The following is a 144179-nucleotide window of genomic DNA, read 5'->3' on the forward strand; positions in this document are numbered from 1 at the left end:
CGAGATCCATCATGATCTCAGAACCACTGGCAGTCATCTTTGAGAATTCCTGAAGAACAGGCGAAGTCCCGGCAGGCTGGAGGAGGGCAAATGTTGTCCCTATTAGATTAGAGAACTGGGCCAAAACAAACAAGATGAATTTTAACAGGGAGAAATGTAAAGTATTGCACTTGGGCAAAAAAAAAAATGAGAGGCACAAATACAAGATGGGTGACACCTGGCTTGAGAGCAGTACATGTGAAAAGGATCTAGGAGTCTTGGTTGACCCCAAACTTGACATGAGCCAACAGTGTGACGCGGCAGCTAAAAAAGCCAATGCAATTCTGGGCTGCATCAATAGGAGTATAGCATCTAGATCAAGGGAAGTAATAGTGCCACTGTATTCTGCTCTGGTCAGACCCCACCTGGAGTACTGTGTCCAGTTCTGGGCACCACAATTCAAGAAGGACACTGACAAACTGGAACATGTCCAGAGGAGGGCAACCAAAATGGTCAAAGGCCTGGAAACGATGCCTTATGAGGAACGGCTAAGGGAGCTGGGCATGTTTAGCCTGGAGAAGAGGAGTTTAAGGGGTGATATGATAGCCATGTTCAAATATATAAAAGGATGTCATATAGAGGAGGGAGAAAGGTTGTTTTCTGCTGCTCCAGAGAAGCGGACACGGAGCAATGGATCCAAACTACAAGAAAGAAGATTCCACCTAAACATTAGGAAGAACTTCCTGACAGTAAGAGCTGTTCGACAGTGGAATTTGCTGCCAAGGAGTGTGGTGGAGTCTCCTTCTTTGGAGGTCTTTAAGCAGAGGCTTGACAACCATATGTCAGGAGTGCTCTGATGGTGTTTCCTGCTTGGCAGGGGGTTGGACTTGATGGGCCTTGTGGTCTCTTCCAACTCTATGATTCTATGATTCTAGGACAAGGGAATTGGACTATTATTATTGCATAGGGAAGTGACCTTGCAGTTATGCTAACAATTAAGCAAGCACTGTACAAAAACTATTTGGGCAATACACAACTCGTTAAGACACCATTTATCCTATATTATAAATAAGTTTAAGATAAATTCTATTATATTTGATTCAGTTTAAATAATCTCTCTCTCATTACTAAATATTATCCTAGCTACTACATGATGGGGAGTATTTGTGATTTCACTAGAAAAGTTTGATGGCAACAGAAGATAAGGACTGAATCAAATGTCCTTGAAGGTCTTGGGTGGAAGTAGGGAAACCCATCAGTTATGGATCAGGAGCCTAGAAACCTCAGACTTTCAAAATGAGTTGGAAGAATGCCTCTGGAAACAACTTCACATGCTCCTTGGACAACCTTGTAATATTCAATAAGCATTTAACAAACAAACAAACAATTTAAGAAAAGCACTGCTGGGTCAGGCCAAAGACCCATCTAGTCTGTTGTCCTGTTCCCACAGCATGCCAATCAAAAGCCAACCAGATACCTATGGAAAGACTGTAAGCATGATCTGAGCGCAACAAGCGCTCTCCCTTCGTAGTTTTCATCAACTGATATTCAGAAGCATATCGTTTCCAACACTGGAGGTAGAACATAGCCATCAGGTTTAGTAACTGTTGATAGTTTTTACCTCCATGAAATTGTCTAATCCTTATTTAAAATCATCCAAGTTAGTGGCCACCACTGTCTGCTATGGGACCAAATTCCATAATTTATCTATACGCTGTGTGAAGCACTTTCTTTTAGCTGCCTTGAACCTTCCCAGCAACTGGTATTTGGAGTCATACTGCTTCTGTTAGGTAGAACAAGCCAGAACATAAGCCCCACTGTGTAGAGTGCAACCAACTCTCTAGTAAGTGTGTTTAGGATGGCAGCCTTGGTATTTGAAATGTAATTTACTCTGCCTGCTTTGAAGTAATCATCCAAGTTCTCTCTTCTTTGGATGAGCCTCAGTAAAAAATAAATGTCTTGGCAATGCTGGTACGGCTGAATGCCCCAGTGTCATATCTATGCATACTGTGGAAGCAGTGATAAACATGATATATTTTTATTACTCTGAATGTTCTACATGTTAATAAGGTATTTGTTAAACTAGAAGGGGACTGAGAAGCAAGACTGTTCTCAAAAATAGGAAAGACAGGCTGTGAGAACTTCCTATCAAGTTGGGTTTCAAAAACATCCATCATTTCTGACACAAGGAAGTATGCAGTAAAATGATGTGGCGTACCTGCCGTCATATTGGTGTCAACTGTCTAAAATTTCCCATACAATATGAAGGGCTATAGTCTACCAAGTTGCCCTATACTATAGTCTACCAAGTTGCCCTATTAGGGCCACAGAACCTCCTCTCTGCACACCCTAAGTCTATTCTGGGTTTATCTCTGACCTGTTGAAGCAGATTTTGGGGGGGATGTAGGGGTACATGGGGAGGAGAAAGGAAGTTCTACTGCACAGGTGGGGCATCTTTGCATTATTGGGCCAACCTCAGTAGCTACAACCCAAAATTGGCAATTCTTCATATTTACAGGAGTGGCTTTCAATTCTTTTCGCTTTTAACAACCTAGCTTCACTTGAAATTCTTCTCTCAAGACTGATAGAGTTTGATATGTGCAATCGTCCGTGGAATTTGCAGGCTGTTTTGCTTGCTCCCCACAAGAAAGCAGCCAAACAAATGAATCAGAAAATGATGTGATGGGGCAGGAAGCATGGATGAAATGAAGTCCGGAAAACCAAACTCCAAACATTCAGCCCACTCAATCCATGGCTCCCAGAGTTTAAAGCAAAGGCAGCTAACACAGTATCCTTCAAATGTTGGTGCACTCCATGTCCCATCAGTCCCAGCCAATGGTCAGGGATGATGGGAGTTGCAGTCCAACAATGTCTGGAGGCTATCCCTGGTTTAAGGGATAGAGTGGTATCTAATGAAGCCATTTCAGTAGCACAAGGACCTGTAGCTGCACAATAGTGCTTCTCTTGTCTCTTTTCTGACCACACCTCCTGAAATCTCTTCTAGGTTTTTTTCCAACCCTCTGGAGCAAATTTGGTGAGATTGAACATGGCGCATGGGGACACAAGAGTGAGGAAGTTCCATTGCACAAGCAGAAATCCATAATATTGGGCTTTACACAAAGACTGTGTTGGGTTCCCTATGCCTGTTCACTACTTGATGCACTGGAACAAACAGAATTTACATATCGTTGCACACATTAATGGCTTTCAACCCGTGCGTGCACACAATCTAAATATGAGAATATTCAGCATGTATGCAGCGGAAATGTATGGAGAGCAATGTTAGCATATCAAAGGAAAAACAAACTAAGATGTAAACAGCTGTGACAAAGTCATTCTGGTACAACCTACCCTTCAGAGGAATGCTAATGAGTGACACCAGTTCATTTTGACGCTTTACCTTCCTGTGGAACAAAATTAGCTCAGCTGCTGAAGCAAAGACAAAAAGCAAACAAACAAAACCACCCACATGCACCCATTTCCTGCTGAAGATGAAGACACTCTGACACCAAATCGTGTCGCTCTCCCTTGAATTGCTCAGCTTTAAATAATGATCCTACATACATTAAGCTATTTAGGGTCACTGCTCTAACTCCACTAATGTTTCCAGCACTTTGGCGAGTGTCAAATGCAAATATTTTAGAGCAGATTTTAATTCAATTACAGTTCATTTCTTGAGAGGGACGGGGAGAGTCTGTGCTTCTTTTGAAGGTCAAACTGGCCAAATAACAAATGAGCATTTATTTTTTTTAAAAAAATGTACTGTGTATGTGGGTGGCTTTATAATAAGACTCAGCTACATTTCTTTTCAAACACATTTTGAAAAGCATTTACTTTTTTTCTTTTTCTTTACAAGGATGGCATGAATTTAGATTGTACCTGTGGGGAAACTTTTGGATGAGGGTCAGTCCAATACACTTCCCTCTGTAGTGGGACATATTAAGATTATTCATGCTTTTATGGAACACGTGTGTGTGTGTGTGTGTGTGTGTGTGTGTGTGTCTGTTGGTCTGTCCAGGGCTATTACCATTCTGGGAGCTAAACCACAGGTGACAGCAGCGCTGGAGCTTGAAGCTGAAATTCAGGGCCCCACAACCCTGCAGGCTACCAAATGACTCCTGAGAGCTGCAGATGATTGGGGCAAGGAAATATAGGCTGGGCTGCCATGGGCATATTTGGATGCACACGGGCTGACACACTGGTCATGGCAGCACCCTTTCTTTCATGAGACGAGTCATATCCCCTTCACACACTGGGAATTGTAACTCTGGGAAGGGAATAGGAGTCTCCTCACCACTCTTGTTACCTTCAAAAGGCTACACCTCTCAAAATTCTTTGGGAGAAGCTAGGACTGTTTAAAGTCACTGGTGGAGGAAGAGGAGTGCAGGGGGAGCGCACCGCCCCTGGCAGTGCGATCCTGGTGGAGTGCCATCGCAGCTGCCCCTGCCCGTGCTGGATGCCACGCCCCCGCAGGCGACGTGCCACGCCACACCCCCAGGATACGTACCATGCCCCTGCGGGTGGCGTGCCACGCCCCCAGGACACACGCTAGCCCTGCCCCCACCTGCTCTCCCCCCACCGGTGCTGGAGCATGAAGCTTCGCCACTGTTTAAAGTGGTCTGATACTACTTACACTGTATAGCGCCAGTGAAAGTAGTATCAGACCACTTTAGGGGCCGGGGGGGGGCGATAATACTTACTCTTCCAGCATTCCTTGAAAGGAAGAAATGGACCGTCATAGAATCATAGAGTTGGAAGAGACCACAAGGACCATCGAGTCCAACCCCCTGCCAAGCAGGAAACACCATCAGAGCACTCCTGACATATGGTTGTCAAGCCTCTGCTTAAAGACCTCCAAAGTAGGAGACTCCACCACACTCCTTGGCAGCAAATTCCACTGTCGAACAGCTCTTACTGTCAGGAAGTTCTTCCTAATGTTTAGGTGGAATCTTCTTTCTTGTAGTTTGGATCCATTGCTCCGTGTCCGCTTCTCTGGAGCAGCAGAAAACAACCTTTCTCCCTCCTCTATGTGACATCCTTTTATATATTTGAACATGGCTATCATATCACCCCTTAACCTCCTCTTCTCCAGGCTAAACATGCCCAGCTCCCTTAGCCGTTCCTCATAAGGCATCGTTTCCAGGCCTTTGACCATTTTGGTTGCCCTCCTCTGGACACGTTCCAGTTTGTCAGTGTCCTTCCTGAATTGTGGTGCCCAGAACTGGACACAGTACTCCAGGTGTGGTCTGACCAGAGCAGAATACAGTGGCACTATTACTTCCCTTGATCTAGATGCTATACTCCTATTGATGCAGCCCAGAATTGCATTGGCTTTTTTAGCTGCCGCGTCACACTGTTGGCTCATGTCAAGTTTGTGGTCAACCAAGACTCCTAGATCCTTTTCACATGTACTGCTCTCAAGCCAGGTGTCACCCATCTTGTATTTGTGCCTCTTATTATTTTTTTTTTTGCCTAAGTGCAATACTTTACATTTCTCCCTGTTAAAATTCATCTTGTTTGTTTTTGCCCAGTTCTCTAATCTGTCAAGGTCGTTTTGAAGTGTGATCCTGTCCTCTGGGGTGTTAGCCACCCCTCCCCTCCGTCTTGGCAACTTGATTGATTTGAAAGTCTCATGGTGATAGGGTAGCAAATGGATGGGAAAGATGTGGCCCTCAAGATGGATTCCAACTCGCATATACTCCAGGCAGCATGAACAATTGTCAGAAACTATGGGAGCTGTAGTCCACCAACATCTGGAGGACCACAGGCTCCCCATCATTTCCTAAATCATTTCAGGTTTCATTGGGAGGTTCTGATTTGCAGTATTTATAATGATTTTGGAACTGTGGATGTTAGCTATCTGGTTTGTTACCTTGTGCATATGTCAGAATAATGGAGCACATTTATTTTCCATTGCTTCAAAAATGGGACATGAACTAGGAGCTTCAAGTTACACACAAGTAGGTTTCAATGAAACATCACAGTAGGTAAGTTTATAAGGCTATAACCTTTGGGTGCCTTCCAACTCTATGATTCTAATACTCGGGAGTAACTCAAACTTAACACAACAGAGTTTACTTTTGAACAGCCCCCCCCCAGCTTCTTCTGCATCAAAATAGCTAGCTTTCACTTCCTAACTTAATGTAGAGACATTATGGCACAGCCTGGCATGAAATAAAATAAAAGTATCTGAAGGCAGAAATGTTGATATTCACTTGCCCCTGTCTCTTCCAATTGACCAACCTTCATTTTAAAAAATCATTTCTAATTCCTTGCATTTGTTTGTCTTTCTTTGTCCCTCCCCTCCATGAATTAGCTTACTAATAAATTTTCTCTCTGCTCATGCTGACTTCAGTTATCACAAATAAAATCTTTCCTCCACATTTCCCCCAACAATGAATTTTTAAATGCAGTGAATTTTTATTCATTGTAAGATGGCATCTCAGCTTGTCATAAACATGTGTAGACCATTCTGAAATTTACTGACTAAATATAATCACTGTGGCATGACATTAAAAAAGAAAACAGTAAACCATGGAAATACAGTGCAATAAATGAATCTTAAGGACAAGTTATAAAACGGAGCTTGGTTAATTAGAATGGTTTTGTTCTCTGTTCTCCGAGCGAAAGCTTTCACATGCCCTGAAGCCTGAGATGATTGCCATAGCCGCTGCTCCTGTGAAGAATTTATACTCATGCAGACAGAAATTATAAGATGAACAAAGAATCATACAACTGAGTCTGTGCCAATTTCTAAAGACAGAAAGCAAATGACATACCCCTAGCGACTACAGTTTCGCTTAGCTCAAGTTCAGGAGGCAGAAATCCACTTAGAACCCAAAAATTATGGTGTCAAATGGATGCAGCTTCCAACCATACCCTCTCCATCATTCATCAAACCTGGCCGCCCAATCTAGACATAAAGACAGTTGGGTCAGATATGTTAGGAGTGTAGCCTTATTAGACTTTACCGACTGGTGGGGTCTGCGTTGCTCCCGGGAGGGAGGGAGGAAGTCAAATGACACCGAGGTTGATTCAGAGAGAGAGTTTATTCTGCTCTCCGGATAGCAGAAGGCACTTGTGTGGTCAGTCCACAGTAAGTCCAAAGAAATGAGAGATTTCATGCAGTATATATTCCTTCAGGAGGACTTCCAAACTTGACCACAGGTGCCAGAGAAGAAATGAGGGAAATGAGGAAAAGCAAGATGTGGATGTGCTTCTCTTAGCCTAGAAGATTGGCTACCAAATAAAAATATTATAATAATATATTATTTATATCCCACCTATCTGGCTGGGTTTCCCCAGCCACTCTGGGCGGCTTCCAACAAAATATTAAAATACAGTGGTCTGTTAAACATTAAAAGCTTCCCTAAAGAGGGCTGCCTTCAGATGTCTTCTAAAAGTCTGGTAGTTGTTTATCTCTTTGACATCTGATGGGAGGGCATTCCACAGGGTGGGTGCCACTACCAGGAAGGCCCTCTGCCTGGTTCCCTGTAACTTGGCTTCTCGCAGTGATGGAACCAGCAGAAGGCCCTCGGAGCTGGACCTCAGTGTCTGGGCAGAACGATGGGGTGGAGATGCTCCTTCAGGTATACTGGACCGAGGTCGTTTAGGGCTTTAAAGGTCAGCACCAACATTTTGAATTCTGCTCGGAAACGTACCAAAGTGGATGCAAGGGTAGTGGGCATAGACACAATTGGGCAGTGATGTGATGGAGCTACCATTTGCTCAGCCTGTTACTCAGGGGAGGGAGGGAGTATAGTTCAGTGGCAGAGCATCTACTTTGCATGCAGAAAATTCAATCCCAGCATCTCTAGTAGGGCTGTGGTCTTTTAATGACCTACAAGCAGATGTTAGTAAGTGCAGTGAGATTCACCGGTAAAGATTCCTGATTAATATGTGTTATCCATAGAAAAGGATTTATTTCAACCTGGATGTTTCATAGCTGAAATCTCATGTCTATTGTGCGTGTGTATGTTGTTATTGTTCAATAAGGGGGGAAGATGCAATGACAGAATTTGTAATTTATAGATATTCTCTTAGTATGAAGAATTTGGTAAACTGACATCTTGCCCTAAATTTCTATGACCAAGGCAGTTCTAAAGGCCTAGTGTCTTAGCAATGGCTTGAAACAACTCAAGATGCCACTCTCTGCCCCAAGCAATGAATTACAAAACCTATCTAAGTCAAATAATTCACATTAGGCAAAGTCAGCAAATCAAAGTACAATGAAATGATGCAATCAAATACAAAAATAATAGTAACAAAATTAAATCGCTAGCTTTGCTGGTGCCTTCTAAAGTTGGTAAGTCCTTTGTGGGGGCACCCACTCAGAACTTTCTTTGCTTCCCGAGTCAGCCGGTTGTACCTTATTCTCATGTTGAGGAAAAAGTGAACTAAAAATGTCACCCAGTGCTGACTTTTCCATCATGAAAGATGAAACCATCAATTTGGGTGGCAGGTTCTACCAAGGGGCAATTTTATTGTCTCCAGTCTCTATTTTTGTGAGTCACTTGAACAAAAAAAATGAGTGAAAAGGGCAATGTCATCTTGACTTTTCATTTTAGGTGGTTAAAGTCTTCATGCTTATTCTGAAAGTATTATTTATGGAGCTTAGTTCTGGAGGAATGGCCTTTGGGGATTAAAATGTGAGGTTGGTGGTTGGGTTGAGCCATGTGTGCAATGTGGGTTTTAGCCTATTCTGCGTATTTGTCTTATTGTTAATGAATTAAATTGTTTTACTGCTGCATTTTAATTATTACAGATGATGTGTTTTTGTTCTGAAAAGTTGTATATATGCACCTTTAAAATAAATAAGATAAGTAAGCATCACTGTGTGGATATGTATCTTCTCAATTTTATGAGCAAGATTGATTTTTTTCAATTTTTTATTTTTATTTTTGCAGGCGTGATTGATTTAGGGGCACTACTTGCCACAGAAATCCCAAGCATTTCCAAGATGGAGCAAAACCAGAATATCATTTTACTTCCTAGCAACACAGGGGATGGTTCCAGAACTATCTAGAGATGCTCAGGATTGAACGTGGGATCTTCTGTATGCAAAACATTGAGCTACAACTCTTCTCCAAAGGATGGACAAAATCTAGAAGAGATTCAAAAAAGTGACAACACAAAATGAATTTGAACCTGTTTTAAACTGATGCACACATGTGAAATTAATGCAGCCATGCACTATGACCTTTAAAATATTTCCTTCACAATGCTACATTTCAAAATCAAAAGAACCAACACAATAATATATATAAACAAAAGGAAAAACAGCAAATAAATCCTTAAAAGCAGAACTAGGTCATCAACAAGCTTAAAATGGCTAGGATTCCTGCCCCCGCCCCTGTAACTTAAATGATAGCAATGCTGGTACCAGCTTCACCTCTTTGGGGAGAACATTCTGTAGGTGGGACACAACTACAGGTACACCCCCCCTTCCCTTGCTGTGGCTAATCTTTACCTTGCATGGAAGAGGTACATAAAGAAAGGCTTTGGCAGATGAACTTTAAGTACAGACAGATTGATATGGGAGTCGGCATTCAGTCAGGTACGTTAAGGAATTAGCACTCAGGAATTAGAGTAACAAGGATGGTAATGCATTATGAGCATGAAGGGACCAAGAGACAGATACCTCTGAAATAGCCTTAGTTAAGCTACAGCTGTTACATTGAAATTTGACTAATTGCAGCCAACCGACTCAGTTTCAAGTGAAATTACCTCAAGTGGTTTCTATGACGGATGGAGCCTTTTTCATGGACAAATGCCACTTCACAGCAAGAAAATAAACAGGGCACTTAGTACATCACTTTTCATATTCTAATTCCAAGGGTACCACTCGTAGCAGGAAGATGTTTACAGCATGCATTCGTCTCCCAGATTAGAGGCTGCATATTTGGGGAATGTTGCTTAGCATTGTGATGGCTTTAAAGGTGCCCTTTCAAAGAACGGTAATTTTGGAGAGGCTCTATTTTGAAGCAAAGGTGAAGCAATCCAAGATATTTAGCAAATATCTTGTTAGAATAAATAAATAAATCACACAAGTGCTATGTTGTGACTCTTCCTTATCCTCTATTTTTAACAGGGACTACTTTCTTGAAGTGGACACTGATGCCGTATGCAGTGAAAATGGGACCAAAGGATTCTGGAAGCAACAGCACATGATGGTAGCCCTTACTTTCCAGAGACTTTGTACGGAAGAAAAAGATGGCTGCCTCATGGGCAGCACATCAAATTTTTGTTCTGTCGGGTGTACTCCTGAACTTACATCAGTGCACTAGCAGAACACAATGGACATTGCTGCTTCAGAGTATCTGTTTGTTTCTTCAGCAACGCCATCAGATTTGTTGGCATACACAAGTAAGGTGTGCAATCTGGGCACTTCTAATCAAGTACTTAATGAGCCTCCCCCCTCTCCAATCCACTTCTTCTGACATGCTTCCCCTGAATTTAACTTGATGACTGTCACTTCATATTGGCTTCCCAGACTTTAAATTAAACACTTCGCCTTGTTTTTGGTACACAGTAGATGCCTCGGTTCACCATCTGTACATTCATTAATCAACATTTCAACTAAGAACGCATCGCTCTGACATTCTTCTGCTATGGTCTCTTAGCAACAGAACCTCTCCAGGCAACTTAATGAGAAGAACCATGGTGCAGGTGAGTGATGCTTACACCAGGTGTATCTCCTGTGATCTCTATACTATAGGTTTGAGGAAGAAAAGCCCTGATGCCTTTGAGCTCATGCTCTGCCTAAGAATTTGCTCTTCCTTTTCTTGGGTGCAGAAGCTACAACATACATAGGTTCACCTTTTATGCACCCTTGCTTACCTTTCCCCCCAAATGTTATCATCTTTCCTGATAGGGAAGTTGTTCCACCCCATGGTTGCCTTTTCATGAGCCTGTTCCAGCTCTACAATACTAAATTGCTCTTAACACCTGAGGGACACAGGTTAGAGGAGGTGCAGGATAGTCTGCATGGCATCCACACACAGAGAGATCTGACAACTTACGCCCTGCCCCAAGCACCTGCCACCTGAGGCAGCTACTTCACTCAAAGCCAGACTTCAGGGGTCATTTGGCAGAGTGCTGAAGTTGTTTCTCTCCCGCCAATACATATCAAGAGGAGATGGATGGATATTGGGCAGGAAAAGGGCACTTCCAAACCGCTGAGGTCCTCACCCAATGCCCAACCTGGTCAACTGCTGGGGTTGGGCCAGGTCTCACTCTGCCTTATGGTAGGGCTGGTCCAGCTGGTTGGGTACAGTTGAGCCATCAACCATATGGGAGGAATCCATGCTGTGACTCCTCTAGCATGATCCACAATCATTACCTCTGTAGTTCAGGAACCAGTCACCTTGCTGCAGTTATCTGCAAAAGTAAGGAGAAAAAGAGGCCCTAAGTCTTCGAAAACGAGGCCTCCAGTTATGCTGACATCCCAGAGTACAATCGTAACTAAAGCAAGGCTCTCAGATTGACGATGAAGCATTTAAGAAATCCATCCTTTTCCTAAAGGTCTTTTAAAAGTGCATTTGTCTTATTTGTTTTATTTAAGGATGCAGGGATGAATCAATGCTCCCATCACAGAGAAACGGCCTTTTAAGTGCTGGGCATTTGTCAGATGCTCCTAATGCTGATGATGTCATGAAAAGAGAGATTGTTTAACTACAGGAGATCATTAGGAATTCTCAGCACTTAAAAAGCTATTCATCTCCAACCCGGCCACAGTTTAGCAAAATATCCTTAAAGCATGTCAATGTGAATGGATTGTTGAGAGACTGGTCATAAGAAAGTGGCAATTGCCTAGTTTAAGGTTCTGCAAATGGCTGGCAAAAAAGGAACAAACTTCCCTTCTCCAAGCCCCTTTTCAATGGCCTTTTACTTTTGGCACTTCATCTGATAGCACTCTTGATCTGATGTGGAGCTATATATTCACTTGGGTTGTATCTTCTCTAGCCAACATAACATTTTTGCAGCAAGCCTTTGGTTCAGATGTCATGTTGTGGATTAGCAAATCGTCACCATTTAAAAAACCTTTCGTTCCAATTCTGCAGGGAGACAGGGGCAAACATGGGAGCAATGACATACACCCTCCCTCCAATGTAAAAGTCTTGTTAAACATTCCTTTTAGATGAGTGAAGCTGCTGACTGTTTTGGCCATGATTTAATATAGCTCCCTACATCACTCACTGTGATCCCTGAGATTGATCCAGACAAGTTCTTCCTAAATTTATCATTCAGGTGTCAAATGAGACCAGCAAAGATAGATTCCTCTCAGCTGTGGAATACCCCTATTTTGGAAACTTGCCACAGTCAGATGTTGGATCGTTTTACAGAAGCAGTACAATACTTGTTTTTAACAATAATACAAAAATAGCATTTATGTAGAGCAGGGGCAGCCAGTGTGTTGCCCTGCTGATGTTTTGGACTGCAACTCCCATGATCCCTGGCTATTAGCTCTGCTAGCTGGGGATGACAGGAGTTGTAGTCCACAAAGCATCTAGAGGGCACCATGATGGCCTCCTCTGATGTACAGTCTTCAGTGCTCGAGATGCTTCAGCTACAGCTTAGCCAAAATATATGCCCCTCATTTCATCACTAGCAGTGAAAAGTAGAGGTGGGGGAGCATATTAGCAATTTGGGGGGAAGGGGGACATAGCAGTGACAGTCATTTTGCTTGTTTTAGCACCTGGGAGCCATTACTCTCCCCAGATCTTCTTGGCATTTGGCTACATCTCACATAGCATCTTTCTAAGGGGAGCTGGAGGGTGCGACCAAGGACCTACCAGGTGATCTGTCCCATGAGAAACAGCAATAACAAACCAAGAAACTGGATGGTTAATGAAGATGGTCAGCATGTGGAAAACTGAGGAAAGACTTAAGCAACTGGGTCTCCTTAGCTTGAAAGAGAGAGGACTGAAGAGGAGCCTGGGATACCTGTAGGGCTGCCACATATGAGAGAGAAGAAAAGGCTCGTTCTCTGCCTCTCCAGAAGGCAGAACCAGATCTAATGAACTTGAGTGACAGGAGGCTAGATTTTGGGTTAAATAATGGAGCCAATTACCTGGTGTGGGGCTTATCTCCCTTACCAGAGGTCATCAAGCAGAGGTTGACCCATAGGGAAGGCAGGGTGGGGAATTCAATTCGGTTCACATTTAAAGGAAAACCTTCCCAGTTCACACTTTCTGAAACGATACAAGAACCAAAGCACAGCCACCCCTTGAAATTCGCAGTTCTTTGAACTTTGCAATGCAATTCTCCAGCCAGATAATATGTACAAATATGTGTATACCAAGGTAAAGTCTGTATTTTAAAAATGCAAAAAATAAAATGAAAATAGTGCAAATATCATATTGTCAGGGTTACTTCCAGATCCTAGCTCACAGAGGATCACGCTAGCCAGCGATCGTTAAATAAAAGTCTTTATTGAGTTACAGTCTCCATTCTCGAGCTGCTGCGTGCAACCCTACGTCTTATGCTTAGATCGGCGAAGCTCCGTCTGAGTCTCTGCCCCTTGCGCACCAACTTAATATCCTAGCCCTGCTCCACCTTTTCCGCCTGACAGTTCTCCTCTGGGTCCCTCTGCCCCCCTGGGTCTCTTCCTTCCGGGATTCTTCTGACGCTGACCCCCCTGACTCGCCTGTCTCCTTGCGCCGGGCTTTAGGACCTGGCTCCCTTTCCGGGCTGCCTACTGCGCCACCTTCCTGTGCATTTGAACTTGGCGCGCGCGCCCAACCTTCCACTTTCTGTCTAACCGTCACTTCGCTCCCCGATGAAGGTGTGGCCACTCCTGACTCGTGCCCTCCCTCCTGTTGCGAGCTGCCAGCGCTTGCTCCCTGGCGCTCTTCCTCTTTCCTACTCTCTGGCGGTGACGTTGGTCCCGATCTCCAACTGCTCCCCTCTGAGTCCCCTCTGGCTCTTTCTTCCTGGGGTGTCCCCCTAGTCTCCCCCCTTGCCCTGGCCACTGGTGCTCCTTTTTGTGAATCTTCTGATTCACTGGAAAGACTCGGAGATCTCGGGTCGTCGTCATCACTCATCCTTTCTTCTGCCTCCTCCCCCTCGCTCTCTGTTTCCTCCCTTGCCCTCGCCTCTGCTCCTGAACCCCTGACATCCATCCCCCCCTCGAAGCCCCCTCTTCCCCCCTCCCCTCCTTCCGGTGCGGGAACTGGGTGCTGCAGTGTCAAGGGGACGAATGTCGGGTACAGTTCGCTTCCCGTGGCGGGCCTCCATCCGAAGTCTTCCGGTTCTTCCTCCCTGCTCTCGTCGACGACGGTCACCTCTGCTTCCATCTCTGTGCCGCCGTGCTCGAGACCCTGGTCGTCCCCGAAAACGTCCATGTCCGTCTCTCCCTCGCTTCCTTCTGGAGGCGTTGCTCGTCCTGGACCCTCCAGCCACTTCCTGCGCCACTGCTCCTCTGGTCGATCATCCCACCAATACGAGGGTTCTGAAGCAGATCCCGAGGGCGACCCCTCCGGGGAACGGGCGTCTCGTGTCGGTTCCTCATCCGAGTCGAACCCCCGGAACGTGCTGGCTGAAAGCGTGGGCGTGAAAAGCCAGTCGTCGAAAAAGTCCGCTGGCATTGGCCTATGGGGGAAGAGGGCATGAAACTCTTCCTTGAGCAGAGGTTCATCTAAAGCGTAGCCCGGCACCCAGCTGTTGGCACTGGCCGGGGTGCCCTCCTTAGCGAGAAGGTATTCTACCCCCTCTTCCCCCCATCTGGAGTCCAAAATCTCCGTGACTTCGTTGAGGCGCACCTCCTGTGCCACTCCCCGTTGCCTGGTTCCCTCTCGGAGCGGACTCGGCGCCGTTCCGGGTTCCTGAAACCTGTGCGGTGCCTTGTAGGGAGTGAGCACCGATCTGTGGAACACCGGATGCATTCTGGAACCCTCCGGAAGCGCCAGCCTGAAGGCCACCGGGTTGACCTGCTCTTCGACTTGGTAGGGCCCCAGTTGCTTATGCCCTAGTTTCTTCTTGGCCAACGACCTGGCCGGCACTGCGTGGGCTGCTAACCAGACCCAGTCTCCCACATGGATCTCTTCGCCAACCCTTCTGTGTTTGTCTGCCTGCACCTTGTATGCGTGTTTGGCCAGCTCCAGGTGCCGCCGCAGCTGATCGTGGACCTCCTGCAACTCCGACGCGAACGCATCTGCTGTCTGCGGCTCCCCCTCCACCAGTCTTTCCAGTCCCGGGAAGGTTCTGGGGTGCCTCCCGTTGTTGGCGAAGAACGGCGTGACCCCCGTGGACACGTGCTTCGTGTTGTTGTAGGCGAACTCGGCGAGCGGCAGGTAATCCACCCACGTCGCAGGCTGTTGATTCGCATAGCATCTCAGGTACTGCTGCATGATGGCATTGACCCGCTCCGCTTGCCCGTTGGTCTGCGGGTGTCTCGCCGACGCCAGGTTGATCTTGACGTTTAGGAAGCCCATCAGCTTCTGCCAGAAATTCGAGATGAACTGCCGCCCGCGGTCGGACAGAATAGACCGTGGCAGACCGTGAACCTTGAACACGTGGTCTATGAACAGTTTGGCGGTTTGTTCCGCCGTGGCCACCTTCGCACACGGGATGAAATGTGCCATCTTGGAGAACAAGTCCACCACCACCAGCACGGCCGTCTTGCCCCTCGAGCTGGGCAGATCCGTGACGAAGTCCAGGGCGACTCTCTCCCATGGTTCGACCGGAGTTTGCAGCGGTTCCAACAGTCCGGCCGGCGGTCTGTGCACTGGTTTGGCCCTCTGGCAGGTGTCGCACCTCGCCACGTAGTCCGCGACCTCCCCTCTCATTCCGGGCCACCAGAAATCCCTGGCGACTAATTCCACCGTCTTCTCCTTGCCAAAGTGCCCGGCAGTGGGCGCGTCGTGCAGCTGATGCAGTACCTTGGCGCGAAGTTCATCTCCCGGCACGTAGATGGCCCCTTTGCGGATGAGCAATCCATCTCTCAGCTGGAACCCGTCGGTCGCTGCCGTGCCCCTTTGCATCTCTGCCATCTTTGCTTGCGCGAAGGAGTCATTCTGCAACGCTCGTCGCACCGCCTCCAGGTCCACTGTCGCCGCAGCGCACGCCCACACTGTTGGTGCGAAGATGTGCATGGCGGCCGCTGGCGTGGCATCCTCCAGATACTGTGGCTTACGGGAGAGCGCGTCCGCCATGATGTTGGTGTCCCCCGGGACATACTCTATCCGGAAGTCGAAGTTCGCAAAGAACTCAGCCCAACGTATCTGCCTCTGGTTCAGGAACTGTGCCGTGCGCCAGTGCTCCAGATTCTTGTGGTCCGTGCAGACCTGCACCGTGTGCTTGGCTCCAATCAGGAAGTGCCTCCATGCTTTGAACGCTGCACGAATGGCAAGCAACTCCCTGTCCCAGATGGTGTAGTTCTGTTCGGACTTGCTGAGCTTCCTGGAGTAAAACGCTCCGGGCCTCCAAACCCCCTGCGGGTCCTTCTGCAGCAGGACTGCTCCGACGGCCCTGTCCGAGGCGTCTGTTTCAACTCTCATCGGCCTGCTGGGGTCGACATGAAGCAGCTGTTCCTCCGACGCGAAAAGACGCTTGAGTGCCTGAAAGGACTGCTCCGCCTGCGCTGTCCAGATGAACTTCTTTTTCTTGGAACTGAGCGTGTCCGTGATGGCCGCTGTCTGCATAGCGAAGCCTTTGATGAACTTGCGATAGAAGTTCGCGAAGCCGACAAACCGTTGGACCTCCTTCCGGTTGCGTGGGCTTTTCCAATCCAACACCGCTCGAACCTTGGCGCTGTCCATGGCGAGCCCCTTGTCAGACAATTTGTAGCCCAGGAAATCCACCTCCGCCACGTCGAATTGGCACTTCTCCAGCTTGGCGTAAAGCCTATGTTGCTGGAGCCTGCTCAGCACTTCCCTGACGTGTCTGTCATGCTCCTGCTGCGATTCCGAAAAGATCAGGATGTCATCCAAGAAACAGACGCACGTCTTGTAGAGGAGCCCCGCCAACACGTGATGCATGAAAGCTTGAAAAACGTGGGAGCCATTTTGCAATCCAAAAGGCATAACTCTATATTCGTAGGTGCCCAGGGGCGTGAACATGGCTGTCTTCCACTCATCTCCTTCCCGCATGCGAATGAGGTTGTACGCCCCTCGCAGGTCCAACTTGGTGAACACGCTGCCCTTGCGTACTTTTGCGAGGAGGTCGTCGATTCGGGGCATGGGGAAGTCCGACGGCTTGGTGACACTGTTCAAAATGCGGTAGTCCACTACGAGTCTTTTTTGGGGCGTGTCTCGCTTCTTCACAAAGAATACAGGACTGCCCCCCGCTGCCTGGGACTCTCGGATGAAACCGCGCTTCAAATTATGATCTATGAACTCTTTGAGTTCCTGCAGTTCGTCTTCAGACATGGAATACAGCTTCCCTTTGGGCAGCGCCGCCCCCAGCAGCAGGTCAATTTTGCAGTCATATGGTCTGTGGGGGGGTAGCTTGTCTGCCTCCTTCTCGCAGAAAACCTCCAAAAATTCTGCGTACTTGTGGGGAATCGCTTGCAGCGTGCCTAGCAGCAGCTGTGACTCCTCTTGCTCCCCTTCCTGCTGGGGCATGATGCAGTGTTCTGCACAATAAGAAGAGCCGAAGGTCAGCTGCCTCTGGTACCAAGCCAGCGTCGGGCTGTGCTTGTCCAGCCAACTCATGCCCAATACAATAGGCGTGTCCGAGAGTTGAGTGACGTTGAAGCTGATGATTTCCCTGTGATTTCCAAGCCGCAGCACCATAGGTGGCGTCTGCTTCACCACTTGCCCCCCTAACAGCTCCCTGCCATCCACCGTGACAACCTGCAGGGGCAGCGTGGCAGGCAGCAACTGTATAGCGTGCCGGTCGACAAAGTCCTGCCCTATGAAGTCTGCATTGCTTCCCGAGTCGACGGTGATTGGCACGTCCATGGTGATTCCATTGGGTAGCTGGAGCGATGCGGTGAGCCTCACTACTGGCTTGGGCGGGAGGGGGTCCATGGGCGGTAAAATCTCTGGGGACTGCTTCACTGACACGTCTGGCTGGGCCCCAGTGCCTCTTCCTCCAGCCAGACATCGTCGTTTCCCTGCTGTGGTTCTCCGTGCTGCGTTGCTGCAGTCACCATTGCTGAGGCTGCAGTGTGCTTGTGGAGCCTCCGGGGACACTCTTTCGCCATATGCCCTGGATCCTCGCAGATATAACACTTCCTGTTCCCTCTAGGAGGCTTCGCTTTCACTGCTGCCGGTGCTAGGGCTCTGGCTGCTGACTGAGCCCTTGCACTCCCAACCTCCATCGGTTCCACCCCTCCCCCTGTTGGAGGCGTGGATTGCGCACGCGCTGCTTCTCTGGGAAGGAAGGAGGAGCCCCTGGCTGGTTCGCGCCCGCTGCGCCCTTCGTCCCTGCTCCACGGACGTTCTTCCACCCGCACCCCCACCGCCAGCGCCCTCTGAACGATCTCCTGCGTGGTCCGGGGTCTCTCCCCCCTCGCAATCTCATCTTTAACCGAGTTGTGCAAGCCCTCCCAAAAAAGGTCTCTGACAGGAGCCGAATCTCTGTCCCATTCCAGGGCACTGACCAAAGCGAAAAAGCGGGCATGATACTGCCTTACGCTGGCCCTCCCTTGCCTTAGTCCATGCACCTCCTTTCGGGCAAGATCCACGTCAATGCTTGATAAAAAACAGCCATCCATCGCTTTAATAAAGGCGTCCGCATTTTGGAGCGCAGGATCCTTATCTCTCCACAAATTGCGCAGCCATGCTTTTGCGTCTCCATGCAAATGGGGCATGACGAACCCCACTTTCTCTTGTTCATCTCTAAAGTCTTTGTGCAGTAGTTGCAGTGCACACATTACGTCTGCTCTAAAGTTGGGGTACTGTTGCAAATTCCCATCGAAGTGCGAGACTAGACCGCCTGTGCGTCTCCCCAACCCAATCCCCTCTGATTTGGGTGTCTGTTGCCCTTGCTTCGTAAGCACGTCCAACCTGACCTGGAGATCCCTGTAGGCGGCAGCTGCTTCCTCCTCTCTCTTCCTGGACGCCAGCGCCTCGGCATTCAGTCGTGAAACTGCTTCTCTGAGTTCCGTTATTTGCTGTTCGGCCGTCATATTGTCTGCCGTTCGTGAGCTCTCTTGTAGGCACCCGCTTTCCCTCCTCTCCGCGAGGCCGTGGATGCCCACAATTTGAAGAGACGGAGCTTACTGTCAGGGTTACTTCCAGATCCTAGCTCACAGAGGATCACGCTAGCCAGCGATCGTTAAATAAAAGTCTTTATTGAGTTACAGTCTCCATTCTCGAGCTGCTGCGTGCAACCCTACGTCTTATGCTTAGATCGGCGAAGCTCCGTCTGAGTCTCCGCCCCTTGCGCACCAACTTAATATCCTAGCCCTGCTCCACCTTTTCCGCCTGACAGTTCTCCTCTGGGTCCCTCTGCCCCCCTGGGTCTCTTCCTTCCGGGATTCTTCTGACGCTGACCCCCCTGACTCTCCTGTCTCCTTGCGCCGGGCTTTAGGACCTGGCTCCCTTTCCGGGCTGCCTACTGCGCCACCTTCCTGTGCATTTGAACTTGGCGCGCGCGCCCAACCTTCCACTTTCCGTCTAACCGTCACTTCGCTCCCCGATGAAGGTGTGGCCACTCCTGACTCGTGCCCTCCCTCCTGTTGCGAGCTGCCAGCGCTTGCTCCCTGGCGCTCTTCCTCTTTCCTACTCTCTGGCGGTGACGTTGGTCCCGATCTCCAACTGCTCCCCTCTGAGTCCCCTCTGGCTCTTTCTTCCTGGGGTGTCCCCCTAGTCTCCCCCCTTGCCCTGGCCACTGGTGCTCCTTTTTGTGAATCTTCTGATTCACTGGAAAGACTCGGAGATCTCGGGTCGTCGTCATCACTCATCCTTTCTTCTGCCTCCTCCCCCTCGCTCTCTGTTTCCTCCCTTGCCCTCGCCTCTGCTCCTGAACCCCTGACACATATGAAATGCATTATATTAGGGGGAGGTTGCTTTGCAAAAATATTAGGCAAAATTACATACCCACTGTGTATATTGGGATAGATTTGAGCTAAAATGCTGATGAGGTCTTTAAAAAGAAAATAATAATAATAATAATAATAATAATAATAATAATAATAATAATTAATAATAATTTTTATTTATACCCCACCCTCCCCAGCCAAGGCAGGGCTCAGGGCGGCTAACAACCAATAATAAAAACGAGTTGAATAAATACAACTTAAAAACAAGATTAAAATACAACATTAAAACAATTAAAATTAAAATGCAGCCTCATCACAGGAGGAGAAAGGAGAAAGAAAGAGGAGGAGGGAACAAAAAACACACACTTGCAGATGAGTAAATATGGAGAACTGCACTTAAGACTGGAAAAGTAAGAACCAGAGACAACAAAACTGACAATATTCCCCATCCCTGCTGGCCTGCTATTGATTAGGGATGCTATATTTGGATTAGGAACATAGGATGCTGGCTCAGACTAATGGCCATCTTGCTGAGTATCTTCTATGCTCACCAGCAGTGGCTCTCCAGAGTTTCAGACAGGAGTCTCCTCCAATCCTACCTGGACCAGGGATTGAATGTGTCAAAAAGGTAGTTGGACTAGACAGCCCACTCAATATCCCTTCCAAACTCTATGGTTTGGTATAATTAATCTTTAATGGTCTGTAACCTAGGCCTGTAAGCAAACCAGTATTATTATCTCCATTTTGCAGATGGCTTGCTGAATCTGAGAGAAAGTGGCTTGCCTCAGGCCATGGAGGGAGTTTGCGGCTGATAAAAGATTGCAATGGTGACCTCTTGGATCACAGCTCATTCTGTTTAGTTAGCTTTTCCACCTCTTTTTCGTTCTATTCTATTCAGATTAGGTCTTGGTTATGCCTTTTACTTATTCCATTTATTTGTTACACCACTTTCCTATACAAATACACACATCAATTCATTCACTCATCAAACTTCTACGGTACTGTTTCATAAAAATGCAAGCACAGCACTGCACGGCCATGAAAACAATCAGCAATCAAATAAAAATCACAGCAATAAAATGCAAGCTTAAAAACACTACGATCTTTCACAATAGCAACCACTGCCAAATCAACAGCAAGCAGAGCAATGCAAGCAGGCTAGGGGAACAGCCATGGATTCGAAATCCTAACCTTTCTGAAAGAACAGTAACAAAAGAATGTTTTTCACAAGCCATTTAAAATTGTTTTTTTAAAGACAAGTAGTAAGCCCTGGAGAGAACTTACAGCATCAAATAAAATATACATTCAAACACTCATCTTATCAAATAATGCAGCAGCAGTGCAGTTGAAACAAGGGCATAATTATTGGAAAACTATCAAAACTATAAAAAGAAAACCAACTAAATGACACACTGGAAAGCATGGGCAAGTGAAAAGGTATTCACAACACTGAAAAGACATCAGAATTGGTGCCGACCTAGCCTTTCTTCGGGAGGAAGGTAATAATAATAATAATAATAATAATAATAATAATAATAATAATAGGCTGATGAGATTCAGTGGCGTAGCGTGGGTTGTCAGCACCCGGGGCAAGGCAAGTAATTTGCGCCCCCTAACCCGTGGATTTGCACCCCCTAACCCGTGGATTTGTGCCCCCTAACCCTAACCCCCAGATGTTGCGCCCGGTGTGGCCGGCCCCCTCTGCACTCCCCACGCTACGCCACTGATGAGATTGCATTATTATTTGGTTCAATGATGCTCACCAGTAGACAACATACCGTATGTGCTTTCAGAACAGTACTCAGACTGTCAGAATGAGTTAGAAGGTAGTGAAGTCCAAAGACCAAATGAACAAACTTTCACAAAACAGCTCCTATCCTATGCAGCAACCAAAGGGCAGTGTGATACCCCTAGCAAATACAAAATTTCCTAAATTAAAAACTCAGTGGCTTGAGAATGGATTTCACATTCAGGATACATAACCAGATTCCCATGTGGAAAAGAAAGACCATGGCCACAATCCGCCTACAAATTGACTCCTGCTGATTTTGAATGATGGCCAGATTTCGGATCCTTGACAACCGCAGCATCTTTGCCTGTTCTGTCACCGAAAAGAACCTCAGACTCACAAGAAGCCATCCACCCAAAGGAAAGAAGGACACTTGGCAAACTGCTTGTGAATGCGAACAAAGATTGGGAATGCAATTAGCTTTTTCAAAAGAAACAGCTTACATCCTCAGCAAACAAGTTTTCTTTACAAATCGCAACAATCTTACTTTGAAAAACATGTTTTCTGGGAAGATGGTAAAGAATAATCTTTCACAAGCTAATTATCACTTCAAAACCGATGTGACGCTGTCTCATGGCAAATGCTAAAAAAAAAAAGTTGATCTGTTCTTTCATTGCAGGCTAACTGGTGGGTTATTTACAAAACTCTGTGAGAGTTTTAGTGGGCTCCACTCCGTCCTTAGAATCTTAGAGAGGCAGGCTTTGTTACCACATCACATCCTTTCCATCATGCGTACTCCTCATTGGGCTTTGCTTGGTGCTGCAGCTGGGATTTTATTTTATTTTACTGACAAATGCTCCTCTACTGAGAGAAAGTTTGTGCTGTGTGATGGGTAAAGCACTAAATGAAGGTGAGTAGTGATCTGAATCTTCATCCTTTGCCTGCTAGTTCATTTTCACTGCTAACCCTAACCCAATTCTCTCTCTCTGTGTGTCTCTCTTTTATACCCCCCTCCCAGCTGTTGTGTTTCCATTCTAGTCAGTTGGGAAGATTATATCAATGCAGGTGATGTGTAAAAAAAGGGGGGGCAGCTTGTGAGCCTTCAAATGTTGCTAGGCTACTGTTCCCACCAACCTTATCCATAGACCATGGTAACTGGAACAATGTTTGGAGGGTCACAGATAAGCTACTCCTGTCCTTGCAAATTCTGAGCTGCAATGATCTGATTGTCACCTCCCCACAGCCTCTCACCCAGGGGTCAGCAAACATTTTCAGCAGGGGGCTGGTCCACTGTCCCTCAGACCTTGTGGGGGGCTGGACTATATGGGGGGGGGGGAATGAATGAATTCCTATGCCCCACAAATAACCCTGAGATGCATTTTAAATAAAAGGACACATTCTACTCATGTAAAAACACCAGGCAGGCCCCACAAATAACCCAGAGATATATTTTAAATAAAAGCACACATTCTACTCATGTAAAAACACACTGATTCCTGGACTGTCTGTGGGCCAGCTTTAGAAGGTGACTGGGCCAGATCTGGCCCCCTGGCCTTAGTTTGCCTACCCATGCTTCACCCACCAGTCTGCAAACTGGGATTTTATGGTCCACTGCTTTTTGCACTTTGCCAAATGCAGTTACAATTTTTTAAACTTTCTTACATGTATGTTAAAAATACACACACACACCCTGTGCACAGTGGCAGAGCTTCATGCTCCAGCACAGGGGGTGGAGAGAAGGCATGGGTGTGTCTGGTGTGCGTCCCAGGGGCATGGTGCATGTCCCAGGGGAGTGGCATGCTACCCGCAGGTGTGGCGCCCAGTGTGTGGGGGGGAAAGCCATGATGGCACCCCACCGGGATCATGGTGCTGGGGGCGATGCACTCCCTCCCCTCTTCCTCCACCAGTGCCTGTGCAGATGTAAAAATATATGGTGCTTCCATTTTGCATGTGCTTTTTTTAAAAAAAGGAAATCTAACAATTAACATCAGAAGAAAATGGGACAGCATCATGGGTTCAACAAAAAAGAAAATTAACTAGAACAAAGCAGGCTGATTCTTTCATCCTTATCTCCATGTCAGGAAAAGGTTCATGCACTAAATGGGTCCCTGCCACATTGCACGGGGTCATTGTTTTTTTCTGAAGGGTGGCACCCGGTGTAACATTTTACAGGGGGTTGAAGTGTAAATAAAAAGCCAGGTCTAAGAATGTTCATATTTAATTAAGGCTACACATAATTAAGTATGGCAATCTGGTGATAAAACCTTTAAGTAATGACTCATAAAGAGATAAAAATGGAGCATGTGTTTAATCAGTCTGTAGCTCTTTGGAGAAACTGGCACTGCTCAGGTGCTAATGAGACATCTGTTGCTTAGGTCACTAGAGAAAGCAGGCAACTCATTTATGGGAGGGGAAATGCTGGTAAGTTAGACAAAACAGATGCACTCCCCAAGATGTGTAGCCTTCATCTTAAACTCCCAACACTCGGGACTAGCAATATCCATCCTGTTTATACGCCTTTATGTTCTCGTTGGGTCGTCTAGGTAGGAAACAATATTGCAAGATGGTGCAATTTTCTTCAGTCGATTGAGCTGCCCACAAACAAGAGTTGAAAATCTGCCCCATCAGGCCTTCCTGTTTCTTGAATTTGTGAAACCAGTAGAGGATCTTAGCATGAAGGTGATGACAGAAGCTGAATGCATGTGTCCGTCCCCCATCCGTCCGTCCCCCCCCCCCCGGTTTGGCCATCACAGTTGCTGAATGGAGGGAGTTTGTTGTTCAGAGAATAACACCAAGGAAATAGGCTATAAAGAAGGCTGTCCTTTCCAATAGGAAACTAATTAGATAACAAGGGGAAAGATTTCTTTTTCCTCTCCCTGCAAAAGCATCCAATTGTAGCACATAACATAGGTTTCACTGTGTAGTGGGCTGGTGAGGCCAAAGCATTTTTTCCATATTACAAATGTGTCCACAGGCTCAGAAAGATTGGTTGTTGTTGTTGTTGTTGTTGTTGTTGTTATTATTATTAGAGTTTATATACTGCCCTATACCCAGAGGTCTCAAGGCAATTCACAGAAAAAAATCACAACTTACATAATCAGAATAAAAACAACAACCCAATAACAAAACTCTTGAGTTGTGGCCACCCATTGAAACAGTTTGGTACCAGCAGTGGATTCAGAACAGACAAGCAATAGTTAATGATGGAATTTACTGCCATAGGTTGTGGCAAAATCAGTAGCTTAGGTCAGGGTGGCAGAAGATAGCTCAGGATCTACTCATATACCTCTGGGTGACTTGCAGTACATCAGCATAATAAATTATTACACTCGGTTGTTTAACAATAGCAATAGAAAAAATCCCTTTTACACCTAAATTTGACTGCTGAAATGAAAACCAGCCTAGGTATACAGTTTTGTGCAAAAGGACTGTGAGCTCAGTTCAGGTCTGGTACCAAAAATGAGTTCTTGGGTTCAGGGTGCATTCAGAGGTATCCTTTTGCTTTAATTCTAACAATATTTTTGGACCTGGATCTGGTTGGTAGCTCTTGAGTAAATCTGACAAGCCTGCCCTCCCCATTTCATGTGGTATGAGGGATGAGTCTGCCAACAGCCATTTCATGTGATAGCTAACTGGAACATGTTGTCACTCACTACCTATATCACTGGGAAATTACAATGGGAACAGAATGCTGCCTTTACACCCTGCGTGTGAGATTCCTAAGGGCATCTGGTTGGCCACTCTGTGGAACAGGATGCTGAAATAGAGGGATCTTTGCTCCAAGCCATCAGGATTCTTATGTTCTTAAGCAAAGTAGTGGCAGGATATAAGCAAAGAGCTGGGTTCTTCAGATAAGTAGTGCCTAGGCTTTTTCATCACTTAGTCATTAATTACTCTCTTGAAGTCCATCCATGAAATTAGAATTAAGCACTCACATACTATTATTTTTTTTGCCAGGCTGGTGGCTTAATACATTTAATGGGCCTTTGGCTAACCCAGTGAGTTGCTCGATTTGCCATTTGTGTGTGATTAAGAAGTCACTATCACAATAATGGACAGTTAGGTTAGCTTATAATACAATTTCCTCTGTGGCTTTTAATTATGCTGTTGAATCATGGCAGGTACTTTTTCTTAATCTTCCCGAGTTCATGTCAAACATTCCTTCTTGCTCTATTTTATTTTTTTATTAATGGACTGTAAATGAGAAGCATTGTTCAGCAATGTAGCACTGATATGATTAAGCTTCCCTTCTTCCAGACATTTGTTTCACAAATCTTAAGTGCTCAAATCAACTAATGTTTTGACTATGTTATGCTGGAGCCTGAGGATGAAGATTTGATTTATAATTGAAATTGGCATTTGAATGGGTATCCTTTCTCTGAACTGTGAAAGACAATCATCTTTCTTAATGATCATTATACTGAGGAATGGTTAACATGCCATCCTTCCCCATCTCCCTAGCAAATTTATTAGATTCATTTCCATCTCCTCTTTAACCATACCAACGTGACATTTATATATTTATACAAAATGGTTGTATTGCATTGTCCTAATTTGAAAGCGCTTTCTTCCATTAGATTTTTGCTAATGAAGCTTATTGCACTTAGGGAGGAATGTTGCCCTTCTGTTTCAAGTGTTAAAATATTTTTCACAAGACTACATTTTGGTCAATTTTCTGCAGCTTGTCAAAAACCCATTCTTCTCTCATCTCTTCCTGTAGCAACCTGCCTCTGCCCTGTGAGATCGTCAGCTGAGGCCCTGTGCCAACTACCTCTCTCAGAGGTGGAAGAAGAAGAAGAAGAAGAAGAAGGAGGAGGAGGAGGAGGAGGAGGAGGAGGAGGAGGAGGATGTGGTCGTTCCCAGAAGCACTTTCAGGCCCTGGGCTGCCCGCCAAGGTTAGTCATTGGCTCTTCCTGAACAGGAAGAAATATGAGAGGACTTCCTGTTCCAGTTGCACTTTGGCTTTATGCTGTGGGTTAATGTGTGTGTATGTGTGCAGTTGGATAGCTAAAGGTAAAGGTACCCCGACCATTAGGTCCAACCATGGATGACTCTGGGGTTGCAGTGCTCATCTCGCTCTATAGGCCAAGGGAGCCGGCATTTGTCTGTAGACAGCTTCCGGGTCATGTGGCCAGCATGACTAAACCGCTTCTGGAGAACCAGAGCAGTGCATGGAAATGCCGTTTACCTTCCCGCCGGAGTGGTACCTATTTATCTACAGTGGTACCTCGGGTTAAGTACTTAATTCATTCCAGAGGTCTGTTCTTAACCTGAAACTGTTCTTAACCTGAAGCACCACTTTAGCTAATGGGGCCTGCTGCTGCTGCCGCGCCGCTGGAGCACGATTTCTGTTCTCATCCTGAAGCAAATTTCTTAACCTGAAGTACTATTTCTGGGTTAGCAGAGTGTGTAACCTGAAGCGTATGTAACCTGAAGTGTATGTAACCTGAAGCGTATGTAACCCAAGGTACCACTGTACTTGCACTTTGACGTGCTTTTGAACTGCTAGGTGGGCAGGAGCTGGGACCAAAAAATGGGAGCTCACCCCGTGGCGGGGATTCGAACAGCTGACCTTCTGATTGGAAAGCCCTAGGCTGGTTTAGACCACAGCGCCACCCGTGTCTCCATTTGGATAGCTATCCTTCAATAAACATTGCCCTGAATATCTTACAACAAAGCTACATTGTGTTTGTTTATTCTTGGTTATTCTGCCTCCTGATCTGAACTCTGCTTCCAACTGCTGCTCACTGCTATCTGGCCTCATATCTCCTGGTTGCTGTCTCACATCAAACTGCTCCCCTTATCCCAACCCTGACAGCACCAGGTAAAACCATTTTTATTCAACTAGGCATTGCAAATATGGATGTGAAATTGTACAGTATGGGAATTTCTTACACAAACGAATGAACAAACAAACAAACAAACAAACAAACAAACATGGAAAGCGTGTGTATTCAGTTCGGCATCAAGATAGGAAATATATATATATATTCTGAATCTGAAAAACTGGGGGGGGGGTAGTCCCTGGAGTGAATTTTGTCCCCATTATAACTTTTCACAGATTGGCAGAACAATCCAATATCCTCTTGCACCAGGCTGTCTTCCTCTACCCAGCTCTGCTGGCTAACTAGCCTCTCATTTGGCCACCTCCCACTGGAGCTTCTCCTTCCACCCACCAAATGGAATATTGGAAGTTGACTTATAATGACTCAAATATTGGTCCACCCAGCTCAATATCATCTACACTTATTGGCCATGGCTCTCCAGAGCTTCAAGCAGGGTCCTCTCCCAGCCCTACCAAGAGATGATGGGGATTAAACCCACAGATGTCTGCATGTGAAGCAAGTATTCTATAACTGAGCTATGGCCCTTTCCCAAACTTACTGGGAAGTCTGAACTTACTCCAAGAGTGTAAATGTGGATTGCAAGGGTCTGAGTACCTATGAAAATGAGGAGAGCTAAGATTGTTAAAAATGCTTATATTATATACATCCCACCTCTCTCTCTCTCTCTCTCTCTCTCTCTCTCTCTCTCTCTCTCTCTCTCTCTCCCTCTCTCCCTCTCTCCCTCTCTCCCTCTCTCCCTCTCTCCCTCTCTCCCTCTCCTCTCTCACACACACTCACCCTCACTCTCACACATACTCAAATACATTTACTGAAGTTTATTTAATTGTTCAAACGAAAGTTGATATGTTGGATCATCTGTCCACATAGGGTTCCATCATTTCTGTACTTTTGTTGTTGTTTAGTCGTTTAGTCGTGTCCGACTCTTCGTGACCCCATGGACCAGAGCACGCCAGGCCCTCCTGTCTTTCACTGCCTCCTGCAGTTTGGTCAAACTCATGTTTGCATCTTCGAGAACACTGTCCAACCATCTCATCCTCTGTCGTCCCCTTCTCCTTGTGCCCTCCATCTTTCCCAACATCAGGGTCTTTTCCAGGGAGTCTTCTCTTCTCATGAGGTGGCCAAAGTACTGGAGCCTCAGCTTCACGATCTGTCCTTCCAGTGAGCCCTCAGGGCTGATTTCCTTAAGAATGGAGAGGTTTGATCTTCTTGCAGTCCATGGGACTCTCATTTCTGTACTTAGGTTTTTCAGAAGCACCTTTTCTTCAATTGTGCTTCAGTACAGTTAACATGATATATTTTACAACAACAACCCCCACGCATGAAAAGCTCTGGAGAGGTTACTTCACATTTAAAATTCAGGTTGTTGTTGGTGTCTATGTGGTTACTATGTCAAAAGCAGTCTGATCAAATGGCAACTGAAGTTTTCCACAGTTTATTTGAGAGCAAAATCCTGAGACATCCATCAGCTTCCAAGGCACAACACGCAAACTGTGTAAATGATAAATCCTTAGGGAAGTTTGCCTTACGCTTTGCAAACAACAGAGCATAATCAGGAACTATTAGATTTCTTTCAATCTGCTATGAAAAAAAGAAGCATACAAGCATACAAAACAAGAGAATCTACCTGTTTTCCTGTATAGGAAGTAAGCAGTTGTTGGCTATAACATTTCTCTAAGCAATTTACTACTGTGAAAAACAAGTGTATTTATGGGCATTTTTGCTTGGACAGATAGGGACTGTAAGGACCAAATAAGATTAATAATGTTCAACCAAAAATGTTGGCCAAATGCAGAATTGTGGTTGAGAAGATGTGTGAACAGGTGTGAATAGTAAACCTATTCATACCAATGTAGACTGAATAATTGGAAAGGGGAGCAGGATTATGCCTGCCAGCTCTACACTAACCACCACATATCCAACCAAGTCTCTGAACAAAGTCTATCTCTGTTGCAAGTTTCCTAGCCAGATATGCAGAATCTATTTGTGTACATGTGTGTAGGTTCCCTTCAGAAGTCTGGCTGAATACAGAGATCAGCAGGAACAATTCCTCCATTGCATATGGACATGTGATGAGAATTGGCATATCTGTCTTTATTAAGGCAGCCAAGTTTCATCCTGGAGATTGAGGACAGACAAAAAGAATATACTTCTTCACTCAGCGCATTGTCAAACTTTGGAATTTGCTGTCATAAGATATAATGATGGGCACCAATTTGAATTATTTTCAGAAGGGCAAGGATATCTGTGGCTATTACAGTAGTCATATATATATATATATATTACTTAAGGGAGCAGGTGGCACTGTGGTCTAAACCACTGAGCCTCTTGGGCTTCCTGATCATAAGGTCAGTGGTTCAAATCTGTGTGAGGGGGTGAGCTCCCATTGCTCTGTCCCAGCTTCTGGCAACCTAGCAGTTCAAAAGCATACCAGTGCAAGTAGATAAATAGGTACCACTGCGGTGGGAAGGTAAACGGCGTTCCCATGCACTCTGGCACTCATTATGGTGTTCTGTTGCACCAGAAGCAGTTTAGTCATGCTGGCCACATGACTCAGAAAATTTACGGACAAACACGGGCTCCTTCAGCCTGAAGCAAGATGAACGCTGCACCCCATAGTCACCTTTGACTGGACTTAACAGTCCAGGGGTCCTTTACCTTTACCTACCTTTATATATTACCTACAATATCAGATCTAGCATGCCTCAGAGTACGATAACAGCAGGAGAAGGCTAATGTGTCCATGTTCTGTTTATGACCTTCCATAAGGTTGTGGTTGGTCACTGTCAAAACAGGGTTCTGGACTAGATAGGCATTTGGTCTGATCTGTCTAATGTTATTCAGTTCCCTGACAGTGTGGGTGATGAATATATTTCCTTGATCCCATTGCATGTTCCTCTCTGCTGTATGCTATACAGCACATCTAGATCCCTGCTCATTATAGTAGAAAGGGAGGAGGCACAGGGCATCAGCATGACCAGAGAGGGTAGCTCCCTTGCCTGGTACTGCAATGGGAAATATAAAGACCCAGTGCAGATCTCTAGGTTGCAGCCTGGCAGACCTAGTCTTTATCGCTAGCTTGGGGAAACTCCACTAATACTTTCTAAATGGAGAGAATGACTTTGCAAATCATACATCACCCTTTAATTAGCACCTTTTGTTGCAAGATGCTTAACACAGCCCAACCTAATGGCCGATGGAACTAGCAGGCATGATTTAAATCAATACAAACTATTTGATCCTTTATTTCTTAAGTGTGAGTAGTGCTTAGCTAGCTTTTCCTGTGCTCATTTCCTAGAACATGAGAAAGAAGAAAATGATGTGTTACTCCATAGAGATTTTCCTCATTCCTTTCCTTTGCTGTTCTGCGGCTTTGCTGTGCTTTGCATGCTACCTTTCCTGGATTTCAGTTTAATTTAGGAAAATTATTCAAATTCATTCCAGAGTTTGTCATGTCATTTCATTCAGTTGTATCTTTCATCCCCTTCATGCTATCAGTGTGCATGTGGACACTGATTAAAACACTGCAAAAAAGCAATCTTGACATAGTCCTACATATGGCAGCGTCTAGATCCTTTTTGTGCAGTGTTTTAGTAATGTCCACATGCACTCGTGCATACTGATAAAATGGCATGCAGAACTTTGTACCTATAAGTATCATCACATCAAGATTTTTCTTCCAATGAATGCACATAAGCAATCTAATGTGGGTGGTGAAGCACAAATAAACTGAAACCTACAGAAATCTGTGCATGACATGCACATGTAAAACACTTGAAAATAAGAACAATGGAGGACAGCTAATCAATCAGTTTACAATTCAAAGCAGCTTTTTCCAGATGTTGGTGGACTACAATTCCCATTAGCCCCAGAGAGCATGATCAACAAGCAAGATCAAGCTTGAAGACAGCCTACCCCTTCAAGTTGGTCTTGCTTGTTTTTCTTTTATTTTCCATATTTGTCAGCCAAGTCACTTTCTTTTAGCTTTTGAGCTACACTTTGTAAAGGTGTTCCCTGATGCTTCTTGAAAATACGGAAGGTCCATATTTAGCAAGATGCATTAAAAATGGATTTCTTTCCATGAGCTCCATATGTTGCAGGATGCATTAGAATGTGCAGCCACCCCTTGCATGCTCTGTTGGTAGACAATGGCGTCAGGGGTTGTATTGAATGGAGCACTATGTGGATGTTTCAACAGCCCAAGAATTTCCGCTTGTGCAACGCAACATTCTCCCCATCTACTCTCCTGTGCACTCCCTAAATCTGTTCTAGGGGTTCCCCCAAACCTCTGGAGCAGACCTAGGGAGCGTGTGGGGCATAAATGGGGAAAGGAGAGGGGAGAAGGACCCACTGCACAAAGAAGATGTGTAGATCTCTAGGTTGCAGCCTGGTAGATCTAGTCTTTGTCACTAGCTTGGGGAAACTCCACTGAAACAATGATGAAACACAATAGTTGACCTCTGCCCAGGATGATTACAGTTGATGGTATTCTACCAGTGGATGACATGTCAAGATCTCTAAATATTTCCTGGCTGGCTTCAGAGGTGATCATTGTGAAGGCAATAGGATTCATCCCTTGCCATGCTTATGGAAAGCCTGAGATTTGCAACTATCACACTTTTAAAACTATCTAATGAAAGAAGTGCAATCACATTTTACCTTCATCATTTTCTATGATGCTTAATGGCCAGTACAACATTAACAAATGAGAACAGAAATCCAGGCATGTGAACTGGAACTGTTTTAAAGCCCCATTTGGCTGGGCTCTATTCTCCATTATACCAACTACCACATTAATTGTTCTCATTATTGCAGACCACATGACAGCTAATCTGTTTGTTTTAATTTGCCTGAGTGGTCCTAAATTTTATCAAGAAAACCAGCTGTGTTCTCATTAAACTTTGCACAAGTACAGACAGATGCAAATTTTCATTTTAAACTCTTTCATCCATTGCAAAAGTGTCCTCCTTAGTAGACATATCCCCTCCTGCCCGACTGTGGCTGTCAAGAACTGAAATATCATTTAGTGGTGTCAGAAGCAGACAGCAGTTTTACTAGAGACGATGGTTCTAGGGCAAACAGCTTGAGATAACTCATGCAATTAACCAGTTTTTACAAGACAGAAGGGGATAAATATTTACTTCATTAGGGAAGGAAGAACCCTAGGTTTAAATCCTGAATTTTATAGAGATCAGATTGGAGGGTAGGAAAAGACAAAGCAAAACTGGAAAACAGGTCACTACTAATATGACCTAGGAGTAGGAGGCTGTTAGTTAATGAAGCCGCCCTACACTGAGTCAGACAATAGAAGAATGTGCTGGATCAGGCAAATGGCATATCTAGTCCACCTTTCTGTCCTCACAGTGGTGAAGCTTTCAAACAGGACCTGAGTGCAAGAGCACCCTCTTCTCCTGTGGTTTCTAGAAACTGGTATTGAGAAGCACACAGGTTCAGTTCCTAGAGTCTGAACAAAACTCCGTAAGTCAAAGTAAACTTAAATGGGAACATCTCCATGGTGCAAACATCATGTTTCAGGTTTTAATAACTTCTAATGCCTTCCTTTAAAAAGATAGATGAATATTGTATATTGACTGTACATGCAACTTATTACTGGAAAGGTTATTACTCTCCAGATTTTAAGACATCCTTGCGATTTATACTTTCTAAAAAATACAGAGTAAGGGCAATACAACTATTACATTGTTTGATGCAAATCAATAGGAAGAATCTGTAGGGGGCGAAGAGAGAAATATGCTCTAAATATAGTAAACATGCATTGCTGCATTTGCTTTTAGGGCAGAGATTGTGCATTCAAAACTAGCGAAGTCACTGAAGGTCACCATTTCCTGGGTTGGTATACGAGTTTGTCGAGCTAAGAATGATCCAGCTCACAATGTTCAGAAGTATTATGGATCAAGCAGCTTTCCTCCGAAAGGCTCTTCATCAGTTTGGAAGGCCAATGGAGATTCTGCACATGTATGAGCAATATTCAGACTAACTAGGCACATGTGCAAATGTCCTTCAATACATTTCCTTCACTCTCAGTGAATCTATGAATCAAAACCCCAAATCCAACAACCTTTTGTTTGGTGAGCATTTCTCCCAAATTCTATCGAGATCAATTCTCTGGATTGTTCCTTGCAAACATCTATGTGGTTGTTGCTCCCCTACATCCCCACTCTCATAAGCATTGTTGCTTTGGTTGGCCAGTGTATCTTTCTGTGTATCTCCTGGCAACTATCTACCATGACTGATACTTGAAATTCCAGTGATGACTCCAGTCAGGAGCATGTGTGCACAGCACTCTCAGTGTGCATGCTCTAATCATTTTGAGCCAGGAGTCAACAATAGGAAACATGCCTACCCACCACACATTTAGCATTAATGACATGCCCATAAAGTTTTTCCTTTTGGTTGGAGGGTACAGTGGTACCTTGGGTTACAGACACCTCAGGTTACAGACACTTCAGGTTACAGACTCCGCTAACCTGGAAGTATTACCTTGGGTTAAGAACTCTACCTCAGGATGAGAACAGAAATCGCACGGCAGCGGCATGGTGGCAGCAGCGGGAGGCCCCATTAGCTAAAGTGGTACCTCAGGTTAAGAACAGTTTCAGGTTAAGAACGGACCTCTGGAAAGAATTAAGTTCTTAATCAGAGGTATCACTGTATTGTTTTGGTTTGTTACTGCGTAAGGTACTTCTGTGCTTTTATATTGCAAACTGCCCCGTGATTCTTGGTTAAGAGCAGTATAGAAATTGAATAAATAAAATAACTAAAATAAACCCTAGCTAGCCCAGTATTCTCAGTCATGAAGGAGAGGTGATCACAAGAAAGAATTGTATGTGGCACTGTTGAGCCCTTTTTACTAACACCAAACATGTAGCTAAACTAGTGGGAGCAAGGCTATTATGTCATTGTCTGTAAGCCCTGCCCACGTTTGGCAAAAGTGTGAGGTGTGCATAGATCTCCAAACAATGTCAGAAAGGACTCATTGGTTGAAGTGTGTATGACAATGGACTGCTTTGCTAACAACACAGCATAGGAAGCTGCCCTATGCTGAATCGGGCCATCTAGATCAGCATTGTCTACAGCACCGATCTTCAACTGGTGGGACCCAGTACAAGGTCACTGCCAGATCTAAGCTGCTTTGTAGTAAATCACACTCCTGACATAAGCAAATGGAGATGTGGGTCCCCAAATGCATGTTTGGGTTAGTGTTGGGTACCAGGTCTGAAAAGGTTGAAGGCTACTGGTCTTCACAGATGGGCATCAGTTCTTCAGGGTTTCAGATGGCAGTCTTTCCCAGTCCTCCCTAGATTTGTTGGTGACCATGTGAAAACATGTGCTTTAGCATGTGAACATGTGCTCTGCCGATGAGCTATGGCCAACTAAGCTTGCACTTTGTTACTATTTTTGTGTCCTTGTTCTATACGTAGCCCTTCATCTCCTCCTAAAGCTTCTGTCATAAACAAAAAAGCTTGAGTCGCTTCATTCGAGCCCATTCACCTTCTCCCAATGAGCAGTGAAAATTCATGAATGTGGAGTTCACACCTCTTATTATTCTGCATGGCACTGTGTTGGAGGCCACTTTGCTTGCCCAAGCTGGTAAACATCTCCACAGTGTCATTTGCAAAATTAAATGGCCAATAGTTTTCACCTTTTTCTGATTTGCTGATAGAGAACTCATAGGAAGGCCGATAAAAATAGCCATTCTACCTTCACCTCTATGATCCAGGGGGAACTAAAATGAGAGGCAGGCATCTTAATGGGGTGGGTAGCCAGGATTCATTTCCCCTCATGAATGAGGTGTTAGCTTGCACTTCGTTTATGAGGTGTTGATTTCAACCCCATTAATGAGGTGTTAATTTGTATCTCATTAATGAGGTGCAAATTGCAAGGGATTTGGCATCAATTATCTCCCCATGAACACACTTCAGCTGCGAATGGGTGGCAGACCTGTTGCTGAAACCTAACTAGAAGTATGAGCTAATACTCAGCGAAGACTTTTTTTTTACTACGCTCAACAGTAGCTCTGTGTCCTTTTTTCAATTTACACTTATACATTCAGAGCTGCCAGTTATTTTTGCTCTCTTGCTTTGTTTTCTCCACAACAATCAGCATCCACAGCATATATTTATAGAAGGGGAATGTAAAGAATGTTTTGCATCCACCCAGCTTTCCTTGGAAACGGTACTGGAGTTAACAAGAGCATACACAATCCATAAGTTTAAAGTAATTACTTCCACTCTTTTCTCCCACTCAGATTTTACTTTGATTGAAAACAGCTTTAGTCACATTTTCTTTCTTTCATATAAAAACAAAGCAGTGTGACTTCACATACTCAGCTGCTGGTATCATTTGCCATGTGCCAGGTCGCAATAGATATACTTCTTCATTTTGCGGGAATTGCCAAAGAGGTCATGATATATTGAATGAGTCATCACATGGCAACTTGCTTCTACTTGATGACTGATGCTGGCAGTTTCAAGATCTCAAGTAATCGGTGCATTTAGCATCTGAACAACATATGGTGTTGTGAATTCATCTACTGATTGTTGGAAATTAGTTGCAATGTATCAACTCCAATGGTCATAAAGTCAGCAGTACAGTTAGATTGAGAAAGCAAAGAAGGCTACATTTACTGGTTTTAAGATTCGAGGGGACAATCAATGGTGCTACATTCTGCACCTAATTTGGAAATCAATTAATTTTCCAGCACTTCTAGCCAGATATTTAGGTGGTTAAGTTCTTATTTCCCAACAGGACAAGCTCATACAACTGCCAGCAAACAACAGCAACATTACCCAGCTACCTGTAATCCTTACAGCAATGCTTTAAGGTGAGTTTATATTATTATTTATTGCATTGCAAGTGGGTGGGGCTATTGAGGCTATGTTAAATATGGGAGTGTTTCGATAGGATACATGCCTGCTTCCTTTCAAGTCTCTCTTGTTCTTATTGTTAAGTGCCCCACAGAATCCATCTAAGAATGTGAGATGCTTCTCTGATATTAGGTGGCATGAAACAGAAACTCCATGTGTAGGATGGGTGATACAGCCAGTGCATTAATGCAATTGCCATACATGCACATATTCGCACAACTGGTGCCTCCATGCGGTTTTGCTGTAATTACTAGTGGGGACCCCCTTTGAATATTACAGGTATCTTAGCTGAGCTTTAATCAATAGAGATTCAATGGGAAATTGTAGTTTTGAAGACTGTAGTCTGAGCAAATATGTCTTAGGTTGTAATTCTATACTTTGCTGAAATCCTCCTTTAGTTTGGAGCAAACTTTGTTGAACCTATTTCTGATCATGCATAGGAATGGGCTTTGCACTTGTTTTTTTAAAAAAACTTGTCCAAGGGTATGATTTGAAGGCCCGTGAGGCAGCAATGTCACTGAACCTAAGAATATCTGGGTCTGGTCAAGTCATTACCTGGGTGGCAGATGACATGGGAATGAACACACACACACACTGCTTTGTGGTCTGCCTAGGAAATAAAACATGGGATATACATGCAAGAGATAAATAAATATAACCAAATCCCAGTTCTATCTCCTCCTGCTCTGTGTTGGAGGTGTCATATCATACTGAGGACTTGTTAGATACTTTGTTAGGCTCTTTTTTCTTATAATGATACATAACAACAAATAAGACTGGTTACTCAATCAAGGTAACAAGATCAATATGACTGAATCAAACAAGACATTTATCATCACCCAAATTCATTATTCAGTTATCAGTGTTTCTTCACAAATTTTACAAACATTTTTCATTCCTCTATTGAATATCTGATATGGTAAAATATCAGTAGTTTTATCTAATTAGGTTCAGCAAGTAGACCTGCTGAAATTAATGGACCTATTCAACTGCCCACAAATAACAGCAACATGTCCAATGGACAAAGGGAATTACAATGATCACAATTTGACCTCCCTACAGTTCTCTCTACAAGGTACAGCCACCAAATACAGTAGTACCTCGGGTTACATATGCTTCAGGTTACATACGCTTCAGGTTACAGACTCCGCTAACCCAGAAATAGTGCTTCAGGTTAAGAACTTTGCTTCAGGATGAGAACAGAAATCATGCTCGGCGGCGCGGCAGCAGCAGGAGGCCCCATTAGCTAAAGTGGTCTTCAGGTTAAGAACAGTTTCAGGTTAAGTACGGACCTCCAAAATGAATGAAGTCCTTAACCCGAGGTACCACTGTACTGAATAAAGCCACCCTTCTCTCAGTTTGCCCTCTCAGCTTACACTGATTGATTTTTGTGGTCCTTTCTGACTTTTCTAAGTTCACATTTACACAATTTCCTCTCTGGGAGCAGGCTTGTCCTCACACATCCCCCTGGTTGCTACAGTATTAGAACAGCTCCAAATGTCTGTATCTCTTCTTATCCAAACACTACATTACAGAATATGATCTCTGAAAGTAGAAGTCAGCAACCAATCAATACCAAGCAGTATATTTCACATGAGCTGTCACATGTTCACAAATGAAAAGTGAGTTCTTCTGACTCTGCTATAATAGTGGTGCATGTTCAACTTTTAAAGTCACTCGTAAGCCCTTGGAATTGCAAAATTAAGCCTCCCCCCCATTTGTGTGCAGAACCCTTGAGGCTCTATAAGAGTGCAGTGAATCAGAAACACCATGGAAGCAACTGGTGTAGGAAATGTCATTGCCTCCAGAAGATCAGATGAGAGATATAATGACAGGCAGTTTGTGGAAGTATGAGTGCAATGGCTGGCCTTCAGGGGATAACTTGCTGAAGCAATCTAATCATTACTTATATCAGAAGTTTCACTAGAATGAGTTGCGTATGAAACTTTAAGGAGACAGTTCTGTAAAGAGATGTTCTTTGTGCATCAGGCAATACCTCTCTCTGGATCCATCCCATTTACAGGATGTGGGGGATCTCTTGTTTATTGATTGCCATTATATCCCACCTTTTTCTCCAAGGAGTTCAAGGTGGTATACATCTTTAACAGGGAAGCATGGAGTAGCTTCTCTCACCTGTGTATGACTGCTGAAATTCACGATAGCAATTAAAAGTAAAGCAATATTGGACTTCTGGTTCGGCTTGCCATGGTGGAGGCTGTTGATTACATCTGAGCCACTTCGCATAGGGTATTTTGAGGATGAGATGGGAGTAATCATCCTCCCAACCCCTCCCCCAGGGCTGGGGGGGCAGCTTCTCCTGCAGAATGCCAAACACCTGCCCCCAGTAGGAATGAGGGGGCAGGGGGTGCTGAGTGGAAAACACCATGCCCACTAGGGGTGCATTGGAAGATGGCCAACAATACCATCTCTCCAGCCCACAAGAGGTAATTAAGAGGCTGTTATGGGAGTAGGCAGCCTCCCTTGCTGCCCCAAGGGAATGGGGAACACTGCCCTTGCCTGCTGTGCCCATAAATCAACCCCAGATTTGAAAGAAGGGGGTGAGGGCCCTAGGCAGAATGCCCTCGTGTGGACTCCGGTTCTCCTGGACACTGTCTCTGATCGCACACTAGCTGCAGCAATTTGAAATATTACAATTAGAAAGAAGCAAATGCACATATTTCAAGTGAAGAAGGGGAGTGAAGACTGCTAATTGAAGGGACCTCTGTGAAAGAAGACGATGGGTTGGAGCAACAGGAATATTTCATGGAGAAGATACATCAAAGGCTGGGTATGTCAGCAGCAGGACTGGATGGGGGGACTTTTTTTCTTTTCTTCTATGTGATTAACCAAGAACCCCTCCTCATGCTGGAATCCGTCGGTTAACTGACCTAAGCAGGATGTTTAAGGACTGTGTGGAAATGAACTTTAACCAAAAGTATGTTTTATGGAGATCGAGTAAGAGCAAGAGCTTTTGGAATGACGCAGCAATAAAAACAGTCGCCATGTTGGCAGGCTCAAAGGATTTACAACCGGGAGGAGGAATGGATTTGTTTTCGGACTGCATTCCTGGCGAACCTCCTCAGAGGTTGGAGAAAGGTGACAGACCTGTGAAGATTAACGACGGTAAGACTGTTTTTATTTATAGAAGTGATGATATACGGAAACTGTCTTAATATGGTTCTTGGATGAATAAAAATATCCACACAGGATTACAATTTGTCTTAACCCGCTTTGGAGAGCATCAGAGGTCACAAAGAGAAAGGAAAAATATATGAGAATAACAAGAAGAGATGTGGAAAACAATAAGAAAGGACTGGACAGCATTGTGAACATCATAAGGATAGATTTGTGGACATTAAAGCAGCAGCAAGAAGATTGGATCCCCTTCGGAACTTGAAATATGGGTACGCCCAACAAAAATTTAAAATTCGGCTTTGTAATTTGGAATTTATGTAATTTGGTTTGATTTGATGCGATCGGTTGGTTACAAAAAATTATATTTTTTAAAAAACAAAAACCATGCATCTCTTTGGCAACTTTCCAAAGTCGCTGCCATGAGCGAATGAACTGCTTTTTAAAATGATAATTCGGACTTAATTAATGGGCATGCTCTGAGTGAGGGGAGATATACTACTCTGCCAACTGATTCAGCCACTGAGGAGCTAAAGGATTTGAGTGGAAGAGAGACTATCTGTATTTTGGAACTGGTATGTCGGAACGGAAAGGAGAGCCTCCTTTGTTTCCTTTTGATATATTGCGTATTTGATATTTTACTTGGCAAATCCCCCTGGAAAGTCTGAATACCAATTGATTATGTATGCAAGTGAGACTGTACTGTACTGTAATATTGATATATATTTGATCTAATTATTAACTGTGTGGAAAAGATTTATGAATTTGCAATTAATTATGATGGACTGTTAAGAGTGGAATATGGGAATGAGGTTTCTAGCCAAAGTACAGGCATATCTGTTCTGGTTTGATATGAGATGTAGAGGTTTGGACATATGCCTGGAACAATTGGCAGAAAGCCAGTTTCCTCCATTTTGGGACGTGTCGTATTGGATTTACAGGCATGAAGAAGTGAAAGTGAAAGACAAGGACAAAAATAAACACCCACACAGAGAGATACTGTTTGATATAACTAGCTTGTTGGATGAACTCAGATGCTGTAATAACGAATGAAGGATTAACATTGGAATGATTTATGGGAACCACCTGGACTAATTATGAAAGCAGTACAAATGTGAGACGATCGCAATCCTCCGACCACAGAGCATGGGAAGTCAATCAAAGATTTGGCTTAATATTTGGACTGTTTGATTATTTTATAATACGGAATGTCTTTAACGTGGCCTTTACTGGATTGTTAAATTGGAAAACTTAATAATTTTTTTTTAAAAAAAGTATAGCAATATTCACATTTTTGTATGCAACTTTTGTGAACAAACAGCTTTTTTGCATGCAATTCCCTGAATAGTTGCTTTTCTGTCCCCATTTGTTGGTTTGAGAACTGAGCTGCTAAATTCTAAGTGTGAATTTTGCAGGACATTTGCATTTTAGTTCACATATTATTTTGGGAAGTGCAGCTTATTCCATGCATGCCCCAGACCCTGGTCTCCTACATTTGACTATTCTAGTGGGAACGTAAGATATTTAAAGCCTTGGCTTGGGTGAAATTATCCCCTCCTGCCCGCCACACAACAGTTCTATGACTTTCCTTGTGTGGTGCCCTGGAATTTTTTTTTTTATATTTTACTTCAACAGAAAACAAGAGTGATGAAGTAAAGGTAGGGGGGGGAGGCATTCTACCCCGAGTCACCTCATTTTGTGTTTTTTTTTAAAAATTTTTATTGCTTTTTTTCCAAGGTCAGAATACATCGTCAATAACACAACAAAAGCGATTTTTCAGAAAAAAGAAGAAGAGATTATAATAGAATATTCACTTTTTCAAATCTATTTTCATGATCAACCGGACTTCCCCACGTCCTCCATCCCCTGCTTTCTTTACAATGAAAATAAACAGCAAATTGATACCTTATTTTATGTGTTTTTGTACTTTCATTTAGTTATATAGTCTGTAATTTATACTTTTCAAAATCATAACTTAATTTCCATCATTTACAAATCTCAATACTGAAGCATGTTTTTCCCAAAAGCTTAGCAAATTCTCAACATTCATATAACTTATAGTGTTTTTGTAGATAGTCCTTAAATTTTTTCCAATCCTCTTCCACTGCCTCTTCTCCCAGATCTCGGATTCTGCCGGTCATTTCGGCTAATTCCATGTAGTCCATCAGCTGCGAATGCCATTCTTCCAGCGTGGGTAACTCCTGTGCCTTCCAATATTTGGCTATAAGGATTCTTGCTGCTGTAGTTGCATATAAAAAGAAAGTTCTATCTTTTTTTGGCACTCTCTGGCCTACAATGCCCAGGAGGAAGGCCTCTGGTTTCTTATGAAAGGTGTACTTAAACACCCTTTTCAACTCATTATAAATCATTTCCCAAAAAACCTTCACCCTCGGGCATGTCCACCAGAGGTGAAAGAATGTTCCTTCAGCCTCCTTACATTTCCAACATTTATTGTCAGACAGATGGTATATCTTTGCAAGTTTGACTGGGGTCATGTACCACCTGTATACCATTTTCATAATGTTTTCTTTTAAGGCACTACATGCCGTGAATTTCATACCGGTGGTCCATAACCTTTCCCAGTCTTCAGACATAATGTTGTACCCAATGTCTTGTGCCCATTTTATCATAGCTGATTTAACTGTCTCATCTTGAGTATTCCATTTAAGCAACAAGTTATACATTCTTGAAAGCACTTTCGTCTTAGGTTCAAGTAGTTCTGTCTCTAGTTTTGATTTTTCCACCTGGAAACCAATTTTTTTGTCCTTTTTAAAGATCTCTAAAATTTGGGCATAATGAAACCAGTCTCGCACCTTTCCTTTCAATTTTTCAAAACTCTGCATTCTCCAGGTATCTCCATCTCTTTCTATTATCTCACAGTATTTTACCCAGCCACTCTCCATATTACGTAGTTTTATGGCCTTAGCCTCCGTCGGTGATAACCACCTCGGGGTCTTACTTTCGAGTAAGTCCTTATATTTAGTCCAGACAATGAATAGAGCTTTCCTGACAATATGGTTTTTAAACAATTTATGAAACTTTATCTTGTCGTACCACAGATATGCGTGCCACCCAAAAGCATTGTTAAACCCTTCCAGATCTAGGACATCAGTGTTTTCTAACAAAAACCAATCCTTCATCCAGCAGAAGGATGCAGCTTCATAATACAATCTTACGTCCGGCAGGGCAAATCCCCCTCTTTCCTTTGCATCTGTTAGTATCTTAAGATGAATGTATGAGTCACCTCATTTTGAGCACTCGGTCAGATGCTGATGATAGTGTAACACTACATAGTCCCCAGATTCAGAAAGCATAGACAGATATGAGAAGAAACAAACATTTATTTTTCACCATTCAGCTCACGAGATGTACAACTAAACTTCAGTAGCATCGGCAGCTAATTGTTGATTCTTTTGGCTTGCAAACAAATTTCCCCGCCGTATATACTCTTGCAGAAATTCTCTATAGCTTTATACTGACAGATCTGCGAAGGCCTCACTACAATTATGTTTAGAAACTAGTCTCGGCTTTGGCAGGTGATACAATAAATGGAAGTAAGAAGAATAAACATGTTTAAATATTTAGCCAAGGATGTCAAAACCAGGTATACGCATCCGAGTAGGGATGCCAGAAGGATTTTCTAGGCTCAGCATGCTCTTGATTTTTGACCCCCTCTCCCCAAACCCAAACAGGTTGAATACAAATGTAGGGGATGCATTATGCTGCCAAAGACAAACCTTGAGGATCTTGGGGAATGGGGTGTTTCTGCAGGGAAAGGGAGGTTTAGAAAAGCTGTAGGAGACAGAAGCTTCCATAAAGTGCAGGGAGAAGTGGAAAACAGAACAAAGAGAATTAACTGCAATGGTAATTTCCAGCTGCTGAAGTTCTGCCAAGCAAGAACTATAGGGTCTATTGAATATCTATCCCCAATCAAAGGTGAGGTTTTAAAGTTCCTAAATTCAATGGTGGCTGGTGACCACTACACCTGGTGGAGCAGCTAGGTCAAGGGTGTGTGGCCTAGTTGTTCTGGTTGCAGTTTGTGCAGTCACGCAGTCTTGCAGATACTTGCAGTCTTACTAATAGTTAGCACCCAACTGAACTTAAAGTATCTTACTTTGGTTCAGAGGGGGGTCCCTGCTGGGATAAATGTTTTGTAACTGCCACCTGTTCCGGTTCACTGACCTCTCTTTTGCAAATAAACCCTCATTTTGGTTCACAAAGTGTGTTTTTTTCAGATTTTTTGTTGTTGTAGGGGAGGGGGACACTCAGAGTTAGTCTGAAAAGAGAGTTAGAAAGCTTGCCCATCTATAGTTTATTAAAAGAAACACAAGGCACATCTTGCAGTAAGATGGGTAGGGTGGATGGTAACTACTGAGCTCATCAAAAGCACTACGTTAAATTTATATAATACAGCTATCTTCCATAAACTCCAGCAATACATAATCCTATAGTTAACAGTACAGCCAAATCTTTTCATCTACCCCAAATGTCCAACTGGAAGAAATCCATATATTAATTATTTATTTATTTATTTATTTATTTATTTATTTATACATACCCCACCCATCTGGCTGGGTTTCCCCAGCCACTCTGGGCGGCTTCCAACAAAGTATTAAAATACAGTAGTCTGTTAAACATTAAAAGCTGCCCTAAACAGGAACCAATCTAGGAATTTGATTTGACAGAGCAAGTTGTGCAGGAGACAAAGGAGGAGGTTGTTGCTGAACCTCAAGTAATAGAAATGGAGCAAGTTGTGCAGAAGACAAAGGAGGAGGTTATGGCTGAACCTCAAGTAACAGAAATGGAGAGAGTTGTGGCCTTGCAGGAACATAAGTTGTTGTCTCTGACGACTGAACCTGGAGAAAGTCAGATTTGGAGAGATGGAGTACTGTTTGGTTTGGAGATGGGAAGCTGGATAGATCCGCGTATGCAGGGATGTTTTGACTTTTGGGATCTGGTTTTGGGCCAGGGGGAGTTTGGAGTTGTGGGGGCCCTTAACCTTGGAGGGACTTTGAAATATGCCTTCAAATATCTTTTGGATTTCAGTGCTGACTATGGAGAATGGGCTGACCTGTCGAGAAGGGATAAATATACTGTCAGGTTGGAGTCTCCCCGAGATCTACCCCTCAGTGAGAAAGGAAGGAAATTAAGAATAAGATCAGCAGAAGACAAAGTAAAGTGCAGGTATAAATATGAAGAAGACCTGCAGAAGGGACATGGAAAAGACTTAAGAGCCTCGGATAGAAGGCCACCAGGTTGATGGACTAGATGGAAGGGATAGAAAAGACTGACAAAACCCAAGACCAGGAAGAAGAGACGATGGATGAAGATTAGAAGAAAGTTTAAAAATTCATTTAGAGAATTTTTGTAAAATTAATGAGTGTTAGAAAAAATGTTGCAATAAAACTATTTGGCTTTAGTAGAAATGCTTTAAGGAATTATGTATAAATAAGTTTTAAGTTTTAAGCTTTAGGGCTTTTTATGGTAAGATAAGGTTAAAATAAATTAAGGTAATTTAATGACAGAATATAGTGAAAGATGGAAAGGATTTGCTGAGATAATTAATAACTAGAATACAAAAAAGGGAGGCGTGAGGAGGTTGATGAAACAAGTTAATGAAAGATAAAGATTTGGGAATATTGGATTTGGTTTTTAAAATTTTTTGTCTGCTTTTGTTTTTGGTTTTGATGTATTCCGTGTTTTGTTTTTTCCCTTTTTTCTTTTTATTGACTTGTATTGTTGAATTCCTTTTTTTATTCTGTTTTTTATTTTTTGATGTATTGTAACTCTTTATTGTCTCTTTTTTCTGCTTTTTTGTAATTGTTAAACTTTTAATAAATATCATTTAAAAAACAACAACAATGTGCAGTGTATTGCAGTAGTAAAAATTGGAGCTTACCAGAGCATGCACAATTGTTGCTGGGCTGTCCCAGTCTCACGCAGCTGGTGAAGCAGCTGGAGCTGCAAACAGGCTCTCCTTGTCAACGGTGCCACCAGGGTCTTAAGTGACCGTGTTAGTTCAAGGTGCACACCCAGACTGTGAACTTGCTTACCCAGGAGGTGTGAAACTCCATCCTGAATAGGCTGACTACCAAACTCCTGCACCTCACAAATGCACACAGTGCTACTGCTCAGTTGGGATTCAGCCTGTGTTTTGAAAATGTGAATGCAGGAATCAAATTAGAGACCTCTTTTAAAAAGGGTGTGCGCAACACTTTTTCTTTATGCATGCAATGATGCCAACTAACTGCTTATACTAGTCAGTGCTGGCCCCTGCTGGGTGTCATGTTGCATTGTTTGCCTTCACCAAGATGACTGCCAAGGCCTCAGCCGCCTCTCCTCCTCTGATCCTGGCAGTCCCTCTGCCTCACCCCCTTTCTCTGCCTCACCGCAGCTAGAAATTTTCTTTTAAATTTAGACCACACCTGCACTATACATTTAAAGTCACTTTAACCAGCCATTACTTCCCCAAAATAATCCTGGGAGCTGTAGTTGTGTGCTGAAAGGAGACCCATATCCCCCTCACAAAGCTATAACTCTCAACAAACAAGCAACAGTTCCCAGGATTCTTATGAAGAAGCCATGACTGCTACCGTGGTGTAAAAGTGCTTTAAATGCCTGATGTAGATGTGCTCCAATCTGTTTGGCTCCAAAAAGGTGTGTTATTTGCAATTCAGAAAGACCCTAATCTGCAATAGGGTATAGCCATTGGCATGGGGTAAAACCATGAAATACAAAGAACTGTTATTGTATACTGCTCTTTCTGCCTAACCTTTGACACAGATAAAAACAATGGATAACCTTGAATGGTTGCTGTAAGCTATTTTCTTGTGGGTTGGCCGACAGTTCTGCATCTATTTTGTGTTGTTTTAGCTTTGTTTTGAATGTATCTGCTGTTTGGTGTGTTTTAAAGTGCTTTTATTGTACATCTCCTAGAGACTATTGTGTAGAAAGTGATTAATTAGTTAACAATCAGTGCAGATGGTGACAGCAGTCACGAAATTAAAAGACGCCTGCTCCTTGGGAGAAAGGCGATGGCAAACCTAGACAACATCTTAAAAAGCAGAGACATCACCTTGCCAACAAAGGTCCGTATAGTAAAAGCTATGGTTTTCCCACTAGTGGTGTATGGGAGTGAGAGCTGGACCATAAAGAAGGCTGATCGCCGAAGAATTGATGCTTTTGAATTATGGTGCTGGAGGAGACTCTTGAGAGTCCCATGGACTGCAAGAAGATCAAACGTATCCATTCTTAAGGAAATCAGCCCTGAGTGCTCACTGGAAGGACAGATCCTGAAGCTGAGGCTCCAATACTTTGGCCACCTCATGAGAAGAGAAGACTCCCTGGAAAAGACCCTGATGTTGGGAAAGATGGAGGGCACAAGGGGAAGGGGACGACAGAGGATGAGATGGTTGGATAGTGTTCTTGAAGCTACCAGCATGAGTTTGATCAAACTGCGGGAGGCAGTGGAGGACAGAAGTGCCTGGCGTGCTCTGGTCCATGGGGTCACGAAGAGTCGGACACGACTAAACGACTAAACAACAACAACAAAAATAAGAATGCCATTGGAAAGATTATGAGACCGTAAGATCATGAGATGAGCCTGCTGGATTAGACCAATAACCCATTTAATCAACATCCTGTTCCCACAATGGATTGGGAAGCCCGCAACCAAGACTTGGACGCAACAACACTCTGCTGATCTGTAATTCCCAGTAAGAGTTATTCAGAAGCGTAATGCCTCTGACAGTGGAGGTAGAACATAGTCACCGTGGCTCGTAGCTGTTGTTGAGGAGCTTTTGCCTCAGTTGCTACCTTGTGCAGAGTACCAAGGGGTAGGGAGGCACTATGGAAACTACATATTTCCAAATGTCCAAAGGTTAGTGGGACTTCATATGATTTTGAATTTGCACACTGAGTGAATAGAAAAACAGCCTCCTGTACCTGGGACCCAGTTAATGTGACAAGAAGAATGATATCCTCCCTCTCTCTCTCCACTCCCAACTATACATTTCTTGCTGTCAAGCTACTGTGCAGGATCAAGAAAAGGAGACCCCATAGAGATGAGCCCAAGCAGCATTACCCTACCCATGTCGATCTCAAGGTCACATTCTGGGGAGGGAAAGGCAGCAGTGATAACCCGCATGCATCAGAAATTTAAGTGCCATCATCACTAATGCCTCCAATACCTGCTTCCTAAAGGCATCTGCTTCATGAATAAGCAATGCGGGAGCTGCGAATAAGCAGATGGAGTGTAGCTGATGAGTTCCCTCTGGGCAGACAGAACACAGTTAGCAGTTATGTATAACAAGGATCACATAATACCAGGCTTCCGTGTCTACATGGGCCTACCAGTCAAAGAAAGCAAATCACGTTGAGGATGCGCAGATCAGGGGTTGGTTGGAAGAGGGGTGTGGGTGAAGAAATTTAGAGAAATGCAGAACTGCAAGTCAGCAAACCTGATGCAAGCATGCATCAGTTTCAGAAAGCACACACACCTTTTGCACTAGTGCTATAGAAATAATATAGGAAGATATATTGACAGACCACCTTATACACCCAGTAGATCTCTGCAGTCCACAGAAGAATTTCTCCGGCAAGTTCCAAAGATCTCAGAAGGCCCCCTCCACAGTAACTCGGAGCAAGGCTTTTAGTGCGGCAGTCCCTGTTCTGCAGAACAGCATTCCTGTGGAGCTATGACAGACAACTGCCACTGAAATGAGGGTCTGGCACCAGTGAGTGCCCCAGGAGATGCCTAGTTCTGAATTCCTTGCTAGAGTCTGGAATTTTGATTCAGTTGGTCTTGTTTGTAAGTACTCCACTTTTCCCTGTAAAAGATGTATACAGTGGTACCTCGGGTTAAGTACTTAATTCATTCCAGAGGTCCGTTCTTAACCTGAAACTGTTCTTAACCTGAAGCACCACTTTAGCTAATGGGGCCTCCTGCTGCCACTGCGCCGCCAGAGCACGATTTCTGTTCTTATCCTGAAGCAAAGTTCTTAACCCGAGGTACTATTTCTGGGTTAGCAGAGTCTGTAACCTGATGCGTATGTAACCTGAAGCATATGTAAACTGAGGTACCACTGTAGAAGAGGTGCATTAGAATGCCTCCTCAGATATATTTATTAGGTAGAATGTTGTTTACTCACATTTTACCAAAGCTTTTCAGTTCCTTCAGTTTCCCTATGCCTTTCCTCTTCTACATTACCAAAGTGCACATGGACATTGAAACTCTTGAGGAGACTAAAGCACCACAACATTTGCCCTCCAGTGATGATCCAATAGTCTGTCACATGCTATATAATAAAAATTTAGTTAGGAAAAAATGGCAATAAGTTGCATTGTTTTCTTTTATTATTCATTTCATTTGATTTGATTTATGAACCATTCCCCACTAAGCACAAGAGAAATATAATAAAAACATGATAAAACCATTTTAAATCCTATACAGATACAGAATTGGGATGCTTCGCTTCAAATGCTCATTGAAAAAGGAAGGTCTTCAATAGGTACCAAAAAGGCAGTAGAGTTGATGTTCGTCTGATATGTAACGGAAGGGGGTTCCAAAGGGTATGTATCATTACATTAAAAGCCTGATTCCTCACATCATTCAGAATGGACCTCTGACATAATCGATTCTGCAGCAGGCCCTCTCAGTTGGGTTTATAAGGGGTGGAATAACCTTTTACTTAAATCGCATACAGAAGCTGCACAGGAAGCAGGGCCCAGGTGACATATAAGTTCCTTCTTGTGGAAGTCACAAACAGATGCTTGTGTGTGGGACTGATGAGATGGGTCTTACAGGAGCCCCTTTTCAGCAGAGCACAGAGATTGGCTGGGTGTATAACGGGGGAGAGAATCTTTCAGGTAACCTGTCCCAAGCTGTATAGAGCTCCAACACCAGCACTTTAGATTTAGTCCTGTGGCTACTCGGTAACCAGTGTAACTCTTGGTGTGAATTGCACAATGTTTCATTGTATCTCTTGTTCCTTGTACAGTCATACCTCGGGTTACAGATGCTTCAGGTTGCGTTTTTTTGGGTTACGGAGCCGCTGAAACCCAGAAGTACCGGAACGGGTTACTTCTGGGTTTCGGCGGTTGCGCATGCCCAGAAGCGCTAAATCGTGCTTTGCGCATGTGCAGAAGCGCCAAATCGCAACCCACGCATGTGCAGATGCACAGCTGTGGGTTGCAAATGCTGCAGGTTGCAAACGTGCATTCTGCCCAGATCATGTTCGCAATCCAAGCGTCCACTGTATAACATATTACCATTGCACGCCACATAAAAGGAGTCATGATGAGATCATATGGCAGTGACATCACTTCCCCATGAATTGGCAACAACAGCAAGGATGGGCGGCAGCAAGCGCAGGAGGTTCCGAGGGTTAGCAGAGGACGCTTGAAGGTCTGTGGGCCCCAGCAACTGCCCAGCGATGTCAACCTTAAAACCAACTCGGAACAGCAGCAATTTATTTTAGAGGTCTGTCAGAAAACATATTGTGGTGGCCCAAGCCCTACTTTGTTACTGAAGAATTTGCTGGAGGACATGTGGCTCAGCTCTATTCAAATTAGATTCAGACTATGGGAGCACTTGAGAATGAGTGGCATTTCAATTGGGAGGTGTAACTGTGTATTAAAATGTTATCTTTGGGACTGTCCAGAAGCCTGCCGCATCCACGACATAATCATCCAGAAACAATGAATTTAACAATAGCTGAGATGCGTTTAAAAATGTAGAGATTAAACCGGCAGACAAGGGTGACAAAACACGGTCTATAAAAGCATCCTCTGAGCTGGTTAATAATTAATGTGTCTGCTATCTTGCATGCTGTTATTTATTGGAGAAAATGCTACCTGGGAGATAATGCAATAGTAAGGGCAATCTGAATGTTTTCAGCAGATAGTTTAAATACTACCTGACATGTCCCTGTTTACTAGAAATCGATGTGGGCCGCTGCAGTCATCCTTTTCATTTTCAAATTATCAGATTGCCGCCACTCCCCCTGCATTTTCTAATTAAATTGTGCATAGTCTACCAACGACAGAAGCACTGCTTGATCCCCTATTGAATATTTCGCTGTTGGCCCAAGCAATAGCTATACATCAAGTGGGTTCCTCTCCCCATTTCCCTCCACCTCATGTTGACCACAGCAGCCGCTTGATTTATTTTCTTATCAAAACCATGATCTCTGCTCACAAAGCTGGCGTGCTACTTGTACATCACCTCCACAAAGGGAAACAAAACTGCTTTATGTCCTGACTGCAGGCGCTTCTGTGAAGCTGGAATATTTTAACATCTGTTAATTAGAGATCACAAACTCATAGTGTCGTGAACCAGTTGCAAGAGAGTGCAGTGGGGATCGGAAACGCACCATCCACTCCTCTGCACAGACCATTGCTTTCACCTAGCCTATTAAAATGCTGTCTTTTAATAGATTGAATTAATCCTCTATATAAAAGAGGAAATTAGACTGTTGGTTTAATCACTCGCACTTTCATCTTGGCTTCTCCTTTGCAATACAAGGGTAGCTTATGACCCGTTTCATTAAGGAATTACATACCATTTGCATGGATTCCACACAGGAAATGTACCATTCAAAGAAGTTGAAAAGGGAGCAGTTTGCCATGCGCTTCTAGATAATCGCAGTCTTTATTATCAAAAATTAGTGTAGTTACGCGGGGGGGGGGGCTTTGTGTCTTTGAAAGTGGGATACCATGGGAAGGTTTCATAGTGGCGCACTGCACACACCCTGGGTCCAATGGACGCTGGCTCCCATCGAGACTGCTAAACCAATGGTAGGTGGAGCAAGAAGCAATGGAGGCCGAATCAACTGGTTGTCATTTTACGCCCATCTTCCTGCTTGCTGAGTTCCACAAGGTCAAAACGGAGGCAAAGGAGGAGGAAGCTGAGGGCCAAGGTCACCTCCTGGTCTGATAGGAAGGAAGGAAGGAAGGAAGGAAGGAAGGAAGGAAGGAAGGAAGGAAGGAAGGAAGGAAGGAAACAGGTTGGAACTGGCTGAGGGGCAGACTGAGGTTAGTAGGGCAATGTCCTATATTCCTTAATGAACCAGCTGCCACTGCTTGGGTCCAAGTCAATATCAACAGCATCTCTTCTCACGTGGCTTATGCTGCAAAACTTGGCAAACTGCACATTCTGTGTCTCAGCTCATGGCCTGTTCATTTTTCAAGGCTTCAACACAAAATTGTAGTTTTTCACTTTTTGCAGAAACCCTGTTATCCATCCCTACAGTGGCCTACAGTCCTGTACCAGAGTGAGAGACCAGTTCTCCTCTGATACTACTGGCTTCTTTTTTTAGTTATAATATAATAGTTTAGTTATAATAGTGCACCTCACATCTATTTGTTTTTCCCTACAGATGCACATCTAGCTATCTTGATATTACAGGATCATGGGAGTTTCTTCTGATGTAATTCTTTTTTATCCAGAAAAAAATGCTGGCTGTGTGAGGCCTGACGCTCCTGGCATAGGCAGTGCTGCGGCTTGCCAGGGTGGGGTGAGGTGGCAATGAGGTCAGGGGAGCTCTGGGTTGGCAGACTTGGCATTCTGATGGGGCACAAACCTGTGGGAGACTGACCTTCCCAACCTGTTGCTCCCCTGGTTTTGCTACCACCACACACTGCTCAAAAGAAACCAACATTTTTTTGTCTTTGGTTGGAATACTCTGGTGGTGTTGTTTTTTGTTTGTTTTAAGAAAACTAGGAAAAAAACATCTTTTGGATAATGAAAAGTTAAATTGATTGGTTGGCAGGAAAACCGCTTGCAGCTGAAAGCCAACTTTTTCCCACGTTTTAAAAGTTTTTGTGTGTTTAGGTTTTTTTTTGCAACTGATCTGTAGGTGTAAACTTATTTTGTAATACTTTGATAATCTTAATAAATATCTTATAAAAAAAATTACATGAATTCAGAAACCCATGGCATGTGGTATGGCTTAATTTCTAAATAGAAGGTATGAAAAACATATGAATCCTTTTACATGGAAACTCTATCCCTGTGAGGAGACAGTGGAAGCCTGCACAGGTGTAATGGCACATTTTCCCAAATAACAAGTCCTGTTGTGAGGAAAACAGGGAGGTTAAAACTTGTAGTTCCATCAAGTCAAAATGTTACTTGCCACCACTGACAATATCCAGATTATTGTTGTTGGGATTTAAAAAAATAATGTATCTCTCAAGGTCTCGGTTCTTCATTAATTCTCACAAACACCCTTTCGGCTCACCTGTGTTTGATACTGAATGTAATTTTACTTGCTGCCATCCAACAAATGTAATCAAAGAACAAGAATGTGCCAAGGTCCAAGCTCTGTCCTTGAAAAAGTAGACACCACCATCAATAGACATGCTTAATGGCTGACTTTAAATGCTAGGAGTTTTTTAAAGGTTCAGTTGGCAGGTAAAGTAATAGATTTATGAGATAGCCGTTGAGCGTCTTAGAGAGAAGTATATTCCACTGCCAACATAGAATAGGTCAGCCAAAATATTCTAGATGCTTTCATTATGAATTATCCCAAGATGGAACAGCTGTGGCATTGTCCACATGGAACAAAAAGCAGCAATCAACTTAACAGGCATTGAGTGAAAAATAGCCACTGAGTCCTTTATGGAATTAAGGAGCACCACAGGGGAGCGTGTCCTTTTTTTCTTTTCAATATTATTTATTTTAGTTATGCTAAGTCCAAAGGCAACCTACAACAGAAGAGAAATAAAACTACAAGAAGAGCCCATGCTTGATCAGGCCAAAGGCTCATCTAATCCATCATTCTGTTCTCACAGCGGCCAATCAAATGGCTATGGGAATCCTGCAAGCAGCACCCAAGCAATTCCCAGAAACTGTTATCCAGAGGCATACTGCCTCTGACAATGGAGGTAGAACACACCCATCATGGCTAGCGAACCCTGATAGCCACATTCTCCGTGAATCCTTAAAACATAACAATCACGTCTGTAAACTTTATATTATAGAAAGTAGTCGGATATAATTCTAATTGTTGTTGTTGTTTAGTCATTTAGTTGTGTCCGACTCTTCGTGACCCCATGGACCAGAGCACACCAGGCACTCCTGTCTTCCACTGGCTCCCGCAGTTTGGTCAAACTCATGCTGGTAGCTTCAAGAACACTGTCCAACCATCTCGTCCTCTGTCGTCCCCTTCTCCTTGTGCCCTCAATCTTTCCCAACATCAGGGTCTTTTCCAGGGAGTCTTCACTTCTCATGAGGTGGCCAAAGTATTGGAGCCTCAGCTTCAGGATCTGTCCTTCCAGTGAGCACCCGGGGCTGATTTCCTTAAGAATGGATAGGTTTGATCTTCTTGCAGTCACTGCCTTGTCGTGGCGAAGGGGCTTGAATAACTCGGAGAAGCTATGAGCTATGCCATGCAGGGCCACCCAAGATGGACAGGTCATAGTGGAGAGTTTTGACCAAACATGATTCACCTGGAGCAAGAACCAGCAAGCCACTCCAGTGTCCCTGCCAAGAAAACTCAATGGACAAAGACATAATTCTAATACAAATGAATATTTTGCACTTTTTAAAACCAAAACAAATCAAAACTGAGAGGCTATTACTGTCCTACTATTGTTTTGCCATAACATCAATAGGCTTTTGATTTATTCCTTGTTTAACCTGCCTGGCTGGAATCAGGTCACTATCAGTCATATTTTCCAGACCAGACCATTTGGTTTTAATAACTGTTCCAGTTAGTTATTAGGTTCGTAGTTAGTCCTTTCATCCAGCAGAACTCTCTTCTCAGACACCTTGCAAAGTAGGTCCACCAGAATTCCCCATTCGGCTCGCAAGACCATTTTGGGGGCAAGCCATAACCTTCTGCCTTACATCTGACATAAGAATGTGGCTTAGTCAAAAGGCCCTTTGTGGGACACGAGGAGGGAAGAGACGGGAAGAAACACTATTGTGCAAGCAGGAGGCCTTGCCCAGGAATACTGCTGAGGGGATTCATTTGTTGAATCCCAATTTATGTTGTCTGTGGGCTATTCCTTCTGATGTATCTCTCACCTTTCTGTGGCAAACTTGCTGGAGAGCATGCATGCATATCTCAAAGACCCTTCCCAGTTAGCTCTGCCTAGCCACATGCAGGAAGATGCAGTTTGTATACCTGCCACAACAAGGGGTTAACTTCATTAGGCATAGATTATAGCAAGCCTGTAACTATGTGAGTACAAGGAAGCTGCAGAGCACAAAACCATTGGTACCTTGACTTTCTATTAAGTTCTATTGCATCAGCAAGGGTGAAATCCCCCCCCACCTATATCCTTCAGTCATCCTTAAAACAATTAAGCTAAATACATGCCCAAGAGAAGAGTGACTATGATAGTTTGTTCAATGTCTGGAGAGCCTCTAATCCTACAGGAATATAAAATATCTTACAAAGGATAGATTATGGTACTTTCCCCATGTTGAAAGATTGAATTTAGAAGGATTTAAAGAGCACCTACAGAAAACTCTCGACAGATGCAGTGGCTCCAGAGAACCAAACCTACCAAATGTCTGGAAGTTAGAGCTTTAGTGTAAGGTGAAAACCTCTAGCTATATCCTCTGAAACTGGCTAAATAATCAAAATTCTTTGCTTCTGGCTTCACATGCAGGTATATTAGTAAATGACTGGGCAAGATGAGAAATTACTCAATAGAGCAGAGTGAACTGTCTTGGAGCAGTGATGCAGGTGAGACGCCTCTGTGACGAAGGAAGATTGCACATTGCAGGAGACAAACCCCTGGAATAATGTGACCCACAGAAGCAGGACTGACAGGGCCAAAATTTATTCCATGCCCTCTCATTGGACACTTATTCCTAGCCAGAGAAGCAAGGACAGCAGTTGCAGACCTCAGAATACACTGAGGTGATGTGTGGCGAGTATAGGGGCAGCTGTGTGTGGAGGTAACAGGATGTTCTGGGAAGTGTGCTGTTTTCCAGGTGCAAAGATTCAAGAGATGACAGAGAAGTTGCCAAGTCTCATGAAGTTCACTGACCACAGCCCCTTCCTTCTGAACCATGTGGGTACAAGCAATACTGCCAGACACGGCCTTGGACATATAGCAAGGGAAGTGAGACTCTGGGCAGGAAACTGAAGGGCCTGGGGCCCCAGGTGCTTTCCCCCCCATCATGCCTTCCTATTGAAGGTCATGGCCCAGGAAGAGAGAGCAAAATATTGAAAGCAAGCCAATGATTTTGCAGATGGTGTCCTCAAGAAAGGTTTGGCAACTTGGACCATGGTGTCTGCTTCCTTTTGATATGTGTGTGTGTATTACACAAACTGCGTGCATTCATATGCTGCAAGAGCTGCTTATTTTCTATCTATTGATCAAAGAGGGCAATAATATTATCTTTCCAATGAATCAATATCAGTGAATATTTTGAATGGCATATTCTTGACCCTCTGCTTTCTGCAGTGTTATGCTATTGTGTTCAATTGCATAGTATACACCTTAGAATCAAACTATAAGGAAGTTTTGTAGTTACTTTGCAGGAAGAAATGCACAGATTGTTAGGAATAAACCTTTCCAAAAAGAACTGAGGAAATCCACTCCCTGGTGCAAATTAAATGAGGTCACAAAGTTGATTCATCTGAATAGAGAACAATGTGTCGCTGTCCGCTTCATTTACAAATGTGAGTAGAGAAATGTGAATTGGACATGGCATGATAATATTATTTATGAAAGATTATGGCCTGTCCAGGGAAGTCCAGAGCTTTCATACTGCACTTTGCAGATAATGACTTTCCTCATTATAATCAGAAACACGCTGGTATTAATGTCACTATATTACTTTGTACCCTGGTCAGTTTCATTCTGTACAGACAGAGCTCAATAATAGGGGATACGCACTGGCACCAGATTCAACTTGTGTCTGTAACTGCAGCTTTGAGAAGCAGCCTAATCTATTTCAAAGCTGCTTTGTGTCTTTCCAACTTTACTCTTTATTCGAGAACCAAATTAAATTTGTAAAAACAAAGCTCTCTCCCCATTCACTATAATGGGAAATCTTTTTTTAAAAAATGGCTATGTATTTTTTCCTTTCTACAGAAGTGGGTGAAATTTGCAGGCATGCTTACTCCTTCTGAGAGGCAAAGCTCCCAAATTTTAGTAAGGTAGCTACAATGGTTCTTCAGCAAGGGGAAAGTTTTGGGTGGGTGCAACAGGAATCATAGGGGAAGAGGTGGTGGAAGAAAAAAATGGTTTGGGGGGGAAAGCACTTTCTTGCCTTATTCTGTCATGGCAGGTATTTCAGCTTGCCATATGGAACAATCCAAGTCTTCTCTCCTCTTAAGAGGTTCTAGGAGTTTCCCTGACCCTCTGAACCAATATCAGGGGTCAGGAGTGTGGGGTGTGCAAGGAGGAAGGAGTGGGCGAAAGCACTCTTGTGCAAGTGAAAGCCCTTGCCTGAACCTTCACTGATAAGACTCATTAACTGATTACCACTCCATGGATCACAGGGAAAGACTAGGATGGGGAAAATGTCACTCTCCCAGCAAAGACTCTTTAACTCTAATAGGTACTGGCAGAGGTAGGCTTCTGGCCTCCGACATGGATTTTTGAGGATACAGCCTCCTTTCCCCAGGAGACAGATATCTGTCCATTGACTTTCATAGCAGGAAGGGTGTTGGTGGGATTCATGCAGAAAACAAACACAATTTTTAATCCAGCCCACAGATCACTGCATCGATAACAACAACAACAGCAACAGCAACAATTTATTTATTTATTTATTTATACATACATACATACATACATACCCTGTCCATCTGGCTGGGTTTCCCCACTGTGATTGGCATGTGCTGGGGAAATCATTCACCATGATGAAAACCGAAGGTGCATTCAGATGTGGGGAATATTGTGTGAGTTTTCCTGACAATAATAATACTAATACTAACACTTCTGTGTTGTAATGTTTCTTTCACACTGAAGTGCGTGTTGTATGACAGGGAAGATCCAAAACCAGGAAGGATCAACTATTTGAAAAAGACTGACTGGGACTTCTGGGTTAGCGCCATCGGCAATGGCAGAGTTCCTCTGACCGAGAGGAACCCGCTCCGTGAAAATCGGGTCTTGCCGCGGCGGCGAAGGGGAGACCCTTTAAAAATCCCAGGCGGAGGAAGCCTGGGAACATGGGATTCGGCTGACACCAGGAGCGCCTCCCCTACTCGCAGGGAAACCCTTTTTTGGGGATCCGAAGCGATGCGGGGTGAGTGGCACGGTGTTTTGAATCAACCGCTACTTTTACGGAGTGAAGCCGCACATCCGTTGCTGGAGAGACTCGAGGCCTTGCAGGAGCATAAGCCGCTGTTCTTGAAGTTTGAATCTGGAGTGGACCGGGGGGGGGGGGTTGGAGTTGTGAGGGCTCTTAATTTTGGAAGGACTTTGAAACATGCTTTAAAATACTTTCTGGATTACAGTGTTGACTGTGGGGAATGGGACTGTGGGGAATGGGCTGATCTGCTGAGGGGAGATGGAGATATTTTTGGATTGGAGTCCTCCCGAGACCTACCCCCCAATGAGAAAGGAAAGAAATTAAGAAAAAGATCAACAAAAGACAAAGTAAAGTGCAGGTATAAACAAGAAGATCTGCAGAAGGGACATGGAAAAGACTTAAGAGCCTCGGACATAAGATCACCAGGTTGATGGACTAGATGGAATGGACAAGAAGGACTGACAAAACCTGAGACCAGGAAGAAGAGACGTTGGATAAAGATTGGAAGAAAGTTTTTAAAAATTTATTTTGAGAATTAGTGTAAAATTAACGAGTATTAGGAAAAATGTTGGAATGAAACTATTTGGCTTTAGTAGAAATGATATAAGGAGTCATGTACAAATAAGTATTAAGTTTTAAGTTTTAAGGGTTTTTTATGGTAAGATAAGGTTAAATAAATTAAGGTAAATTGAATGACAGAATATAGTGAAAGATGGAAAGGATTTGCTGAGTTAATTAATAGGTTAGATCGTTAAGATAAATTATATAACAAAAATTGAGAAAGATGGAAAGAATTTGCTGAAACAATTAATTAAATTAGAATACAAAAAGGGAGGTGTGAGGAGGTCGATGAAACAAGTAAATGAAAGATAAAGATATGGAACATTGGATGTGTGTTTTAATGTTATTGGTTTTTTTGCTGTATTGTATTGTTTTTATGCTTTTCCTTTTTTCCCTTTAGTAATTGGATAATTTAAAAGGATGCAGATAACTTTGTATTATAGAAAGGACCCATGGAGGGAGGGAGGGAGGGAAATCCGATGGTTCTACGAAACCTTTTATTTTTTTGGATGTGTGAAATGGTTAATGTAAAGATATATTAAACTGTGAAAACGAATAATATATATATATGAGAAGTACTTGTTGTATTGTGCAATACCTATGAGGAGTCCACAAGCACAACAACACACTCTCCCACTAGCTTAAACATGTGTGAGTGTTGGGTTGTGTGGCAGCTGCTACCTGAATCTGAGGAGGAGCATGTGGCAAATATTTTCATTCCCTCTCAATTTCTAGAAACAACAGAAGGGGAGATGCCTTACATAGAGGGGGAAATGTTTTCAAAATATGCTCCTATTGTAAGGATGAATGGCAGCCATTCAGATATTCAAGAGAAAGCAAAAACGATGCACTAGGGATATCTCCGAGATGGGAGCTGAAAGCGCTGTCTACTCCACATGGCAGACAACAACCTGTACTGATCTACCTCATAGTCTTGGTCAGGCTAGAGCTGTGTTCCCCAACATTATGCCCTCCCGCTGCTTTAGACTACAACTCCCATCAGCCCCAGTTGCCACAGCTGGAGTGCTCCAGATTGACAAATGCTGCCTCGAATTAAAGCAAAACCTTTACTCATACAGATATGAATTCTGAAGTCACTTCTGTGACTACCTCTTTCTCCTGCTTTCAAGCTTTCTGCTTCTAGAATAGTTGCAAGCTGGTGGCAAATTAGATCTTTTTCAAAGTAACTTACTTCTTTGGAGATGCCCGTTCAGGTTGTTGTGATACATGCATTGAAGAGAGCATGTAACTAAAACTCAATGCGTACTGTGCAGTTTTGGAAAGCTTCCACAGGAATTCATGAAGGGTTTGTTTGCTTCCTTTCAGTTCTTGGCTGTCAGATAAATATTTCATTTATTTCAGCACGGAATATCAGTTAACAGCTTGTTAGGAAGAAAATGCATATTAAAGGAATCACTTCCATGTTCAATAGGGAAAATGTGAAGGTTTACTTCCCACTGACTTTGCACTGATTAAGTAACCCACAGGGGTGGGGAAGAGGGGGTATTGAAGTGATTAATATTGCACATAGGGAAGCAAATGGGATGAATAAAAACTGACTCTTCTTGAAATAAAAATTGTTCAGTCCAAAAAATGGTTCAAAAGCTTTACTAACAGAACTTTACTCTAAAACAACTAGAAACAATAAAGTTACATACAGATAGTTGCATAATATCATATGCTGATCCCAGCATAGGCAAAATAGATTATGAAATATCTTCCATCCAGAGCTAAAAACCAAAGCTCTTACTTTCTTCCAAGCAGCCTCCATTAGCCGGAGGCTGCTTCCCTGGACAGAGGCTTCAGAACAAAGACTCACTCCACCAAGATGACCTACAGATGAACATATACACAGATTTGTAATAGTATACTTTTCAAGTGACTGAGCCATCAGAGATCCAGTCCCATGATACGGCCCTACTAATCACTAATGTGTGCAGCTCTCTGCAGCTCTTGCTTAGCTTCAGTGGAAGTTTCCATGCCATGCTACACAATGTAGCTACAGAAATATTATAGAGTTGTTATTTTCCCCCCATTTCAATGTACATTAAACAATTACAGTGGTACCTCGGGTTACAGATGCTTCAGGTTACAGACTCCGCTAACCCAGAAATAGTACCACAGGTTAAGAACTTTGCTTCAGGATGAGAACACAAATTGCGCAGCAGCGGTGTGGCAGCAGCGGGAGGCCCCCTTAGCTAAAGTGGTGCTTCAGGTTAAGAACAGTTTCAGGTTAAGAACGGACCTCCCGAACGAATTAAGTACTTAACCCGAGGTGCCACTGTATACTTAACAGGGCAGTTCATTCTGAGAAACCCAAATGCTTGCCCTGATGGAACATTCACTTTAGCGCAACACAATTCCTCTCTCTGTGTGGTGCTTAACTAAACTTTACTCAAGAGTAGACCCGGTGAAATTAATGAACCCAACTTAGTCATGTTCTTTCATTGTAATGGCTCTACTGTGAGTAAAATTTCATTAAATGTCACCCCTTAATTAAAAATAACAAACTTTCAGGAGTAGCAAAGCAAGTATTAAAACCACATGTGTTACCTTACCTTACCTTACCTTACCTTACCTTACGGGCAGTCAACCTGGTGTACTCCAGAAGTTTCAGGACTGCAGCTACCATCAGCCCTAGTCAGCACAGCCAGTGGTTAAGGATTATAGGAATTGTAATCCATCAATACCTGGAGGGCACTACGTTGGCTACCTCTGGGTTACTCCTTTAAGCATTTTAAGAGCCATTGATTCCAATGGCAGAGCAAAGCAAGCATTGAAATCTCCCACTGGAATCTACAGGACAGTAAAAGAGGCCAAATTTGGCTGGATTGTAGCCAAGATTCAATTCTTTAATGGGATAGTACCCTGTCATGTAATGTCTACTCTTCAGGAAAACTTTCACTGAGCTAATAATTAGATTAAAATTACATTGCCAAAGCTCGTTTTCACCTATTAATATGCGCACTGTGATTCCCCCCCCCCTGCTTGAAATCCATCAGTTCCAGAACACAGCTCTTCTATACCATTGTGACAGTAAAATTAAAGACATGGAAAATTGCTGCAACTTTACTTCTGACTATGTGAAATACTACTATAATTCACCGAAGATACAGCCTTGCAATCTATTTATAGCAAGCTACATTATTAATGGGCTGTAGGTTTGTTGTTGGTTTTTTTTAGAATGCTGACCAATAGGAAAAGATACCATCCCCCTTTCTCCATTTTATGTGTCAAGAGAGACAAATAAGACATTTATTTTTATTTTGTATCCATATACCCCACTTAGCTTGATATTTGAAATTTAGCATGTTGTGAAACAAAATCACATCATTTCCCAGAGAACATGCTTTAAGGCTCTTCATTGCACCAAGGGGACGTTTCAAAGTGTGTTGAATGTCTAAGCAAAAGAACACCAGTTATTTTAACAAACACATTGCTGGGTATTTCTGCATATGTTCCATTTAAGGTTTAATCTCTGTTTAAAGAAATGTGTCTAACTTACATAATAGAGGCATATCACCTTGGCCTTGTGTGGTATGTTGTTGTTGTTGTTTAGTCGTTTAGTCGTGTCCGACTCTTTGTGACCCCATGGACCAGAGCATGCTAGGCACTCCTGTCTTCCACTGCCTCCCGCAGTTTGGTCAAACTTGTGTGATATAAGGGAAGGTAAACAGCACTTCTTAACAAATAAAAGCTTCCAAATTATATCTAAAATGGCATTCCTCCATGGAGACTGCTGCACTCACATCAGGAAAAATGCAAAAATAATATCAGGGCCTGCCAAGGGCAGCTGATTGTCCACTGTGAAGAAGAAGAAGAAGAAGAAGAAGAAGAAGAAGAAGAAGAAGAAGAAGAGTAGTAGTAGTTTGGATTTGATATCCCGCCTTTCACTCCCTTTAAGGAGTCTCAAAGCGGCTAACATTCTCCTTTCCCTTCCTCCCCCACAACAAACACTCTGTGAGGTGAGTGGGGCTGAGAGACTTCAAAGAAGTGTGACTGGCCCAAGGTCACCCAGCAGCTGCATATGGAGGAATGGAGACGCGAACCCGGTTCACCAGATTATGAGACTACCGCTCTTAACCACTACACCACACTGGCTGGATGCTAGAATAGATGGGCCATTGGCCTGATCAAGCAGACTCTTCAAATATCCTTATTCCAGTTTTATGGAAACATAAAACTTATAGGGGTAATCATAGTGTCAGAATGAACCCCAAGGGTCATCCAGTCCAACCCCTACACACACACACACACACACACGAGCTGGTTGTGACCAAATGCTCAGTTGAGTCTATACTAGAAATGATCAGGACCAGCCGTTTGCAAATGAACAACTCCTACCATGCACTCTTCCTTGCTCTTAGATGTAAATCATTTGGTTTGATCCTGTGTGGTAGAGTTTTTAAAAAGCTCATAGCCAGCATGACCTAACCTGGGGAGAAAACAGCAAAGACCTGATGAAGAGAGCACAGCAGAGGTTAGATTTTCTGAGAATCCTCCGGAAAAACAATCTCTCAAAGGACCTGTTGATGGCATTTTACCATTGTACTGTTGAGAGTGTATTAACTTATGGTCTCTGTGTGTGGTTTGGGAGCTGCACATTCAGGAAAAAAAAAAAATGCTGTCCAAGGTTGTGAAGACTGTGGCGAGAATAATTGCAGTGGCGTAGCGTGGGTTGTCAGCACCCGGGGCAAGGCAAAAAATTTGCGCCCCCTAACCCTAACCCCCAGATGTTGCGCCCGGTGCGGCCAGCCCCCCCTGCTACGCCACTGAATTCTTTTCACTGAATTCACTGAATGGGTGCATTCTTCCCACCATGGATCAAATCTATGCTTCCGGGTGCCATAAGAAAGCTGCAGAGATAACGCGGGATAGTGCACACTCCGGAAATGATTTCTTTTAGCTTCTGCCTTCTGGAATAAGGTACAGGGTTATAAAGACTAGGACTAGCACCTGAGAAACAGTTTCTATCCAAATGCGATTTGGTTTTTAAATGCAGTGTAAGGAGTCTCTATGGGAGTATATTGTATTTAAAAATGGGGTATCAGAGTTTTTAGGGGGCTAACCAGGTTGGGATAGCTGGGATAGCAGGCTTGTTGGTTTTTGAATGTTTTATGTATATTTTTCAATTTCGTTGTTCTGTATGTGTCAGGGGATGGTTAGCTGCTTGTGCTTAAAATTGTGCCCCTTCAGAGTTTGTGCGACCCCACAAACCTCTGTGTGTGACAGAGCTCCTCAGACATGTCTGCTCTAGTCACTAGTAGAGTCTGACAGTGGCTGTCTGCGGAAGCGCTTCCAGCAAAGAAGTTCCTTAACGGAAACGCGTCTCCTGGACTCACGACGTGGCAGCTTCCGGCGAAGCATGGGTCTCCCTGCAGTTGCTTCTGACACCTCACCGCTATTTTCGCTCGAAGTGTCTCTCACCCCTTTCTCTCCCCTGCTGCTTCCTGCCTGGGCTGCTGCGTCTCTCTCAGCATTACTGAGATCCTCCTCCAGAGACCCCGCGCTCCCCCTGCTGGTCCCTGCTTTGGCTGTTGACTCTCTCCCAGTCTCTGGGAGCCTTACCACTTCCCTTTCCTCCGATGTCAGTTCCCTGACATCCACCTCCCCTCCAGGGCCCCCCTCTCCCCCGCCCCTACTCTCTCCTCTGGGCGGTGAGGAGCTGAAACCCCTAAAAGAATCCTCTTCATCTTCAGACGTCTCGAACAATTCCCTCCATCGGTCTTCGTTCCGACTCGCTGAATCCTCCTCCACCTCGGAATCAGCGAACCCCTCCAACTCTTCTTCGTCGTCGGTGGTGGCGAAGTATTCCCTCCGGAACCTCGCCACTGGCTGGGGTTTTCTAGGGAATCTCTGATGAAAAGTTTCAATCAAAACCTCGTCATCTACATCCTCTGCCCTGACCCAGGTGTTTTCCGACTCCGGCTCCCCTTCCCACATTACCAAATACTCTACTTGCTCTCCCCTCCACCTGGAATCGAGAATCTCCGCTACATGGTAGCTGTGTTCTTTTTCCTCCATAGCTGGTCCCCTATTGACCCTCCCCTCTCTGTCCCCTATATACGGTGACAGCAATGATCTGTGGAACACTGGGTGCAACTTCATGTGGTTCGGTAACCGGAGTCTGAAAGCCACTGGGTTGACCTGTTGCGTGACTTCAAATGGGCCCAGTCTTTTGGGTCTTAACTTCTTACAACCTCCTTTAAATGGTAACCCTTGGGTGGACAGCCACACCTGGTCCCCCACCCTAATGCTTTCCCCTTCCCTTCTGGTTTTGTCTGCCTGCCTCTTATATTCCTCCTTCGCCCTGTTTAAATTAAGTTGGAGCTGGCGATGGATCGCTTCCATTTCTTCAACGAACTGTTCTGCGGCAGGAACGCTCCAGTTCTCCCCCTCCCCCCCTGGGAAGGCTCGGGGATGACACCCGTGATTGGCCAAAAAAGGGCTCATCCCCGTGGACACGTTCTCTGCATTGTTATAGGCAAATTCTGCCAACGCCAGCTTCTCCACCCAATCATTCTCTCTGTCATTCACATAACACCTCAAATATTGCTGGAGGACACCATTAGCTCTTTCCGCCTGCCCATTGGTTTCTGGATGACGGGCAGTGGAAAAATTCACCTCTACATGCAATAAGCTCATGAGCTTCCTCCAGAACCTGGAAGTAAATTGTTTCCCTCGGTCCGAAACCACCCTCAAGGGGGCACCATGCAACCTAAACACATTTTCCACAAACAATTTAGCGGTTTCTTCTGCTGTGACCGCATGTGAGCAGGCTATAAAGTGGGCCATCTTGGTTAACAGGTCTACCACAACCATAATGGCTGTCTTCCCTTTGGACCTGGGCAGATCAGTCATGAAATCTATTGCCACTGCCTCCCATGGTCTTTCCGGCGTGGGTAGTGGTTCTAATAAACCTGCCGGTGCCCGCCTCTCCCCCTTGGCTCGTTGACATCGGTCACACCCTCTCACATATTCACGCACATCTTCCCTGACCTTGGGCCACCAGAATTCCCTGGTAACCAGCCACATGGTTTTGTGTTGCCCAAAATGCCCTGCTGTGGGGCTATCGTGCAGTTGCTTGAGTACCTTTTCCCTCAATTCCCCTTCAGGTATGTATAACGCTCCCTTGTAGTACAACGCCCCGTTTCTCTCCTCAAAACCCCCGGGTTTGTCTCCCTCCCTCCTGAGACCCCTGAGTTTGTCCTGGGCGTATTCATCCTGCACCGTTCCCTCTACCAGTTCCCTTTGCCCCACCAAAGCCGCCCCACACACCCAGCGGTCCTCGGGAATGACATGGGTCTCTTCGGGTGCACCCTCTCCCTCCAAATATTCAGGTTTGCGTGAGAGAGCGTCCGCCCTCACGTTCTCCGGGCCTGGTACGTAACAAATCTCAAAGTTAAATTTGGAGAACTCCTGGGCCCATCTCAACTGCCTTTGGTTGAGCACTCGCGCAGTTCTCCAATACTCTAGATTCTTATGGTCCGTGCACACTTGCACCTTCTGTTGTGCACCAATTAGTAGGTGCCTCCATCTCCGGAAGGCCTCATAAATCGCAAGAAGTTCCCGGTCGTACACCGTGTAGTTTCTCTCAGATTTGTTCAGCTTTCGCGAAAAGAAGGCACACGGTCGCCACTCTGACCCCTCCTTCCCCGGCTGCAGAAGAAGCACCGCCCCTATGGCTCTGTCAGAAGCGTCTGTTTCGACCCTCAGCTTTTTTTGTAAATCCACATGTAGAAGTTGTTCGTCAGAGGCGAAGGCCCTTTTCAGTTCCTCAAACGCTCGCTCCGCCTCCCCCGTCCAAACAAACTTCTTTTTGCTGCTGAGACAGTCCGTGATGGGCGCCGTCAGGTGGGCGAAGTTTCGGATGAACTTACGATAAAAGTTTCCAAACCCTAGGAACCTCTGCACATCCTTCTTGGTCTTGGGTGTTTTCCATTCCAGCACCGCTTGAACCTTGCCGGGGTCCATGGCCAACCCCTTGTCTGACAAGCGGTACCCCAGGAATTCCACCTCCTTGGTATGAAACTGACACTTCTCCAGTTTCACCCACAGTCTGTTGGCTTGCAGCCTGCTCAACACTTCTCTGACGTCTCTCACATGTTGCTCCTCATTCTCCGAATACACCAACACGTCATCTAAGAAGGCCACGCAATTCTTGTAGAGCAAAGGCCCCAGTACATGGTTCATAAAGGCTTGAAAACACGCGGAGCCTGTTTGTAATCCAAAAGGCATAACGAGGTATTCAAATGCCCCCAAAGGGGTGAACATGGTGGTCTTCCATTCATCCCCTTTCCTTATACGTATCAGGTTGTACGCCCCCCTTAGGTCCAGCTTTGTAAAAATCTTTCCTTTTCGCACCCTGGTCAAAATATCATCAATCCTGGGCATAGGAAAAGCCGCCGGCTCTGTCACTGCATTTAGGGCCCGAAAGTCACATACCAGCCTCGGCTTGTCCGTGTTTTTTTTATCCACAAAAAACACTGGGCTACCCCCCGCTGCCTTGGACTCTCTGATGAAGCCTCTCTTCAGGTTCTTGTCAATGAACGCTCGCAACTCCTGCATCTCCCTGTCTGACATGGCATACAACTTGCCTACAGGAAGCTGTGCTCCAGGGAGTAAATTGATCTGGCAATCAAAGGGCCTATGCGGGGGTAGTTGGTCCGCTTCCTTCTCGCTGAACACGTCGCTGAGATCAGCATACTGTGGTGGCACCTTCCCCTTCTCCATTACTTCCGTCCCTGCTAGGGTGGCTTGGGCCCCTGCTGACCCCTTTTCCGCCCTGCAGTGTTCTAAGCAGTGTGCGGAACCGAAGGAAACCACTCTTTGATGCCAGCCCACCAGCGGATCATGTAGGGATAGCCAGCTCATTCCCAAAATAATGGGAGCGCCTCCCAAGGTGGCCACATTAAACGCTATCAGTTCTGTGTGCCTTGCCACCCTCATTATCATTGGGACGGTCTGCAAGCTGACGCCTCCTCCCAACAGTTCCCTGCCATCGATCGTGGTCACCTGCAGGGGGTTGCTTAAAGGGATAGTCTGTATCTGGTGCTCAGCAGCAAACTCCTTGCTCATGAAATTGCAGGAGCTGCCTGAGTCCAACAGCGCCTTTATTTTTAGGGGGTGTCCATTTTGCAGCTCTAGCGACACTTCAATCACTAGAGCAGGTCGAGGAGCTTCTGGCACTGGCACTTGGGGAAGGGGCACTTTCACTGCTCTTTGGCCTGGCTGCAGTGCCCTGCTGGCAACCAGGCGTTGGCTTTTACCTGCTCCGTTTCTCCCTGCTCTTCCCCCTCAACAGCTCCCACCATCCCTTGCCATTCCTTCCTCTGGGGGCAGACTCTGGCAAAGTGGCCTGGCTGTTGGCAGAGATAGCATTTCCGGGCTCCCTTTCCCTCCTTCTTCGCCCCCTCACTGGGCTTTGAAACTGCGCGCGCGCGGGCTGTTCCGATTTCCATCGGCTCTGCCGGCGGGAAAGCTGGCTCAGGAATGTCTGGAATGCGTAACTCCTTCCAACGTTCCCCTCTCCCTTCCCGCCTCTCCAAGGCTCTTGCCTCCTGGCGCGCTCCAATGGTCAGCGCAGATTTGGTCAGCTGATCCATAGACACCGCCCTGGGGCTCCTGGCCAGCTCGTCTTTCACAGGTGAAGAAAGACCTTCTTCAAATAGCATCTGAATGGGTGCTGCCGATAAATCCCACCCCAATCTGTGAATCAGCATGGTAAATTCAGTCCAGTACTCACGGACAGATCTGCTTCCCTGCTTGCAAGCCATTAGCTGTCTGCGCACCACCCCTTCCTCAATATCGCTGGAAAACATGATATCCATTGCACGAAAGAATTTCATAGTGTCCTTTAGGATATCGTTGTGCGTTGCCATCAGGGGTCGAACCCAGTCCCGCGCCCCCTTCTCAAGATGCCCAATTACGAAAGCAACTCGCGATTCCTCATCAGGGAACTCATCAAACTGCACATTCAGGGCATATTGCATCTCAGTCCTAAAGGCATGGTAATCCTTGGGGTCCCCCCCAAACTTCTGCACCAATCCTGGTACCTTTCTGGGGAACTGAGTGGTTCTCCCCTTTTTGTCAGCATCCTGAGCCCTTCTCTCCTCGAGCCTCGCCGTCTGCAGCGCAAGTTGGACCTCCAGAGCTTGATACCTTTCTTCCAAGCTTGGACCAGCTCCAACCCCTGCGTCTCCGGTTTCGACTGGGTTGCTCATGATGCTTTCTCCTGCACAGGCAGCGTACAGAGACTGTCAGACTGCTGTCAGGGGATGGTTAGCTGCTTGTGCTTAAAATTGTGCCCCTTCAGAGTTTGTGCGACCCCACAAACCTCTGTGTGTGACAGAGCTCCTCAGACATGTCTGCTCTAGTCACTAGTAGAGTCTGACAGTGGCTGTCTGCGGAAGCGCTTCCAGCAAAGAAGTTCCTTAACGGAAACGCGTCTCCTGGACTCACGACGTGGCAGCTTCCGGCGAAGCATGGGTCTCCCTGCAGTTGCTTCTGACACCTCACCGCTATTTTCGCTCGAAGTGTCTCTCACCCCTTTCTCTCCCCTGCTGCTTCCTGCCTGGGCTGCTGCGTCTCTCTCAGCATTACTGAGATCCTCCTCCAGAGACCCCGCGCTCCCCCTGCTGGTCCCTGCTTTGGCTGTTGACTCTCTCCCAGTCTCTGGGAGCCTTACCACTTCCCTTTCCTCCGATGTCAGTTCCCTGACAGTATGGGACAATGACAACAAAGATTATTGTATCGGAAGGATCTTTCCTTCCATTGCGAATAGCAGTTGTGTCTCCTCAGCTAATGCTGATCCTGATCATCATCATCATCATCATCATTTATTGAATTTATATACCGCCCTATAGCCAGGGGTCTCAGGGCAGTTCACAGAATAAAATCAAGATATAAAACCACAAAATACATAATAAAAATAAAAGCAACAACTCAATAACCCTTCCCCAACAACCCAATAGCCCCCTGACTGCTGCAGGGGGAGAAAACTAAACCTCTCTCACTCCCCACTATATATGTTTCAAGACCCTCTGCACCACCTATTTGTCAGGCAGTGTCACCACAGTGTCTGGAGGCTCAGACTAGGACCTGAGAGACCCAGGTTCAAATCCTTACTCAGTCATGAAGCTCACTCAGTGACCTTGAGCCAGTCACAAGGCACGCCAGGTTCAGCCCAACACTGGGTAGACTGATGTGTGTGATGTCACACGGTGTGGGGGAGACCCATCAAGGCCCATTGTGCCCTCCTAAAGGCCCAAGGGGACTAGTCACAGTTGCGGGAGGACCTGGCGGAGCCATCCCAGCTGTGGAATATTGAGTAGAAATTTTGGGGGGACTTCAGCCCCCACAGCCCCACATAGATGACATGCCTGCTAGTCACTGACTGTCAGCCTAACCTATCACACCAGGTTGTTATGAGGATAAAATGGGGAATTGTGTAGGCTACCTTGAGCTCCTTGGAGGAAAAGCAGGGTATAAATTTATTTATTTTTTAAAAAAATCCACCCCCCTCAAGGCCAAGCCAAATCACATGCTGCTGTTCTCCATCAATGTTACCTAAAGTGTAAAGGGACCCCTGACCATTAGGTCCAGTCGTGGCTGACTCTGGGGTTGCGGCGCTCATCTCGCTTTACTGGCCAAGGGAGCCAGCATACAGCTTCCGGGTCATGTGGCCAGCATGACTAAGCCGCTTCTGGCAAACCAGAGCAGTGCACAGAAACGCCGTTTACCTTCCCGCCGAAGCGGTACCTATTTATCTACTTGCACTTTGACGTGCTTTTGAACTGCTAGGTTGGCAGGAGCAGGGACCGAGCAACAGGAGCTCACCCCGTCGTGGGGATTCAAACCGCCGACCTTCTGATTGGCAAGTCCTAGGCTCTGTGGTTTAACCCACAGCGCCACCCACGTCCCTTATCAATGTTACCTACCGTCTCCCAATTCCTAAGGTTCATTTATTGACTCCAGTTTAAAGCCATGCCTCCCGAAACTAAACAAAGGGAACTGTCCACTTCATAGAACCACTGTAGTTTTCAAATAATCTTTGGTTATTTACAGTCTCCTCCTCATGTACTGTTTGAGAGCTCTGGCTGTGGAGAATTATACAGGAAGTATTTTAAGCTTGTCTCATATTTCATCCATCCATCTACCCTGTGAAACAGAAAAGAAGGGGGGGAGGGAGAGAGAGGAAGAATGTTAAAAATATTAATAAGTGAATTTGGTTGCCATGGGAACTCATTGTCTCAGGTGCTCTGTTCCCATACACTATTAACCCCCAAGCTCTTATTTATTATTCAAGGGAAGTAATTGACGGGGGCTGGGGGGAGTTTGTCACAGGGAGGACAAGTCACTCAGCTGAATATGATTCATTTGCATGCAATGAAAATGAATTTAGGAAGGTGGATCACAAGCATCCCTAAACTGATCTGCACTTGGGTGGCTGCAGTTTTTGTTTGCTGTCAATATTGAAGATATCTGTAAAAGTGGATGGAAGAGGCAGCAAACTCAAACCACAGCCCTACAGCCACGACACATGGGTTTAAAATATTTGTGAAGGGATTCAGATGAGCCTTTCGTGCATGTCTAAATATATATTTTGTTCTAAAAGGGGGGGGGGCTGGGATTGGAAGAGAGGGAGAAACAATTAACAAGATATACTGATTGGGCTGTTGGAACCGTTGGGGAAATTGCAGCAGATTTTGCCCTGGGCATCAAATCATGGAATGTTCTAGGTCATGTTAAAAGGCCACATAGATGGGACCTGTCTCATAGTAAGTAGGGGTAAGGGGGAAATTCAAACTTCAACCACCATCAGAACTGGATGGACAATCCAGGCAAGAGGATAATTGCTAAGCCAGTCTTGAAGCTGGCACAGTGTCTAGGCTCATTGCCATCACAGCAGAGGGACTGGCTTGCCATCCAGCAGATCCCAAGCTGGGTTATCTGCTCCCCATCTCTGGAACAACCCATTTTGAGGTCTCCAGCTGACTGCCAGCAGCAAACATCCCACCAGTGGAACTTCCACCTGCACTTACAATGGGCAGAAGGAGAACTGCCATCACTGTTGGCTGGTGGGAGGCCAGCTTAGCCAGAAGAGCTCAGCAAAGGAACACTTACTTACCTGAAGCCACCTCACCCCACCAAGTAACCACAAGGGAGGAGGGGAGGATTACTCTGTAAAGGAAGGAAGACAACTGAACAGTTTGTTTTTCATGTATGGGAGTTAACAGAATCCATGGGAATGTCCATAGGTACCGTATATTTTCTTCAAGATACTGATAGTTTCCTGTATGCTTCTGAATGCCAGTTGCTGGGAACCTCAGGTGGGCAGAGTTCTCTCGAACTCAGGTCCTTCTTGCAGATTTCCCACAGGGATCTAGTTCTTCTGCTCTTAAAACTAAAAATAAAACAAGAAGAACGTCAGCAGACCGCAGTCATGAGTTGTGACAGTTCTTTGCCCTTACTGGGAAAGTATTGTCCTCTGGTAGAACGCAGGGACAATTTTTGACCTAACGAGCTATTTTTCTACACATCTACAAAGTGTGCGGTTTCATTTAGGCCCTGGACCAAATTAGAATGATCCTCATTAGTTTTTCACACAACCTGGGAAGTTCAGAAGATACTGCTGTGCTGCATATAACATGGATCTTTGAAACACTGCTCAGCATTCAGCAAGGTTATCTGTTTTCTAAACAGCCACAGCTTCCGAGAAATCAGCTTCTCCCCAACTAGGAAATGATGTGCGCTGATTTTGTGTAACCTGAAGCAAAAGTTCTTTGGTAAACATTCAGCCGTGTGCCAGCCCTAAACATTTAATCTAATTCAGAGATATATCCGAGGTTGGACTGAACAGCTGATACATATTTTCAAGGAGCAAAGATTAGCCACTGCTAGCACAAACTACAAAACCTATTTGCACTTTGCATGGGATAGTTTAGCTTGGCCTTAGCATGTGCCCTCTGAAAGTCTTTCCTTTAGTTCCCTTTAGCGATTTGTCCATTGCCTTATAGTGCAGACAGATCCAGCTTGCAAGCAAGAAAATCTACCTATAGGTGGCAGCAAACTACTCTGCAAGGTGAAAGCCAGGCTTTTCAATTACCTTCAATTACTGGTTCATAATCACTTTACTTGGGTAAAGAGAAGTAGTGTGGAGAGATGATCATGCAGTGGAGGAGTGGGGGAATGGGAGGCCAAAGATACTGTTGAACTAGATCATCATTCTAGTTGCGGAGCTTGAGACTGACGGGCAAAACGGGCCTGAAAGCTAAAGAATGGACAGCAGCTGCACATCACCTGAGTCTTGCCTTCAGACCATTTACTGACCCCTACCTTTAAATCTACCCATTTGGAATTAAGTGGGCTGCCCTAAATGCCAACACACTGCACTGCTCAAGGCGAGAAGTGATGCTGTTTCAAATGTATTTGCTTTATGATTTTAGCATTTGTTTTCCTGGTTTCAAGCACAAATATCTTACCCAGGCCTCTTCTTAATCTAGAGACGAGTGAACTAGTCTATGGATATTTATGGCACAAAGTTCTAATCATGCACCAGATATTAGGTGGGCATGCTTCAAGGCGCCAATTAGCCAGTGCATTAGGTTTCAATGCCTGAAAGTGATCACAGTATGTTCTATTGCCGTGGTCCCATTATCTTCTGGTCCTTTTAAAGAATCATTGCAGTATTTAAAAAAGATTAAATTCAATTTATTGAAAGGCAGACCATTAAACCCTTGATATGCTCTGCATTCTGCACATCTGATTTCACAGCCAAAACCTGATTTCTTACATAGATAATAGAAGCTAATGAAGGTAGGTGCTATTAGAGAAAACCAGGGTTCAGTGATCATCAGAACCATCAATATTTGCATATTAGCCCCCAAGGAGTTATTTGCATAGGACATTTGGTTTGTTAAGGAGGCTACAGCAGTCATGAAAGATTTTCCATAGGATTATTCACATTTGGGGGAAACTGTAATGCCCCCCTTGCCATGTTTAACAATAAAAAGAGAACTCACTGAATAAGATTCACCTTACATTTCTGGAAGCAGGGTATCATTACTGCATGATCAAACAGATGGCAAAGAAGATAAGACTCTTGCTCCTCTAATGGTTGAGGAAAAGGTGGGGTCAACAGGCGATGCTTGTGCTGAAAATCCATCTTTTGTGCAGGGTTTGTGCAGACTTTGGCTTGCAGGATCTACTTGGGCTTTCCCTAGATCACTGAGATCCACCAACCAGAAGCAGCAGGTGCAAAATAATGGCTTAGGAAGCTGACAGGGAATAGCAGCAAGTCAGAACTCTGGCTGATCTGCTTCAAATCAGGAGAGAGTAGCTGGCATTCACCTCTACTGACCACGAAATACTGAAGTGTCTAACGTCTGTCCAAAGTCAGAACCATTAGCAATATTCAAGGCTAGGAAATGGAGATAGTGCTTAATGTGACCGTTTTCCAGACTGCTGTCCACACTGTCCACAGGGCACTACAGGAGCCCTGGTTTCTTTTCGATAAACACTACTTTGGATCGCTATTCATTATGTCTGAGTTTTGTAGGGTTCAGGGAGAAACATGGCCTGGATAGCTCAGTTGGTTATAGCATGGTGTTGAGAACACCAAGGTTGCCGGTTCAGTCCCCGGATGGGGCAGCTGTATATTCCTTCATTGCAGGGTGTTAGACTAGATGAACTTCATGGTTCCTTCCAACTCTATAATTCTATAGGGTGGAATTCAACACTGCACTATTCAAATTGTTTTTCTTTGCAGGCATTTCACCTTGCCCAATGGATTGATCCTCTCTCTGGAGATTTTCAGGGTCTTTTCATTAGAATCTAAATAAGACTGTGTTATGTTAGGGCCACAGAATACCCATACTCTAACCAAAATAGTATTTCTTATGTTGTTTATATTGATGTAGCAATGTGGGCCTCAGATGTATAAAGGTCCCCAGAAAAACAAATTCTTTTTTCTTTCTTTCTTTGGTCAGTTCAAAGAAGCATATATGAAATGTGCAGCTCTGGGCCATGAAAAGTCAGCATGCATTAGAGATCACAATCTGCCCTGCTCTGTAGACTATTTTGTTTAGTAATCCAGACATGCCAGCAGTAATCCAAATGATTCCAGAATTTATAGATGCAATCTTGTGCTGGATAGCCTAGAATTCTTTCTTATTAGTGGAGGAGGGTTGCTACGCTCTAGCCATCAAGACTGCTTGATCCTCATCCATAAACTAGTATAGCAAAAAGGATCTTTTCTCCTGGAAGTTACTGGTACACAGCGGGAGGCTCAAGATGCAGAAATTAACTTCTTTGGGTGTCAGTGTAGCCACGATGGTCCCTTTTTCATGTTTTTCTTCTCCTGCTGCTGCTGACATTTCCTATACTTCCAGAAGCACTTAATGATGGAAGTGGCGCACTTGTAGGTAACAAAGATTTTCAGTGCTTACTTACTCCTTTCCAGAGCCACCTCCTTGTGTCCATGGAATTGGTCACTGGTTTATCCTCATTCTCTAGGCCAGGGGTGGGTAATCTCTAGCCTTCCAGATGTGGATTGGACTCCAATCCCCATCAGCTTCAGCCAGTATTGTTGGTGATCAAGGATTGATGGGAGATGTAGTCCAACAACATTTGGAGGACCACATGTCTGCCAGCCTTGCTCTAGGCAAAAGTTGGGCAGCCAGTTGCTGGGATTAAAGTGTGCCCTCTTATATTTGCCCTGTCAATATGCGATAGTCTACCATGATATTATCATTCCAGAATATAATGAAGTTTGGATATCTTCATTCTAGAGAAAAGTGGGAATGGACCCCAGAGCACTCTGCCCTTCATGGAAGGAATCCTTCCATGGAAGAGTAGTCTTCAATCCAGTGAAGGGTCCCATGGTTAGGAGGAAGGAGATGCATTTTCCACCAATTCCTTCTCCCATGCTGTTCAACAAGGTTTCCCAGTCCTCTGGAGCAGACCTTTTTTATGGTGAAGGGTACTTGAGTGAGAAGTGAATACTGAAAATTACTCTCCCCTTCCATTTGTCAGAGTCTCTACTAGATCAAAGATAGCCCCATGAACAGAATATCACTTTGGGATCTAACCCATTGTATTTAAATTGCCACATAATTGCTTGTTATTCCTATGCATTGCCAGTAACAGGAGCATGATCTGAAAGTATTCAGGCCTCAATTTTGATACTTCTTACTTGAATTTTCTTTGAAGGCTTTCTTTGAAATGAGAATCAATGCAAAAACATGAGCAATGTGGTAGAGAGTAAAATCTCAAATCTCTCATAGTCCCATTCCCTGACTTTAAACATCAATAACAGTGTTTTTAAGCCACTTTGTTCATAATGGGTGAAGTTTTCATGATGGCCCCAAATTAAGACCTCTGTTTCCATTACCCCATTCAGATTTCTTCCCATAATCAACGTGCCTTTAAAAGAAACTTTCCCCATAATAGACTTCCCAACAAAACCTTTCTGAGATCCATTTGGTACATAAACTGACATCAAGGTATATTTCCCTCCTACAAAATTAGCTTTTGACCAAAACATATCTTCCTGCTGAGCCCTATCTGGTTTCACAAATTGTAAAATTTAAGTTCTTATTTATCCCAATCAATGTCCCTCTCCTTTACCCTGCTGCTGTTCCTACATATATATTGCCCTTAAAATCTTATCCATTAATCTTGTGCCTACAATTCTTGTATGTCTCTCTTGAATAAATAGGATGTGTGCCCTTGTTTTCTTGATATAGTTGGCTGGAGAAGAAAAAGCTAAAGGGAGACATGATAACTGCCTTCAAATACCTAAAGAGCTCAGATTTCAGCTAAACATTAGGAGAAATATCATCATGGCAAGAGGAACAGCTCTTAACCATTAGGATATTTTTGTGGAATGGGAATATCAGTGTGAAACAGTGGATCTCACTGCCCCAGATGGTGGGGTGGGGCAGCAGGCCTTATTTGACTTTCTGGCAACTTAGTCGTTGCTGTTACTGGAAGGGAGAGTGGGAGGGGTAAGGCAGCAGGGTGGTTAGCACTGTGCAAATGCACTACTAGTGGCTACATAGCCAGAGCTGTAGTTTCATCCACCTTTGCAGATCATGCATTGTAGCTGCTGGGTTGAGGAGGGAGTTGGACTAGATGACCCCCAAAGACTTTCCCAGCTCAGTAATTGCACTTTCTGCCTTTTATTGAACTTATTAAAAATGGAAATATGGAAAGCTGTTCCTCAATCATCAAATGTAATAACAGTAAGAACCATAGAATCGTAGAATTTTGTGGTTGGAAGGGACTTCCAAGGGTCATCTAGTTCAATCCCCTGCAATGCAGGAATCTCAGCTAAAACATCCATGACAGATGGCCACCCAAACTCTGCTTTAAAACCTCCAAGGAAGGAGAGTCCACCACGTCTTGTGGGAGTCTGTTCCACTGCCAAACAGCTTACTGTCAGAAAGTTTTTCCAAATGTTCAGTCAGAATCGCCTTTCTTGTTACTTGAAGCCATTGCCTCGAGTCCTACCCTCAAGAGCAGGAGAAAACAAACATGCTCCCTCTTCCACGTGACAGCCCTTAAGATATTTGAAGATGATGATTATATCTCCTCTCAGTCTCCTCTTTTCCAGGCTAAACATACCCAGCTCCTTCGAGTGTTCCTCATAAGACTTAGTTCCCAGACCCTTGATCATCTTGGTTGCCCTCCTCTGCACAAGTTCCAGCTTGTCAACATCCTTCTTAAATTGTGGTGCCCAGAATTGGACACAGTGGAGAGATATAGAGATATAGAATAACACAAAAATAATCAGGACTCATCCCAAGAGAAAGAATTAATTAGCAAGATACTATAATTCATAATCAATTGGGGGGGGAATCAAGCACAGGAACAAAGACTTCATGAACAGCATATAAGAGCTATTGAATAACCTGAATTCGACATTACCAGGAATTCCTAAAAGTTTAGGGTGAGGGTGGGGAAATCTGGAATCAAAATTTTGAAGCTACATTTTAAAAAATAAATATTTGAACCGAGAAAAGAAATATCCTTCAGTTGATAGAATTAACTAAAGTGTGGTGTGCAGATTTCATAACCAACAATTATACTTGCTAAGTTGATATGTTCAGCAAGCTCTCATTTATAATGAGTCTATTACCAGAAAAATGAAATGAAATTATCATATTGAACTTCATACGAATAATTATATTGATCTTTATACTGAGATTTTGAGACATAGAAAAGAAATCAGGATTTTTACAAAAAGAAAAAGAAGAAAATAGGGAACAGAACAACACAATATATACATGAGGTCCGGCAGCAAGATAATTAGTTCTCATTAAAATGAATGTGTTGTAGTAAAGGATCATGTTCCATATTTCAACCAAATGGCACTCAGTATGACTTTGTTAACAAGCGAAGATATCACCCTAAGATCTAATTACCTCTGTATTATTCACCATTTATACATGAGATTACCATCATATCCCTTTATCTCTATAGAATAACAATGTAAGAACGTCATTGCACAGCCCCCATTGGAGGATTTGTAGTGTCTTATCACAGTCCTGGATTTACAGGAAGTCAGGGTGGAATAGGGGAGGAAACATGAAGGCAGGATGCACAACACCAGCTTCCCTGGGATCCAACTCCTAAGGGTTGTGGGGACTTTAGCCCCCACAATAAAATGTTTGAGGGGTCCAGGCCCCCACAAAGTTTATAGGCATTTCCATTCAAATAGTGTGAGTGCATTGCATCATGTGATCAGTTATGTGGGGCAGGGCTTATCTGGGCCCCCACAATATTTTATTCAAGTTGGCACCTCTGGCAGTTGCCATGGCATTGGACTCAGCAGGGAGAAACACCGAAAGGGAGAAAATGGTGGTTTAAAAGAGCAGCAGAGGTTTGACTAAAGTACACAGAATATCTATGGGCTCTGTATTCTTTATCTCTCTCGTGAGGCAGTTGAAGGGGGAGACGTTTGAGTACAGCAGAAAGGGAGAGAAACTGAAAGGGAAAAAAGTGATTATTTTGTATCATCATCATCATCAGCAGCAGCAGCATCATCTATTTATATCCCACCCATCTGGCTGAGTTTCCCCAGCCACTCTGGGCAGCTTCCAATCGAGTGTTAAAAACAATACAGTGGTACCTCAGGTTAAGTACTTAATTCGTTCCGGAGGTCTGTTCTTAACCTGAAACTGTTCTTAACCTGAAGCCCCCCTTTAGCTAATGGGGCCTCCCACTGCTGCTGTGCTGCCGGAGCATGATTTCGGTTCTCATCCTGAAGCAAAGTTCTTAACCCGAGGTACTATTTCTGGGTTAGCAGAGTCTGTAACCTGAAGCGTATGTAACCTGAGGTACCACTGTACAGCATTAAATATTAAAAACTTTTAAACAATGGCAGAGGTTTCAATAGAGCAAACAGGAGGGGGTGTTGAAGGAAGGATGTGACAGTTTAAAACAGGCTTCCTCAACCTCAGCCCTCCAGATGTTTTTGGCCTACAACTCCCATGATCCCTAGCTAGCAGGATCAGTGGTCAGGGATGCTGGGAACTGTAGTCTCAAAACATCAGGAGGGCCGAGGTTGAGGAAGCCTGGTTTAAACAAGGTTTGAGTATAGTGGAAAGGAAGTTTGGGAAGGTGCTGCTGTGTTAGTCTTTTGATGTTAGCGTCTGTGTTATACTCCACTATTTCTCCTTGTTAAAACTGGTTTGTTGTTTTCTCTTTGAGCATGCACGCACATACCCTTCAATGTTCTTCCACGCCAGCTTTACTCAAACACCTGTTGTTTAAAACCACCATTTTCTTCTCAGTATCCATCCGCCCCATTTTACTCAAGCTTCTGATGCTGTTTAAGGCAACCACCTGTTTGCTTTTCTAAGGAAAAGGACAAACAGCTCCAAGAAAGTAGTGGTTTCAGAAACAGGTTTGAGAAGCTGAAGAGCAAGCTTAGCAGTTGGGTTGGGTGGGTAGGGTAAGCTCTAGGGAGCTAATATATGGTGATTGCGAGGAGCTGGCAAGCAGAGAAAGATGACCCTGATCCGTGAAACTGTGTGAGGATAATCTCCAGTTTTGTCTATTTTCTGAAAACATGGACTGACTAAAGTTAGGAAAGGATTAGGGTAGACCCTAAAGTTCATATATCTGCAAACAGTGAAGAAATAGGAGTAAGCGTTCCAGATGTTGTTGGACCATCAAGCATGGTCAATGAGAAGATGGGAAGCTACCTTATACGGAGACAGAAGATTTGTCCATCAAGTGTTGCTACATTGAGTGACAGCAGTTCTCCAGGGTTTCTGTCTTTCCTAGCCTTACCTGGAAGTGCCAGGGGTGGGATGGTGCTCTATCACAGAGCCATGGCACAGTGGAGGATTATGGGAGGTGTAGTTCAGTAGCATCCAGAGGGCCTTAGGTGTCCCAACCATGCTTTAAAGAATCTTCTGCTCTGTTCTTACATCATTTGCACAGATATCAAGGAACATTAATAGTTCATTAAACTGAATGACATGTACACGTGCATAGAGTGAGCATGGACAGCTGCTACCGTGCATGAATTTATTTATCTTTTAATGTTGATTTATAAATTTCATTTATAATAAATAAGCATTTCAACAAAGAAATTAAAACAATTCTCACATACTGAACTTCAACTACCCCCTTTCCCCCTTCTGCCTATCCCAATTAACTCTGTTTATTCTGTTTCATATATATTGTAGAAACTGAAAGTTTTTACAGTAATCCTGCTAATGTCTTAATTTGTTTACAATTTGTTTGTAAATATTCAATAAATGATTTCCAGTCCTTGATAAAAAGTCTGTTGTCTTGATTTGTTATTTTTCCAGTAAGTTTTGCCATTTCTGTGTAGTCCATTAATTTCTGTATCCATTCTTCTTTCATCGGGACTTCTCTCTCCCCCCCCCCCCAATATTTGGGTGAACAGCTTTCTTGTGGCAGTGGTTGCATACATAAATAAATTTCTATATTGTTTAGGTAACTCTGATGTCAGGGAACTGCCATCAGTGTACGAGGGAGAGAGCAAGCTCCAAAGTGATCCCAGAGAGCGTCCTGGGAGTGGGAGAGGCAGCCCATCTTCTGGGGAAGGGAATCAGCGTAGATCCAGTGGAGAAGGGGGGCAGATGGGGGAATCGGCGAGGCGGTCCCATGACTCCTTGCCAGGGACCAGCGCGGAGAGTAAGGGTCCTCCGCTGCCTATGCCCTCCTTGCGCAGAAGGCTTCCGCGCAGGGAGAGTAGGAGGAGACTGGGTGTCAAAGAGCTTCTTTGCTGGAAGAAGTTTAAGAAACGCCCACTGACGGATTCTGCCAGCGATTGAGGCAGCCACGGGTGAGTGGCTGCTCGGACAGGAAAGGTTCACTCAGGCAACCCAGTCAGGTGTTGGCACCGGCTTACGCACGAGCAACCCCGAGAACCATTACATCTGATCCCATAATTCCCAAGAGAAAAGCTTCTGTTTCTTTGTTTTTTACAAATGTTACCTTGAACATCTTTTTCAGTTCATTATATATCATTTCCCAGTAAGCTTTAACCTTATTACAAGACCACCACTTATGGAAAAAGGTACCTTCTTCCCCTTTGCATTTCCAGCACATATTCAATTTTGATTTATACATTTTTGCCAATCTACATGGTGTTAGATACCATCTGTGTAACATTTTCATATAGTTTTCTCTTAAACCATAACATGCTGTAAATGTTATGTCCATGTTCCACAGTCTTTCCCATGTCTCCATTTCTATGTTATGACCAATATCTATTGCCCAATGTATCACTGAAGATTTCACTTGTTCGTCTTTTGTCTCCCATTCCAATAATTTCTTATACATTTTAGACATCACTTTAACATTACAGTCTAGCAAGTCTCTCTCTAGTTGAGATACTTGTTCCCCATTTCCCATCCATTTCAAATACTTCATTCAAATGAGAATATTGTATCCACATTGTTAACATTCCTGATAAATCCTTAAACTCTTTTAATTTGAATTCTCCACCTTCCTCTTTTAACAAATTTGTATAAGTTACCCAGTGTTCCGGCATATTTTTCTTCTTCACCGCTATGACATGAATTTATTTATCTGAACCACCATTGATGTGTACATGGAGCATCACAGTGTGGCCTATATGACCACATGACTGAAGTTCTCACTCCCTGAAGGTCCAGCCCAATTTCCAGTGAAGTCAAAGGAAGCTTAATTAGTAAGCACAGCAGAGGTAATGTCATTCATCGAAACACCATCCTCACCCATTAACTTCAGCAACAGCCACCTCACCTAACTGAAGTGGCCTGATAGCAACAGAACATTTGGATAATTGGAGTTGAAATCCCTTTTACTTTGAATATGCAAAGCCATTTCCCCCTCCTAGATTCTGTGCTGAAATAGCTAATGTCTAAACACCCAATTAACTCACTTGGCACTATCTTACAAAAACAACTTGTTGCCTCAGTGCCAGATGTAATGTCTCCATATGTTATTTCCATATATTCTTGTCAAAAGCAGCTACAGGTGACTGAGCATAAAGTGTATGTGTATGCAAGCAGGGAGCTACTGATTTCTATAAATTATTCCCTGGAATACACAGCTTATACAAGGAAATCAAACAAAGGGTAATGCTGGAAGAGAGAGTTGCATTTGCTCACTGAGTGTGCAAAGCTAATTATGCGTATTCTCCCAGACACACCAGTGCCTCCTAAAAGGCAGTCGATAAGCTTTCATTTGCTTTTTATCTGGCTCTTTGTTTTTGCCATCTGTAACAACCCGCCAATGTGGTTTTGTTTTGCAATTTACAACAGCTATGCATAGTCAAGGACTATGGACAATTTGGAGCGATGGAATTCAGAGGAATGAATGCCACGCAGAGCTGAAAGGAACCTGAGACAGACTGTCCTTAGAAAATTCTACCAATTCAAAACAGCTTGCAAAGATCAGGGATTGCTGGTAAGATCAGGGGTGAGCAACTTTTTCAATTGTGGCTTCACACAGTTTTTTATTTTCCCAATCTCAAGTTCAGTTCTTCACATTTCCATATCAGTGTATGATTTTTAAATATATATTTTTTAATTTGTTATAATCATGAACACCCACCAACAGTGTATGCAATTTCCCCAATACACAGATTCCTGCAAAATAATTTTTCCTAATATTTAATGTTATTGTCACTAATATATAGTACAATTATACACAAACTTCACCACCGTATATCCATATCCATATGTATATGTATATGTATATATGTATATCCGTATATATGTATATCCGTATATCCATGTTTGTTCACCTTCCTTAGCTGGCGAAGTGGGTTGATGAAACATGAATGGTTTTGCAAAGTACAGTTGTTTGGAAATCACAAATTGTGCCATGTTCACTCTCAAAGGCTGTGCCAACTTGCCAAGTGCCCAGATCTCATGCTACCTGTGGGTGCTGTTAATCACAAACCAGTCTAGAAGTGTTGGAAGAAGTGATATGACCTCATTAGAGCAGCAAAGAAGGGATGGCAATGGATGTCCAGCTCCTGGAAGGGGCATGCATAGAAGAGAAGTGGATACCCGAAACTGGAGTGGGGAGAGAGCCAGAGAAATCAAGCAGCCTGAACTGCTGCCCTCTCAGCTCTTGAGTGGTAGCCAGAAGACCAGGGGACTCTAGAGGAGAAATCTCCTCCTTTGACACCTGGTAGGAAAAAGAGAACACCAGTCACTCTGTGGTACCATAAAAGGCCCCTCTCCCACCCTGGTCTTTTTCTTCCTGCATGCACAAACATACCAGAAGGGGTGTGTGTTCAGATTCAGTGTTTTTTTTTTCTGGGAGTACGCAGGGGTACGCATACCCCTAAACGTTTTGTGAATCTAACGGGAGATTCAGAAGTAGGAAGATGCTGTCAGGTGTGTACAGGGCTGTCTTTAGCATATGCACCCCTGTGGGGGAGTTGTTGAGCTTTTTTGGGGGGGAGGGGGAAAGCCAAAGTTATTACCTTTTTTGCTCACCTGTAACACCACCACCACAGCGGAAATAGCTGCTTTTGTTTCCTTAGGAAAATTTGACGTTATGGAGTAACAGAGCGACAGAGGAGGAGGGGCGGGGACTTTCGCTCCATTGCTTTTCACTGCCGCTGATCGATAGGGATGGGTATACAGTACATATACATTTGGCACCCCCCAGAATACATTTGGTGCCCCCCAGAATTCAGCACCGGGGAGTCCCGCACCCCTGGGTAAAGACGGCCCTGGCTGTGTAATATGAGGTAATGCATGTTCTTTGTACTTTTGTCCATTTACTGTCTTCATTTCCCCCAATGGTGATTTTTCTTGAGTCAAAATGACAGTACCCCTAAACTTTTTTTATTTTTATTTTATTTTATTTTTTAGAAAAAAGCACTGTTCAGATTCCTCATCAGAAGTTTTAATAAGATCCTCATTTGCAGTTGACACATACACGTAAAAGGAACTGGATCTACTGTGTTCCAGAAATGGAGCAAAATAATGTGCCGATGAGATGTGTGTGTGTGACTCCTAAGTGGTGTCTGAAAGCAACAAACTGAGCTTGATTTCTCGTTCCTGCCTTGTTCATCTGAAGCATGGTATGCATGGAAATGCTTCTCCTGAAAAGTTTCATGTTTTCTCAACTTGAAGTGGGTGAACAGCATAACTAAATTTATTGGCCCTAACTGCATCACTTTTATGTGTATTAACAAGCTTTGTGGGACCGGTTTCCCAGAGAAAAGCATCTAATCTTATTGCCCATAGATATTATTAAACACTAAGAAAAATATTTTAGCGATAAGGGAAATGTAAACTTTTGTTTAATAATCACATCTCAGACCATTTATTGAACCACTTCCCTCAATGTTAACACTTACATTTTATACTTTTCAATAACTCGCTTGAAGCCATTTCTTAGTTTTGGAAAGCACATTAAGAAAGGAATTCATCTATTTGTGCAATTCATAAAATTAAATCAAAATATAAAGCAAACCACCCAGAGCTGTCAGAGAGAGGTTACAGCCTCAGTGTGTGTGTGTTATCTTTGGAATCTCCACTTTGAATCACAGTTAAATCTCTGAATTGCCACAAATCTTTTAAAAAATTGACATATGTTTTTCATGAAAAATATTTCAGAGCGTCTACTTAAAACACACACACACAACTGCCAAATACATCTGAATGTTCTTAGAACAAAATGTTCTTTTACTTTCTTTTTGTGTCCCCCCACCCTTCTTTTTCCTTTAGACAAAAGAATGGTTTGGACAAGATTTCCAAACTGCCGCAGTGTTAGTAAAGAGAGAAAATACAAATACAAAGTAGGCTTTGCATATTACACATTTTGATGAAGATGACCGTGAGCTTCCCCTCCAAGTGTTGTGGTCAAAATTATATTGTGAGCAATTATAGTTTGTCCTGGGATGACTTTGTTGATGGACTTTGGTTCAGCTTGATGCTTGGGCAGAAATGTATGGTACATTAGCACCCCACTCCTGGCATGTTTAGGTGAGAAAACCATGGCCAACATCAGCTGCTGGCAATTTTGAGCAGATGCCTGGGCCCCAGCACCCTTGCAGGGCCCACCACTAATGCCTGCCTGCTCCCCCTTAAAGTTTTGTTCCTTGGTCAGGTGTTTCGAGCATCTCTGGGGAGCTGAGTGCTTGTGGCATGGCATAGCTCTAGAACAAGGGTGTGCAACCTCAGAAACATCCAAATGTGGTTATCCCATTCCCTCCAACATTTCTTTGATGAAAATAGGGACATACTATTCTACTACTACTACTACTACTACTACTACTACTACTACTACCCCACCCATCTGACTGGGTTGCCCCAGCCACTCTGGGCAGCCTCCAACATATATAAAAACATAATAAAACATTAAACATTAAAAAAGCCTTCCTTATACAGGGCTTCCTTCAGATGTCTTTTAAAGGTTGCATCATTACTTATCTCCTTGGTTCAGGGGTTGCAGAACTCCATACCTTATAACAACAACAACAACAACAACAACAACAACAACAACAACAACAACAACAACAACAATTTACTTATACCCCGCCCATCTGGCTGGGTTTCCCCAGCCACTCTGGGCGGCTTCCAACAAAACACTAAAATACAATAGCCTATAAACATTAAAAGCTTCCCTAAACAGGGCTGCCTTTAGATGTCTTCTAAAAGTTTGGTAGTTATTTTTCTCTTTGACATCTGGTGGGAGGGCATTCCACAGGGCAGGCACCACTACCGAGAAGGCCCTCTGCCTGGTTCCCTGTAACTTGGATTCTCGTAGTGAGGGAACCGCCAGAAGGCCCTCGGAGCTGGACCTCAGTATCCAGGCAGAACGATGGGGGTGGAGACGCTCCTTCAGGTATACTGGACAGAGGCCGTTTAGGGCTTTAAAGTCAGCACCAACACTTTGAATTGTGCTCGGAAATGTACTGGGAGCCAGTGTAGGTCTTTCAAGACAGTTTTATATGGTCTTGGTGGCCGCTCCCAGTCACCAGTCTAGCTGCCACATTCTGGATCAATTGTAGTTTTCGGGTCACATTCAAAGGTAGCCCCACATAGAGCACATTGCAGTAGTCCAAGCGAGAGATAACCAGAGCATGCACCCCTCTGGCGAGACAGTCTGCGGGCAGGTAGGGTCTCATCCTGCGTACCAGATGGAGCTGGTAAACAGCTGCCCTGGACACAGAATTGACCTGTGCCTCCATGGACAGCTATGAGTCCAGAATGACTCCCAGGCTGCGCACCTTCAGGGGCATTTCTTCCAACATTTCTCTGATAAAAGTGGGGCACCCCAGGATCAAATCAGAAACCAGGATGGCTTCTGTAAATCTGGGCCTGTCTCTGGAAAATAGGGACACTTGGAGGATCAGGCCTCTCTACATTCTACCTAGTAACTAGGACTCTCTCCCAGGCCCCAGGCTTATCTGACATTTCTTCAGTGGCATTGCAAGGTGGGGGCAGAGGGGGCAGTGTGCCCTGGGTTCCATATCTGGGAGGGTGACAAGAAGGCACCCTGCGGGGTGCCTGTCCTGCCGCCCTGGCCCGGTGGTGCGAGCAGTCATCGCACCGCCACAGCCGCATGTGGAAGATCCCTCCGCTGCCGCCACAGCTGCGAGCAGAAGATCCCACCTCCATCTGTACGGCTCTTGGGAAGGACTGGCGGCAAACCACTACGTACAACACATGTGCGGTGTCCCACGCATGCGCTGTGAGCAGTGACGCTGCACATGCACTGTACATAGCGGTTTGCCTTGGTGCCGCTGGAGCGCTGTTGGGATGGTAGTGGGATCCCTCCTCCCCAGCTTGCTGTAAGCAGCTTCTGCTTTGCTGCTTTACAGTGAGCCAGAGAGGGGCAGACAGGAGCCATGGCTCCCCCTCCCTGGCTCACTGTAAGTGGCTCTCACTTTGCCACTTTACAGCGAGCTGGGGAGGGAGGGAGGAGGATGGATGGGAGGTGTGGCTCCCGAGAGGACGAGCTATGCAGCTTTGCCAGTGCCCCGGCAAAGTGGCATAGCTCCCTCCCTTTCCCTGACAGCTCACGGTACTTGGGAGTTGCGGGGATGGGGGTGCAGAGGCATAGGAAGGGGGCGGACATTCGGTGCCTGCCTGTGACTCCCAAGCCTACCCCAAGCTGTCAATGTGGGGGGATGGGGGTTACAAAAAATATTCCACACCAGGTACCACCTGGGCTTGCTACTTCTCTGCATTTATTCACTCCCTTTTTGGGTGATTTTGCTAGACTGGAATGCCCTCCATTGCATCTCTGGTTGTGGCTAGAAAGGACACACTAACTGAAACCATGGAGATCTGCTGCTAATCAGTATAAACAAAACTGAGCAGAATGGACCAACGGTCTGCATAAGGCAGGTTCCTGCGTCCTTTCTTTCTCCATTAGAAGAGAATCATTGTGTGTGAATGGTATATCAGGTAATATTTTGTTTCTGCCAAGAAACAAATGGTGCAAATCAACAGGAGAGAGGGAGGGAGTCTATCAATGGAGCTCCATGAATTGAATGGTTTTGCTCTTTTCCCAGTCTTCGATCATAATAACTGACGTGCTTGTTCACAAAAAGTCACGTGAAATGGTTTTCATATGGAAATGTGGTGGGGTTTTTTAGCGATCCAGTGTCCCTGTAAAAAAAATTAAACATAGTGTTTAAATATATTATCATAAATAGTTCATAATACATTTGGAAAGCAAACTACCAACTTGTGCCCTTTTATTTTTTTCGTGATTATGAGACTATTCATAATATTTCAAAAATAACAGCAAAAATATAGTGCCAAGGTTTATAATTATCTTACAATCATTGTAAGTAATACAGAAAGATTTACATATAGATTGAGGAAAGAAAATGGTGGCCACCGTATGAATGGCTTGCGGAATTGCCATCTAAGCTTTTGTTATGTTAGATTATTTTTAAAATGCAGATCCGTATTTTTAGTAATTGCCATTATACGTAATTTGACAGTGGGAGGGTGTGCATGATGGAACAGGCAAGGAATATATTAAGGTTGCAAAACTTTAAAAAGGAAGATGAAGTTTTTGCGGTGCTTGCCTCCAAAGGGAATTAGGCTATTATGATCATTTGATGGAGAAGCGAGATCATAACTGGCAAAGCTAAGCAACTGTGCCTTACTTATTAGTAAGAACTGATAGGGTTTTTATTTTTTATTTTAAAAAAGACCAGCCTCCATAAGCATAAATTTTCATGAATTTGCAGAAGTCAAAATGAAGAAATTTTTGCTACAGTGAGTATAAATATGAGCTGGCCATTAAAATAACTGGGGCAGAGAATTTAATCAAGAAACCCCTTATTAGTACAGCCTTGATCTCGAAATAAAATGCACATTATTTGACAGTTGTTTGATTCTACATTTCTTTCTGCTTCTGTTCCTGGATGTGATGCAGCCTCTGCTCATGCCAGCGGGACTTCTCCTATTGAATAGTCATATTAGGCACCTCTTTTGGGTAAACACACAGCTATGGTACTTCCTGAAATTGTCATATTGCAGCAAACTATCATGTCAATGCACACTGGGATTCATTCATATCTGGGGCATGACCCTTCTCCTACACAGGGGCAATGCCTTGGACATGGAGAAAGACCCACAGACTATAACAGGGGCCTCTGCAGGAGAGTGCCAGTCATTCAGAATATGGATGATGACGCTGAGCAAATTCATGGAGGAGGAGGAGGCTACTAGCCATTGGTGGCTATGCTCTTCCTTCATAGTCAGAGGCAGCAACAGTTATGAATATCAGTTTCTGGAACCAGAGGAGGAAAAAGGGACATTCAGTTCAGGTCTTGCTTGAGAGCATCCTATAGGCATCTGTATGGCCACTGTGAGAACGGGGCATAGCTGTCAACCGTCCCTTATTTGGCGGGAAGCTCCCTTATCCCAGCGCCGTGTCCCGCTGCTGTCCCTTATTGATGATGTCCCTTAAATTTCCTGGGTTTCATGCTCGCCCAGCTCAGAAGGGAAGCAGCGGTTTGGGGTCCACCACCGCAAGAGAGAGGGCGCGCTGGCACCGTCATCCTGGCACGAGGAGTTCCATCGGCCTTTGATGGGAAGTTTTCTTTCTGTACATTCTTTTCTCACCACCCTGGAATGTTCAGTTCACATTGAGTTCATGAAACATCATATCCTGACCTGTTCTTAAAGCATGGTTGACCACATCTACTATCAATCATTAGTTATAGTTTAAGTCTTGCTATATCAATCATTAGTAATTGTTTAATTACGAGGTCTTCACGCCTGTCCAACTCTGTGTTCCTTTTCCCAACCTTTAATCTATTGATGATTAATGTCTTATATGCAACCCTTGCAATGTATTTGTGTTAACCAATCAGCAACAAGCACATATGTGGCAATGCTGTAATATTCAATAAAAGGGACTCCCCGAGACATGCTCGGGAGATGCCTCCCATATGACACTTGTCATTAGTCTGTCGTTTATTTCAACCCAACTGGTGACCCTCGACGTGCCAGATCCCTTCACGCAGCCTCCGTGCTTCACTCGACTGGAAAAGTCTCAGCGCGCTACTTCGTGAGTATGGGGGGGGGGACTGACAAAGTTCCAACAGGAGCATGCCAAGGAGCTGCTTCATCTCGTTAGACAGCGGGAAACTGTGCTGGAAGCAACAGTTCTTTCAAAGAGTTGGGCAGGGAGATACTTGAAATGGCTATCAACATCCTTTTAGGGTTCATCTGTAAAAGTTCTTGCCCAGATTTTAGTACGCAGAATGTCATTTTGTTTAAATATGTGTGAAGCCACATTTTGATTTTTCTGTCAAACACTCCTGCCTCTTTCCTCATAAAATTCCATGTGGCACTGAAGCATCACACAATTTTTATGTACCTAGACAGCTACAGAGATTTGCTCATTCTTACTGAAGTGATGAGAAGATTTAAAATAATAATAATAATAATAATAATAATAATAATAATGATGATGTAGAATTCCTCCTCAGTTTGGATGAAGAGAAATGGTCATTTCTGCTGTTTTAGAGAGATTTCTGCATTTATTCACAAAGGTTTGCCTCTGGAATTATGTAGACATTATGGAAGTGTGAGCAGGCAGCATGGGATTTCCCCGTCAAAGTCCCACCAGTCCTAAGCCTAAAACAATCTAAGATGGTGCCTTTCCCTCTTTTAAGGCAAGAACACAAACTCTGTATTTCATCAGGACAGCCCCATGCTTTCTGTCTTTAGCTAATGATCCATTAATCAGCCTCAGTTGTCCTTCTGGGTAGCCAGAACTCCAAAGAGACAGCTGTGCCAGCCAGTTATTATTACCCAGTAGGGAGCCATTTGTGATGGCCATTGTCCCATTTATGTTCCAGATTGCATCAATTTATCATTCCCATACTTAATATGTAGCCTGCCTTTCAGTCTAGACAGTACCGCAAGGTGGCTTACCATAAGGAAAACATAAAAATGATAAAAGTATGAAAACCACAATGCTAAACATTAATAAAGTAGCATCAAAATCAATATTAAAAGGTTAGCAGCATTTTTTTCCAACAATACTATTAGCCTTTCCAAATGAATAGGTTTTTAATGCCAGCAGTGAAGGAGCCTTGTAGACCTTCATTGTGAGGGAGTTGCAAGAATGGGTGTCACCATGAAGCAAATTCCATTCTTTAATCCACCAGCCTGGTTTCTGGTGGCTATGGTACTCAGAGCAGCTTGTCATGAGGTCATCTAAGCCAGCCTTCCTCAAGCTGATGTCCTCCAGAAGTTTGAGACTTCAGTTTCCATCATCCCTGACCATGAGCCTTGTTGGTTGGGAGTGATGGGAGTTGTAATCCAAAACGTCTGGGCTGTACCAGATTGGGGAAGGGCAATCTCAGCACATGGAAGGTCAGAAACATCTGTGTTTCCATAGATCTCATTGGAGTGTAGGGCTATTGTTGCAGGCCCTGGGCCTATCACCAGCTCTTTGCCTAACATATCTCACAGGGTTGTTGTGAGGGTGAAATGGGGAGGAGGAGAACCATGTACTCCACGGAAGAAAAAGGTGGTTTGGCAATGTAATAAATAAAATAAATAAATAAATAATAAGAATTCAACCTGTAGCTGTTTATCTAGTAGTTGTTGTTGTTTAGTCGTTTAGTTGTGTCCGACTCTTCGTGGCCCCAGGGACTAGAGCACGCCCGGCACTCCTGTCTTCCACTGCCTCCCGCAGTTTGATCAGACTCATGTTTGTAGCTTCGAGAACACTATCCAACCACCTCATCCTCTGTCGTCCCCTTCTCCTTGTGCCCTCCATCTTTCCCAACATCAGGGTCTTTTCCAGGGAGTCTTCTCTTCTCATGAGGTGGCCAAAGTATTGGAGCCTCAGCTTCACGATCTGTCCTTCCCGTGAACACTCAGGGCTGATTTCCTTAAGAATGGATAGGTTTGATCTTCTTGCAGTCCATGGGACTCTCAAGAGTCTCCTCCAGCACCGTAATTCAAAAGCATCAATTCTTCGGCGATCAGCCTTCTTTATGGTCCAGCTCTCACTTCCATACATCACTACTGGGAAAACCATGGCTTTAACTATATGGACCTTTGTTAGTAAGGTGATGTCTCTGCTTTTTAAGATGGTATCACTGAATTCACTGGGGCTCATGGGTGTAGCCAGGGGGTGCAGGGGGAGCTGCCCCCCCCCAAATCAAGTAAATATATAAAAATACTTAACTAACTGACCAATTGCATCACAGATAACTCAGTTCTGCCCCCCCCCCATCATAATGCCTTCCGTCCCTATAATAAATCCTGGCTACACCCATATTGGGCCTTGCTTCTGAGTAGACACTGCAGTGTTAAATGTGCCTGGGCACAATTCCCTTAGCTGCAAATAATAACAGCAACAAGAAAAGTTGACTGTTTCACCTGACATCATCACTTATTGATTGTTTCTGTGGTGTAAAAATTGACCAAAACAAGTGATCTTAAACGTCACAGCATTTTTCTTTTTATACACTGTGATATCGAGTGTATGGTATCTGAAGAAGTGTCCATGCACATGAAAGCTTATACGAGAACAAACTTAGTTGGTCTATAAGGTGCTACTGGAGAATTTTTTTATTGTAATATCGAGTGTAATCTTTTAAACCTTGGTGAGAATTGTGCTTCCCCAGCCTCCACTGAAATCAGCAATGGTGCCCTTGTAATCCTAGCCTTTAGAGAACTATAACAGCTACAGCACTAGGTTCTCATCATTTGCTAATTGGCTTGTCCCCATTGACATCAAGGAAGCTCTGCTCATTTACTGTAGCCATCTGTCTGGTCTGAGAGTTGTTCTGATTTATGATCACACAAGAACAATCTGCGAGATTTTAAAACTCCCTTTACAAATGTGCAATGATTCATTTTCATGGGATACCTGACCACTTTCCTCTGTGCCCTTCATTTATTCCAAGCATATGTGATCCCAAAATTAGGGTTTCCGCTGCTGAGAGTTTTTATTTATAACTTATTTGTTTATAAAAAAATGTATATACTGCTAGTCATAAAAAATATCAGAATGGTTTACAACAGTTATACATAAAACCATGCAATGAAAGCAAAGATGAAATCAGAAATCAGCTATTATGGAAATATGTGTTCTTATTGGCTTGCATAAGCCTAAGTGATTAAAAAATTTTCAACAGGCATTTGAAAGCTGTAACAGAAGGTGCCTGCTGAATCCATATTGACAGAGTATTCCATAACAATGGGCAGATGACACTGAAGGCTCGTTTTCGTCTTGTTGTCAAATCAAAGAGTTGGAAGGGACCACAAGGGTCATCTAGTCCAACCTCCTGCATTGCAGGAATCTTTTGCCCAAGGTTGGGCTTCTACCCATGACCCTGAGATGTAGAGTCTCATACTCTACTGGCTGAGCTATCCCAGCTAGCCAACTCAGGGACTGGCTGATGATGCTCCTGCAGATGATCTTAGTGATTGAGCTGGGGTATTCAGGTGATCACTGATATATCCTGGACCTCAGTTGCTTAGGGCTCTGTAACTTAATACACAATAACCTTGAACCTGGCTTGGTGGTAGATGGGCAGCCAATGCAGATGCTTTAATAAGGAAGGTACTGTTGGGATGTAGCCAAGGAAATGGGGGCAATTTGCAAGCCCCAGCTGGCACCAGCCCACCGGCTGATGTGCCGGGTGACCTCCAGTCCTTGGTTCAGCATCAGCGACCCCAGCTTTAGAAGCTGGAGCACGCTCTAATCAGCAGAGTAAACTCTACACAACGGAAGTGGCAGGGAGAAGCTGTGATGAGCATATTTACAAGCAGTTTATTCAGCATACATCAGGACAAAAGGAAAAACATGTCTTCTCCCCTTCATGTCCAAGCAAGCAGCCTGAGCAATAGCTATACACAAAACAGAAGTTCCCAGCAAGCTGTGCTGGAGTGTAAACAGGCATGTGACACACAACAGTCATGCCTGTACTTAAGGTGGAACAGAATATCCTAACAGGTACCTGTTCTCAGCCAGATGCTTCCATTAGCAGTCGGACCACCACATTCTACACCAGCTACAGCTCCCAAACCAGGCCCAAGGGCATGGCCTACAATGGTCAGGTTTACACCCCAAAGTATATCTCCAGTCAGCAAACAGAATTTGTTTGAAAAGCAGAATATTGCTTTGTTAAAAGATGGAGGCATGCGCTGAAGTTTTTAGGAATAAATGCTGCTTTCCTCTATTGCTGTCCCTTGGAAGTGCAGTAAAGTATCCAGCATCCCTGGCCATTTATAAAATCTGTTTGAAAGGGGCATAATGACAGGCACTGTTAGCTTCATTGCCTTAAATGAAGAAGAAGCAACAATGCTCACAAGAATGTTTGAGAATATTACAACAGTTTCCTGAGCTCGAGACACTAACTGCTGAGTGAACACTGATGATAATGACAATTTACCCAGTGGGCTCAAAGCCTCTCACTAAAATTTCATTGAAAGCCCCTTAATATACTACCATGTGTAGCAAGTCCCTTCATTACTTCTTGGCTGCTAAGTGGATCTGGCAAGTCTTCCTAAAAATACTTCTCATGTCTCCCACTTACAGAATAATAGTAAAAAAATACCCCTCTCCTACCTCTCCTAAACTGCAGGTGGTTGGACTAAATGATCCTTGGGATCTCTTCCAACTCTACAATTCTATGATTCTGCCTCTTTGGACTCAAGATATCTTACTTCATACATATTAAAGAAAGAAACCTTTTGAAGGCATAGGCTGGTTTTTTTTTAAAAAAAACCCACACACGCTTACAGCCTAATCCTAGGCATATTATCTCAAAATTAATACCCACTGTATCCAATCCTCTTTACTCCCAAGAAAGTGTGTGGATAGGATTGCAGCCTTAATCTTCATTTGCTAGCTCAGTGATTGCCAAACTTGGCCATCTGGCTGTTTTGGGACTACAACTCCCATCATTCCTAGCTAACAGGACCAGTGGTCAGGGATGGTGGGAATTGTAGTCCTGAAACAGCTGGAGGGCCAAGTTTGGCTATCACTGCTTTAGCTGTTACTGGGGTCAAGTATGCATGAAAAAGAGAAATCTGACGACAAAGAGTTAGTGTATTGATGACAGTGCTAGACCTAGACTGGGGGACTCTGGGTTCAAATACCTCTGTAGCCGTGGTAGTCATTGGTTGATTTGGGGCCAGCCATTTTCTTTCACCCTCACCCACCTCCCAAGGTTGGTGTGAGGCTAAAATGTGGGTGGGAGTTGCACATTCTTCCAGGAACAGAAGATGCTGTCAGCAAGTGGAAAGGATATGGTAGGATTCAACCCATATTGTTTAACTGCCATGTTTGGTAGAGTGTGGGTAATAGATGATATAAGGTCCATATTTGGCTCGTTCTACTCAAATCTCCACCTATCCTTATATGTCTTCCCAAAATGATATAAAGCTATGTCTGGTGACCTGAGCCAACATGGGTAAACCAAATCTGAATCAGATCTGCTGAAGCCAGAAGTAGCGGTTATGCAGTTCTGTGGCTGCTATAGTTGTAGCAGTCTTGTGTCTCAGCACAGAATGTAAGTGAAGTGTAGGTGGGTTCCAAGAGGTAAGACACAGTGATAACAGCAAGAACCTTTATTGAACTAACAGAACTGGACAACAGGTGCAAAGCAACTGCTTATATACCCAACGTGATTGGCTGTCTAAACTTCCAATCTGTGAATCATGACTCAGAGTTTATGGGCCAATGGCAGAGGCCCAAATCCTGAAGTGTTCTGTGACTGGATATCATGTATTGAATCAGAACACAGGGGCTCAGAATCCTTAGTCCATACTCAAGCTCGGGTAAACACTGACTACTGAATACATAACAGTAGGAATGCCAAAAGCTACCTTATACTGAGTAAGACCTCTGAACCATCTGGCAACAGATCTCTAGAATTAGCCATGGGGACATTCCCAGCCCTGCATGGAGATAATGTTTATTGAACCCGGGACCCAGGTGTGAAAGTGTGCTCTGCCACTGAGCCACAACCCCCTCCACCTTCTTTCTCATCATATCTATTCAAACAAAACATATGGTGAAGACTGGTGATGTTGTGACTTCTCCCACCTCTATAAGTGGCAGTTCATAAAGAGAAACAGAAGCTGTGACAATGGTATCTGAAGAAGTATGAATGCACACAAAAGCTCATACCAATAACAAACTTAGTTGGTCTCTAAGGTGCTACTGGAAGGAATTTTTTTTATTTTGTTTCGACTATGGCAGGCCAACACGGATACCTACCTGTAACTAGAACAATGGTGACACATGAGGCTGTTTTTTCCAGGGGCAGCTACACATACTCTGTAATGTCTAGTTTATGCCTGAGTTCTGTGAACTGTAACTTGTTACCCTGCGCTCAGCTGGAAAAAGAGCAAAGGAACTTAGTGTTAATAGAGCCATTTTCAGGGAAGGTTTTGAGGATTGCTTCTTGAACAAATTACTCACCTGGAGGAGTCCAGATGGAACCCTAGGGGAATTGCACTATTCAGGCTGGTGGTTACACTGAAAGATTCCTTATTGTAAACCATTAAAAACTTAAATAAAAGAAAAACCAGCCCTGGCTGAGATGCCTTTGATGTCTGGTTGGAAAATAACTGACCAGCTGGGGTTGGGCTGCAAATGCATTTCTATTTAAAAGAAACATCATCTTCAGCTGACACCAGAGAAGCCAGTTGTGATAAAAAGCTAAATCTTGCTTCGGCTTTAGGAACCAGTAACATCCCTGGAAACAGAGGCAGTGGTGAAGGGTAGTCACATAGTTTCACAGCCATTTTATTCCTTGGCTTTTCTGCACGGAGCACTGGAGAGATGGCTTTTGCTCTCCTTTCTTTTTAAACTGGGGCTCTTAAAGCTACAGACAACATTCATTGGACCCTCACACAGATGAAGGATTGGCCAATAAAGAGTTGCCTTCAGTGGCGACAAACAGAAAACCAGATGTTGTTTGACTCATCATCAATAGTTTCTGGTTAGGACACATGTGGAAATGAGACTCCCTGAGGAGTCTGCTAGGAAAACACTAAATTTTTTTATCTTCTCCTATAATTTACATCTAGGTAAGCCAATATCATCCCGGCTGTAAAATTCCAGTTGAGATTCATATTTTACTGGAGAAGGGTCTAATGTTCATGTAATGTTGTGTTGTTGTTTTTTCAGTGGAACTTGATATCTTGAAAGCTCCACCTTTCCAGTCAATCCTGTACATTCTATAGCACATCTTATAAATGCCACAAAACACAGTATTGTACTTCTTCAGGGAATGGGTATATTGGCATTGTCCTACAGCTGGCTGCTGAGAGCGACAGATTCATGCCATGTGGTTGGTGATCCCTGGGTTAGGCTAACTGCTTCGCTCAGTCATAGAAACATTGCCTTAGGATGCATTAAAAAGGGGTCCTTTTCTAAGCTTTGCCTTCCTTTTAACTTGGTTACATCTGTCATCACACTCAGAGGGAAAATGGAAACAAAGCAGAACCTCAGGGATGCAGCTGTGAAGAAAACAATATGAACAAGGTAGTTTGTGTGTCAAGGTGTGTGGGGGGGATCTCAACCTCCTTCAAGTATAATGTTCACCCCAAAATTCCCAGCCCCAATTACATGTTATATTCCAATGGAATTGAAAGAATGGGAAAAGCTATTATCGTGGATAATCCAGTGTATGCTTTATTTAAGATGTACAGTGGAACCTCGATTTTCTAGCATCTCGGAAGCCAAATGATTTGGAACCTGAATATCAAAAACCCGGAAGTGACTGCTTCCATTTTCGAATGTGCCTTGGAAGTCGAACGGCTTCAGGGGTGTGTTTCTCCATTGCGCCTCTGTTGTCGAATGTTTTGGAAGTTGAACGGTCTTCCAGAACGGATTACGCTCAACAACCGAGGTTCCACTGTTAAGTATGCAAAAGGAAACTTGCCCTACCTTGTCCATGTGTGTGTGTCTCTCAGGGAGCCGACAAGGAGAACAGGTCATTTGCAGATCAGAGAAAGAGAATGAAACACTTGGCTAACTTACAGTTAGTTTCTTTATTAAGGAAGCAGACCAAAGAACACATGGAGACTTCTAAGGGTTGTTCCTTTCTAGATGAAGCAGTTGCTCGAACTGGCTTGGACTTCACCCTTCACTCCCTAGCCCTCTGTGTCAGGACTCTCCCTCTGTATGCAGTAGAGGTTGACAAACTAAGGCCCAGGGGCCAGATGTGGTCCACCGGGCTCGTTAATCCAGTTTGTGAACCTTGTGGACCCTGCCGCCCGCTTGGTCAGTCCCCGCGCTAAACCGGTGTGGAGCAGACGCCTCGCACAGGGACTGACTTCCATGACACTGGCACGGCAGCCAATCTGAAGCTGCGGATGCCTCTGGGCAGGTGGTGATGCTGGTGTGGCTTCGGATTGGCCACAGGAAGCTGCTGCAGCCAATCCAAAGTCACGGATGTCTCTGGGCAACACCCCTTCCTTCCAGCTGAAGTGGCTGCGTATGGCCAAGAGCCAAGCAGGAGGAAGCAGCAGTGGCAGGGAGGCTGCCTCCATCGCCCAGGCCAGTGGCAGAGGACAACGACGATGCTGCCGAAGACGAGGTGGCGGCAACAATGTTGAGTGGTGGTGGTGGGTTCCTTTCAGGAGAGGGGGTATGCTTTCGGGAGAGGGTGGGTCCAGCCCTCCACAAGGTCTGAGGGGCAGTGGACCAACCCCCTCCTGGAAAGGTTTGCTGACCCCTGGTATACAGCAAGTTCCAAGGGGCGCTCTCTGTGTCTGCCTAACTCTTTGCTCAGCAACATGTAATAAACGCCTCATTCTGGGAGGTGGGGTGGGTCTTGCATGCTATCAGCAGAGAAACTGTCAAAGGGGCTTTGTGGTAGAACTGCCAAGTCTGATCCCTGTCCTTGCCCTGTGCTGGTGCACCTGCCTGGTAGCTCCTCTTCATCCTCTTCCAAGCTCCCAGCCGCTAGTACTTCCCAGCTCATCCCCTCCTCTAGGGTGTGGCCAGTTTCCCACTACCAGGATCCAGTATCCAAATCCTCTCCCACTGTGCTTTCCCTGGGGGGCTTTTGGTCAGGCAGCTTCCACCCCTCCTCCTCATCCAGCCAGTCCCTGACACTCTCCTATCAATGACACTTCCCTGTGAAAACTAATAATGGTTGGGAGTTCTGGGCAGCCTTTTATTGACTATGCAGAGGTCTGCTAACCTGTTAACAATATTCAGCATCATATTCTCTCAGCTGTGCTGTGTCTCAGGTCTGAATTGGCCTCAAGAAGCTCCAAGTGGGTGCGTGCCTTTGCCACGTGGTAATGGCAAATATATCATCATAGCTCATTTTTAGCTCATCCCTGAGATTAGGGATGGAGGAGAAATCTGATTCACTTTGCAGCTAAATGCAAACTTACCTAATTCACATTTTCTGGAACGAGCTGCGAACCGAAATACTACCATCCTTCAAAATTCCCACTTTTTCAGATTTATTTTACTAGTGTAAAGAAGGCATACGAGATTCATGTATTAGTGAAAATAACATACAAAACTGCATTGTTATGAAAAATTGTTTTTCAGAAATGTGTATGTTAGTCAAAACTGCATGAAAATGTGTTAGGGAAAAATGCTGGTGGATTTACATGAGGATTAAAAAATATATAATCGCTGGATTGTAGCAGAAAAGTGGAAAACTGAATTTAGGATTTGAGGAATGAGACATGCAGAGAAGCAGAATTGGCAGTTTCTTCCATCCCTAGCTGAGATGCTGAATATTAGGATCAATGTTGTGTGATGGATCCAGATTTAGTGCAGCATGGGTGGTCCATAATGACCCCACTCCCATTGCTGCTCTTGAATCATAGCCTTGCTCAGTGCTATTTTTCTAGAAAGAGAGGTGCCAGAACGTACTATGAACACCTTCCTTGTTCTCTTATAATGGCAATGGCACCCACCTGAGAAGTGCTGGAACTGAGTTCTAGTGAGTTTCGGCTGGAAAAAAGCCCCTGGTCTTGCTGATCCAGTGATCAGGAAAACAGCCCACAGAGCTTATTCCTGCTCACTCTCTTTCATTCGTCAGGATAAGTAAACTAGTCCTTCGTTCTCTAGAGTCAGTGAAGCTAATTCTGCTGCTGCCAGTAAGCTACACTTGACCTGCTGCCTCTGTGATGTTCTCGGAGAAAGAAAGTCAGGATTACCATGTGGCAGGCAGGTCAAGGAGCTGCTAATCTGCTCTGTCTGCCTGCTGTTCCTCCGCATCCATTAAAGGAAGGGATTCAGTTCCTGCCTGCCTCTCCCCTGTTTTTACTCAGCTCTCTGTGTGAGGCAATGCACACAGGGTATGATCCAGCTGAAGTTTTTGTTTGTTTAGAGCATTTGTACTCCGCTATTCAGCCAAGAAGGCCCTCGGAGCAGTTCACATACACTTGTGGTAAGAATTCTTGCCACACACTCAAAACAAGACAATCCCTACCCACAAATTTACAGTCTAAAAAACAAGGAGACAAATAAACAAAGAATCCAAGACATACAAGACAGCATGGAGGGAAGAGGAAAATGAAAATTGAAAATCAGGCACTAATTTCTAAACAGCTGAAATTAAGCACTAAGTCCTATTTATTTAGGTGCTTCAGTACAATCAAGCATTGTGGAGGGGCCCAGAGTCTGGAAAAGTTATCTGATGGGAATGTTCTAATTCTGGATTTCTAGGAATGAGAAGTTGGAATGAGAAGCATATGGCTACAAGAGTCTCCCAACTCTTATGATTCTATGATTAACCTGTTAAAAGGTAAAGGGACCCCTGGCCATTAGGTCCAGTTGTGGACGACTCTGGGGTTGCGGTGCTCATCTTGCTTTACTGGTCGAGGGAGCCAACATACAGCTTCCGGGCCATGTGGCCAGCATGACTAAGCTGCTTCTGGCGAAACAGAGCAGTGCACGAAAACACCGTTTACCTTCCCACTGGAGCAGTACCTATTTATCTACTTGCACTCTGATGTACTTTCGAACTGCTAGGTTGGCAGGAGCAGGGACCAAGCAACGGGAGCTCCCCCCGGCGCAGGGATTCGAACTGCTGACCTTCTGATTGGCAAGCCCTAGGCTCTGTGGTTTAGACCACAGTGCCACCTGCGTCCCATAACCTGTTAAAGCACTGAATAATTGGTTGAAGATGCAGTTAACAGGATAAGATTTGCTCCCAAAGTGTCTCTCTGCAAATATGCATAGACCTCTAACTTTGATGTGCATGTTTCGTTTTAAGAGCTGTTTATTTTAACTGCAGTACTTGCTTAGTGGGTGGAATAATGTTTAACTGAGGAAATTAATCTTAGAATAATGGACTTTGCAGATGTTTGTATTGACCTGAATCAATGAAGTCTTTGGGGGTCTTCCCCATTGTTATCATAGCATTGACCACAAAATACATATGCTGAAAACACATTTTTAAATAGGTAAAATGGCTTGGAATTAGTGAAACAAAATAGGGAATTTAGAAGGTGCTGTCTGGAGCAGGAGATATATAACATTTACTGGGCCCACAGATCTGAGATTTGGAGATCATTCCAAAGAATCAAAGAATCGCAGAATTGTAGTGTTGGAAGAGACTGTGAGGGTCATTTGGTCCAGCCACCTACAATGCATGACAGACCGCTATCCAACCTCCAAGGAAGGAGAATCCACCACCTTTCAAGGGAATCTGTTCCACCATTGAATAGAGCTTACCACCAGAAAGTTCTTACTGATGTTTAGTCAGAATCTCCTTTCTTGTAACTTGAAGCCATTGGTTCAAGTCATACCCACCGAAGCAGGAGAAAACAAACTTTCTTCATCCTTCATGTGACAGCTCTTTATATATTTGAAGATGGCTGTTATGTCTCCTCTCAGTCTCCTATTTTCCAGGCTAAACATACCCAATTCCCCCAACTGTTCCTTATAAGGCTTGGTTTCCAGACCCTTGATCATCTTGTTCACACTCCTCTTCACATGTTCCAGCTTTTTAACATCCTTCTTAGATTGTGGCACCCAGAACTAGACACAGTACTTCAGGTGTTGTCTGACCAAGGCAGGTCAGAGTGATACTATGACTTCTCTTGATTGGGACACTAGACTACTGTTGATGCAGCCTAGAAGAGCATTAGCTTTTTTTGCTGCTGTTGACTCATGTTAAGCTTGTGGATCCCTAGATCCTTTTCGCATGTACTACTGGCAAGCCAGTTGTTCTCCATATTATATTTGTGTAGCTGGTTCTTCCTGCCTAAGTGCAGAACCTTACATTTATCCCTATTGAAATTCAGTTTGTTAGTTTGGGCCCAGCTCTCCAATCTGTTACAGTCATCTTGTGCTTGTGTTTATTTATCTGTTCTAGTACCTTTCCTGGTATCAGCATCAAGCTGACTGGTCAGTGGTTACCCAGGTCTTCTTTTACTCCTTTTTGAAGATGGAGACATTTGCCTGCCTCCAGTCTACAGGGACTTCTACTGTTCTCCAAGAATTTTCAAATATTACTCTGAGATTACACCTTTAGTACTCTTGGGTACAGCTCATTAGGCCCTGGAGATTCAAATTCATTTAAGGTAACTAGGTGTCATTCATCTCCATGGATGGTTCAGGCTTAGCACACCTGTACCAAACAAGTCCATTGAGACCATCAGTTCTTTTCTGTAGAAAGTGACTTTAAAAATCATTCATTTCTTACTTATAACATGGTTCTCAGGTGCTTCCTTACTTAAAAAAAATATTTTGAGAATGCAAAAGGGAGAGAAGAATCCACATACAGAACAGACAAGATAGTAATCATGGGTTTCTGCTTCCCACATCCAAGAGTGGCCGGTCCTCAATAATTTTCTGGGTAAAGTTCAGCACAGTGGTCTTACTAGCAATGCCCATGCAGCACATTCCCAGCATGCCAAGAAATTCCCATGATGATACTGGCAGTGTGGGCTTCCCATCAACAGTATGCAACACTTCTGCTTATGAAGATCTGCATATGTTAATAGCCAAATGGTTACACAGATCTGCATGTGTTAATGGCCAAATTCAAGGTCCATTATTTTATACACCTTGCAGACAGGGACAGTGCCTGGAGATGGACAGTCAAGTCATGCATCCACAGTAACCAGAAGAGGAATGACTTCTGGGAGGAGCAAACAGGTTTGATCAGCTGTAGCAAGCAATGGATAAAAAAATATATATATAGTTTACAAAATCTTTTCTAGAGGAGAACTGGGTGGTAAAAAAACCTGTATAGCATTGTCCTACTGTCCTCATATAGGATGCCAATATAGTTTATGCCGCAGCATAAATCTGTGTGCCAAATCAAAGTGTTATTCATACTTAGCATGGCTGTTAAAATGGGAGAAAAACTGCATTCTGTTGCATCAAACATTTAGCCTTCATTAGTATGAAAGAGGGGGGGGGACCTGTTTAAGAGATGCCAACATTCCTGAGTTTTATGGGAACTATATTTTGCATTGTTTTGATGAAAACTATTATGCCTGTTTGCTGCTCTGCATCAAACCTTAGACGAGCTAATAAATTCATGCATATTTATGGGCTTTCTGGAACATTGCGATTAAACAGTGATTCAATATCTTATCATGCAAACATGGAAAGCGCTTGTCAAAAGGATCAAGCCGCGGCAGCCCTTTTCATTGTGTTCACCTGCATGGCACATTTCAAAAGTGACAATCGCAGATTGCGACAGTTCACACATGTATCAAATGATTCCACTGCTGATTAGACTGAGACAGCAATGTAAATATCAAGGCCGGGACCTGCTGTATAGTTTGCAGAGAGAAATTACATTCCAGATCTTTTTTCATTGCGATGAATTGTGTGTAAGAGTTCCTCCCCTGCCCTGCTACATCCGCAATGGCATGCTGAGAGAATTCAATTTGGAACGGTTCTCTTTAATCCCATCTTCTTCCTCACACCATATTGCTGGGCCTTGTAAACCAGGGGAATGCTCAAAACCTGGCTCCATCTGCTCTCTGCTTAAAAAGTAAAGGTAAAGGGCCCCCTGACCATTAGGTCCAGTCGTGACTGACTCTGGGGTTGCGGCGCTCATCTCGCTTTACTGGCCGAGGGAGCCGGTGTACAGCTTCCAGGTCATGTGGCCAGCGTGACTAAGCCGCTTCTGGCGAACCAGAGCAGCGCACGGAAATGCCGTTTACCTTCCCGCCGGAGTGGTACCTATTTATCTCCTTGCACTTTGACATGCTTTCGAACTGCTAGGTTGGCAGAAGCTGGGACTGAGCAACGGGAGCTCACCCTGTCACGGGGATTCGAACCGCCGACCTTCTGATCGGCAAGTCCTAGGCTCTGTGGTTTAACCCACAGCGCTGTCTTCAAATCTATGCCTTATTTGAGGCAGCAAGGCTTCACTTCAAGTGCTCCCCTTCAAATATGGCTCAGAACTTTTTGGGGAGTCATGGCGGGAGGAATATCCAGCTAGTTCAAAGTTAATTGATTTAACCAGAGGGTCTTTTCATTTTTTTTGCTATGTTATTTGTCTCAGCAACGAAGCCTACTTCTGTTTAGATAAAAAGCGAAACTTTGTTTCCTTTTGCAGAAAGATCTTTTGTTTTACACTGATTTTTTTTTTAAAAAAATGTTTTATGTTTTCCCTTCCTACATGCAAATCTCATTAATGTAGATTTCTGCCCCACTGAGTGGATTTTTTTTAAAAAAAAGTTTATATAGTCAATGCACTATGATCCAATATTTTAAATGAAAATCAGATTATTGTGCATGACGATCCTAGTGTAGAATAAGCAAAGTTGCCATTGATTTTGACATTGCAGGAGTATGGACCACTTCATATCCTCTTAATATATTAGCTGCTGCAATCCTGCACTTTTCACAAGTTATCAGCATGTTATTATCATACACCTTTTCAAGAAGTATGGAGCAAGCTTCCTTTATCCAATGCACACTGCAGGCAAATATAGCTGGTGAGCTGCTTTTCAGCAGACGCTTTTACTCCTTTGATTTCAGGAAGGAGAGATCAACCTGCAAGACAAAGGAAAGCATCAGCATGCCCACCTGCTTTGAGGTCGGATCCATTCAATATAAGGAGTGTTCACAGCTCTAGTCTACCCATGTCCCTGGTAAGATACACTTCTACCTCTGTGCTTGCATTTTCCCACTAAAGAGTCATGCCACTAAAACAGTTCAATGAAACACAAATCTTTTTAGTAACCTAGTGCAAATCACAATAGTTTAAAAGCATGTGACTGTCCCCCCCACCCCCAGTATAACTTTCCATCAGGCAGAAAGCTCTTTATTTACCGGTAATTGCTATTTCAAGATGAGGATAGATGTAGCCTCATTAGTTTACAACCATGGTACAAGACAGATGCAAATTTGCAGGGGGCACTTTGAAAATGTCCAGATACATGCTCAGTTTCTTTTATTTCCTCTGATGCTTAAAGAAATCGGCTCTGAGCTACAAAAGAGTGACAGAGGATTAAATGGTTGTATCAGAAGGCTCTGAGATTGGTGGTGTTGGGATGGGGATGGTGAATCCAGAAGCACTCGTGAAAGGCTGGGTGTTTGAAAGAGTCTGGAAATCAAGAGTGTGTGCTTGGTTAATGTGGCCACATTCAGATGTAATTATATTGGACTGAGAAACCAAGTTCAAACTGAGAATGCTTACCCCTCTTCCTTTTCTCATGCACCACAACACTTCATAGGTTTGTTAAACCAGTTTCCAGTTGCGTCCAAACAAGGAAACTGACGAATGCTTGGACTGTAGGAGTGCAAACCACCTACAGCATGGGGCCACCTCAAATGGGTTTTGCATGACATCTTCCAGATTATACAGGTGGTGAACATTTTGTGCACAGTCAATTGACATGTGACTGCCAATGTGTACATCATTTTTGGCCCTAGACAAGGGTGGAATGGGCTTACATGCAACCGACGACATGTACAATGATCCAGAATGCAAGCTCCATGCAAAGCCCATACGGTAGAAGAAGTTAGTGTAGCTGCTTATCTAAAAAGAAGTGTATCTTCTCCCCCCTCTCCACTGTATTGGTGCCCTTTGTTTTTTGCAGGTGGAGCTACAGAAGAGTGATAATCTGGACATAGCAATATCATTGGACCATACCGTGAGGCATTCATTCACAATAGATGATAGGTTGTGGCTCAGTGGCAGAGCATCCTGGGTCCAATCTCCCAGTAAGAGATCCCTGTAAGAAACCCCAGTGAGCCATTGTCAGTCGCTGCACTGTAGATAATGCTGAGCTAGATGAACAAAAGTTGCTAACAAAAGCACATTCCTAAAATGTCCTTATACTCAAGGACATTTTTGGTGTGGGGTGGCTAAGTGCAGAATGACAGTTTGTGAAAGAGACATAGCCCCAGCAAACTGTGTTTCTGTCTGTGTGTGTGTGTGTGTGCGCTATGCATCTAGATGACATTCACAAATGTATTTTTAGATGTTAAAAGCATACTTCTGAGTGCATTAATCAGTTCTCTCAATGTAATTTCATCTTGATTGTAGCTTTTTACTACATAACCAAAAATGCTTTATATTGTACCCAAAGTGTTCCATCAATATTTTCAAGAAGAACTAAGGTGAAACCAGACTGTTGTTATTCACATACTCCTACTGTTCTTGAATTGTGATTTCCCCCTTTGTTTCATACTAGCAAATTTGTGCATAATCCAGGATGTTTCACAAATGTAAGCATGATTAAATTCAAAATTATGCTCCCAGTGGCAGTGCAAACATGCAGTAATTTCTTCCCAGAGCTGTAGAGATACAACTGTATTTTTGCCAGCTTAATATTTTTTTATGAAACTGCTTAGGAATCAAATCAATAAGGTGCATTTCAGGTAACCGCTGTGAATTCTGAACACATCAAAGTTACTGTTTTGTGCATGTGTGCAAATCAATGAGGAAGGGCTACATTATCTGAATGCAATTTTAGAGTTTTGAGAGGAGTTCCAGTGGAATGGAGAGATGGGACACAGAACTGCAGTCTTATACCCATTTATTTTGGCACAAGCCTTGTTGCAATCAATGAAACTTGCTTCAGACTGTGCTGCAAAAAAGGTATGTGCTGAAAGGGAGAGGAAGACATTTGTTCTGAGCAGATCAAGCGACTAGATGACATTAACAAAGGTATAGCTAGTCTGCATGATTGGGGTGCCATAATCCTTGCTGGTCATGCAAGATGCAGGAAAGAAATAGCAGTGGTGAGTGGTACCCATTCATAGCTGTCAACTTTTTCCTTTTCTTGTGAAGAATCCTATTTGGAATAAGAAAATTTCCCTTAAAAAAAGGGAAATGTTGACAGCTATGTACCCATTGGGTGACCAGAACCTTACCTGCCTATACTTCTTTGAATTTGGTTTATTGGTTTAATAGTGGTTTTTCATTGCTCCAATCTTTGAATAAATATAACCTTTATTCCAGTTCTCTCTCATGAGCCTCCTTTCCAGTGTGGAGGAAATCAGTATTGTGTCATATGCCCTGCAGATGCTGCACTATCTTACGCAACTTGTTTAGAGTGGGTGGTGTGAGAGAAGAGGTTCTCATGGGCTGTTCTTAGGCACCTTCCCCCCTCTCATGTTGATTTATATACACAAGGCTGGTCCACCCATGAGGTGGACTCAACCTGATGCCTCAGGTTGCAGAATCCCTCGGGTACCCACCCACCCCTGCTGGGATTGTGTGCCAGAAGCAGCTTCCAGCAAGATCTTCTGAAAGCTCCATGAGATCCCACAAAAATTCCACCAGATCTTGCTGGAAGTTGCCACTGTGCAAGCCTTGGGTGTGGCTGGAGCAGGACTTCCCCATTTCACTTCAGGTGGTGGAAGGGATGGGCCACCCCTGTATGTATGTGTGTGTGTGTGTCTCAGTAGATGGGTCCTTGCAAAGAGCATTTTGTTGGGGCTGCCACTGAAGTTTCTTCTTTCTTTTCTCCCCATAAGAGGGTACATGCACTTTTCCTCTTAGGAATTACTTCCTTTTAATGCTTGATTTTATCCTGCACTGTTCTTTATCTGTCGCAAGCCACTTAGAGGGCTTTGTGGTCAGAAGGTGGGTAGAAATTCCTAAATGAGTCAATATAAACAAAACGGTTCAAAAGCAGCAAGGACCACAGCTCAGCGGCAGAGCACCTCCTCTGCATGCAGAAGCTTCCAGGTTCATTTCCTGGCATCTCCAGGTAGACTAGAGAGAGACCCTGCCAATCAGAGTAGGCAGCACTGAGCCAGATGGATGAGTAGTGGGACTTGGTGTGAGGCTGCCTCCTACATTCCTAATGGCAATCAAGCTAGGAACTGAGGAACAACAGGCAAAGAAACTAAGGCTGCAATCCTTAAGCCCAGTTACCTGGGAATGAGCCCTGTTGAATGAAATGGGACTTACTTTGGAGTAGACAGGGTTAGGAATGCATCCTTAAATAACTCATCAAAGGCAGGCTGAACAAGAATATGCTATTTAGCCCAATGAGCTGTATTTCGGCTGCCAAGAATTTTAAAGCGACTTATCGGAGCACCTTGAGTTGCACAATAAAACACAGAGCATCCTTTCTACATGGTACATTCCTCCATCCTCACCTACCTGCAGTCTTTGAACTTCAGCAGTCTCTTGAGTCCCTTCGTTCTGCTCTCCATCCCAGCATAACTCCTTTGTGTTCAATCTTTCATGACCAGCTTGCCCTTTTGCGAGTGATCTATAAAACTGATCTTTTATTCACTGTCTTTCCTAATTTCTAGACAACAATCTTTCATGTACGCCTTTGAGTTTTCGCTCTCTCTTCTTCTCTCTTAGTTGTAAGGACTCTTCTTGGATTTCATTGTATCTCCATTACATCGTTACGAATCTTGCTTGGATCACTTTGAAGCCCCCTCCCCATCCTGTTGCAATATATTCAACTATTCCAGTCTCTTTTTTCATAATACCGATCTTTGAAGCCTGGTATCATTTTGATCGCAGTAGGATGTACCAAATCAAAAGAAATTATGCTGTTTCCACAGCATGCTGCCTAGTATTGGGCATAGTACTGCAGGCAAGGACTAACCAGTCACTTAGGCCAGACAACCGCACCTTCACTGATTTCCATTGTGCAACTGTAATTTTACTTGGCATTACAGTCTTTCACAAACCTTTCCAGAACTATGGCTTTAAATGGAAAGCAATGAATTCAGCTTAAGAAACACCCACAACCCATACTCGTGCATGGATGGAAACAGACAAAAATCTCAAAGGCAACAAAATAAGATATACTCTGCTGGTTTTATTGCTTTTGACTTCTCTGTTGACTTTTACTGTAACATCTCGCTTTTCAGCCAAACCCTACTATAGTAGCCTACAGCAATTATAATAGAATGCAATGAAAATTGCTATGAAATGTGGAAAAGCGTGTTCTCCCTAACAGAGAGCACGTGTTGCGGTTGGGGAAACAGGCCACCCTACAGTGACTCGGCAAATTGTTAGCAACCCAAGCACTAAAGGGTTAATTGGGTTGCTGGGGAGTTCTAATTTGGCAATTTGGAGGAGGGGCCAGAGGCTATAAATACAGGGGCCAGATGAGGGAACGTCCTCTTGGCCGTTTTGAACCGGATCACATGGAGCACTTGGACAATCTTCTCATTGTCTGGTTACATTTCTTTATTTCTTTATTTTCCCCTTCTTTTTAATCCTCTCTAGTCCCTTAAATAATTTAATTCCCCCCTTTTCCTGTTCAGTTTCCCTCCCCACCCCTTACCCTGCCCTGTAGGAAGATTCTCCCTGTATCTGTGGCTTGCCTTTCCCAATAGTGAGAGAGCCCCCGTTAGGGGCTTTCTTTCGCAAAAAGGTTTCCCCCATTTCTCTTGTTGAAATTGTGGGGCTAGTCAGGGCTGTTCCCAGCTTAGCTGGTATCACTTTCGTTTATAGTATCCCCGAAGGTTGGCTTTATGGCTCCCTGTGCCTCCAAGGACTATGAGCACTCTGTATATGCTCTTGAGCTATGCTGTTTCTGAACAAGTTTATTTTCTTCAAGTTTGTTTTGCCCTGATAGTGGCGACTGCCATTTTAGAGATGAGCCATCGTGGCTTAGTGGCTAAAGTGCAGGACTAGGACCTGGGAGACAGGGTTCATATACCCCTCTTAGCCATTGTTATAACAAAACAAAACAAACTGCTCCTTATGGGCTATTCTGTTGCTGGGTAGTTTGGCCCATTTGTGATAAAAGAACTTTGGGTTTCTTGAAGGGGTGCTTCCCTCTAAAAGGGCAAGCAGGGGTACTTGGACAAGCTGTGGGCTACCTCAACTCTGCTATTTCACTGGAAACATTTATGCCTGGCCTAGCAGGTGATCCTAGGGCTTTGCCCTAGAATTCGATGGCCTGGAAGCGTTTCCGGCCTCAATAGTGTCCCCATGTGGTCCATGAAGCATTGGTTTCACTGGGTCAGCGGATAGTGCCGGTAATGCCTAGGTTGCAGGATTGGTCCCTGTATGGGACAGCTGCATGCTCCCCCATTGCTCTACCTGGACACTTAAGTCCTTTTGGTGGTTACCTCACTGCGAGGGATGTAACGGGCGCCATGTTTGCAATATGCAACTGGGAGAAAGCACCTTTGCGTGCCTGCATTGCAATTTGCTCTGTGCGTTGCAGAGCACGGCGCTGCATGGGCTGCAATTGCATTGCATTGCTAGGAGATTTGCAGTTGCATTGCACGGAGGGTGTGTGCATTGCATGGAGGGTGTGTGTGCATTGCACGGAGTGTGTAGTTGCATTGCACGGAGTTTGTTGTTGCATTGAACAGAGGGTGTGCAGTGCACGGAGTGTGTAGTTGCATTGCATGGAGTGTAGTTGCATTGCATGAAGGGTGTGTGCATTGCAGTGAGTGTGTAGCTGCATTGCAGGGAGTGCGTGTGCATTGCATGGAGGGTCTAGTTGTATTGCACAGAGTGTGTTGTGGTTTGTTTTTTTTGCATTGCACGGAGTGTGTGTGCATTGCACGGAGTATGTAGTTGCATTGAACAGAGGGTGTGCAGTGCACGGAGTGTGTAGTTGCATTGCATGGAGTATAGTTGCATTGCATGAAGGGTGTGCATTGCAAGGAGTGTGTAGTTGCATTGCACGGGGTGTGTAGTTGCATTGCACGGAGGGTTTGTGTGTGCATTGCACGGAGTGTGTAGTTGCATTGCACAGAGTGTGCTTTTTTGCATTGCACGGAGTGTGTAGATGCATTGCATGGAGAGTGTGTGCACTGCATGGAGTGTGTTTTTTGCATTGCACAGAGTGTGTGTCTGAAAAGGAAGCTGGCTTGGCGGCAGCTTGGTTGGGACTTCTTTAAGGGTTCTGGCCGACGTCGGCCCTGTAAATTTACATATCATGATGGCAGCACAAGGTGCCCCCTGCCCAAGCGGGGGCTGGAAGCTGGCAAGCAATAGCTCAATACCTTTGGCCCTTATTCCCATTTTATTTAGGGATCCAGTTGGATATCGTTGCTAAAACATACCACTTGGCTATGGAGAAGCTGTCTGCCTTGAAGGAAGTTAATTTGTAATACTTCCTCTGTAGCAAGTGATGCTTCACCAGATCCGATCTTGCTGGGTCACTTAACTAATCTTCCCACTAGGCTAGGCCGCCTAGATTTCACCCCTCCCATATCCAAGAATCTCCTGAGGAGTCTGCTGATTCTCCAGAGAGGAGGAGGCGTGTTCTGATCTCTACTTATTTTGCTCCAGCACCAAGTCAGTCAGTCAGTGAGTGTTGGAGAGGGAGAGAGACTGAGTGTTAGAGATCATGTGTAGAGATAAGGTTGCTGCTAAGGGCAGCTGCAGACACTCAGTGCAGTGCAGCGTTTATTTATACTTAGACCTATTAAGCTCTGTATATAGTTTGTATAGTTGTAGATAGAATAAAGAAGATATTCTACAGAGCTGCTCTCTGAGTTGTTTATATACTCTGCTAGACTCTGCTATACTCTGCTGTGCGACGACTGTCTTCTTGTGGAAGTGAATCCGGTGCTCACAACTCTTAAGCTGTGAGTCCACAGCACTTTGACCTGTCCCTGTGCAGAAGGTGGTCTCTGGAAGTGCTACCCAGCTCGCCTAGCCCAGTCGGGGCTGAGTGGATGAGTCCAGTTGGTGGCACTGGCTCAAGGGCGATGCTGACAGAGGTCCCCTTACCTTTGTGTATGCCTACCAAGTGTGGTGAAGGCAGATGTCAGGCGATGGTAGCAATTCCTGAATGTATGCAATAGTAGTTCGCCATGGCAGGATACCTTGAACCCGCTCAGGGATTTTCAGGTTCATGCTGGTGCTGCTGGATCTTTGCCCTTTGGTTTTTATTTCAAGGGCTGCTGGTGCGCAAAGCTATGGCCTCAAGCCTGGTGTGGTGAGGCAATCATGTGGCATAACTTTTCTTGAGTTTTCCACATTGTAGTAGCAGTTCATGTGGCCCGAGGAGTTCAGTGACCATCGGATCTGCTTTTGGTCTGATAACCAGGTAGTGGTGAGCGTCTTGGCAAAACAGTCCTCATGCTGTAGCACAGTCTCTGCCCCTCCGCTCATGCTTTCGAGCTGCGCCACTTAAGGTTTAATATTGTGCTTTCTACTCTCCAAATTACGCTGACACTATCCGATTTTCAGATGAAGCGCTTCAGATCCTGGGCTCCAGACTCAGCTATTGCCAGACTTTTCCAGACCTGTGGCATTTTGACAATTAGTAATTTCAGAGAGCGGCAGCTTCCATTTCCCCTTCTGCTTTTACCTCTTATGGGAAGGCCTGGATGGATTTCTTAGCCTTAAGCTGGCAGTTCTCGGCCATTCAGAAGAATTGGCCCCCATCCTCTGAGCAGATCCTGCAGTATTTGGTCCACCTGCTGCAGATTGGGCATGCGGTTATAACTATCCGAATTCAGTCCGCTGCAATGTCTGTTACATTGAAGCTTTATTTTTCAGAGACCCTTGTATAAAGTTTGCAGTGTGCAGGGCCTTGGAAGGTTGGAATAGGCTCCAACCTCATAGGACAGTGGGCAGGAAGTCGGTCAATTTTTATCTATGCAGTATCTGCAACAAGTTAAAACTTGTCTGCGGGTTAAAGATCAAGGTGAGACTCCTTTCAGTAGTCCATTGCATTTTCGCACTGAGGGTTGGGGAAATGGTTGTTGGAGCCAGCACGGGGCTGAGAGTCTGGAGGCTTATTCTTATTGCTTCAGGACTTTTCCTTATCCTTTGGAGCTTGTCATTAGAGTTGGTAATTCTAAAACAGACTTAGTGGGCAGGAGTGCCACAATCAGGCTTCCCGCCACAGGTGAGGAGGGCCCTGGCCCGGTTATGGATAACAGAATATTTGGCTTTTTATTCCCTGGGGGGCTGGCCCGCTCCTAGTGCATGAAAATGGGTTCCCGTTAGCCCGGCATCAATGTGTTTACGTCGTGCACCAGTTATTACAGCCTGCGGCTTGCTTACCGCTGAACACTCCTCATTCCTTACGATTAGGTGCTGCTGCAAAGGCTGCACACTGGGGGCCTGTCAGTAGACAGGATTGTGAATACGGGTCATTGGAAGTCTGACGCTGACAAGGGTTATATCAGGAAGTGTCACAATGATGTCTGTGCCGATGCTTGTCTGTTATTTCCTTTTTTCATAGGAGCAGCTGTGCACATTTGAGCCACAGCATTGTACACTGGGCTGGCAAGCATGTTGACGGGTTTGGACTGGGGCGCCATCTCAGTCTTCCTGCCCATGTGAACATATACTGGATGTCCAGATGGGGAATGCTTTGGGAGGAGATCCTTCCTTTGGTGCGGTCGAGTGTGACCTGTGCAGGTCCTCCCGCAGTGCTGGTGGTACAGCTGGGCGAGAATGTTTGCTGTCTTCCTCCAGCATAAGTTTACATTCCTGCATGCAAGAGGGCTTGGACTGAGTTGATGGCAGCTCTCCCTGGACTCAAAATAATTTAAGGCATTGGTTCAAGGTGGTTTGGAGGGGGGGTTGGAGCACCTGTCCCCTCCAATGCGCAAAGATGTTCCATTAAGGGAATCCAAGGATTCGCCATGCTTTTGTCGACCCCTTTCGAGGGTTAGGGCCATGCCAGAGTCCCTGGGAGCATTTGGGGTGAGCTTGAGTCTGATCCTGGTTCATTGCTCCCCCATGCTGTTTACTGGAACTGGCGATATGGTGGGGCCCAGTCGTCAGTGCTGCCCTGCTGAGGTCAGGTGCAGCTAGTCGGGAACCAATGCCTAGACAAACTACCACCGAGCAGGCCAGAAAGCATGTTAATAAGGCGGTGGATAATAGAATAAAATAAATAAAGTAAATAAAATAACAAATAAAATAAAATAGGTCCTTGCTTTAGGTGGTTCTGTAATATTGCACCCTCCTAATTTTCTTCAAGGCTATTGCCCTCTTTAGGGCAGATGGGGTGCATCTTTCCCCTATGGGGAACGACACCTGGCGGGATGCGATTGCCTTGGGATTCATTGCTCCCCCACAATGTTTGCTGGTACTGACGATATGGTGGGGCCCAGTCGTCAGTGCTGCCCTGCTGAGGTCAGGTGCAGCTAGTTGGGAACCAGTGCCTAGACAAACGTACCACCAAGAAGGCAAGAAAGCATGTTAATAAGGCAGTGGAAATAAAATACAGGTCGTTGGAAATCGAATGCATTCAAAGATTATGTTCATTAACATTATTGGTGTCTTACAACTTTTGCTTCTTTTATCTTATTTATCAGGTTTAGCGGTGACCTGTGTTTGGATTGTGGGGCACAGTATCGTCCATTGGGCTGGCGTCGCAGCACGGCAATCTGGATTGGGTCCAGATTTCGGCTTTCTTCCACATATTCGCTTGTCTTGGCTGTCCAGACGTGGGATGCGCTGGTCGGAGTTCCTGCCAAGTATCCGGAGGCAGTTGCTCTTGGAGGGGCCGCCAGCTGCTATTGTGGTGCAGCTTGGTGAGAACGACCTGGTGCCCATGGACTGTTTGTCACTACGTGCTGCAATTTTGGGTGACCTGGAGACGCTGCGTGCAATGGTGCCGTCAGCGAAAATTTTTTGGTCAAAGCTTTTGCAACGCTGCGTTTGGAAGGGCAGTCGTTGCCCGGCTGCCACTGAAAGGGCCAGAAAACGCATCAATTCTGCTGTGGTCAGAAAAGTTTTGGAGCTGGGTGGCGATGCAATTTCCCACCCCGAGATTCTTTTTGAGAGGCCATCCTTTCAATGCTGCTGTTTCCAGAAGGATTGTGGAGTTGGGTGGAGAGGTGATTTTTCATCCGGAAATCACCTTTCAAGCGGCAGCCCTTTTTAGGGCTGATGGAGTGCACCTGTCGGCTTCTGGGAATGAGGCTTGGATAGGTGCAGTGGTGGCCAAGCTGAGGTCTTGGCTGGGGCTGTGAGTGGTTGGCGGGGTGCTGAGGGCTCCATGGCGGTTAGGCATTGGTTAAATGGTGCTTGGAGGGGTAAGTGCCTACCCCTCCAAATGATGCGAATGGGAATTCCGTTAAAGGAAATCCAGGGGCTTGCCATTCTTTCGTCCTTGTCCCCGGAGTCGGACTTGGGCCGGGCAAGCCCCACCGGAACATGAGGGTGAGAGGTGTTAGTCTGATTCCCAGCTTCATTCTCACCCAATACTTGTTTCCCACACTGGCTTCCGTTGGTGTCCGGAAGGCCAGCTCTGTCCCTGAGGGCAAGGACAGATAGTCATAACCAGTGCCTAAGCAACCACTCACATATTTTGTATTTGAATAAAGTTGTGGCCAAAATTATGCCAAAAACCTTAAACAAAAATTGAAGTGTGAAGTGTGAGTTATTTGGGGGGTGGCTTGTGGGACTCAACACGCAAATGACCCATATGCATGCTTAATGATGCAGGTGATGGGGGACCTTTTTCAGACTGGGGGCCACATTCCATTCTGGGAAACATTCCGGGGGCTGTGTGCCAGTGTTATGGTTGGGCAGAGGCAAAAGTGGGCAGCACTTTACCTTTGTAAGGTAAGTTACTTTTCCTACTCACATTTGCACCCTCCTCTCTGGCTTGAATTCAAGCAACTAATGAGTGAACTAATGAGTCACATGAGTCACATTAGTGGAAGGACATCTACCTGCACAATGGGGTTTTTTCCCTTCTCCTCCCCTTGCACCCACAGCCCTAAAATTGACCCCCAGAGGGAGGAGAGGGGAATCTTTTTGCATGGCAATGCAAAATTCTCTTGAGAGCATGGTCCCCAAAACTGGAATGTCCCTATTTAATTGGGGCAGTTGAAGGGGTATGAAGCTCTGGTTTTTAGTTGCCTTGAATTGTTGCAGACAAACCATGGTCTTCAGAAAGCCAAATTGGCAGTTTTTATGATATTTTGTACGTTGTGGTGTGTGGCGAGAGGAAGACCCCAGCAGCTATGGAATATTCTAATTGACTAAAATTGATGGAAACTTAAAATTGGATACCACAGAGGCTGAAAAGTCTGGAGAAGGCACAAGTAGCTTCATCAACAAGGAAGATACAACTGGCCTTAAGAACCTCATTGTATGATTTTGTTGCCCAAGATTTATATCAGGATTCCAAGCATACTTCCACAGAAATCCATAAAAATCAAATCAAATCAAGGTAGGTGTGTTTAGGATTGAGGTATTAATTTAATCTTATTGGACACAATCCTGCACACTCCATTAAACTGTGTGAATCATGTTGACTGTTGATCGGGTTTCATCAAGCTGTCTGTGTGCAGGATTGCAGCTCACCCCCACCTGCAAAGGAATGCCTGGCCTTGAGGTATATTGTGCTGTCAGCATTGTGGCTTTAATTATTGTTTTAGGGTTTCATTTTTTATTACACGTTTCCAAAGCATGAACACTTTGATCCTGCTCCCAGACCTCTTAAAGTTATTTATGATTTTAAAGCATCAAATATAGTTTCTTGGCCCCAAAGGAGCCGGTGTTAAGCTGGACAACAGACAGCGAGGAACAATGCTGCATTAAACAGGAGACGCTGGAGGTTAATACACGGATGTTGAAAAGCAGCTTCTTTATTTTGTTAAGATGTTATTACGTAATCGGGAGATGACTTTCATATCTAACTGCCTGCGCCTGAATTATTGCTCCGACTCCAAAGACTTTGGGGCTTCTTACTTTACTGATTCTGCCATTGATCCTTCCTGGACCCTTTCCAGCCACACTGTATTTGTTTCAGGATAAGGTAATGCCAGAAAAGCAAAGAAACAATCCTAGAAGCTGATCTTAGAGCTCAGAACTGAAGGAAGGAAATTCTGGAGAGGGATTTCTGTGACATTTGGGGCTTTATGATGCTGAGATGAACAAAACACCCTTCAAGCGGGTGACATTACTTCTGGTTTCTAAAAGCTTTATCTGTTCTCTTTCTGTCAATGTTAATCATTCAAATGGTCAGCAAGGTCAGCCCTGCTGCCTGATCTTAGGGCCAGGGGCTATCACTTCTTCCAGGCACCAAAGGTTTCCAGACGCCAGCAGCAGCCCGTTTCAAGCTGATGTATTATTCCCTGATAATACAGACCCTCCAAGTGTCCATATTTTCCAGTGACAGTCCTGGATTTACTGAAGCCGTCCCAGTTTCTGATTTGATCCTGGAATGATCCCTGACATATCCAGAATACTGCGAATTTGCCAAAAAATGCTCATCAACAACTTCAGGGGATACATTAAAACTCATCAACTTTTCTGTCTGGATTTTCACCGTTTGAAATATGGCAACCCTAGTTATGCAACCCCTGAGTCAAGGAGATAACCAACTACAACCTTCAGAAAACATCTGAATGCAGACCTGAATAGGGAAGTTTTTTAACGTTTAATGTTATATATATTGGAAGCTGCCCAGAGTGGCTGAGCCAACCCAGTCAGATGGGTAGGGTATAAATAATAAAGTTATTTTTATTATTATTATCATGGAATAGGGCATTCCTATTTTCATTGGGGGAATGTTGGAGAGCACGATGATATTGCACAGGCTCAATGGACCCAATGCTGTTTGTTTAATTTATTTAGCAAGATTTGTATATCACTTAATCACAAACAATAATAAGGATTTCTAAGTGGTTTACATAATACTATAAAATATTCATTAAAAATAACAATAGTAATAGACTATTAAAACAGCAGACAATTGTCTGCGTATAGTGGTACCTCGGGTTAAGAACTTAATTCGTTCTGGAGGTCCGTTCTTAACCTGAAACTGTTCTTAACCTGAGGTACCACTTTAGCTAATGGGGCCTCCTGCTGCTGCCGTGCCACCGCCGCACAATTTCTGTTCTCATCCTGAAGCAAAGTTCTTAACCCAAGGTACTATTTCTGGGTTAGCGGAGTCTGTAACCTGAAGCGTTTGTAACCTGAAGCATATGTAAACCAAGGTACCACTGTATTGGTTTTATTGTGAACAGGTCCTTTGCCCCTGCCTGTTTTTTGTGACCCTTGTACACACTGTTTTCATTTCTATGTGTTCATGCATCTTCTTTCGTGACAGTTTTTGTATACTTGTCAAAACAAAATAAACAGTTCTTTAAAAAAAATCAGGCCATAAATTTATAAAAATGTAGATAACATCAACAGTTTTAGAAGCATGTGAATGCAATAAAATTGCATGTCTGGGTAGGCTTCCCTGAACAAACACTTTTTTTTTCAAGCATCAGAAAATGCTAAAGTGAAGATACCTGCTTAATATTAATAGGCCGGGACTTCCAGAACATGGGTGCTGTCACACTGAAAAATCAATTTCCTGCAAATGTAGAACATCACAAGGCACTTGCAAAAATGCCAGTTCCGCAGATCGAAGCAGTGGAATGGGCACACGTGGGCACATTTCAAGCAGATGCATTATTCCCTGGTGATCGTGCACAAGGCAGATGGGCCTGATGTAGCTTATGGAGAAAGGGGCTTAAGCTTTAGAATGTGGGGATCACATCCAGGCTTCCCATGAACATTTGGAAGACAGTGCTGCAGCTAAGGTTGGACCTCAGAGCAGCGGTGGAGCAAGCCAATTGGGTGCTTTGGGCAGCACGCGTGCCCTGAGCCCAGAAGAAAAAGAAGAAGAAGAGTTTGGATTTGATTTTCTGCTTTATCACTACCCGAAGGAGTCTCAAAGCGGCTAACGTTCTCCTTTCCCTTCCTCCCTCACAACAAACACTCTGGGAGGTGAGTGGAGCTGAGAGACTTCAGAGAAGTGTGACTGGCCCAAGGTCACCCAGCAGCTGCATGTGGAGGAGCGGAGACGCGAACCCGGTTCCCCAGATTACGAGACCACCGCTCTTAACCACTACACCACACTGGGACAAGGCCAGCCAGGACAGGATGCTCTGCAGGGCCTCTCAGGAGTCTGCCTGGCTCCTCCCACTCAGCCACCCTACAGCTGAGGGGGAGGCGTCGGGTGGAATGTTTGGGGCAGCAAGAAGCCTGCGGGTGCTCAAGCCACCGTGTCACTGCTAGGAGAGATGCGTTGCTTGGGCATGCTGCAGGCCCCACGGTGAGTGCCTCGCATCATTTTGTCACACCCCACCCCGTCTTAAGCATATGTGGCACTGGGGTGCAAAGATCCGCCCCACCCAGGTTGCCCAGTCCCAGGCGCGCAGGATGGTGGAGCCAGCCGCCCGCCTCAGCATCTTGCTGGCTCGTTCACCCCTAAACTTGCCGCCCGCAGCAGAAGAGCCCGCCGTGGCTCTATGACCGATGGGCGGGCTCTTCCCCCGACTCAACTCTTGGGCCCCGGACTCTCGGCCTGGCACCCCTGAGAGCCTGGTGCCCCACACCACTAGTGCCTATGGGTAAGACAGCCCTGCACCCCCTCAGTGGGGACCACCGGGGCAGACCGCACCTACCACGCCCCCCTTGCTATGCCACTGTGTGGGAACCACAACCAAGCTTTCCATGAATATTTGAAGACTGTGCCGCAGCTAAGGTTGGACCTCAGAGCCCAAATCCAGGGTCCCCCTGTCTCCTCCAGGAGCTGCAGGGGAAAACAGGCCTGGCATCAACACCAGGGCTGGCATGAGTATGCCAGACCTGTCAAGGCTTATGCTGGCCACAATATCCTTATTATCCTTTTATGATTGTGGCCAGGCACAGTCGTGGTTACAGATGCTCAAATTACTTTTTTTTTTAATTTCACAGAAGCAAAAGTAATATTCTGAGCATCATTTATGACAATGAAATGGTGCTTATTCCCAGGTAAATGTATTCAGCTTAATGAGCATCCTTTTTACTTCCTGTAGTCATGATAGTGCTGTAGGCATTTGCTTGGTAATTGTGGAAACAAGGTGCTGGACTCAGTGGGCCACTGGCCTGATCCTGCAAGACTCTTCTCATGTTCTTATGGGTCCCCACCCAGAGCCACCTTCTCCTTCAGTTTTTCTCCCCTCGATTTGAATTGTAAATTGAGTTTGAATAGAAGCAGCGTCCGGCTTGGTTGCCTTTGAGCCTCGTGTCGAGATAGCAGCGTGCAATGTATATTTAGCAAATCCAATAACACTTTACTACTCGTGCTCTGAACACTTAAAAAATGTATAAATGTGTGAAGATAAAACCCCTTAGAGAGCCTCGGCGCTCCTTGTGCTGTGGTGTCATTTGCTGTCGCAAGCAGCATGGCCCTCGCTTTTTGCAGATCAATTTGTCTAATGAAACTCAATCAATAAGTCAGCGACTAAAACTACCACAGTGTTAAAGGTTGAAAATCCCACGATCATTGTCAGCCTGTTTTCCCATACCTTTTGTCTCTACTTCATGAAGAGTATTTATCTCCTTTTTTTCCTGGCTCCTGCAGTCTTTGCAGAAACTTCGGAGCAGTCTGTCTTGCTCAGGGAATATGATTAAAAAGAGCACTGTCGCTGGATCACACCAAAGGCCCATCTCATCCAGCCCTCTCACAATAGCCAAACAATGTCCCATGGCTAACCTGCAAGCGATCCCAAAACACTGTTATTCAAAGGCATACTGCTTCTGATGGTGGAATATGGCCGAAGGGACATTTTTTCACATGTGGTGGGATTGTAAAATCATAAAGAAATATTGGGAAATGATTTATAATGAAATGAAGAATATATTTAAATTAACCTTTGTTTTTTAAAAAAAACCCAGAAGCTTTTCTATTAGGTATCACAGTATAGGAGTGGATCTACCAATATCACAAAAGAATTTATTTATGTATGCAACTACGGCTACACGGATGTTATTAGCACAATTTTACAAAGAAGAAGGTGTCTGAGCTAAAGAAGGTTGGCAAGTTAAATTAATGGAATATGCTGAAATGGCCAAACTGACAATGAAACTAAGAGGAAGAGACGGCAACGAAGTTAAGGAAGAATGGAAGATGTTTATTGCATATATACAGAAGCATTTTGCACAGGTCAATACATTAGCAGGGTTCAAGTAGATAAATAGGTACCGTCCCGGCGGGAAGGTAAACGGCGTTTCCGTGCGCTGCTCTGGTTTGCCAGAAGTGGCTTAGTCATGCTGGCCACATGACCCGGAAGCTGTACGCCGGCTCCCTCAGCCAGTAAAGTGAGATGAGTGCCACAACCCCAGAGTCGTCCGCAACTAGACCTAATGGTCAGGGGTCCCTTTACCTTTACCTAGAAGTACTTGTAATTTTGTTATGATTGGATAACAAGTAATTTAAATAAGATATTAAACTGTGCAATGGACATGCAGTACCAAATAATAATGGTACATGCAGTACCAAATAATAATAACCAATAATGGAACCAAAGAAGGGACTAGAGGGAAGCCAATTTGTTTTGTTTTTGTTTGTTTGTTATTGTTTGTTATCTCTGGAGAATTAATAAAGGAATATGGCAAACCTGGCTTGCACCTCATTCTCCAGTGTTGCTCTTCTTTAGCTTCAATTGAACTTTCCAGTTGAACTCTTTCAGTAATATGCACAGGCATTTTCCATTTCAATGTGAATTGAACAATTATACTTAACTGCTTAGATCTCCCCTATTGTGACATCTGAAGAGGGCTAGAGTTGTCCAGTGCTAGTTGGCATTGAGCAGCAGTGGATCATAAACATACAAAATTCTATAAGAAGCAGCTCATCACATCCCAGCTGCATACATAGAAGGCCTACCACTGCCTGCAAGGTGAATCACTCAGCCAAATAGATATTGCATGAATACACTATCACTACTAATGTTTTGACTGAACTTAGTGGTGAGTCAGACCATTGGTCCTGCTAGCTTAGCACTGTCAAGCCTGACTAGCAGAGTATATACATCCCAAGGGACCCAGGTTCAATTTTTGTCATCTTGGGAGGGGGAGGAATCAAACAGCAGGTGATGGGAAAGACCTCTGCCTGGAAGAGCTATTAGGAGCCACTACCAGAGGACACAATACTGACCTAGATGGACAAATGTGTTAGGCAGCCTCCTGTGCTTCACTAAGATCAGGCAGAGATATTCTCCTGTTCTGCTAGTGGAGAACTTTTAACGTGGAGATATTGGGGGCTGAATCAGTGACCTTCTACATGCAACGCATATGCTCTATCACTGACCTATGACTCCTCCTAATTGTGCATCCCACTGCACTGTGTGTATTGGATTGGGATCCCATTACTTCTGTTTGAACACTTCTCGTTCCTGAGCTACAAAGTAAATCTAACTTTTTAAATATGTATCTCGGTTTATTCACATATAAGAAAAGAGGCCAGTAGATGGCTCCATCATTCCTGGATTGCCTGAGATACAACACAGTGAGGCTTTGCGAGCTCTTGACTTTTGGTGAATGGATTTAATTTGATTGCACCAATGACAGGAATAAACTTTATGCAGACGTGCTGAAATAGGACACTTCAATTTGTTGTGCCATTCTTGGTAGGGGCTGTCTGTCCCTCACGTTGACCTTGATGGCTTCCTGATAAATATATCAAGGAACCATCAATCCGGTCTCCTGCACATAAACCTCCTGGGCTATTTCTTTCTGCAGAACTGCCCTGGAATTCATGAAAACCAGCATTTCATTCTCATCCCCCTGTCCCAGCACCTCCTCGCTGGTTGTTTGTCAGGAGGTTCTGTGCTGCAGGGTACCAAGCTAAACACGAAACATCAAGAGCTGTTACAGATGTTGCAATACTAGTGTAGTATCTTGGGAAATCTGAATAAGCCTAAACTTGGAAATGGAACATGGAGCATATGCTTGCATTGAAATTAACAAACAAAACAACGCTTAGGCAGTGTTGTTTTCTAAATCTGTGAATGTGTCTGTGTGGCAGAGCAGCACATAGGAAAATGCACTGCAGACCAAGCACTAATTTCAGTGGCGTACTGGGACTTGTTCACTAACATCCCTAATTGGATTCTGATTTAAATTATATTACAATACAGACTCTGCTCCTGACTGCAGTTCTAGGGTTATTTTTTGGGGGGGTTATTATTTCATGGGAGGTGGAGCTAGGCATTTATAAATATACCACCCCATGTTATGACTCGGACAAAGTTCCAACACATTTCCATACCTGCCTTTGCCTAGAAATGGCCCCAGTGATCTGTAAGCAAATTCATGGGTCTCCCTACCACCACCGAAAGCTGATTCTCCAAGTGTTCCTATTTTCCTGGGACAGTCCTGGATTTACAGAAGCCAACCTTGCTGTTGTTTAGTCGTTTAGTCGTATCCGACTCTTCATGACCCCATGGACCAGAGCACGCCAGGCACTCCTGTCTTCCACTGCCTCCCGCAGTTTGGTCAGACTCATGCTGGTAGCTTTGAGAACACTGTCCAACCATCTCATCCTCTGTTGTCCCCTTCTCCTTGCACCCTCCATCTTTCCCAGTATCGGGGTCTTTTCCAGGAAGTCTTCTCTTCTCATGAGGTGGCCAAAGTATTGGAGCCTCAGCTTCACAATCTGTCCTTCCAGTGAGCTCTCAGGGCTGATTTCCTTAAGAATGGATAGGTTTGATCTTCTTGCAATCCATGGGACTCTCGAGAGTCTCCTCCAGCACCATAATTCAAAAGCATCAATTCTTCGGCCACCAGCCTTCTTTATGGTCCAGCTCTCACTTCCATACATCACTACTGGGAAAACCACAGCTTTAACTAGTTTCTGATTTGATGTCCTGCTTTTCTTTAGGGTGTCCCTATTTTCATCAGAAAAACGTTGGAGGGTATGGATTCTGTCCAGGTCCTTTATGCAAACTATCAGCTTGTGAACTGTAATCCCGGGCTCCTATGAACTGGAGAAGGTGGTGCTCAGAGGTGCAGCACATGCCTTACATTCAGAAGGACCCAGTTTCAACTCCCAGCAACCTGAGGTAGACCTAGGAGAGATGTTGCATAGTAGTAGTAGTAGTAGTAGTAGTAGTAATATTTATACCCCACCCATCTGGTTGGGTTTCCCCAGTCTCTCTGGGCGGCTCCCAACGGAAGATTAAGAACACAATAAAACATCAAACATTAAAAACTTCCGTAAACAGGGCTGCCTTCAGATGTCTTCTAAAGGCCAGATAGTTCTTTATTTCCTTGTCACCTGATGAGAGGGTGTTCCACGGGGCGGGCGCCACTACCAAGAAGGCCCTCTGCCTGGTTCCTGGAAACCTCACTTCTCAGAAGGCCCTCGGAGCTGGACCTCAGTGTCCAGGCTGAACAACAGGGGTGGAGACACTCCTTCAGGCATACTGGGCCAAGGCCGTTTAGGGCTTTAAAGGTCAGCACCAACACTTTGAATTGTACTTGGAAACGTACTGGGAGCCAATGTAGGTCTTTCAGGACTGGTGTAATATGGTCTTGGATGCCACTCCCAGTCATCAGTCTAGGTGCCGCATTCTGAATTAGTTGTAGTTTCTGGGTTACCTTCAAAGGTAGCCTCACGTAGAGTGCATTGCAGTAGTCCAAGCAGGAGATAACCAGAGCATGCACCACTCTGGCAAGACAGGCAGGTATGATCTCAGCCTGCGTACCAGATGGAGCTGGTAAGACAGCAGCCCTGGACACAGAATTGACCTGTGCCTCCATGAACAGCTGTGAGTCCAAAATGACTCCCAGGCTGTGCACCTGGTCCTTCAGGGGCACAGTTACCCCATTCAGGACCAGGGTAGGCAATACTGAGCTATGAAGACTAATGGTTTGACTCAATGGTATAAGGTGGCTTCCTTATGCTCCTATGATTGGCCACATAATTTTGCTACTACTTCCCCTGCCCTCTGCCATTACATTTTCTCTGTGTCTTCCTGATGTGTGCAAGATAATAAGAAACAAGGAGGCGTCTGTCTAGCTCATGCATCAGTTTCAAGTCCTCCTGCAGTAATTATTCTCACCCCTTCAAAATGTGCCAGTTTACTACATCTATTGGCCTGAATCCTGTCCATAATCCAAGGTTTGAAAAGGCATGGCATGGCTACTCAGGACAGAAAAGCCCTCACCCACTGACTTATTTACTACTTTGTATGTCCCAGGGTTTTACCCTAACACTGAAAATAGTTTTCTGGGCTGTCTTGTGCTCTTTGGCTCAAGTCATGGATGCTTCCTACATTGCAGGGGGGTTAATTTCCTAGAATTCCAGAGGATTTTTCCTGCAGTGGACTGTGGGATGTGCCTATCAGAATTGATAGGATAATTGCAAGAACTAGTTGTGTTAGATGTCAATAGTTGTGACATCACATACAATATGTATTTATTTATTTGCAAGGGGTGGGAAGAAAAACATTACCACAAACATTAAAAAAAAATATATATCATGGCAATAAACAACATAAAATGAACAATAACATTGCATTCATAAACAAATGCAAAACATGCTATACAGCTGGTGACGTGCTGTTTTTATTGCAATCATTTGTATGGTTTTAATAGATCATACATATATATATATATATATAGAGAGAGAGAGAGAGAGAGAGAGAGTTTTAATCAACGTTTAATTGTTTTTAAATGATTGTCCCACCACCACCTATGTTTTGAGTTGTTCTTATTTTTTATCTCTAAGTCACCTTGATACCCTGTCAGGGGGAAAAGGTGAGGTACAAGTAAATATGAAATAATAATAATAACTGTGGGTTACTGCATTCAGCTCAGTGTTGGACAAATAGTAGGTCTCAGACATTCTTGCCTCAGGAAGACAAGTAGTTTTAGGAACACTTCTGAGAGAATATCCGTTGTGAACAAACTAATGAAATGAAATCTGGATCTGGTCTTTATACAGTTTGCATACCAATTAGAATTAGTCTTACTTGCAGGCATGTTTAAGCTCTTATAGTTAACGAAAGCTATTCCATATGGGAGTGGAAGTAGAGTCCAATCGAATCGGATGGAAACCACAGTCCATATTCAGGCCTGCCAATTCTCAACAGCATTATAATTTGGGTGCAGCATCTAGTAATCTTTTGCCCCCCCTTCCTTTTGCGACAAATGCATCAGTTCTAGTTATCAGATTGATCCTCCTAATGCAGAGAACTGTGAAACATGAGAACAACGCACTGTAAATCAATAATTTCCACATAAATGAAAACATCAACTTTCCAAGCCTTTCTTTAATGATTCCCTTGGTAAGAGAATAAACTCCCTGGCAATCCATTATGTGTTTGCCGCGTCACCTTTTCTCCAGATGCTCCCAACGACAAGGTCATTGGAGGGGAAGAGATCAAAGGGATGGCGAGCTCCCAACCTGTGTGTCCTGTCATTAATGTTAAATCTTCATCACCTGTTTCTTTTAGACAGTGAAGGACGCAACACCGTCCACCCCATACTGCTTATGGTGATGTTATTGGAAGAGAATTAGGTTAAGGAATTTTCCGTGCATTTCTGGCACGGCAGAAATAAGGATCAGTGTAATGATTTTGACTGTATTTAACGTACTGTACTTTTTGCTCTATAAGACGCACCAGACCATAAGATGCACCTAGCTTTTAGAGGAGGAAAACAAGAAGCAAGAAAGCAACGCAAAGCCTCTTGAGCGAAGAGGGGGGAGTGCTCCCGCTGTGCTCAAAACACTGTGCGTGGCTATCCCTGAAGCCGGAAGAGCAAGAGGGATCGCTGCGCACTGATCCCTTTTGCTCTTCTGGCTTCAGCAAAAGCAACGCAAAGCCTCTTGAGCGAAGAGGCAGGAGCGCTCCCGCTGCACTCAAGAGGCTTTACGTGGCTATCCCTGAAGCCAGAAGAGCAAGAGGGATTGCTGCGCACTGATCCCTCTTACTCTTCTGGCTTCAGCGATAGCTGCGTAGCCTGCATTTGCTCCATAAGACGCACACACATTTCCCCTTACTTTTTAGGAGGGAAAATGTGTGTCTTACAGAGTGAAAAATACGGTAAGTCATATACCAATTAGTCACCAAAACCTCTGAGCAATTTACATAAAATGCCAAATATGCAACCAAATTATTGACAAGATCAGATATTAAAGAACAAGGCAGCCTATTCCCCCCAAAAAATAAAATAAAATCTGCAGTTTTAAAAAATCTATACATTGTAAAATAAAATTAATGAATTCAAGGTACTCAGATGCATGCCCATGACATTCATGTATTGTGCAATAAAGACTGTATTATCCTGAGCCAAATTCCTCTTCCCCTTCCTTGACCAGGTCAGTAACTATGGGATGCTTTTCCAAAGGAGGCCTGCCTGGCTTTGTTCATTTGTGTGTCTGGTGGGGAGATGCTTTAAAAGCCATGACAATGCCTGGCATGCGACGTCTCAAGGTTCTGTTCTGAACATGAGGATGTCAAAGTTACAAATTTAATGTACACAAAATGCTGTGCTTGAATGCATTCCGCTTAACAACTTTAACAGAGGACATATTAGTGAATAAGAAAACAGAGATCTTACATTCTTATAGCAAATGTTTTGGCTTCTACTCACATCACATCAGAGCAGCTAAAGAAAGTGGAAGCTGAAATGTTTTGCTATAAGATGTTTTCTGAGTCACACTGAAATGAACATGTGATTAGCTGTAATAAAGGATTATTCACTCTATCCTTCCAAGAGATTCTCCCCACCCCCCTCTCTGTCAGTATCTCAGCTTGCAGTCAGAGGTAACTGCCTCCCCCGGGCAACCGACTGAGATACTTGTTGACCTTCTGATCTGCGTCTCCCGGCAGGATACTAGGCAAGGTCATAAATTGGCGATCCTCCTCAGACGTGAAAAGAACACACCATCCTCCCTCCTCCCTGCATTCCCCCAGGGAGGGGAGAAGAGACAGACAGGAGTCTATTTACATGTCTTTTATTCCTGTCATTCAGCAGTACAGAGAAATGTGACTGCACTCTCCAGACTCCAGTAGTAGAGTCACAACTCCACCCCTGTACTTCCAGTACAGGTCAGATGACACTCTGAGCTAACATCCGGTGCTCAGTACAGAGAATAGACTGCCCCTTTTTACCAACAGTACAGTTCCAGACAACAACATCCTGTTTTGCATTCCAGCCACCTGCAGCTGGCTTTTGCATTGCTGCTTTTTCCCAACACTCTCTCTGTGTGTTCGTGTGTGTGAGAGAGAGATTTGGCATTAAGTTTTCATTGAGAACAAGACTTCAATGAAAATTGGGGAAGGAGTATAGCTCAACAGTAGAGCATCTTCCTTGCCTGCAAACTGCCCCGGACTCAGTCCCTGGCATCTAGGGCAGAGCTTTCCAAACTGTGTGTCGCGAGATGTTAGTGTGTCAGCTGCAGTGTGTAGGTGTGTCGCTCAAACACTCCCGCTGCTCCTCCTGGGGCTGGAAAGGGGTTAATTTAACCTCCGGTTTGCTAGTAAAACTGAATTACTGTGTTGCGAAATGATGCACGTCTAAAAAGTGTATCGCCAACATGAAACGGAAAAGCTCTGATCTAGGGCTTGGCAAGGCTTCCTGTCTGAATACCCTGGAGAGCCACTGCCAGTCAGTGTAGGGAGTCCTGTGCTAGGTGGACCACTCACCTGACTCCATATAAGGCAGCTTCCTATGTTCCTACTACATTAACTAAATAACGGCAACTATACTGGCCAAATAGGAATAACTTCAAATATACATCACTCTTTTCTCTGCATGCTGTGCCCCTCTGTCCCTTTTCACGGCTCACATCCCGAGACCCTGAAGAGCAGGCATTACAACGGCAGGCTCACAATCTAACAGAAAAGATGTAAAAGGAAAGAAGAATGGGGATGGTAGAGGAAAACTGGAAAATTCAGCCAATCCTAACTCAGCAATATAACCTAATGGGCTTTCTCACCTTTAGGTATACATACACACCACCCAGCAGCCACTAGACCTGTGGCTCAAGACATAGACCAGAGCTCCTTTCCCTTCAGATCTGCAGTCTCATTGCAACTGGCAGTTGGAGGTGAGGGAGAAGCTAGCTAAGCAATTTAAGAACATAGAAAAGAGGTAGATTACAGGGAAGGGTGCAGAGTAATCACCGACTACTTGCAACATCACATATTCACTAGCTTTAAATAGCAGCATCAATAGAACTCACAACGCAGCCATCCCTTTTCCCTTAAGAAGGAAATGGCTCAACAGCAAAAGTAGGACCCAATGAAAGGAAAACAAGCAAACAGATGCAATTCTATGGCTCCCGACCAAGTGAAAATGACAAAGTGTTTAGGGATCATGGAGTGGGGACACGGTGAGAGCTATTACATGAATTAGAAAACAATTTGAGCTCACACTATTCTTCAAATGATGCTAAATATGTTACTGGGCAATTGCTAACAAACTAGTGAGATGCCCCCCCCCCCAATGGCAGAATGTTTGCATGTGTTTTAATCTGTTTTGAAGCTTGCCACTGGTTTTAATTATTACATGAATGTTTTAAGTAGCTGTTTTTAACTGCTTTTACTAATAATGTTACTTTAATCTTTTTGTAAACTGCTTTGAGATTGTTTATATATATATATTTCATATGAATTATGTACTATGCAACTGTAAAAAATAATAATGTATCAGTTGAGCATTTTGAACTGGGTTGCGAGTGAATGTTGAAGAACAAACTTCAGATGAGCTTGTCCCAAACATTCATCAATTTGCCATGCTTAATTGTTTGATGCATTAATTGCCCATTAAAAATGTAGATTTTTAATGAGATTTTAAATAGAGAAGTCCCATGTGAAAGGATATTGAGTGCTACTGGCATTGTTGGGAGCAAATGAACCCCATCTCTTAGTCAAGTACTGCATTTCAGAAACATCTCAAAAACACTTCTAAACCACAGATTTCAACCGCCCCCTGTGTCATTTATTCAAAATAAATAATTAATTCTTATCAAAAAATACTGCCTTCTTAAGTTACTGTGCTATTTGTTTCAATCATCATCTAATTGGTTAACCTGAAATTTGTTAATCCACATCAACAGAATAATAAAAAACCCTATTTGCATCTTTAATTAAATTTGTAAGGATTGCCATGTGCAAATAAATGCAGTGACTTTAGCGTGACTCAAATCAATATCTTAATACTTGGGCAGCTTCACACTGGAGCAGATGGTCCTTCAGATAAATCACAAAGGTGGTGATGCTCACTTTTAATCTCTAAATAGTTTGAGATTAGGAATGGAGGAAAAATTCAGTTCAGTTCACACTTAAATGTAAAACTTCTTAAACTGCTCTTCCCAAAACAAAAATCAGGAAGAACCTTCTGGTGGTAAGGGGAACAGATTCCCTTGGAACAAGGGATGTCCAAAGCTCAACAACTTTGGGTCTTTCTCCCACCCCAAAAAAGCCCAACAACTTTGGTGAAGGCTCCCCCCCCAAAAAAAAGATTACTGCCAGTTGTGTTTTTAGTGGGAGTAGATCACAGTCTCTTCGAAGTTGGACATCCCTGCCTTAGAAGATGTTAGGTTCTCCTTCACTGGAGGTTTTTAAGCAGAGGTTTGCTGACCATCATTCATGGATGCTTTAGTTGATATTCCTGCATTGCTTCGACTAGATGACCCTCAGGATCCCTTCCAACTTGGCAATTCTAGGCCTTTCTGAACCAAAATCCAGCTATTCTTTGAAATCCACACTTCTCTGAATTTTGTGATGCGTTTCTCCAACCCAAAAATGTGTACAAAAAATGTGTATAGCAGCCTAGCCACCACAATAAGTTCTATTCTATCTGCAGCATCTGGACCAACCATAAGGGCAGCCACAAAGCACTGCATTAATCCAACACTGAGGTCACCAATGCATGAACCACCATGGACAAGCTATCCCTATCCAGCAACAGTCATAGCTGGTATAACAAGAAAATCTAGTAGAAGGTGCTCCAAGTCACAGGCTGCTTAACAGAGCCAGGATAAGTCTATCTGAGCACATATTATGGCCCAGCACTTTCTTAAAAAATGATGCTGCTCCAAGGTGTTCACAAAGCTTCCCTGCTCACAATGATTTCCCCATTCATTTCAATGGAGACCACAGTTCTGAAGGTGCATTCTTCCCTATGTGTGGGGTTACCATCTCTGCTGAAAATAACTGAGGCAGTCTGCGTGTCATGGAACATTTCAGGACCCTGGATTTTGGCAAGAGGCTACAGCTTGTCCACAGAACAATCTGCAGAAGTCCCCAAAATACCTAGTGGGAGATTGGTGTGTGGCTTGTGTAACCAAATGCAGAACTTCAGCTATGAAAGTTGGAGAATCCTTGACTGTATGCATGATTTCACACAAAAATCAGAAATGGACACAATGAAAATGGACACATTTTAGTCCTTTACTTCCAGGTATGGTATTCCTGTTTAACACAACCATATGTCTTGTTAACTGAAATGCAATTTTTTGTGCATTCTATACCTCCTTGGGTAATTGTTGGCAGCAATATTGGGTGAGAAAGCAGCCTTTTCCTATAAAAATTGTGTTCAGATTTGCTTTTAACGAGCACTCCTTTCCTTTTCTTTTTTGGTAAATAAAAAAATAAAGTGTCCCCTCGGGAATAGTTCGTCCCATTGGCAGAATCAAGCAAACCACAGACTACATAAGTGCTGGCAAAAAATGAGTGGTTAATGACAATATATTTCTTTTTATGGGCCAGAAGGAATGATATAAATCCACTCAGGTCCCACTGACAGGCAAAGTCAATTGATTTCAGGAAACGGAGACGACTGAATGACACAAATAGTATAGTAACAACAGGCGACTAACTCAAAATACATAGGTTTAAATATGCTCTGTCTTCCACCAATAAACATCATGGGGAGCCAGAAGGAGCCAGAAGACCACACTTAAATTGCATTTAAAAATTGAGCAAAAAAAATTCCAGCCCCTTTCATGCTCTCCGGTATTTCTGAAGAGAAATTAATGTGCGTACCTAACGATATATATATTTTTTGTAGCCTAGCTATGGACATTGCTTCACTTAAAGCAAAAGTGGAGAACCTCAGGTTTGGGATTCAACTTTCAGAACTCTCCCTAGGTTACACTCCACCCTCCTCCCAAGGCCACACACTCTAGGACATAGCCACCACTGCCCCTGTTCTGCACCCCCCTTGATTGTTTAGCCTAGCAGAAATGTGTCCTTGAAATGTGCATTTTAATTGCATGGATGGAGGATGGAGGGGTGTGTGTGTATGGTCCCACTGGTGGTTAAAGCAGTATCATGGCACTTAAAAGGTCACGGCTTCCCCCAAAGAATTCTGGGAACCGTAGATTGTGAAGGGTGCTGAGATTTGTTAGGAGAACCCTATTCCCCACAATTCTCATAGAAGAGGGATTGATTTTTAAACTGTTCTGGGAAATGTAGCTCTGGCAGGAAAACAGGGGTACCCTAACAACTCTTAGCACCCTTCACAATCTAAAGTTCCCAGGATTCATTGGGACTGTTTAAAGTGGCATGATGCTGCTTTAAATGTATAGTATGGGTGGGGTCTGGCTATTGTGTGGCTGGAATGTAGCCTATGGTGCAAACATTAAATGCCATATTCATTGCTGTTGTTGTTTAGTTGTGTCCAACTCTTTGTGACCCCATGGACCAGAGCACGCCAGGCACTCCTGTCTTCCACTGCCTCCCGCAGTTTGGTAAAACTCATGCTGGTAGCTTCGAGAACACTATCCAACCATCTCATCCTCTGCCGTCCCCTTCTCCTTGTGCCCTCCATCTTTCCCAACATCAGGGTCTTTTCCAGGAAGTCTTCTCTTCTTATGAGGTGGCCAAAGTATTGGAGTCTCAGCTTCAGGATCTGTCCTTCCAGTGAGCACACAGGGCTAATTTCCTTAAGAATGGATAGGTTTGATCTTCTTGCAGTCCATCGGACTCTCAAGAGTCTCCTCCAGCACCATAATTCAAAAGCATCAATTCTTTGGCGATCAGCCTTCTTTATGGTCCAGCTCTCACTTCCATACATTACTACTGGGAAAACCATAGCTTTAACTATACGCCATATTCATTACATGACCCAATTTTGCCTCTGGCCCTACAAATCCCCAGCATGTACCCCCTGAATGGTTTCCCACTAAGGAATGCAGATGGCAGGTTAATTTAGAGATTAGAAATCTAGGTAATGATCAGAAAAAGAAATAAACAATTGGCCCCCAAACACTTGTTGAAAGTCTGGAGCACAGTTCCCCAAACTTGGGTCTGCAGTTGTTGTTCAACTACAATGCCTATCATCCCTAGCTAGCAGGACCAGTGGCCAAGGATGATGGGAATTGTAGTCCAAAAACAGCTGGAGACCCAAGTTTGGGAAACCCTGGTCTGGAAGATCCCAGCTTTCATATCTTTGACAAAAAAGTGAAACCAGTCATAGAACTTTTTTAAAACATTGGACTGGGGAAGGATCAAGTAGGTCAGCTGTAGAACAACCCTATGCATGATTGCTCAAATGTAAGTCCTACTGTGGTCAGTAGAATTTGCTTCTAAATTAGCATGCCCGGGGTTGCATTCCTCATCTCATCTCGTGTTTTAAATTGGAAATTCATTTTACGATGACACTTCCTTTCAGCTATTTAGTACACAAATATAAAATTAATCTTGGCCCACACAACACCATCTTCCTGGAATCAAATATCAGCCAAAAGACACTTTGCTCTTACTATCATAGCATGTCTGAAAATAATTAATATTTTGACATATGTGCAATCCAAACAATTATTAAAATACTAACAACACACATTTCTACTTATAGATTCAAATTCTGATTGTAGATAGAAAAAATGTAGGAGATTTTCATGCTGACAATATTGTCACAACTGGCATTGTCTGGACTGTAGTTATTTATTCCTTGTAACTGCAGTTTGGGCTCCACATGAAGTCTCCATATTCTCTGTAGGCAATATTTCTGAGTGAGTGTAATTGAGAGATGAGATTGCTTCTGCTTCTAGCAGTAATAGGTTTACACTTTCAGCTTAAAAGTGGTGTGATAGGGAGGAAGCTTCAACCAGCCCAGATTTGGTCCAATGGAGGCAGAGTTCATAATTATAAAAAATAAATAAATTATAATTTTATATAACCTATTGCTGCAACTTTTCCTCATAGGGATGTTGCTCCATCATAGGGTTGCCATATGTCCTCTTTTTTTCAGGAAATGTCCTCTTTTTCATGGGTAGAGTCGTCATAGCGATTCATAGTTAGAAACAGAAGTCGGCAACTGTGTCCTCTTTTTGCTCTTCAAAATATGGCAACCCTAATAACTTGATCATTTTGGTTGCCCTGCATTTCCAGCTCAACAATATCCTTTTTGAGGAGAGGCAGCAAAAACCATACACGGTATTCCAAATGTGGTTGCGCCATAGATTATCAGAGGGCTTCACACTGCAAGAGGCTGTGTGGCACGACTTTGGCAGCTGGATCTACACAAGACAAATGGAGCAAGCTGGGTTTGTGGACATGAGGGTGCCATTCCTAAGGTTTACAGGCAGGCAGACTTCTGGGATCCCTCCAGTCACCAGAAATATTTTTGAACTAACAACTGAGGTAGGAACAGCTAGCATCATAGTCAATATTGTTGCAAAATGTAATGCAGATACCACACTAGGGATCATTAGGAAAGGAATTGAAAATAAAAATGCTGATATCCTAATGCCATTATACAATTTCCCAATATTTCAGTGACCTGCTCAAGACACCACAAGTAATAGTATTGGTTAGTCTTTGTGTACTGTGGACTCCCCTTGTTGGAGAGGGATGGATAAAAACAGTCCAAAAAGACCACCTTTTCTGGAGTATCTGATAACGTTCCAAAGACCATTTGCTGAAATACCCTGGGGCAGAGAAGGAGCCCTGTCCCCCATGTCCTCTCCAGCTCCCACGTGGTTTAGTTTTACTGATGTGACATCACATCATAATCCAAACATAACACAATAGCCATGCAATCCAATAATAGCAGGAGAGTATAACAACCAATAAAACCAGCTGAAACATATCAGTCACCAAAAGACTGAATACACAAGTCATGAAGGACCATTTAAAAGGGTCAAGGTCACAAATCTGGCAAGGATCCAAAGGGAGCTGAGAAAAAAAGAGGGCGGACAAGTTGTATGAGTTGATAAAAAAAATCCATAGAAATCAGTCATATTATTTTGTGTCATGTGAACGTTGTAACTGTGTGGTGGACAGGAAAAATATGGCTGGTGGGCTGCTTTGATAATCACTCCATGTTTTGTGGGATCCTTCTCACATACTCACCTGTGTGACTGCTGTCTTAATCTGGCATCGACTTCCCACTGAAATTGGTCAAAGGCTCTCGTCGACTTTAGAGAAGTTATATTGCACTTCTGCCATGGTATATAAGCCCTTTTGAAATGGTCATCTTTATTTTGATGGTTAACTAAATGCTGGACTCTTTTCCAGGTCTGTCTCAGATCTGGGCTCCAGATAACTTGGAAGACAGTCTATTCAGATGCAGTAAAGTCTGACTCCTTCACTCAGCATGAGGTTGAGAAAATGAAATCAAAGCAAGACCCACCTCCTTAGAAAGAGAAACTGATTTGAAGAAAGATAGGTAGCTGCATGCTTGGCCAAGTAGCATCATGAACACATGTGATTACGTGCTGAGTAATTGTTTAATGGTGCTAGCTAAAATAGGAATTAGTTTATTCAATCCGTACTCTTGCCAGGGGTAATAAAGTGAATAAACACTGATGCATTTGCACAGAAACCTCTAAGAACCCAACAGCCAAGACCTCTGGCACAAAGCTAAGCCCCAGAATACAGTTCTGACTATAGTCTTCACACAACCGAGACCTCACATGTTCATATACATATGATTATTGGTGTGAATATGTCAAGAAGAAAAGAGCAGACAATAAAATCAAACAATCAACAATACATCTGGCTTACATCTTTCACTTGCATTCTTATTCGAGAGGAAACGTGGCTCTTTTAAAATCTGTTGTCCATCTGCATCTACTATTTCCCCCCTGCTATATAATTTGGAAAGTGGTTTGTCTTTCTGTCTATTCTCTTTGCATTCAGGCACCTCTTTAGATATTGTTGCCTGATTTGGTGTGACAGTTCCCAAGGTGGATGAAATTATTTTTGCCTACATTCAGAAGATGCCAGAAGATGCCATTTTGAATCAAGATGGCAGGTCAAAACATTCAAAACTGTACTGAATTAGACCTCTAGATATATCATCACCCAATTTTGTGTGACAGTTCCTGAGATTGAAGAATGGGTTTTGGCCTATGTTTGGATACTGTTGGATATCATTTTGAATCAAAATTCTGGACCAAACCATTCCAAACTACACCCATTTGGATGTCTCTGAAGATATCATCACCCAATTTAGTGTTATGTTGCCCAATTTGGCATGATTCCAAACTTCACCAATTCTGAATATATAATCATCACAATTTGGCATGACAGTTCCTGAGATTGAGGAGTGGATTTTGGTGTAAAGCTTGGAAATAGATAGACCCCATTTTGAATCAAGATGACAGACTGAACTGTTCAAACTGCATTGATTTGGATGCCTCTGAAGATATTATTGCCCAGTTTGGTGTGACATTTCTGAAGAGGGGTTTTGGTCTGTATTTGGTAATGCTTGGATGCAATGTTGAAGGAAGATGATGGGCCAAACCATCCCAAACTGAAATGATTTTAACCACATTTGGCATGAAATTGAATTTGTATGACAGTTCCTGAGAAGAAGAATTGGGATTTGGTTTAGATTTGCAATTACTTTAAGGCTGTGTGCAAGATTCAGCCAGAACCCAGACCAAGTCAGGCCAATTTGGACCATTCTGGGCTCCAACCAAGTCAGATGAAGACGACCCCAGACCACTCCAGGTTGGTCCACCTGGAATGATTTGGGTCTGTCAGGTGGTGAGCCACTGGGTGGGGAAAAAAGAGAGTCAGGCTGTAAACAGCTGCCCAGGGCTGATTTGCAAGAAGGTTTTCAAACAACCCAGTGCTGAGTGCGTATGCCTGTTCCCAGCAAGGAAAGACACAGGTGCTCAGTCAAACTGAGAATGATGGAGCCCTCAACTTCTCAGCTAGGAAACATGCTGGCAGAATTTGAAAGGCAGTGACCGAGAATGTAAAGGGCCCAAGGTGGGATGAGGAGACCTAACCCCAGGACTGGTGAACAGGGGGAGAAGAGGAGAGAAGAACCAACTATCACTCCTGTGCTGGAACGTACTGAGGGCAATAATGGGGGTGGAAGAGTGGGGAGCTCCACCAGGCCTGGCCGCTGAGGACATGCAACAGATCTGCAATAATTGCATTCCAAGGATCCAGGCTTGCTGGCTGCAGGGGTCTGCATAACCAGCATGTTTCCTGCAGAGTGTGTGTTGGCAAAGCAGCACCTAGCTTGGTTGAATGTTCTTGCTCTCCACAGTATGGTCAGGTGGAGGAAGAAAGGAGATACGATGCCTCCATTTCCTGACTATACAGGCGTTCTTGTTTTTGTTGTATTTAAAAAAATTCTAATTAGTCATTGTGGGATGCGGGTGGCACTGTGGGTTAAACCACAGAGCCTAGGACTTGCTGATTAGAAGGTCGCGGTTCGAATCCCTGCGACGGGGTGAGCTCCCGTTGCTCGGGCCCTGCTCCTGCCAACCTAGCAGTTCGAAAGCATGTCAAAGTGCAAGTAGATAAATGGGTACTGCTCTGGCGGGAAGGTAAACGGTGTTTCCGTGCACTGCTTTGGTTTGCCAGAAGTGGCTTAGTCATGCTGGCCACATGACCCTGAAGCTGTACGCTGGCTCCCTTGGCCAATAAAGCTAGAAGAGAGCTGCAACCCCAGAGTCGGCCACAACTGGACCTAACAGTCAGGGGTCCCTTTACCTTTACCTTTAATTAATCATTAGCCCCACCACGAAATTAATATGGGTTTGGATCAGATCACATGTGCTACAGGTCCGGTCAGGGACCTGGGTTGGGTGAGGCACTGTGCACAGGCCTAACTAACAAATTACACCATCCATTTATAAATATATCTTCTTTTTTAGATTTCTTCACATGCAACACCAGACATTTCCGGCTAGTACTAAATTGACATTTTCAATCAACTCAAAGGAGAAGGAAAGCAGCCAGCGAGGGAGGAACTTGCACCTGTCAGAGGAATTGTCAATGGCTCTTTTGGGAGGTTTGCCTCATGCATTCAAATTTATAGAATCTGAACATGATGTTAACACTTCCCCACAGTGTCTCAAATTATCCTTGCAAAATATAGGTGTGACTCTTTTTCTGAACACCAAAACTTGGGTTTTTTCCCAGGCATAAATACAGAAACTGCAATTTATGAGGCTCTTTCTCACACAGAGATGTCCAAATAACATCTGCTAAAGAGCTAAGTAGCAAATCCTCTCATAGATTTTCTCACATCTTTTATTTTTCCTAATTGCTGCTCATTAGCTCTCCTTACATTATATATTTCAATTTTCCTTCCACTAAGTCTCATACACTACCAATCACTGGGGCTGTCCCCCTGCCTTCCCTGTATGTCACATAAGTGCCATAGATTATCTACTTTGGGACACATTTATAAACGCCGAAATAATTTTGTGTGATTGGCACTGAAAACACATCCTATTGTAACTGTAAAAGAGAAGATGATCTGCAAACGTCTTAGAAAAATGTGTTCTATTCACTTTTTGGGAAAGGGAGATGAAGGCTTGCTATTATCCAAGGCTTTATATAATTAGTTTAAGTATATACACTTTAGAAAATACCAATACCGCTGTTTATAATGCTGCTGTGTTGTTGTTTTTCCACTTGGTTTGTGATCTGCTTTACATCTTTCCTCAGTGGTGTAATTAACTTTAGCAGCTCTACGAGCGAAGCCTCACAGTTTACAAAGCAAAGATCTTCTCGAAACATCACTATAGCCAAATAAACCCAGAAAACATTGTTCATCTTACTTACATGCTTGTAACTTGTGTGTATTTTACCATTCTTCTTTCTGGCTCTGCACAGATGGGATTTTTCAAATGAAAACCAGATGAAAAGCAAACAGCAATTTAATAATCAAAAGCTCAAGGTAAAGGGGGGAGGGAAGCATCTCCCACTCAGAACTGCAATTAGATCTGTTTGTGGGGCAAAAGTGTGCTTCTAATAATTGCACTGTTACTTGTTGCTATGAAAACTGCAAATTATTAGATGTTTTATACTCTCCCTACCTCCCCTGTCCCACTAAGGACAAGAAATTGACAGGTGGACAACTGGTGTCTAAATTCCAGAACTCATCACTGTCTCATTGCCCTCAGTTTTGTACCAAAATGAGAAGCACAATTTACGTGCAGGTGTAAGCTGTGCCCAGAGGCTCAAATGATTGCCTTTAGTTTGGGGTGAGGCTATAGGGGGGACTCTGAGTTCCTTCTCTTCTCTCCCACCTGAAAGGGCACTTGTTGTTGTTGTTCAGTCGTTCAGTCGTGTCCGGCTCTTCGTGACCCCATGGACCAGAGCACGCTAGGCACTCCTGTCTTCCACTGCCTCCTGCAGTTTGGTAAAACTCATGCTGGTAGCTTCGAGAACACTGTCCAACCATCTCGTCCTCTGTTTCCCCCTTCTCCTTGTGCCCTCCATCTTTCCCAACATCAGGGTCTTTTCCAGGGAGTCTTCTGTTCTCATGAGGTGGCCAAAATACTGGAGCTTCAGCTTCACGTTCTGTCCTTCCAGTGAGCACTCAGGGCTGACTTCCTTCAGAATGGGTAGGTTTGATCTTCTTGCAGTCCATGGGACTCTCAAGAGTCTCCTCCAGCACGATAATTCACAAGCATCAATTCTTCGGCAATCAGCCTTCTTTATGGTCCAGCTCTCACTTCCATACATCACTACAATGATACCTCGGGTTAAGTATTTAATTCGTTCCAGAGGTCCGTACTTAACCTGAAACTGTTCTTAACCTGGATCACCACTTTAGCTAATGGGGCCTCCTGCTGCCGCTGCGCCGCCGGAGCACGATTTCTGTTCTCATCCTGAAGCAAAGTTCTTAACCTGAAGCACTATTTCTGGGTTAGCGGAGTCTGTAACCTGAAATGTATGTAACCTGAAGCGTATGTAACCCAAGGTACCACTGTACTGGGAAAACCATAGCTTTAACTATATGGACCTTTGTTGTCAAGAAAGGGCACTTATTAGCCACTAAATACAGCTTTCTTACTGAATGTATGGCTTTAACTGTGTGTCTTCTTCTATAAGTGCACACAAATGTGCCCAGTCCAAGGTGCTTTAGTCTTTAGCTACGAGGAGGGTTGGAGGAATCTGTTGATTTCAGATTCTCTCAGCTTCTCATTTTTTCCATATTAATATTAGTTTTTCACAAATTCATTTCAGCACAGCAACCTGCATTTCCTTCCTTCCTTCCTTCCTTCCTTCCTTCCTTCCTTCCTTCCTTCCTTCCTTCCTTCCTTCCTTCCTTCCTTTTTCTTTTCAAAAAAGGTTATTCATGAAAGTTCTTTAGCATTTTAATGTGGATTTCTCCTAATAAACACATTTTTATTTGCAATTTTGAATAATATACACATTTTTGCAAGCATTCTCCCTGAATACATTTTGTTTGTGTGCAGGTTTTTGGTTTTTTTTTAGAATTATTTGTATTTTGTGCATATTTCCACTATTACAGTCATACCTCGGGTTACAGCCGCTTCAGGTTGCGTTTTTTCGGGTTGCTGACTGCCGAAGCCCAGAAGTACCGGAACAGGTTACTTCCGGGTTTTGGTGGTCACACATGCACCGAAGTGCCGAATCGCAACCCGCACGTGCACAGATGCACAGACGTGGGTTATGAATGCTGCGGGTTGCGAACGTGCATCGTGCACGGATCATGTTCGCAACCCGAGAATCCATTGTATAGGCAATTCCATACACATTGTTTGGTGGTTGGAGAACAGCATCATGAAATTTGGAGAAGTGCAGATTTTCATAGAATTATAGAATTGTAGGGTTGGAAAGGGACCCTGAATATTCAACCATCTCCAATGAAACAATTTATTTTAAAGTGGAGGCTGAATCCACATCAGTTAATTTTGTGCATTGTCAGGGGCTCAGCTAGATAAACTTTGAGTCCCCTCTCAAACTACTCTGTTTTTTGATCCAACTGAAGACATTTTCTACAGTTCCAAGTATTCCCAAAGGCAGCCCTATAAATAGTGTAATACATAATAATTTGCTAAATGTTGGTACAGTCCCATGCACTTACTATGTACCATACAGATTCTTCATTCAAATCTGTGGCCTGCCAACAGAGCTCATTTTTATAGATTTGCATTGCATAAACTTATAAACCCCTTTCTTGACTGCTTGTTGGATAGTTTCAGTGCCGAGCTTTCCAAAGGAAATTGGCCACAGAGTCTGCAAATAGACTCAGCAACGCTAACATGTCTTTCTCTTGTCAAATACATAATAATGTTCTGTGGGTTGTGTCCGACAACTAATAATTTCCATCCTTTCCCTGTTTGAAATTCATTCTTGAGAAGTCATAACAAGAAGAGGGAAGCCACACCTATATATTAAAAAATCTACTTCCCTCCACCCACCCAGTTCCAATGCTTAAGTGAAAAACGACCAGCGACTCTCATTAAATTGAATTGTTTGGTGGAAGGAAGTATATCCTTGTTATTGATAAAATGAAGAAAGATCTGGGAAGCATTAAAAAGAAGAAGAAAAGAAACCCACCCTTTCTACTAAGCTGATTTCCCTTTCAATGAGCCAAATGAGAGGCTCTTGTAAATCCCACCCTTTTCTATATGTATCCCTCTAGTACTATAAAGGGTAAAGACTATCATTTAGGATAACATTTTTATTAATCATTTTAATTCTTCCCCCCCCCTCCATGGAATCTGGCACTGTGTTTGTTTTCATGTCTCATTCGTAATGCCTTACATTTTCTGGATTTCCCATTTGGAACTGAAAGAACCTCCTCGTATTTATAACATACCGACAACAATGTCGTTCAATATTCTAGCCCACACATTCCTTGGCAGAACAGAGCCTATCGGACAGGTGTGTTTTCCATTAGGAGGAAACGCTCTCCCTCTTTTCTCCCTGTTGTTTATTTGTCTCCTTCCTTAAGATCGTCATCCAGTTCAGCAATGACATGTTCAGAACACACAATTTGAGAGCGTCAAAAGGATCCTTCTCTCCATCATTCACAGACACACACACAAAGGAAAGGAAAAACAAAATCTGCATAAGGAGACTTTGTACCCAAAGGAATGGAAGGATACTGCTGAACTGCATGATTGCCGTACAAACCTGGAGAGCAATGCTAAAGGAAGAGGCATAATAATAATATAATAATAATTTATTATTTACACCCCACCCATCTGACTGAGTTTCCCCAGCCACTCTAGGCGGCTCCCAATTGAGTGTTAAAAACAATACAGCATTAAATATTAAAAACTTCCCTAAACAGATGTCTTTTAAAAATAGGATAGCTGCTTATTTCCTTGACATCTGACGGGAGGGTGGGCGCCACTACCGAGAAGGCCCTCTGTCTGGTTCCCTGTAACCTCACTTCTTGCAATGAGGGAACCGCCAGAAGGCCCTCGGCACTGGATCTCAGTGTCCGGGCTGAACGATGGGGGTGGAGACGCTCCTTCAGGTATACAGGACCAAGGCCGTTTAGGGCTTTAAAGGTCAGCACCAACACTTTGAATTGTGCTCGGAAATGTACTGGGAGCCAATGAAGATTTCTCAGGACTGGTGTTATATGGTCCCAGCGGCCACTCCCAGTCTAGCTGCCACATTCTGGATTAATTGCAGTTTCCGGGTCACCTTCAAAGGTAGCCCCACATAGAGCACATTGCAGTAGTCTAAGCGGGAGATAACTAGAGCATGCAGCACTCTGGTGAGACAGTCCATGGGCAGGTAGGATCTCAGCCTACGTACCAGATGGAGCTGGCAGACAGCCGCCCCGGACACAGAATTAACCATGCCTTCATGGACAGCTGCAAGTCCAAAATGATTCCCAGGCTGTGCACCTGGTCCTTCAGGGGCACAGTTACCCCATTCAGGACCAGGGAGTCCCCCTACACCCACCCGCCCCCTGTCCCCCCAAAGCAGTACTTCTATCTTGTCAGAATTCAACCTCAATCTGTTAGCTGCCATCCATCCTCCAACCGCCTCCAGGCACTCATATAGGACATTCACCGCCTTCACTGGTTCTGATTTAAAAGAGAGGTAGAGCTGGGTGTCATCTGCATACTGATGAACACTTAGCCCAAACCCCCTGATGATCTCTCCCAGTGGCTTCATATAGATATTAAAAAGCATGGGGGAGAGGACGGAACCCTGAGGCGCCCCACAAGTGAGAGCCCTGGGGTCTAAACTCTCATCGCCTAACACCACTTTCTGGACACGGCCCAGGAGGAAGGAGCGGAACCACTGTATAACAGTGCCCCCAGCTCCCAGCCCCTCTGGATGGTCCAGAAGGATGTTACGGTCAATGGTGGGCATGGCAAATGCTTCTATGCCCACAATGTGCCAACCCTCCTGCTACTTTGCCCCTCCTCATCCCTGTTCCTAGTAGCGACCTTCACATTGATGAGCAATGCCCACCCATCCAACTGCACCCCACCAGCTGTATCAGACATCTGTAGCCACTCTTCACATTGGGCTTGATTCAAAAGCTACAAAATTAGGTGAAACCCAAAATTATTTAATTCAAAAACCAAAAATGCCATGTCCTATTGACTGCTTGGTTGATGCAATAGATGCATTGTAACATGCTTGCATTTGTCAAAAGCAAGTGGAAAACACTCAAGATTTGTGTTCCTTAATGAGGAGGGGGATTTATTAAATTTATACCCTGCCCTTCCTCCCAAACTAGCCAAGGGCAGCTAAAACATCAGTGATAAAACAAGGCAACCACATTTGTTTGTGTTAATGTGTATAAAATTACCAGCATGGCTAGTAAATTCAAGGTTTCCAGGAATAATATCTTTCAGCCATGAAAAGTCTGGGTAAACAGGTTTTTTTTTTTTTTAATTTCCCCATGTTAATAATGGAGACAGATGCACCTCGCTATGGATGGTATTCCACAAAGAAGGAACCACAGTTAGAAGGCCCTATCACAAGTCAATGCCAGCCTCGCAGCATGTAGTGGTTGGGATGGAGGAAAGCTTTATTTAGGTACTTGGATCCCAAGTTGTATGCTTTGTATGCTATTACTAACAACTTGAATTGGGCCTGGTAGCTCACGGCAGCTAGTACATAGTTTCAAGTCCAGTGACACATGGTCCTATATGGCTGCTCCATCTACTAACCCGACAGCCACATTCTGTACTAGCTGCACCCTTCAGATTGTCTTTCAGGGCAACCTGATGTACAATGCATTGCAGTCTTCCAGGAGGGAGATCATCAGAACATGGACAACTAAGGCCAGACTATCCAAGTTAGATAAGTAACATCTGCTAACTCGTTTCAGTGCAAACATCAGACAGCTGAAATCTGTTGCTCAAATGAACTTTTCAAGCTAGTCTAGGGCTGAAGTTTTGGAACCTGTAATGGGAGAGTTCCTTTGTCTCCATTTAGTCCCCGCTACCCAATCTATCAATTTCAGGTGCAAGATTTCACACGATTCAGGCTAGAGCAGTAGAATCTAACACTAGGGGTATGGGCAAATGTTTAAGGGCCAAATAGAAAGGGAAAGGGGGGGGACAAGAGTGAACTTGAGATGGAAGGTGTTTTACAACTGCCATCATTCCTCTGCATTTTCTGTTGTATAAGCGCTCTGCGTATT

Source organism: Podarcis vaucheri (genome assembly GCF_965113315.1).
Source record: "Podarcis vaucheri genome assembly, chromosome: 1".
Classification (NCBI taxonomy): domain Eukaryota; kingdom Metazoa; phylum Chordata; class Lepidosauria; order Squamata; family Lacertidae; genus Podarcis; species Podarcis vaucheri.